We start from the raw sequence: 121,896 nt of genomic DNA, 5'->3' as shown, positions 1-121,896 counted from the left end.
AGAACATGGGAATGTTGCCTTATTTAGAAACCAGTCTTGGGGTGCCTGGATGGCTCAGTGGTTTAAAGCCTCTGCCTTCCACTCAGGTCGTGATCCCAGGGTTCTGGGATCAAGCCCCACATCAGGCTCTCTGTTCAGCAGGGAGCCTGCTTCCCCCTCTCTCTCTGCCTGCCTCTCTGCCTACTTGTAATCTCTGTCTGTCAAATAAAGAAATAAAATCTTTTTTAAAAAAAGAAAGAAAACAGTCTTTGCAGGTGTACTTAAGAACCTTGGGATGAAGAGATCATCTTGGATTACCCAGGTGGACCTTAAGTCCAACGACATGTGTTCTCATAAAAGAAAAGCAAGAGAGATTGGAAACAATGCAGAGAGTGGAAGGCTGGAAGGGAATGATGTGGTCCCAAGTCAAGGAAGTCACCAGCTGGAAGATGCAAGGAATGGAATCTTCCCTAGAGCCTCTGGAGGGAGCCGCTGGGCCAACACCTTGATTTCTGATTCTGGCCTCTAGAATATGAGAATAACTTTTTTTTTTTTTTTTAAACCAAGTTTGTGGTCATTCATTTCTGCAACCGCAAGAAACCAATGTACTGCCTCACAGAGCACAAAAAATGAGAATAATAGTACTACCAACATTGTAGGTTTGCTATAAGGATTAAATGGATTAATATTCGTAAAGCACTTAGAAGAACGCTTGATACCTGGCAGGCACGAGAGAAGGGCTAAGTGAATATTTACAAAAAGGAACTCTGATGTCAGCGCCACTGGTTGTTGATGACATTGCTTTTCTGGTCCATGACCGGTGAACTAGACACCATGATACCGGCGTCTCTTGTTACATTACAACTGAAAAAGGAATTGCGACGGTGAAAAGGACAAGAATAGACTCTGTTGAGGTTCTTTTAAGCCCGAACGCTCCATAAAAAGGAACACCGCTATCCTCAACGCATTTGCATGCTTCTCTATTAGTGGTCTCTACGACCCCTTAATCCCTAAACGCAACGTAGAACGCAGCGACCACAGGAGAAAACCACTTTTATTGGCCTGGGTGGGGAACCTAAAACCCCGCGAGGCCCCAAGAGTGCAGAATTCTCAAGCGGATTGCCCACGACCCGCGCCACCTGCAGAGAACTACCAGTCCCAGAAGGCTTTGGGCCCCGGGCTTGGGGGCGGACCCCTAAAAGGGGCGGAGTCTAAGAGAGGGTCGTTGGCCGGTTCCATTGTCCAGGGTTGCAGGGGTTGCCTGGGCGGAGTTGGGAGGAAAACCGCCTCCCTATTGGCTGTGAATAGAAAGGTCGGCGTCGCGGGGATTCCCGGACGCCGGGGCGGGAGCTCAAATCTCCCGGGTCGGGAGCTTAAATTTCCCGGGCGGGGAGCGCGGGGCCTGCCGGGAAGGCGCCCGGTCGGTTGCGCACCCGGCAGCGGTGGCGGCGGCGGCGGCCGCGGGTGGGCTTCGCCATGCAGAGCACAGACCTGGGCAACAAGGAGAGCGGCAAGCTATGGCACCGCAAGCCCTCCCCGGCCGCTCGCGACGGGTAAAGGCGGCGGGCTGCGGAGGGGCCTGGAGGCCGGCGAGGGGCGGCTCTGCGTTCTTGCAGAGGCGTTGGAGACGCTGTTGGGGAGGATGTCGGGGAGGAGTGCAAGGGGCCGGGGGTGGGGGGAGATTCGGGCTCTGCCTCGGACCCCTGAGCGGGATCCCTGGCTCGGATGACCTCTTGAAAGGCAGGTAGCCTTAGTCCTGCCGTGCTCCGGGCGCCGAGGTCGTCGGGGAACCCTTCCTGGTCATGGGGCAGGGGTCGGCGAGGTGCACGAGAGGATGGGTACCGGGGTTCTGCCTGCCTGAATGATCGGAGCAGTCCCGTAGCATTCCCGGCCCTCAGTAGATGCTCAGTAACTCTTTTTTACGATTGCACCTGGAAAAGAACTCAGGAAGAACGGTGCAGGGAAAGGGGAAAGGTGCACGTCGACCCCTTCCAAATGCGGCAACTTACCCATCTTAAGTCATCGTTTATATTCAGACAAGCATACATCCATCAGCTGTTTGTTGAGCATCTACTCTGTGCCAAGCTTCTAAGGTCTGGGCGACAGCAGTGGAACATATCAAACTTCTGGCTTTGTCGAGTTGACACGTTAGCGTGTATGGCACGTGACCATGGGACTACATTGTACAGTGCAAGGTGGTTAGCGCTGCTGCTGCTGCTGCTGATGGTGTTTTTTTTTTTTTTTTTTAAGTAGACTTCTTTTTTTTTTTTTAAGAACAGTTTTAGGTTCACAGCCAAATTGATAGGGACAGATTTCCTATATACCCCTGCCCTCACATATGCTTAGCCTCCCCATTATCAGTATTACCCATCACAGAGGTGTTTTAATTGCAGCTGATGAGTCTGCATTGGGACAGCATTATCACCCAAAGTCTACAGTCATGCTAGGGTCCACTTTGGGGTTGTATGTTCTATGGATTTGGGCAAATATACAGTGACATGTATACATCACTGTACTATCATACAAAGTATTTTCACTGCCCTAGAAGTTCTCTGTGGTCTGCCTGTTTTTCCCTCCCTCCCCAGCCTCTCCTTTTCATTCTGGTCCCGGATAGCTGATCTGTTTGAGTCTTAGCCACTCAAGACTTTAACGGAAACCTTTGCCCCAAGTGGTGCCATCTTGGTTCCAATTGCTGCACACAGATTGGTGCAATTGCTTTTAATTTCCAAAGATTTCGTGGCCTTTGGAGCATCACTTGAATTCATGTTTTTATTCCTGGTAATTTTTCTGTTGATCCTTTGGTAGCTTCTCAACAAATCAGCAGACTTCACGTGCCAACTTTCCTCGCTCGAACCACCGTGCAGGACGTTGTACTAAGAGCTCCTTTGATTTCTGGTTGCTCTCAGCCCCCTAGCCATGCTGCTGTCCCATCAATTGTATCGAATAAAAATTTTTGGTTAGGGATTCTTCAGTAGGGATTTTCATTTCCAAACTTGAAGTTTATGTAAATACTACCCTAACTTCTGATGCTCTCTAAATGTTTTAAATGTTATTGCCAACCCACAGTAATTCTGTTTTTTGCTGTTATAAAATATCCAGATATACATGCAAGATCGAAGGAAGGAAAGAAACAATTTTATGGAAATGTTATTCGCTTCCACTAAACCACAGCTTTCTTTTTGTTCATCAAAACCCATTGCTATGGTCTCAAGAGAGACAAGGGGCAGAGATTGAGTTGAAGTAAATGTCCAGTTACTAGTTCTGTGACCTTGGGCAAGTTAATCACCAAGACTGCAGGTGAAGATAATCGTTCCTACCAGACAGGGTCATCTTAGGGCATTAAACAGTGTCTCATGCATCTTGGTGTTCGGTAAATATTTGATCTTTTAATTATGTTGAAGGCCTGAGAAACTGTCAGGCAACCTGTGAGCAATTGAAAGGCAGTTCTGAAATAAATGCTGGTAAAGACAGTTCTAAAATAAATGTTGGTATGTGTGCGTTATGTGAAATCAGAGGGGTGGGATGTTGCTATTAATTGTGATTATTATCTAGATGGTAGAGTTATAATCAATTTCATTTATTAGTGTTTTTCTGTTCTTTTCTTATTTTGAACAATGATCAGATAATTTTGTAACTCACACACATAGTAAATGTTATAGAAATAAAACCCAAAGGAAGAGTGGTTCACTCTGTCTGGTTTTAATTGCCTGGGAACATTGATATTATTACTCATTTCACTATATTTATTCTCACCCTCTCCCCTTTGGGGATGTCAGAGGAAAACCAGAGGTTGGCAGTAGTTGAAGTAAAAACAGATTTTATTCCTCTGTTGCAATAGAGGAAAGGAGACTTCAGTATAGAACTGGGCTCAGCTCCGGCTACAGGCTGGGTGAGTGGGGATGTACTGCCAAGGAGCATGGGGAGAGGCAGGAGATGGAAAATCACTAAGAGGAAATATCTAGGTTAAGGGAGTTCTGGGTAAACCAGCCTAAAAGAGATTCTTGAAGAAAAATGACTGGATGTCAGCTGGGAGCCAGTGGAGAATGAGAAACTGATCAGTTACCAAGGATGATCAGGGGTTCTAATTAAACAGACTGAACAGGGTTTGTGCTAAAATTAGATTTTACAAGGAAGCCCATAGATGGAGAAGTGCCCCTGAGAAGGTTCAGGAGCCAAACTAAAGCTTTGGTCAAGCAAAGAATCTTTGTCCAGGACTTGATAAACATGAAGTATCGTAAGAATTTTGCTGTTTCACCCAGTGAAAAGCCTTATGTTTAAACTGAAGAAAATGTTTAATACATTTAATTCAATTTAGTTTTTTTTTAAATAATTTATTTATTTATTTATTTGACAGACAGAAATCACAAGTAGGTGGAGAGGCAGGCAGAGAGAGAGGAGGAAGCAGGCTCCCTGCTGAGCAGAGAGCCTGATGTGGGGCTCCATCCCAGGACCCTGAGATCATGACCTGAGCCAAAGGCAGAGGTTTAACCCACTGAGCCACCCAGGCGCCCCCAATTTAGTTTTTTTTAATGAAAAATAATGAGGAGGATAGACATTTCTAAGATTTGAGTTCAGAAACTCACAAAAGGTCAATTAACATAAAAATGTTCATGATTAGAAAACTATTGTAACAAAGAAGGGGATTATTCTGGTCTTTGTGACCTGAATAGGCACACATAAACTATTTTAAGAAGTTATTCATTCTGTGCTCCAAGTTTTGTAACAGGTTTCTTTTCAACAGATACATGGTACGTGATCTTAAAAAAAAAAACAAAAAAAAACCAGTACCTTTAGACCAATATAGCCAAAAATAAAACTCATGTACACTTAGTTCACTTTGGAACACTTTATATTACAAAATTTCATTAAGGTATTTTAAAATGAAGATATTGAATTGGAATTTTTCTTACATGCCGTGGCTTGTGGTTTATATAAAACTACTTTTCGGGGCACCTGGGTGGCTCAGTGGTTTGGGCTGCTGCCTTCGGCTCGGGTCATGATCTCAGGGTCCTGGGATCGAGCCCCGCATCGGGCTCCCTCCTCTGCGGGAAGCCTGCTTCCCTCTCTCTCTCTCTCTCTGCCTACTTGTGATCTCTGTCAAATAAATAAATCTTTAAAAAAAAAAAAACAACTACTTTTCACTTATTACATCATTGTTTTTAGCATGTGTTTGTTGCTTCATGTAGCGATTTGACTCAATCAAAAATACATTCTCTTATATCTTGTTATTGTCTATCACTTAATCACAGTTTACGAAGCTTTTCATATGTGTGCTTGTGTTTTTCAATATCTGTCTTCACCACGAAACTGAAAGCTCCCTGAGAAGAGGGCTTGTGTCCATCTGTTACTTTCAGGTCGCAGCTTCGGTAGCATCTGACGCATAGTGGGTTTTCAAGTATTTGATGAATCTGTATGCACAGTAGCCACTTGGATAATAACTTTCTCCATGGCTTCCAGAAATCACTAGGATGGCTTCTAGGAGAGTAGCAGGAGAGGGAAGAATGGGCAGGCAGGAAACTTCAAAATTAGTGAAATTACCATAAAAATTACCGTGTTTTTTGTGAGTAATGCTTGACATAGAATTAAGTATGTTGTTTGTTTGCTTCTGACAGGATTATCGTGAACATCATTCACAGCTCTTCTGACTACCTTCCCAAAGTCTTGCGATTTTTGAATGTGGCTTTTGACAGCTCAGGTGATTGCTTAATTGCTGGGGACCATCAAGGAAATATCTATGTTTTTGACTTGTATGGAAACAGGTGAGCAGACACCTTTGATCCAGATCATATTTAACAAGTCATTTACTGCCAATTTTAGTACCTCCTATTAATTATTCATTCAGCAAGATTCATCAAGTTCTTACTATATTTCAGGTACCTTGTAAAATCCTGTCATAAATGCTGACAGAAGAAAGTGGGAAAGCATAGAATATATGGTTAGATTTTTTCTTTCTTTCTTTTTTTTTTAGAGAATTCAAGTTTCCAGTTTGCACAATATCTCTAGTAGCTTGTTATTTAAATTTAAAATTTTACTATTGCTCACTTAGCAACATCTGGTACTTTGTCGGGCCATTTAGAAAGAGCACCATTTCCTTTGGACGTTATTGTCGCAGTTTATGCATCTGGCAGCTTTAAAGAATTGATCCGCACTCGTCTGCCACCTCTCCCTTTGCTCAGCAGTTTGGTACAGAAGCAGTGAGATGGGATTGATGGAGGGAGTCATGCCTGCGGTGGGGGTGGGGGGTGCGTGGGAGAACCAGGTCCGCCTGCCGGAGTCAGAAGGCGTCTGTGTGGGGGATGGGGCAATCATGGGAAAGACCGGAGGCTCCGATCAAGTGAGTAAATATGTTGAGGATGATGGAGGCCAGGTATCTAACAACGGGAAAGGGGATTTGCTGATACAGAAAGGCAGAGAACAAGAACAAACCCTGGGGTACTGGATTGGAATGGGATATATCTGTGCGCACAGCTTGTTTTGAATATATTGACATAGAGGTAAATAGAAGCGTGTGAGTGAGTGAATGCATTATAGGTACATGTGTTTCTTAGCTTTGTCCGTTTACAGGACCTGGGAACAACAACCCCCCAGTAGCAATGAATACATTCATTGCCTGGTTCTGTTCTAAATACCACGCTCTGCTAAAAGCAATCAGGGATCCTTGCAGAAACGGCCAGTTTCAGGATGGAGGCAGGTGAGCCTGGAACATTTTGTAGCCAGAAAGGAGGAATTCTTTTAAAAAAGAGTGTCCAAAGGACATTAAGGTCAGCTTTAAAGCTCTCCTTGCCATATTGGAGACGATTTGAGTATCAAAATAAATGATAGTAAGGGGTCATAACCCATTGAGTAAAATAGAAATCTAGAACTTCATTCGGTCATCGAACAACGGTTCAATGAGAAGGGATACTCGCACAGTCACAAAGCAGCTCCCCCCAAAATATTGATTAATTATAGAGGGGAAAAGATGAATTTTGCAGTGAAGAAGTCGAGCAAACACTACCTTATCAAATGATGACACGAGTAGTGGGACAGATCAAAATTCGTGTGCCCCCTGACAGCAGCGGAAAGAGCAGACTGTCCCTTCTGTGGTATTCCAGCCAGGGACAGGGCACCTGGAATCATCAGACGGACAGAGCTAAATTAAGGGATTGTGTAACAAGATGGCTCGTCATCTTCCCAAGGGTCAAGGTCATGAACATTGTAGAAAAACCAGAACTATTCCAATCTGAGGAAGACCAGAGCCATGACAAGTAAAGGCATGCATCTGGGCTGATCCCCAAAGGACATTCTTGGGGACCAGTGGCACAACTGAATGGGGGTCTGAGGATTAGGTGGTGGTAACAGATCAGTGGGATTTCCTGATTTGGATAGTTGTATTGTAATTTTATGGGAGAATTTTCTTGTTTATGGGAATCCTGATCTCACTAACTTATCCTCAAATAGTTCAGGGAAAGAAGGGGTCGTATGTAATTAATTTCTCTATGATTTATTAGGTATGTTAATCATTGTTTCCACTCCTTACCAAAAAAATAACCATCACAATTCTCCCACTTTTTATTCTTGCCTAACACACCCTGCCCGTTCTCAATCTTAAATTCATAGAACTGTCGGTTCTCTGTTCCCACTGCTAAAGAGAACACAAATTGGTGTTGAGGGACTCCATTACTGAATAAGGGACGTCCGCATCAATGATGCTTCCTCTTCATTTGCTCATCAGCACTTACTACTTCTCCCACTGTCCTCCAGTTTCCTTGTCTTTGCCTGCTTCCTTGTCTCCTTGGGTACGACCCCACTCTTGCTCGACTCCCTGGCCTCCCAACCCATGAGGAACAGACACTTTCCAGCTTCCCTTCCCCTTCCCAAGCGCAGCCTCAGATATTTGGCCGTCCCAGTGGTCAGTTTATTCATAAAATAAGGGACCCTAATTTCTTCCCATGCTAATCTCGATCGGTAGCTACCCCTGGGACGTGGCTCGATGAGTGTTCCTCCCTTATTTTGTCCACTGTCCCTTTTCTCTCTGTCTATGCATAATCACAGCTGAGCGGAGGAGTAAGTGTCAGAGCTGAGACTTGAAATCAAGCCCATCTGATTCTAACGCCCACCATGCTGGGGTCCCTTGGAAATCTTACTTGCCTGATTCACTCGTCTCTCTTCAATTCTCATCTTACTAATACTCATCTCTACTTCCTCCCTGGAATGTTTTTCTTTTGCTTCAAGGGTCAGCTCTTTCCTGAATTTTCTACTTCTCTGATCATTTCCTGCCCCCCCTCGTTTTGCTGACTCTTCTGCCAGTGCCTACCCCTTTACTGTGCTGCTCAGGCATCTGTCCTTGGCCTGCTCCCTTCCATGTCCTCATTCATAATCTCAGCAGCACCAAGCCCAAGGCTTCAGCTGCAGTGCAAAGACTGTTAACCCAAATCTACCTCTACTACGTACGGGATATCTTCTACGTTAAGCTGTCTGGTGCGGTAGCCACTAGCCACTAGCTGTGTCAAGCTCCGGAGCCCGTGAAAGCTGGCCAGTCCAAATTGAGATGTGCTGTTAGTGTAAAATACACACTGGGTTGGGAAGATTTAATATGAAAAAAAGAATGTAAAATATCTCATTTGTAATTTTTTATTGATTCAATGTGGAAATGATAATAAGTACATATTAAGTAAAATGTGCTATTAAGATTAATTTTGCCTTTTTTCTTTTTACTTTTTCAAGATGGCTCCTAGGAGGTTTTAAATCACAGCTCTGGCCCGCACTCTGTTTCTAGGATAGCACAATTTTTAAAGGCCTTGAACTCATGTATTTAAAACCAGACTTATTTCCTACCTCCCAGACTTGTCCCTCTTTTGCCCAATCTTGAAAACTTTTTTTTTTTTTTATAGTAAATTAAACTCTAGCTGTGTGCCAGGTACTCTGCTAAGCACTTAGCATATGTTATTTCATTCAATCAGCATGTTAGTTCACTTGATCTCTTAATCATGACTCTTTTCTTACCTTCCTTTTGCACGTGAGCAAATTCCAGATTCCTCCCTTTCTACCTCATTTCAGTGTGTCACCAGCCCTTCTCCCGCTTGACTCCTTGTCCTGTTTGTCCTTTCCGCGTCAGCCCCGGAGCACTGGTTGACCTGCTCCGTAGTGGCTTGCTTCATGATCTTTCCATCCATTTGCCATTGCCAACAGAATCCCCTTCCCGGAAGCCCTGGCTGGTCGTAATTCTGCTAAGCTTAAAACCTGTTAAGTAAATTCCAGATTCCTGTACATGCTGGACAGCACTCTCGGTAATCCATTCTTGGCCTCCCAACATGAGGGTTCATTTTTCTGGGTTTCATTTTCTTCCTCTCTAAGGACTCCTCCAATGTAAAATTGATGACTGCTGGAAGACTTTCTGATACTAATGCGGTAATCTCTTAATAGGTTTAATCTTGTTCAGCGAACAGCACAAGCTTGCACGGCTCTGGCCTTTAATCTCCGTAGGAAGTCTGAATTCCTTGTGGCATTAGCTGATTATTCTATTAAATGTTTCGACACAGGTAAGAAGTCCTCCTCTTTATCTTTTGAATAAGAGTCAAATTTAGGCGGAAGTACCGCGAGGAGTTTGCCAGTCTGTACAGTCTGCACTCGCTGCCGACATCAGCTGCAAGTTTGGGGGTCCCGGGACTATCCTCACATCACATGAGCTGTTTACAAACCCAGGGTTTCCCACAACTACCCTCAGGTTTGATAATTCACTGGAATGACTCCCAGAACTCAGGAAAGCACTCTGCTCGCAATAATAGTTTGAATGCGGCGGCTGGCTACAAATTAAAAGCAGCCAGAGGAAGGGTGCGTGGGGCACAACGTGGGTGGCTCCCAGAAGACAAGCTGCCCTTATCCTCAGGGACATGTTCCCTTCCTAGCGTCCGTGAGTGGCTGTCCATGCAGAGTATTGCCAAACCGAAAATTCACCCAAAGCCCTGAGCTCTGCGGCTTTTTATGGAGGCTCCGTGACATGGGTACGGCTGATTGGATTACTGCCCGCTGGTCTGAACTCAAATTTCCAGCCCTCCTCTGGAGGGTAGGCAGATATCACGTGACCCCAAAGCCCAGCCTACCAGTCACTCCCATGGCTGGCCTTTCCCATGCGGCAGCCCCCACTTTGAGGTTCTCTCCATAGATAAGCCAGCGGCTGTTGCCTGAGGGACCTGCCATTAGTAACAGAGACACCCCATCACTGGGGGAATTTTGGGGGTTTAGAGATTGCCTCCCAGGAGCCTGGACAAAAGCCCTACCTTTCTTTGAAGCCCTAGCTCCTTAGTCCTTCGGTACAAGAATAATAACCTTCTTAATATAGCCTATGTATGATACATCACTTCATCTAGTTCTAGAGAACTTAGAGTTCTGTAAACTGAACCTCTTAAGAAAATAGATATCTCAAGTGTATTGTTTTTTCATGTGATTAAAGTGATTGATAGAATATGTAGAGATAATAATAACCACGGCGCCTGGTGGCACAGTTGGTTAAGCGTTCGACTCTTGGTGTCAGCTCAGGTCATGATCTCAGGGTGCTCTCTCTCACTCTCTCTCTAACAAATAATTTATTTTTTAAGATTTTTAAATTTATTTGATAGAGACAGAGCAAGAGAGGGAACACAAGCAGAGGGAGTGGGAGAGGGAGAAGCAGGCTTCCCATCAAGCAGGGAACCTGGTGCGGGGCTCAATCCCAGGACCCTGGGATCACGACCTGAGCCAAAGGCAGACGCCTAATGACTGAGCCACCCAGGCGCTTAAAGTTTTAAAAGTTTAAAAAAAAAAGTTTTAAAAGTTTAAAAAAAACTTTAAGATAATAAGCATAGTAATGTGTTCTAACACTTAGTGTTTACTCTCTGCCAGGTATACTGTTGTGGACTTTATACATATTAATTTTAATTGTCATAAGACCCATGGATGGGGATAGTGTTATGTCCATTTTGCAGATGAGGAGACTGAGGCACAGAACTAACTTGACCAAGGTCCTGCGGCATGTAAGCAGGGGAGCAGGATTCCTAAGCTGGAAGCCTAGCTCCGGGGGCTCTTCTCTTCATCGCTGTTCTGCTCTCACTGTGCGTTAAAGACCCGTGCGTGGACCCATGCACTGGTCCATGTTTTTATGGTCAGGACCTATCTTTCCAGTCTGGTTTTTCTGCATATACCTTTTTTACATTCTTTTTTTTTTTTTTTTTTTTAAGATTTTATTTATTTATTTACTTATTTATTTGAAAGAGAAAGTGCACGGGCACAGACGGGGAGGGGGTGGGACAGAAGGGGAGAGAGGGGATCCTAAGCAGACTCCCTGCTGAGCGGAGAGCCCCGGATGGGGGGCTCCATCTCACAACCCTGAGGTTATGCCCTGACCCCAAACCAAGAGTTGGCGGCTTAACCAACTGAGCCACCCAGGCGCCCACCTCTTTCACATTCCTTTTTTTTTCCCTTTTAAATATTTTATTTATTTATTTGAGAGAGAGAGAGAGAGAGAGAGAGCATGAGAAGGGGGAGGGTCAGAGGAAGAAGCAGACGCCCTGCCGAGCAAGTAGCCTGATGCGGGGATCGATCCTGGGACTCCAAGATCATGACCTGAGCCGAAGGCAGTCGCTTAACCAACTGAGCACCTGAGGCGCCCCCTCTTTTACATTCTAACAAACACGTGACCATCCTTTCTAGATTCTTTGGTGGAATCATCTTCTTAACCTCGTTAAAAATCTGTGCAGCATTTTAAAATCAGCATGTAATATTCCGCTGTGTAGTTGTCGGCAGAACGGTAACCATTAAACCTGTTCTCTCTCAATGGACTTGAAACCGCCGCCTCCAGTTTTCGGTTACAGAAGCTGCTGCCGCAGAAAGTCTAAAACACTGAATGTTGACACTCATCTGTGATTTTCCCTCGGATTCTCTCTTCTCAGGTCCCTCTTCTTTCAGTCTCTTCTGGGTGTTGAGCCCCTTCCCCCACCAGTGATGTTGTCTCCAACTCCATGAGTACCTTCCTCTTCACTGCTAAAGCCCCGGCTTCATAGCCTCCAGCGGCCGATTCCGAGTTAGAATTCTTCCTCCCCGCACTCCCTGCTCCTCTAAGGTCCTTAGCGATCTCTGATTGTTGAAACCCTCTTTGCACTTGCCCTTCTGCCTCTCGGTAGCGCTGAGCACTCTGCTTCAGGGCAGGGCCTCCGTGTCCTGCTCTTCTCTCCACGTTCTCTTCTACTCTCCCGATGGCTTCTTACGAGGCTCCCTCCTGGGTTATTGGAGTGGTCCCTGGACTTTGGGATTTTTCACCCAATGAAAAGGAAAAAGTAGAGGAACAGCTCACACGGGTTGTCAACTTTTAATTTTGCTAAATGACATTGGAAAAAACAATAGAACTGCATTTCCTGAAATGAGATTTTTTTAAACATAAAAGAAGTTAGAAAGATATAATCCTCGATTAAAAAGTAGTACTTTAAATTTAAGCTTCATTTCATTATCCTTATTTTTCTCATTTCACTGAAAACCAATGAAAAATTGATCATTAACTAATGCCAGACTTTAGACCGGTGTTGGGAAACTACTGCTCGCTCCCCAGCGGCTTCTCTCTGTTCCCTCTGTTTTCATTTTTGACCTACTTTGTATCTTAATGTTTCCCAGATTTACATCTTGCTTTCGGACTATTCTCCCCAGTTTCTTCTTTCTGGAGGAAAAACTTCCGATCATGAAAGTAAAACTTGCCTACCACAGCAAATCTGGAAACACAGGAAAATGAAAAGAGAACTTAAAAATCACTTAACATCACTTAAAATTCTATAACCTGAGCGGAAGGCAGAGGCTTAACCCACTGAGCCACCCAGGCGCCCCTCTCGTCTTTTATTTCAACACCTATATTTGATCACAAAGTCCTTTGCATTTCTCCTTCATAGTTCTCAAATTTGTTCCTTTCTCCATTGTCACGTTTTTAGTTCTAGACCTTCCTTGTCTCCTTCCTGGATTATCACAGCAACAAAGAAATCAGTTGTCTCATCTCTGCCTTCTTTCCAGTATATCCACCACCTGTCTTCGAAGTGCTCGGTCTAAAATACACACCAGATATGCTGCTCTTCTACACCAAACTACGCCTCCCAAGGGAAAGTCCAGACTCCGTACTGTCCCACTGAAAGCTGTTCTTTTTTTTTTTTTTTTTTTTAAATAAAGATTTTATTTATTTATTTGACAGAGAGATCACAAGTAGGCAGATAGGTGGAAAGAGGGGGAAAGCAGGCTCCCTGCTGAGCAGAGAGCCTGATGCAGGGTTTGATCCCAGGACCCTGAGACCATGACCTGAGCGGAAGGCAGAGGCTTAACCCACTAAGCCACCCAGGCGCCTCTGAAAGCTGTTCTTAAGCCCTTCCTCATTTGGCCTCGTCACCTCGCATGTTGGTGACGGGCATGTTATATGCTCCGTGGTGCGTTTATTCTACTGGCTTTTTCTTTTGTAGATGTGAGCGCAGGTGTCTCATAAATACCAGCCATCAGTGAATCCGGGCTGGGATGAGCTACAGTATTCTACCTGTGTAACTTCTACTTTCTGCCACAGTTAGCAAGGAGCTGGTTAGCTGGATGAGAGGACATGAGTCGTCCGTGTTCTCGATCTCCGTGCATGCCTCCGGGAGATACGCCATCACCACTTCTTCTGACACGGCCCAGCTGTGGGACTTGGATACCTTTCAGAGGAAAAGAAAGCTGAATATTCGACAGTCTGTGGGTATCCAAAAGGTCAGTGGAGGTGGGGTGCATCTTGGCCTTTTGTGCTTCTCGGACTAGTTTCTTGGTCAGTAGGATTTATAGGTGACATAAGAGTAATGAATGATTCACTTTGTCCCACATAGCTGTGTTCTCGTAACGCAGTAACACGCAAAGTGGAGTGGCCCATCGGAATGAAGATGTTGCCTGTGGCTAAAGTTTATAACCTACTGAGCTTTTTGTCTTAAAAAAATTTCAAACATAGGGGCACCTGGGTTGCTCAGTAGGTTAAGCTTCTGCCTTTGGCTCAGGTCATGATCTCAGGGTCCTGGGATCGAGCCCCGCATCAGACTCTGCTCGGCAGGGAGCCTGCTTCCCTCTGTCTCTCTGCCTGCTGCTCTGCCTACTTGTGATCCTCTCTGTCAAAAAAAAAAAACTCAAACAGAGTAGATTTGTAAGAATTTCACAGTGAACCCATATATTCCGTTAGATTCTGCCCTTAACATGTTCCTTTATTATCTTTTACTGTACTTATGTCCCTAGACTGTATTCTGGGTCTATCCATCTTTCTGTCCCTCCATTTATTCTTTTTTTTATTTTTAAGATTTTATTTATTTATATATATGTCAGAGAGAGAGAGCACAAGCAGGCAGAGTGGCAGGCAAAGGCAGAGAGAGAAGCAGGCTCCCTGCCGAGCAAGGAGCTGGATGTGGAACTTGAACCTAGGACCCCGGGATCACAACCTGAGCCGAAGGCAGCAGCCCAACCGACTGAGCCACCCAGGCGTCCCTTTTTTTTTCATTTTAAAGTGAATTGCAGACGTCAGTATACTTGCCCAAAAATATTTCAGCCTGAATTTAATTGACTAGGTTTCAGTATTTGTTGATGTGGAATTTATATATGATGAAATGCACAAATCTTGAGTATTCATTTGTTAAGTTTTGTCAAATACATACACTTTTGTAACCTGTGCAGACCTATTACTTTCATTATTCGAGAAAGTTCTCTCTTTTCCCTATCCAGGGAAGCACTATCCTGATGTCTTTCCACCGTAGATAAGTTTTGTCCTAAAATTTCAAACAGAGAACTAGTCAGAAATGGTAATTGTAAAGCTTTTCTCCTTCTGCATGATGGTTTTGAGATTCATGCATGGTGTTGGACTTACCCGTAGTTCATTCCTTTTTATTGTTGATCTCTATTCCTTTGTATGCATATATCAGTTTTAAAAAAAATAACGACTTCTTTTGCCTTTAAGGCTTAATTTTGCTTTTTCCATTTGATTAGCCTAATATTGTTTTCAGGATCGTCTGAGTCTCCCGTGTGATTCATTCTGTTGCTTCTGGTTATATTGTCCATGCGGTATTGCTTTTAATTTCTTGGTCGTTAATGTGAACAGCTAACAGTGCATGTCAACCAGAAATGCATTTTGTAGTCTCCATGGAAATCTCAGAGTTCTTTAGATTGCCTTTAATAATTAAAAAGAGATAAAAGTTGTAGCCACCTTATTCTTTAGGGGTTTAGGCCAAATATCTTAGTAGGTCTTTTCTTCTTTAATTGCTTCAGCATTAAATTGAATTCTAAATTCAAAAGAAGAACACATTGGGAATTGAACCCACAATGGAAACAGAGTTATGAAACAGTGACACAAAAACCATCTGTTCTTTTTACCATGAAGTTAAAATTACTAGATGCTGGATCGTTGCCAATTCTAACCTTGCTTGGTCATTTAGACATCTTAGTTTAAAAGATGAGACTCCAAATGTTAGCAATATGAGAATAAAATAAAGAAAACATATGTAGAATATGGAGTATGCATATAGGTATATTGTTCTAGAATAATAGGCTATCTTAGTCTGTACATTACCTGCAAACTTTTTCTCGAAGGACCCACTAATAAATATTCTTGGTTTTACAGACCAAGAGCAAAGTTGAGGATATTATGTATGTACTTATATAACCATCTACAATGAAATAATTTTAAAATGTAAAAACCGTTCTTAGCTTCTGGGCTATACAAGAGCTGAAGGGGCCAGACTGTTGCCACTCCTGGCTTATTCTGTTGAAAATAGAAAGTAATTTTAAACTAATCTTAAAGTAAAACTTTATTCTTACCAAGTTTTTACTAAATCTTTGTTTTTATTCCAGATTCTGATTCTTTATTTTAAACAGAACTTTTGTGACTTTGTGTGTGTGTGTGTGTGTGTGAGAGAGAGAGAGAGAGATACAAGGTGACAAATGATGCTGTGCACAGTCTCCTTTTATCATGGCTCCTTTTAATCTAAAATAGTCTTCTACTGGGGCACCTGGGTGGCTCAGTTGGTTAAGCATCCGACTCCTGATTTTGGCTCAGGTCATGATCTCCAGGTGATGAGATTGAGCCCTGCGTTGGGCTCTACCCTCAGTGGGGAGTCTGCCTAAGATTCTCTTGTCTCCCTGTTCCTCTGCCTTCCCCACACATGCCCCCCACTCAAATAAATCTTTAAAAATAAAATAAAATAGCCTTTTACCATTTATCCCATGACATTTATTCATTTATTTATTTTGAGAGCAACCAGGCTAGTTGTCCTAGAAAATGCCCCAAATTCTGAATAAGTATAACTATTCATTCATCATTATGTCATTTAACTTATTCTTTCATTTGCATTTCTTGTCAGACAGAAGTTACGTCTAAAGTCTTGAGTAGATTCCTGTTCAGCATTTTCGACGAGCTATTTACCTTGTGTGTAGGATGCAGATGGGAGCAGCAGGTACTGTAGGATTGACTCTAGGATGGGATGTGATCGCTTATACAGAGCACTGAACACCTAGCACCTAGCACCTGCTCTGGTATAACAAATGCTTATAACCAAGTCAGCTACAGCTGCTGCGGCTTTTGCTGTTGTCTGTTGTTCTCATCTGTTATCTGGTTCTGCTGCGGGATTATCTCAGTGCAGTTAGTTATCTTCAAAAAGCTGTAAGGGAACTGTTCTGTCTCTTATGAACTACATGAAATAGATAAATAGTGTCTCATTAGCCATACAGAAATCCGGAAGTTTTCAAGTAACTCACTTCATGGCAAAATCCAATCTTGTCTGAACTCATCTGGCCGCAAAACCTGAACTGAACCGCCAGGAGGCTGAAATGTTCATATATTTGAGTAACGGAGAGTTGATCTGGGTTCCCCAGGGGTTCTACATACTGTTCCAGAACATACCTCATATTACCTTTCTCAGATTGGGAATACACATCTAACACCAAGGGTTTCAGAAAAATAACTTTGGACCTTTGATTTCAAAATGTTTTTCTTTTCTTTTTTTTCTTTTATTAAAGATTTTTAAAATTTAATTTAAAAAGGGGGAGCGTGCATGCATGCGCCAGCAGGGGGAGGGGCAGAAGCAGAGGGAGAGAGAGATTTTCAGGAAGACTCTCCACTGAGCACAGAGCCCAGCACGTGGCTCCCTCTACCATCTTGAGATCATGACCTGAGCCAAAATCAAGACTTGGACACTTCCCCGACGGAGCCACCCACGCGCCCCTGATTTCAAAATGTTTTTAAAGAACCTGTCACTCCAACATCATTCCACTGGTTTTTGTCCCCTGTTATGGGAATAATCAATACCAGTAACAATAGGTACCAGTTGTTGAGTTTTACTATATAACTAACAGTGTTTGTTATTTTTAAACTTAAATAATCCTAAAAGTAGATGCTATTCTCATTTTACAAATGGGGAATCTGCAGTTCAGAAGCATTAAGTAATGTGCCCAGTGTCACAGAGCTCACCAAAGACATGTGGTTTGAATCTAAGCCTGTCTTATTCCAGAGTCACTCTATTGTACCGTACTGCCTCTCGGGTAAGCCAATTACACCTCTTCCTATGAGTAAATTTTGATTATTTTGTTGATGTTGGAGGTAGAATATTTAAATTAAATATTTACTTTGGGATTTTTAAAAATAAATCCTAGGGTTTCTGATTACTGTGGTTCAGTATGTATTGGAAAAGGTTGTGATGGATATGAGGAAATGTTTAAGAAAAAACATGTTACTGAATTTAGTCTCTGTATACAGTGGGCGCTCACTAAATTTCCGCTGAATTGTGTATTTGGTTTAGCTTGCTCTTTATTATTGTACTGAACTCTCAACTTTGGAAAGAGTTCACCTAATTCTCACAAGTGAGTTGGAAAGGCTAGGATTTTCATATTTTATGAGGAAAACCTTTTACCCAACCCTCCAAAAAGTGTATTTTGTTAGTGCTTTTCAAGTTTTTTCTAAGCTTTTTATGATTGTCAAGAGATAACACTATCTGAATAATGACATGATTCATTAGGAACAATTTTATAATCATTAAAATCTGGCAATTAAAATCACAAATCTAGTAATGAATAATCATGTAGGCAATAATCTATCACAGCTCTTTCCCTAAAATAGCAGTTGGTGTTCATTAATTTTTAAGCTTTGGCTTCTCCCAGTAGGAATAAACTTTATTACTTTTTTAGAAAAATATTGCTAATTGTAATAAAAATCTTAAGTCACTTTTTTTGACGTCGGCTTTCAAACAGCATTTCCGTGCAATAATTATAGATCACAATGTGTTTATTTCATATTCTTTCAATAAGGGCTGTCATAAATCTTCCTGAACCAGTTGGCAAACCATCTACCAGAGATAGTCTTTGACAAAGTGAGCCAAGGACAAAAGTGGGGGTTGATTCAGGCAAGGACAGCAGTCGAATTAGCATTTTTTATTTTGTCTTATTAGCATTAACACTGAGTAGATTGTTTTAATTAACCGGTAAGTCCCATAGTGCATTATGTGTGTGTGTACGTATGGGTTGTGGTTTTTTTTTTTTTAGCACTATTATTTTAAGAGATACTGTTACATGCATATGAGAAAAATAGTTCATGATAAAACCTTCAACTGTCATTATAAAATTTGTAGGTTTCTTGGGGCACTTGATATATATAATATCAGTCAGTTACTCTCTATTTCCGCTCAGGGTCCTGAGATGGAGTGCTGTGTCAGGCCCGTGCTGGACGTGGAGCCTGCTGAAGATTTTCTGTCTCCCTGCCTCTGCCCCACACTCCACCTCTAAGGGGGAAAAAAACTATTAAAAAAATTACGGGTTTCAATCCTCTGAAATTTTGATAGTAATATAGTAATAACATTAATTATTAGAATCATTTCTTAACTGCATATATATAATAGACTGGGTGACGACACAAATTAGATGCAAGGTTGCAGAAGTATTGCATTTAGGTGCCTTACGGATTCATTATGTTTGCGACGCTGGCGGAAGCCACGGGCGATTTGGTGTTGAGCCTGCTTTCCCCCAGACAGTCGTTTTGGGTCTGCTCCTTGTCATCACTATGACGACGGCCTCCAGACTAAATACTCAGGAGAAATTCCAGTGTTCGAAACGTTGCGCACCTCATTCCCAAAGAATGTAGCATTTCAGAGAAGATGGGCCTCCTTCGGACACTAGAAAATGGTGAAGGTGGGCGACCAGTCAGGGGTCAGAATGCGAGGCTACAGATTGTTCAAGGTGTTCTGCCTCCGGGGTGAGTCCCTGTTCCGCTGTAATACGAATCCAAATCATATATTCTTTTTTTTTTTTTTTTAAGATTTTATTTATTTATTTGACAGACAGAGATCACAAGTAGGCAGAGAGAGAGGGGAGAAAGCAGGCTCCCTGCTGAGCAGAGAGCCCAATGTGGGGCTCGATCCCAGGACCCTGAGATCATGACCTGAGCCGAAGGCAGAGGCTTTAACCCACTGAGCCACCCAGGCGCCCCCAAATCATATATTCTTAAAAGAATAACAAAGCTTATAAAGACAGACCAGCAGAAACAAGGACAAAATAAATTCCAATATAAAATATTATAATAAGCTGTAATGCCAGTAAGAAGGCTATTCCATCTGGGAGTCAAAAAATAAAGAGCTAGAGATGTAACTAAGGATCCACCACGTGAGATGTCCCAGGCTATGTGAGAAGACTATTTTGAGATGATGGGCAGGAGTATGTTCTTCGGGCATAGGTTTCTTCCATTTTCTTTCCTTCTTTTCTTTTCCCTCCCTCCCTTTGTATGCTTTACACAAATGACACACAAAATCATATTAGAGGCCATCAACATTCTCATGAGAAAATGATGAATTTTAACTAAAATTTTGTATGATCAAAAGGCAGCATTATTCAGAGCGTATGTAATAGAAACACAGAAATTAGAGTAAAATAAGTATTTCCAACTTTGCTACAAGCTTAGTTGCAATTGTCCATGAAATAAGTTGAGTCCCTTAACAAAACATCATGGTTTTGTTTTCAACTTTTTACTTTAAAAAAAAAATTTTTTTTTTTTAAGATTTTATTTATTTATTTGACAGAGATCACAAGCAGGCAGAGAAGCAGGCAGAGAGAGTGGGGGAGGGAGGCTCCCCGTTGAGCAGAGAGCCCCATGCGATTTGGGGCTTGATTCCAGGACCCTGGGATCATGATCTGAGCCCAAGGCAGAGGCTTTAACCCACTGAGCCACCCAGGCGCCCCTCAACTTTTTACTTTTATAAATAATGCTCAACAAACATTTGTATACATTTATCTCAAAGCACCTTGTTGATTTTTTTCTTTCAAAGGATTAGCTCTTAGAAACACACTGATTGGTTCAGAAGAGATATGTATTTTCAAGGCTGTTGAGATAGGTCATGTGGTGTCTGTAATCAGTTTTTATTACCAGCATCCTGGTCGGACATTGCCCGTTTCCTCTACTCTCAGCAGCATTTAATATGTAATCTTTATGAGTAGTTCCTGTTTCGTGTCATGTTGATAGTAGTCGTAGTTCATGAACAGAGTTCACATGTTAGTGTATGTCTAGCTTATATATGTGTTTATGTTATTTTTAAAGTCAGTTTGATACACATAGTGTTATTTTCACTTGAAACTTTTATAAGGGTAAATATTTTTAAATTGTTACTTTGTATTTTATGAACTGCCTAGTCAATTTAGTCCCCAATTTTTTTATTTAAAGAGTTTTACCTTTTCTTTTCAGTTTTATAATAGTATACGAGATTTCAGTGTTATCCCATCCTGTGTCATAAATGTATATTTTTTTGAGTTTAAGAAAAAGTAATTTTTCAAACTAAAGATGGACAACTTGTATAATTTTAAATGTAAAGAGAGCTGTGGGCTACACTAACAAGAACTGTTTATCTCTTTCTCTAGGTATTCTTTTTGCCATTAAGTAATACGATCCTCAGCTGTTTCAAGGATAACTCCATCTTCGCCTGGGAATGTGATACTCTTTCTTGCAGATACCAGCTGCCAGCTCCACCTGAAAGCTCTAGTATATTATACAAAGTATTTGCAGTGACCAGGTAAGGTGCATTTCACTTTTTGGTTTGACTTTATTTTTTTTTACGTAATCCCTCTACCCATCCTGGGGTTCAAACTCATGACCCTGAGATCAAGAGTCGTACATCTCTCTGGACTGAGCCAGCCAGGCACCCTAGATGTAAATTTTTTTTAAAATGTTATTTTATTTAAATTCGGTTGATTAACGTGTAGTGCATCCCTAGTTTCAGAGAGAGCTCAGTGATGCATCAGTTGTGTGTGACACCCTGTGCTCATTCTGTCCTGTGTCCTCCTTGAGACCTGTCACCCAGTTACCCCCTCCCTCCCCACCTCCCCTCCAGTAACCCTTACTTTGTTTCCTAGAGTTAAGAGTGTCTTACGGTTTGTATCCCTCTCCGATCCAAATGTACATTTTTAAAACACAGAATTTTTAAGAATTCTAGCTTCCAGGAAAATTTAACGAATTTTCATTCTGTTTTCATTATCTTATCGTCATGTGAGAAAATATTCCTTCGAACTTATATACGTTCTGTAGAACTTTTTCTTTTTAACTTACTGTGGCAAATTTCAAATGTACATAAAAATAGAAGAATACAGGAAACCCTAATTGTAGCATTCTCATTAGCTGTAATAACTTATAGCCATTTTTATTTTATCTATAACTCAACCTGTTACTACCTTCTACTGCCTACTGCATTAATTTAAAGCAAAACCCAAGCAATATCATTTCATCCATAAATATTTCAGTGTGTATCTCTAAAGAAAGGGTCCTTTTTGGAACATAACCATAGTACTATTGTCACTTTTTTCCCCCAAGTTTTTATTTAAACTCCAGTTAGTTAACCCATTTATCACACTTTTTAAAAATGATTAATTTCTTAATATTGTCATATAACAGTCTTTGTTCAAATCAGGAACCAAACAAGTTTCACATAATGTCTTGGATGATATATCCCTTTTCTAAGGTTTTCCTTGCTATTTGCTTGTTAAGGAACTGGTCTTTTGTCCTATAGCACTCTCTATATTTTAGGTTTTGCTTTTTATATCCCTGTGTTAGTGTTTAATATGATCCTGTCTTGTCTGTATTTCCTGTATACTGGTCACACCTAGATTTCCTATAAATTGGAGGCTTGGTCTGATTCAGGCTTGATTTGGGGTCAGGAAGACATGATAATGATAATGGTTTGCATACTTTCATCAGAAGAACACTTCTTTCGTGATTTAGTGGCTAGTGGCCATCGATGATCATGACCTAGAACCAGTATTGCCTTAAAGGTTAGCAAAATGGTGCCAGGCTAATTCTGTCATTCCTTCTTCCCTTATTTACCAGAAACCTTCTGTAGAGAGGAACTTCCTCTCGTCCACTCTTTGGTTATTTTATAGCTGCAAAGGAAAGTCAGGATAAATGCTTGCTTTCCCCGTCTTTAAAAGAAAAAAAAAACAATTTTTTTTTTTAGTGGAGCCCAGTATGGGGCTCAGTCTCATGACTCTGAGATCAAGAGTCAGACTGACTTTGACTGTCTGATTTTTTTTATGAAAAATAATAAATTGGTTTATTGGCATCTTTCAGAGGTCGCCAGTGAGGGCTTTGTCTTTAATCTTTGTGAATGAATGGATTTAATCATAGTCGAAGTGATTGTCTGTTAACATTATCCGTAGTAATGCTCCCATTCTCTTCCCTGTGACCACTGGAATTCTTTCAAGTTGGCTCTGAAAACCCTTTGATACAACCTGAGTTGTCTGTTTTGAAAGCTCTCGTTCTTGCTCATCTGACGAGATGTGTTCCAGGCTTATCTTACACATTTTCTATCCCAAACCTGGAATCGGCCATTTTTCTAAAGCGCCTGGATTTGTTTTAGCGGGTGATGATATTTCAAAACCCAGTCTGGGTACTCCTCGTGTGACTGATCTGGTCACTCTCCTTGGCCTTTTCAGTGGAAAGAGCTAGAAAACACATGTTATTTCCTTATTTTCCTCTCACCATCTTCGAAGTCATGAATAAATTCCATGAGTTCCACCGAGTGATACCGTGACTTGGTCTGACCTGTGCCTTGTCGCAGCTATTACCCTCCTCCCACTCCCCTGGCCTCTTTTGGACTCCTGCAATAGTCGCCTTATTTGGTCTCCTTGTTTTAAATTTCTTTTCCCTTCCTTTTCTTTTCTTTTTTTTTTTTTTTTTTGAGTTTATTTATTTATTTTGAGAGAGAGAGAGAGCACAAGCGGGGAGGAAAGGGGGAACCAGGCTTCCTGCTGAGCCCAGAGCCCAATGCAGGGCTCTATCCCAGGACCCTGGGATCATGACCTCAGCCAAAGGCAGACGCTTAACTGACTGAGCCACCCAGATGCCCTGATAGAGTGGTCTTTTCTTTTTTTTAAAGATTTTATTTATTTATTTGAGAGAGAGACAGTGAGAGAGAACATGAGAGGCGAGACGGTCAGAGGGAGAAGCAGACTCCCCATGGAGCTGGGAGCCCGATGCGCAACTCCATCCCGGGACTCCAGGACCGTGACCTGAGCCGAAGGCAGTTGCTCAACCAACTGAGCCACCCAGGTGCCCTAGAGTGGTCTTTTTTTAAGTCATAAGTCGAATCATGTCACTTCCCTATTGAACTCCCTGAAAAGGCTTTACCTTAAAGTCAGAATAAAATCCAAACTCCCCATAATATCCCTGAGGCCTCTGCCATCTGGCCTCGGTTGTCCTCGGTTTCCTCCTATTTACTTTCCCTTTAACACGATTCTGGCCACGATGGAACGTGACTTCTCTGTCTTCCTGAGGTGGCTAACCTTATTCCTTTCTCAACAGCCACACATCGACCAGTCTGGAATACCGACCAGCATGGGATTCTTCCTCCAGATCATCCCGTAACTGGCTCACTCACATTTTTTAGGGAGTAGACCGTAGACCTTCCTCCTTTCCCAACCCTGTAACTCCCATCTCATGTTATAGATCTTTATAAAACTTACGGCAGCTGAGATCCCGTGCATCTGTTTGCTGCCTTCCCTTCCTCTCGACTGAAAATCCCACAAGAGCCGGGATCCCGCCTGCCTGGTTCCCATTGTGTCCCTGGTGCCTGACAACACCTGGCTTGCAGTAGAGGCCTTGCAAGTCCTTGATGAATAAATGAGCAGCAGTGTCGCGAGCTAGTGCAGCGTATTATTTTTGTGCCTTGAAGAAGCAGCTTGGTTTGCGCAGGAAGAGAAGAAGTTGGGGCTTTTGGGGTTTTCATGTAGCAGTGCGGTACCGACTCAGTTTAGTCCTGTGTGAAGTAGAGGAAGTTGGGGAGTGGTAATGACTTCGAGATTTTGGTGTAAAAGATAAATGTTACCCAGAAATCCTCAGTGAAGTCATCAAACAAGCATTTGTTAAGCTGGTATCTTGGTACAACACGTAAAAAATACACAGGCTGTAAACCTGAGCTTTCCTATATGGTAGCCACTGTTTGCATGGGACTGTTTAGTAAAAAATGAAGTTAATTTATTTCCTCAGAAGCATTAGGCACATTTCAAGTTCTCAGTCACATGTGGCCATAGTGAGCACGTTGGGCAGCGCGGGGAGAGAACATTTCGATCCCGCTGGGTGATGTTGGACCTCGCTGCTGGCAACAGTCCACTTGGTCATACTCCCTCACCTTTTGTTCCACAGAGATGGTCGCATCCTGGCCGCCGGAGGGAAGTCAAATCACCTTCACCTGTGGTGCTTGGACGCTAAACAGCTGTTCAGAATTATTCAGATGCCTACTAAAGTCCGAGCCATCCGCCACCTCGAATTTCTCCCCGATAGTTTTGATGCTGGTTCTAATCAGGTTAGTAAAATAAAGGTAGGACACTACACAATTTCTGAACTGTCTTTGCTTTTGTCCCGTGGTTGTTATAGGGACTTGAAATTGCTAAGATTACATGGAGTCTAAAATTGAAAAAAATTTACAATATTAGCTTCTGTGTATTATTGACAATTTACCCTTTTTCTAAAATCAGTGTGCTCTAACTATGTGTCAGGCTTTATGGTTTACAGGGTGCTTTAGCATGTTGTTTTTTATTTGCACCATTACGTGGACTGACATTAAAACTTAGAAACATGAAGTGATTTGTCAACATTCCTATTAATTGCAAGGATTAAAGGGGGAAGTAGAATTTAAATTTTTCTTTTTGTTGTACTGTTTGATCTACCATAACTGTACCTCAGTTTTGTGAAACATGTTTTCTTTGTAACTTGCCTTAGTTTATAGAGTACCCCCACCACACATAACATTTTGTAAAATTTTCTTTGCTTATGTATTTTATTTCATTTTATTCCTTTTTAAAAGTAGACTCTGCACCCAACATGGGGCTTAAACTCACGACCCTGAGATCAGAGTCACATTCTCTACAGACTGAATCAACCAGGCGCCCTCACACCATTTTTATTTTTCTTTTTCTTTTTAATAGTTGAGTAGTCAGACTTTAGCTTCCTTATCATAATTTGACTGTTTTGAGTCTTGTACTTTAACAAGTTATATATAACTCATGACCCTGACATCAAGAGTCACGTGGTCTGCCAACTAAGCTGGCCAAGTACTCCTAACATAAGGTTTTTGAATAGACAAGCATTCACAACATAAAAACATTAAAAAAAATAAATAAAATAAAAGGAAAGTAAAAACATAAAAGATAAAAAAAATAAAATATAAAAAACATTTAAAAATAAGACAATGATGTGAAATCTCTTATTCTTCTCTCCCTTTTGCCCAGTTACTCACTCTCCATAACCTCTGTTGTTCTAAGTCCAGTCTTTCTCCCACTTTTTTATGCAGCTTTGTGCCTCGCATTTCTTTACTTTTTTTTTTTTTGCTTTTCTTCACTTAATTGACCTTAAAGATTGTTCTGTATCAGTACAGAATTTCTTTTTTTTTTTTTTAACATCTCTATAGTATTTCATAATTTTTTAACCAGTGTTTAGTTATTGGGCACCTAGCCTAATTTTAGTTCTTCTTTACTACAAATAATGGTGCACTGAGGGGTGTCCTGATGGCTCAGTCAGTGAAGTGTCTGCCTTGGGCTCAGATCATGATCTCAGGGTCCTGGGATCGAGCCCCAAATTGAGCCCTGCATTGAGCTCCATACTCACCAGGAAGTCTGCCTCTGCCCCTCCCCGTGCTGTCTTATTCTCTTTCTCTCAAAGAAATAAAATCTTAAAAAACAAACAAACAAATAATGGTGCGCTGGATAACTTTTTGCATGTACCATTTCACACACCCCATTTCACCCAGAGCTGAAACAGTAGGGTCAAGGTGATGTGCGTCTGTCATTTTGAGGATCTTGCCAAATTGCCCTCTAGAAAGGTTGCATCAACTATGAATGGGGGGGTTTCCGCCAGCCTGACCCGACAGAAGAGATTGCCACCTTCAGACTGCTTCCAGCCACTTCCAGACTGTCACCTCTCATGTAGCAGGTGACATCAGCATCTCGGTGCAGCCCGTGGTGGGCGGAGAAGCCGGGTGTGGACAAGCCAGTAGAGGGCTCTACTGTGTATTGACTTACACTTTTTTAGTACTTATTTTTAATTTTTCAAATTACGTGAGTTAAAACTAAGTTTTCCCCCCTTTAAAAACCACTTTCCCGTTCCCCTTCCTTGCAGCCCACAGGCTTGCTTTCTCTATTCCCTCTTACACCTGCCAGAGTCAGGTTTCTGGCGACGCAGCAGGACCTGTGCTCGTTCTGATCAAGCTGTGGGGCTGGTGAAGGAAAACAAAGCCTCCTCCCTCCTTGCCTCTGACAGCCAGAGTGGAGGTCAAAGTGAAGGACTGTCTAATCATCCGTATTCCTCTGAAGGGTCTGGTACGGATGCTTCCTGCCACAGTCCCCTGGGATGGGCACCTTGCTGCTTCTGGTCAGAGCCAGGCTTATCTGGACCTAAAAGGGGCAAATGTACATGAGCCTTAATTAGGAATTTTGAATGTAACAGCTCTTTACCAGTAGAATCTCTGACTCTCCTCCCCTCAAAAAAAGAAAAAAACAAGCCCATATATAACTATATACACATATGTACATGTAAGTATGTGTAGTTTCATGTTAAGGAGTTGACTGTTTTTAATTGTATAATTGACATGAAACATTAGGTTCATAATGATTTGATATTTGTACACATTGTATAATGATCATGTAGTAACTCTAGTTAACTTCTGAGACCTTTGACTTTCTAAATGTGTTTTTGGAACTCATATATTGTTTCTCTTTACCCTTAGGTTCTTGGAGTGCTAAGTCAAGATGGTATAATGAGATTCATCAATACACAGACTTGTAAACTTCTCTTTGAAATTGGGAGTCTTGATGAAGGAATTAGCTCATCAGTAATTAGCCCACATGGACGGTACATTGCATCCATTATGGAAAACGGAAGTCTGAACATATACTCAGTTCAAGCTCTAACTCAGGAAATAAATAAGGTATGTGATCAAGTAAAGAACATCACAATTTTTTTTTTAAGAGTTAAATGCTGTATCATCAAAAATAAAATCTTGGCGCGCCTGGGTGGCTCAGTCGGTTAAGCGTCAGTCTTCGGCTCAGGTCATGATCCTGGGGTCCTGGGATAGAGCCCTGCATCGGGCTCTCTGCTCAGTGGGGAGCCTGCTTCTCCCTCGGTGCTTTCCCTTCCTTTCTTTCTCTCAAATAAATAAAATCTTAAAAACAGACAAATAAAATTTTTATGCCATGATTTTCTAAATTCCTTGGACCTTATCCATACATCTGGTGTTGGTTTTTTTTCCCTCTTCCTCCCAAAGCCGCATGTCCCTTACAACCCCAAGATTTAAGATTCACAGGCTCTACCCACTGAGCCAGCCAGGCCCCTCCACCCTGCGCTCAGCGCTGTGCTCCTTAACTTGCTGCCGTCCGCACAGGCATCTGTGTGGGTCCCTGTCCCGTTCAGCGTGCCTCGTGATCTCCTTCCCAGAAGACATCTTCAATCCCGGCCTCTCCATTTCTGTCCCGCTCTCTCTTCCCATCTTACAGGCTAGAAATCTTGGCGCACGAGGACCGTTTCCATATGTCTTTAGATCTAGCCAATATTAAGTCGTAATTCTTAAATTTGAAATAATACTTATATAAATGCAGCCTGTTGTCCGTCTCCACGTTAACCATCCCTGTATTTATACTGACTAACAACTCTTGCGTTCACAGTAATTTAATCCAAAATACCAAAACTCAAAGCCCTTGGGGCCTGCCTCTGCCCATCAGTCCACATTTTATATAACATGGCTCCAGAAGAACACTGTCGTCATCATTTCTAAGCAGCTTCCTTCCTTTCGCCTGATCCTTGAAATCCACACTCGAAGGCCTGACTGTCAGAGTCTTCTCTGATCTTGCCTACTCTGCTGTCTCACTTACTTCCCCAGACTTGTAGCTTCCCTCATGTCCGCCCATAGAGTCCATTCTCATTTCTGCATCTGCGGCAGTGTTCATTTCACCTCATGTCTACTTCCCACTTCTCCTTTATGGTTATCTAGAATTTCCCCGGCTTGTTGCCTAGTCTCATTGTCTGTGTGCAGCCTTGCGAGGTCCGGAGTCAGGCTGCTGGCCCTGAGAAGAACTTTGCTGAGCACCTGGTCTGACCCATTTCCTTTTTTTTTTTTTAAGATTTTATTTATTTATTTGACAGAGAAGTAGGCAGGCGGCAGAAAGAGAGGAGGAAGCAGGCTCCCTGCTGAGCAGAGAGCCTGATGTGGGGCTCGATCCCAGGACCCTGAAATCATAACCTGAGCCGAAGGCAGAGGCTTTAACCTACTGAGCCACCCAGGTGCCCCGTGACCATTTCCTTTTATGGACGAAGAAGCTCGAGCCTCAGCCTCATCACACAGCTAGTCATCAGCTGGGCCCCGTGTTCGGTTCTTCAAATGACATAGTCTTTGTGCTATGTGTGTGCTCCTTCTCGTGCTCTTTATCTTCTTCTTTTTTTTTTTTTAATTAGACAAGTAATAATGTCGAGGCAGAAAAAAATCAAAAGATAACAGATAAGCGAAGAGATGAGACTCACTCAGTCCCTCCTTTCTCAGATGATGTTGGGGGGATATTTTCCCAGGCTTTTTTTTCCCTCTGTTTGTAAACGTGGAGAGTCCATGCTCAATCTTTGTGGATTCTGTAACTGTGAATTCGCCTCCTGGTAAAAACACACTTGTGACCCGGGGCAGTACTCAGCACACACTGACAGGCGTTCACACCAGCCGAGCCCCGGAGCCCGGAGGGTCTGAGCTCCTCTGCACCGGTCACGCCTGGCTGCGCTTGGCCTTATTTCCACTCTCATTCTGCAAATGAGTGTCCTTTCCCCGGTCTGTTTACTGTCACATTTTTCCCATGTCTGTGCTTTTTGTTGTTGGTTTTGCTCTTTAAATGCTCCCCCACCGCCCCCCCCCCCCCCCACATCACTGACATGCTAAGCGCAGGAAGGTTGCGGTGCGGAAGCTCAGTCTGCGCACACTAATAGTGCTGTGGGCCTGAGTTCGGTGCTCACGAGTCAACCATGTGTGTGCAGCAACGGTCTTCGAACACAGACAGATGCTGGACAAAGTTCTATGTTGATCGGTTGACAGAAATGCTGTGATCACTGGCTCCCAGGGCCGAGCGGTATTTCCCCCAGGAGCAGTGATTCAGTATCACGAACTCGGTACTTGCAGCTTCTTTACAGGACAGGACTGCGGCAAATGCGAAGCATCTGCAATGTGTGTGCGCGTGCGCATTGCTACGTTTTCTTTAACCATATGGAATCAGCCTCTACTGTTCGCGTAAACATTGACAATTGTAATGACATATTGTTTGCTCTTAAGGAGGGTTTTCAGCTTAGCTGAATTTTGCAGGAGCTAGGTACAGGGTTTTAATAGATGTGGGCAGAGAGACCTGGGAAAAACCGGAGAGTAGGTCAGTGACTTCCTCTCTGCCGTTTGTTAAGCAAATTAACATCATACTGACTAGAAAAGCGAGCATATAACGGAAGTAGGATAATCCTTTTTTCTTTTGCCTTTGTACACATTCCCAGCACTATCAGTGTTTTTCTGACTTTTGCAGGCTTACAAGGAGGCTTAGGTCTGTAGTTTCTACAAAACTGACCCATGTCCCATTCCTTCAAGGTCTGTTTTTTGGCCATTGGAGAATTACTGGTCTTGTGCTAATAAGGAAGCTAATTCCTACTTATGTATTGAAGCTTTAACACTACTAAGGTATGGCTATGCAGGCGATATCTTAGGCCCTAACTTTTTGGGAGATTGTATTTCATGGAAGCACGTGGAAGTCAAGAAGAAAAGATGTGGCACTAGAATAGAAAAGAAATTTTCTTTTTATTTACTTGACAGAGCACAAATAAGCAGAGGGAGAGGGAGAAGCAGGCTCTCCGCCAAGCAGGGCTCGATCCCAGGACTCCGGGATCATGACCTGAGCTGAAGGCAGATGCTCAACCAAGGGAGTCACGCAGACCCCCCTAGAATAAAAATTTTAGTAAAGATTTGGAAGAATGGGTTGAGTTTAGAAGATAATTCAAGGATATTAAAAGTGGGCAATATTCAGAAGTCAGACCAGTTTTAATTGCATTTCATAGGTGAAATTAAAGAATTGAAAAATTAATCATAGACTAGGTGGCAATCATACTTTTTTTGGGGGGGGGGACCAGAGCTATTGTTTTATTGTCCATTATCCTTGAGTTCTTTCTTGATGTGAATAAAGGACAATGTCTCTGAGAAAAACACTATTTTAAAAACCTTATTGAGGGGCATCTGAGTGGCTCAGTGGGTTAAGCCTCTAAGGTTAAGCCTCTGCCTTCTGCTCAGGTCATTATCTCAGGGTCCTGGGATTGAGCCCTGCATCAGGCTCCCTGTTCGACGGGGAACCTGCTTCCTCCTCTCTCTCTGCCTGCCTCTCTGCCTACTTGTGATTCCTCTCTCTGTCAAATAAATAAATAAAACCTTAAAAAAAATTCCTTATAGAAACAGTTACAACTGTGGGCACTTGGGTGGCTCAGTTGGTTAAGCGTCTGTCTTCACCTCAGGTATGGTGATCCCGGGGTCCTGAGATTGAGTCCCACATTGGGCTCTCTGCTCAGCAGGGAGTCTGCTTCTCCCTCTCTGCCTTCTGCTCTGCCTACCTGTTCTTGTTCACATTGTCTCTCTCTGTCAAATAAACTTTAAAAAGAATAAAAAACAGTTGCAACTTTAAATGCTTTTTATAGTAATTTCAAAGCAAAAATTTAGTATCTATGCCATGTATATTATCACATTACCTACTGTTTACATTTTACAGTGTTATGTATTCATCATGGCAATAAGGGAAGACTTTTTTTTAAGATTTTATTTATCTGAGGGGCACCTGGGTGGCTCAGTGGGTTGAGCCTCTGCCTTCAGCTCAGGTCATGATCTCAGGGTCCTGGGATTGAGCCCCGCATTGGGCTCTCTGCTCAGCGGGGAGCCAGCTTCCCACCCCCCCTCTGCCTGCCTCTCTGCCTACTTGTGATCTCTGTCAAATAAATAAATAAAATCTTTTAAAAAAAGATTTTATTTATTTGAGAGAAAGCACGAGAGAGCTAGTGAGCATGAGCGACAGGGGGCAGGCATTGCGGGGGGCAGAGCGAGAGGGAGACTCCCCACCGAGCATGGAACCTGACACAGAGCTCGATCCCAGGACCCTGAGATCATGACCTGAGCTGAAGTCAGCTGCGTAACCCGACTGAGCCACCCAGGCGCCCCAGGGAAGACTTTTTTGGACTCAGACAGTAGGCTGCACGTTTCAAAAGCAGAAGTCCTAAACCCCTGAAGATAACATGAGAAAAGTCTTTGAAACCTCAAAGTAGTCTTTTAGTCATCTATGTTATAAAAAAGGGTCAAGATGTTTGCTTTGTTCTACTTTTTTCTTCTGGGAGTATGAGGGGAGGAGGTCAGAAAGTTTGGTGTCTTTTCAAAGAGCTTTCCCGAGGAGTGGTTATTCATTTTCATTAGACATTATCTTGGAAGATCACTGTCTGGCTTTCATGACAATGTGAATGCAAGGTACTGTGAAATCTAATGTGTCCACTTGGACATACGGTGTCTTCCCTGGGTGGTTCTTCTCTGTTTTCATATGAAAGGAATAGGCACTTTGGCTTCCAGAAAAATCTTTTAAAAATCACACATCCACCTTGTCTTTGATTTGGGTCTGGGCTAATTACTAAGAAAACTTTTAGAATAATGGCCTCAAACATTTAAATGGTCTGTGAAAGTCATTGTACTTTCATAATATTTAGAACTCAGGAAGCCTGGGTTGCCTTATCTGCTCATTTCCTTTGAACACAGATCTTTTGGTTTCAAAGTGGTATTATTCATAGAGAAAATGTGCTAGTGAATCATTTTCCCTTAAGTAAATTGTTGGGGTTAATTTTCTTGTTATTTTCCCATAAAAATGAGAGGTGCTGTCCAAATTTCTCGTTAAGCTGTTGATGCCGTAGGGGACTAACAGCCTTCTTCGTGGAGTCAGGGACAGAGAGGCAGGCATCCCACGCCTCTAGAGGAATGTCGTCTGACTACTCCCTCAAAGAAGTTTACTTGAGCCCGAAGAATACTAGGGCGCTTCTCTCCCTGTTCTAGGAGGGCCCTATGTCCAACTGTGCCTTCTCTGCCGATTACCACAACTAACTTTATCACGCAAATGTAAAAAAAAAAAATGGATTAGGGGTGCTTGGGTGGCATCTGCCTTTGGCTCAGGTCGTGAAGGTCGTGAAGCCCTGGGGTCCTGGGATCGAGTCCCACATCGGGCTCTCCGCTCACTGGGGAGTCTGCTTCTTCCTCTGCCTCTGCCTCCTCCCCGCCCCGCCCCGCACACGCTCACTTGCTCTTTCTTATGCTTGCTCTCTCAAATAAAACATCTTTTAAAAAAAAAATAGATTGATATACTATGATTTAAGGCCAGCTTTCAAGGGATAAATTTTGTGTTGTTGTTAATCATGTATCTTAATTGTGTTCTTCAAAGGAATTTGGCAGAAATTTGTTTTGATTTAACGACAAGGGAACATTCTTGGATATTTTATGGACACTTTTTGTTTGAAGAATAATGATGCATGTTAAGGCACATGATGAAACTGGTCACAACAACTTTTGCAAATCCTGCGTGGACAGGTCTGTTTTCCAAGGATAACCACTAGATTTTATTTTTTCCCCCTTTTTAGCCACCTCCTCCCTTAGTGAAAGTGATTGAAGATGTGCCCAAGCGGAAACTGAATTCCGGGGACCTTAAGATGAAAGTAACAACAGGAAGGGTCCAGCGGCCGGCAAAATCAAGGGAAAACAGAATGCAAACCAGAATCCTGAAGCAAGACCTGGCTGGTAGTTTTGAAAATAAAGAGGTAAGAATATAGTATAATTACACTTCTGCTTGTCATAGACTCTGCTGTGGACAAGATACCTTAGGCCATCATCACTTGTCCCTCTCTTAGAAGTTAAAGGAAAGATACGAAGAGAAGAAAGTTGTAACTGAAATGACAACTTCTAAATTTCTAAGTTCTAAATGTATAATTAGTACATGTTTATGGTTTTTAAAGAAGTCAGACAGTACAGAAGTGCACTGGCCAGTACTAGCCGCTAGCCTTGTGTGGCTAATGAGAACCTGAGATGTGCTTAGTCTGCGCTGAGATGTGCTGTGCAGGGGAAATGCTCATCTGATATTGAAAACTTCGTAGAAGCAGAGGAATATAAAATATCTTGGGGCGCCTGGCTAGTTCAGTCAGAAAAGCATGCAATGGTTGACGGGGGGCCATGATTTCACGCTCCACCTTGGCTATAGAGATGACTCAAATAAGTAAATACATTTTTAAAAAAAGGAATATGAAATATATCTTATTAGTAATTTTATGTTGATTATAGGTTGAAATGATAATATTTTGGTTACCTTGGGTTCAGTGAAACATTATGAAACTTAATTTTACTTTCTTAATGTAGTTCTAGAAAACTTAAAATTACATTCATGGCTGGCATTATCTGTTAGTGCTAGTATAGAAGGTTATGAAGGGAAAAATAAAAATACGCCTTTCTCCCTCCTGTCCTGCCCGCTCTTCTCCACACGTCCCTGAGTTAACCACCACTGGTCGTTGTTGCTTCCTTCAGAAGTCTTCCCTGCGTGTGTAGACATACACCCGTCTGCGTGTCTTAACCTTCCTATTTCTTCTTTTTTACATGAATGGAATCATACTATAGCACTGTTCTGTGACTTTGATCCCTTAATGTGTTGACTCTCTGTTCACATTTATGCCTGAGGTCCTACAACATTTAAAAAATACTTGCATTGTATTGCCCTTGTGGCTCTACCTTGGCCTTAATTTACTCTGCTTAGCTGGCATTTGGATGGTGTCGTGAGTCTCCTGTTAATACGGTCTGTGATGCGGTGTGTCGTCTTACACAGTGATCTTCAAACATTTGGACAAGTGTATCTGGAGAAGGAGAATTTTTAAGTCACAGTATGGACAAAAATTTTGATGGTAGAAGCCAAATGGTTCTAAGAAAGAATGTACCACTTTGCCTTTTTGCCTTAGGATGATCTGGTACTGTGTGTGTGTGTGTGTGTGTGTGTGTATGAGATTTATTCAAGACAAACTTAGAAACAACCAAAATGTCCAACGGCATGTAAATTATGATAGAGCTAGACACTAGAAGTCTAAGAATATGTAAGAGGAAAGGGAAATAATTACAGTATGTTAAATATAAAAAGCAAGTTACAAGAACTATGTGCTTGGATATCAGTTTGATTTAAAAGGAACAGGAGTACCTGTGTATTATTTTCGAAGAAAAACCAAGATGCTAATGGAATTACCTTTAAGGGAAGGGCTTTCAGTCAGTTTTATTTTCTTCTTTCATATATATATTTTTTATTAATTTTCTGCAAAAAGCATATTTTACTTTGGAGTTGAAAGTAAATATAAGTATCAGTAAAGAAGTTGCTAACATTTTCAAGGTCTTTTAAAACTTTTTATTGACATTAAATCAGTTACACACAGAAAAGTACACTTAAACATACAGCTCAGTGAATTTTTACAGACTGGACACACCTGTATGATTGGCAGCAGACCAAAAATTGGTCATTACCAGCGCCCCAGAAGGGCCTCTCCTGGTCCCTTCCAGACACTTTCCCCCTCTCCCCCAAGGATGACTACTCTCCTGACTTACGATATATACCTTAGGTTCTGCCTTTTTTTTTCCTTATATAATATAATTGGATCCTTCAGTTTGTACTCCTTTGCATGTGGCTTCTTTCTTGCAACATTATGTTTGATTTATGTTTGAGAAATCCATGTAGTTGTAAATCATTCACTCGTAGCTGTGTAAAATTCCATCATGTGAATAAACCAGATGTTATCCATTTTGCAGTCAGTAGGCATCTGGGTGGCTTCCTTTTTTTTTTCTGCTGTTAGAAGTAGAGCTGCTGTGCACATTGTGGCTTCTCTGTTGGTGAACATAGGACACGTTTATGCTGAATATAAACCTAGGAATGGAATTACCGGCTTGCTGGCAATGCTTCTCTTCTGCTGTAGTAAGCTGTCAGTTTCCCCAAGAAGGTGATTGAAACAATTTATATTCCCACCAAGAGGTATTAGAGAGCTCTAGTTGCTCCAAATTCTCACCAACACTTAACATTTGCCACATTAATTTTAATGACCTCTTTTTCCCTCGGAGCATTTTAAAACTGTGAAAACCACATAAAGAGAAAGAGAAAAAAGTGTTATCTACAGGGAAATTGATTAGAAACCCAGGGGCCAGAGTTTTCAGTGGAGGCTGGTTATGTAGGCATCCTCTGTTCAGTCCTCTGTTCAGTACATCGCAAAATCCCAGACTCTGCAAGGAAAACAGGTGTTCAGCCTAAATCACAGTATACGAACAATTTACACACAGTGAGCCACTCTTAGAGGTTCTGCGGATAGTGGGAACTTTCCCAAAACCCAGGTTTCTAGACCCCAGACAACCTTGCAAGTATGCCTTTCTAAGGCATAGCATTCTCAGACTTGCCATGTTAACACCTTTCTGGACATACCTGTATCCACATTAAGAAACAGAGTATTACCAGTAGCCTTGTAGCTCCTGTGCTTATCCCTAGCCACATTTCTTTCCCTATCCCATAGATGTAACTATCGTCCTCATTTTTGTGTAAATTTTGTCCTCGATTTTCTTTATAGTTTTATTCCCTCTATAATCCTTAGCTTAATATTGGTTAGCTTTTTTAAAAATTCAATTTAATATATAGTGTATTATTAGGGATAGAATTTAGTGTTTCATCGGTTGCATATAACATCCAGTGCTCATTATAACAGGTGCCCTCCTTAGTGTCCATCACCCAGTTAGCCCATCCCCCCACCAAGCTCCCCTCCAAAAATATTGGTTACTTTTAGAAAGCTAAGTAGCAGGCACAAATCTTGCTGTGTAAAGATGGGACAATATTGTTCCTGTTCATTGAATGTTCTAATGAGAAAGTAAGCTGAATGATAGCTCTGGGACATGGTCTGACCTCAACTTTGCTGAGAATTTACAGGAGCCTTTTCTGGGAAAACTGGGGGATGATCACAGTTGACTTCTGGGAAATAAAAGAGGCACCACCGTGGGGGTAGCCGGCCGTGCTCTGGAATGAGTCAAATTTGGAGATTCTGCAGAAATGGGTCAGGGAGCGGGCTGTTCCTACGCGGTCCTCGGCCGGCTGTGAGGAGGAGGTCTAAGTAGAATCCTTGTACAGGCTGATCTGCATCTCTTCCCCCAATCTTGGCATCGGGATGTGGAAGGGGAAGTGGAACTCTATCCTTACCTGGTCAAGATAAGAACAGATAAAACTCAAGCCAGACTCACCTGGGTGTTTTCTCTCCATTTACAAAGCGGTCGGGTGGCGGTAGGTGTCTTGCGGATGACAAGAGTGAATGTGTCTCCTTCCTTGATTCTTTTGCTCGAGCCCGGTCCTCCGGCTCTGGTGCAAGGCTGGGGAATCTTCCTTCACCATCATTTGATTGTCCCTTCGCTCCCTCTTACATTGGATTGCCTTTTTTTTTTTTTTTTTAATGGTATAAAGGGCATTGCGCTAAGTCAGAAAAATCTGGCTTTGAGTCCTAGCCAAGACATACTGAGTAGGTTGGTGTCACTGAGCTCTGACCCACCCATTTTCCCCGAAATAAAAACAACATCCCTTCTGTTTCATTGAGTTGTTAGCATCAGATGAGGTCATCTCCAAGATCGGCTTTATCGTCCCCAAATCTTTAAAGTGATTTTTCCATTAAAATTGGAATTGACTTGGGGCACCTGGGTGGGTCACTTGGTTCAGCAACTGCCTTCCACACCGGTCATGATCCCAGGGTCCCGGGATCGAGCCCCACATCGGGCTCCTTGCTCAGTGGGGAGCGTGCTCTCCCCTCTCTGCCTGCGGCTCTGCCTACTTGTGATCTATCTCTATCAAATAAATAAAATTTTAAAAATAAATAAATGAAACTTAAAAAAAGATTGGAATTGACTTAAAATTGACTTAGAAGTAAGAAGTGGGGGAAAAGAGAAAGGGCGGGGAGAGAGAGAAGGAAGAAAGTACTGGGATGCATTGCCCTTGCTGCAGGGTTAGCAGCTGACAGCCCGGGGGCCACATCTGGCTTCTCGGCAGATGTTTACATTTTAAACATCTACATAACATCCCTGATTTTGCCTCTTGGCCCAGAAAGCCTAAAACATTCACTCTCTGATGCTTTACAGGAAAAGTCAGACGCAGATCTACAGTAATGTGTCATGAACTTTATCTGCTATGTATATGCACACTGGAGAGAGAGAGAGAGAGAGAGAATGGAGAGTCCTATAATGTAAAAATATTTTTTAAAGATTTTATTTATTTTATTTGACAGAGATCACAAGCAGGCAGAGAGAAAGGAAGGGAAGCAGGCTTCCTGCTAAGCAGAGAGCCCGATGCGGGGCTCGATCCCCAAATGCTGGGATCATGACCTGAGCCGAAGGCAGAGGCTTTAATCCACTGAGCCACCCAGGCGTCCCTAAAAATATTTTTTTAACTGTGTGTTGTGTTATAAAGTTGGAAAGCCAACGAGGTGCCTGGGTGGCTCAGTTAGTTGAGTGTCTAACTCTTTGTTTCAGCTCAGTTCATGATGTCAGGGTCGTGAGATCGAGCCCAGGGTCAGGCTCCTTGCTTGGCATGGCGCCTCCTTGAGATTGTTTTCCCCTCTGTCTCTGCTCCTCCCCCTGCTTGCTCTCTCTCTCTCTCTCTCAAATAAATAAATAACGAGTAAAATCTTTAAATAAATAAATAAATAAGGAAAACTAGAAAGCCACTGTGGGCTAGATTTCACCTTTTCAGGTTTGCAATTATATCACTTACTGACTTTTTTTTTTTTTTTTTTTAAAGAATGAGTTGTCAGAAGGATTAAACAAAAAGCGTTTACAGATCTTATTAAAAGGCTATGGTGAATATCCCACGAAATACAGGTACCATTTACTTTCTTTTATGTTAAATCAGTGTTACCCCCAGATTGTTCTTGGTTAAAATGATGTTTTTATTTCAGAATGTTCATTTGGCGTTCTCTGCTCCAGCTGCCTGAAAACCACACTGCGTTCAGCAGCCTGGAAGACAAGGGCGTGCACGTGGCGTTTCTCAACCTTCACAAGAAGTACCCCATCAGAAGCAGGAAACTGCTCAGAGTGTTACAGAGGTGTGTTCGGTATAGTGCAGCAACGTGTGTACCTTCCTCTAGATGTTTATTAGTTATAAATGGGCAGAGAGTCATTTTATAGCAGAGAAACTTGGCCAGTGCCACCATAACCAAGTCAAATTTGAAATCCCCAGTAATGATGTACATCAGTATGTTGTGCAGCACTTCCCTGGTGTTCTTGCCAGAAATTTAGAACCTCCCTCTAAATCGTGAGAAAACATTGAGGGACAGTCTATAAAATAACTGTGTAGCATTCCTCAAAAATGTCAGTGTCAGAAAGACTGGGAGCTTCCACACGGGAAGAACCTATGGGGACGTAGCAAAGAAATGCAGTGTGGCACCCTCGGTTGGCAGAACGAAAAAATAACACCTAACAAAATGGGGAAAATGATAAAATCTGAATAAAGTCTGATACAGTTAATAGCACAGAACCAGTTAATTTCTTAGTGTTGATAACTGTACTGTATTTATTATGCAAGATGTTAACATTAGAGTAATTTGACTGATGGGTATACAGGAACTCTACTGCTTTTGCAACTTCTTGTATGCCTAAAACTCTCTCAAAACAAAAGGTTTAAAAAAAGCAAACCTTGAAAGTATCAGAAGTAAATATGGAATTATAGCCCTAGAGTAAGGCAGCTCTTTTTAAGCTTGACATATCTAGAAGAGATTGATAGGAACACAAATCTCTACATGTAAGAACATTCCCCAAAGATATATGTAAAACCGAGAAAGTATATACAAAAAGTAGGACAAATAAAAGACTGGTTTCTATATGAACTATTCATGTAAATGAGTGTGGAATGGGCCAACCAATAAAAAATGGAAAAGGATTGAATGTGTAGTTCATAGCTGGGGATCTGGTTCTTAAGCATGAAAAGATGCTGTACCTCCCTTATAATAAATGCCAATTAAAATTACAGTGAAAAAATATGAATATAGATATATACATATACATATAAAACCACATTGAAATGCCATTTCTCACGTAGACCAAAGATTTAAAAAGAAGGGTAATAAAGCACCTTGGCCAGAGTGAGAGAATGGGCATCCCGTTACTCTGCTACTGAGAATGTGAATAGACACTTTTTTTGCAGAGAATAATTTGGCACTGACTATTGAAATTAATGCATATGTTTTTTGACTTAGCAATTTCACGTCTAGGAATTTATCCAAATCTATATTCCTGCATGAAGAATGATGTAAATAAAACATTAAGCGTGGCATTGTTTATAAAGGGTTAGAAACTACTTAAATGCCCGTTAAGGCCAAGTTAAAGAAATTAAGGTGTCTCTGTACAAAACTGTCTTGTGTATCAGAGCTCTGCGTCTACTGATAATGAATTTTTTCCAAGATGCTATTAAGTGAAGAACACAAGGTGCAACACAATGTTTATACCCACCTTTGTCATTTTTTAAAAAAGGATCTATACTTTTAACAGTAGTTCTAGAGAAGTAAGCTAGATAATAAAGGTAGGAGGGAGAATTTTTCATCAAATATACCTTCTGTAGCAAGTTTCTTATCAGTTGAATGTATTGTTTAGTCAAATTTTCATAATAAACTATTCTCTGGTCTTTATTTCCTTACCTGATTCACAGAACCCTGTCTGCATTAGCTCACTGGTCTGCCATCTTCAGCGACACGCCGTATCTTCCACTCTTGGCATTTCCGTTTGTAAAATTATTCCAGAACAACCAGCTCATTTGTTTTGAAGTTGTTGCTACTCTCATAAGTAAGTAAATAAGTATTAATAATGAAACCGAGAGTGGATTTCCGGTATCATTTTCTGATGTCTTTGCAGCTTTGCAACATTTAACAATTCTGGTGTTAAATAATTTTTCAGCAGGAAATGGACAGTTCAGACATTTATACATAAACCTTTTCATTTACAAGAAAATTTGGATAGTTGCATTTTAGAAGATAATGTTACAGCTTAGATTTTGTTAGCAGAAAGGAAGCAGGGGCACCTGAGTGGCTCAGACGGTTTAGAGTCTTGCTCAGATCATGATCTCAAGGTCCTGGGATCCTGCCTTGGTCCGGCTCCCATCTCCCTGTGTGCGTGCACATATGCTCTTTCTCGCGAATAAATAAAATCTTTAGGGGGAAAAAAGTAAGGAAGCAGATGCTTTTTTACTTACTGAAAATCAGTTTATTGTTAATAGGAAATCAGTTTATTATTAATAGGATTGTTGTCATAAGTACGGCAGGATTTAGCACACGGGGCCTGTTGTAGCGGGTGCTAACTGCCGTCCTCATTCTCAGCAACCAGAGCGAACATTGCTTGAGAACTTCCTGTGTACCGGTACCATTCTCCATGTTTGCCTTTATTAATTTATCTAAATCTTAACAGTCCTTTGAGGTAGGCATTGTTACTTCGTATTTTATAACTGAGGAAACTGAGGCACACAGAGCTTAAGTTCCCAAGGGTAGGTTGGTGGCAGAACAAGGAGTTGAAGCCAGACAGACTCTAGCCTGTGCTCCAAACCATTGTGTTTACTGCTCGCCTTCTACCCTGAAAAGTGGGTCCTTTTTTCATATTGGTATCATCGGGCCAGTTAAACAGTCAATAAACTGAATCCAGTTATAGATTTATTTAACAAAAATAACCAATTTTATATGTCTTTTAAATTGCTTTAAAAGGTTTTCTTGTACAAAGGAGATAAGCACTTAACTGTAATTACAGTAAAATTTTGAGTAGAAATAAAAAGATTCAAGCGTACATACTGTGAATACTATATTTCTCCCTTTTATTGGTTTATTTAATTGCATTGCATTTGCTTTGATAAATTTTTACTGATTGGAGAAAATATAGGAGAACATACAAAACAAAAGAAAATTCACCCATGTTCCTCCTCCTCCTTGATAATCTTTGAGAATGTATTGATGAATTTCTTATAAAAGCATTTCCCCAAATCATTAAATATTCTTGAAAAACATGATTTATTCCCCACGTAATATAATATTTCATCATTTAGGTGTATCATCATTTAGTCCCCTAACTGCTAGACCATTAGTTTTTTAAATAATTTTTCTGTAGTTTTTAAGCAGTTTTTAAATTTTTGTGATTATACTACTTTTACTTAATATGTTAGATACATTTCTCTTTTTATAAACTTTATAAATATCTTATTGACTATAATCTTTTCCCCCCTCATGACTCTAACATTCTATAATGTAGAGTCCTAGTTTAATTGGTTGTTGGACATTTAGGTTATTTCTAACTTTTACCTAAAGAAACAGTGTTATAACTGTCTTCACATACAAATATGTATAATATTGTCTCTTGGTCAGTTCTTAGAATTGGTATTATTAGGTCATAAAATATAAATATTCTAATTGATTCCTCAAAAAGGTTTTCCAAGTTTACTCTGGCAACAATACTTGGAGTTTTAAAAGGAAAAGAAGCAACTCAACAACAAAAGGACAAATAATCTCATTTTTATACGGGCAAAGGCTTTGATTAAACTTTTCTCCATAGACAATACACAAATGGCTAATGGTACATGAAAAGATGCTCCGGATCATTAGTCATCAGGGAAACGCAAATCAAAACCACACTGAGATACCACTTTATACCTTCTGGGATGGCTGTAATTTAAAAACAGGTTAAAAAACAAGTGTTGATAAGAATGTGGAAAAATTCTAACCTTCATGTATTGCTGGAAACATAAAATGGTGGTCACTGTGGAAAATTGGCAATTTCTCAAAAAGTTAAACATAAAATTACCATATAATCCAGCAGTTGCATTCTTAGGGATACATCGGAAAGAACTGAAAACAGAGACTCAAACAGATACTTGTATGTGAATGTCGGTGGCGGCGTGATCCCCAACAGCCAGAAGGGGGAAACAGCCCAAGTATCATTGCTGTTAACAGATGGACGGATAAACTGTGTATATGGTGTGTATAGTATACAGTGGAACATTCAAATGTATAAGGGAACGGACCCTGAAATCTAGGCGCAAAAGAACAAATTTATGTGAAATATCTCAAATAGGCAAATTTACGGACACAGAAAATAGAGTAGAGGTCACCAGGGCTTAGAGGAGGTAGGAATGGGATGTTAGTACTAAATGGGTACAGGGTTTCTGTTTGTGAAAAGATTTTGCACATAGTGATGGCTGCACAACATTGTGCATTCAGTTACGGCACTGATTTGCAGCTCAAAAATGGTTAAAATGCCAAATGATGTCTTATCATAAGAAAAGCTGTTCATAAGTAGGTAAGTGTGCAAAACTATATTTTATTTCCAGTAAAATCTTATTATATCGCTGGCATATGGTTCTGTGCCAAGGAATTGATTTTCTCTTCTAGGCCCGATTTAAATCTAGGAGATCCGTCAGGGCCAGCATGAGTAGCTGGGAATTTTCATCGAGGGTCTTAAACCAGTTTTATTCAAGGAGCACTTACTGGGCTCCGACTGAATGTTAGCACTGCTCGCAATAAACCACTGTTCAGCTTTTTGGGTTCACGGTCTAGTTGGGACCTGGGAGAAAGTCTGAAGGAATATAGTCCGTTTGATGTATAATTTGGAATATGTTTATAAAAGTCATCTTGAGGGGCCCCTGGGTGGCTCAGTGGGTTAAAGCCTCTGCCTTCAGCTCAGGTCATGATCCCAGGGTCCTGGGATCAAGCCCCGCATCAGGCTCTCTGATCAGCAGGGAGCCTGCTTCCTCCTCTCTCTCTCTGCCTGCTTCTCTGCCTACTTGTGATCTCTATCTGTCAAATAAATAAATAAAATCTTTAAAAAAAAAAAAAAAAGTCATCTTGAAGCGCTCTTTACAGTCTCTTGTATGACCAAGAGGGGGTTCTTCCGGTTAAATCAAGGAACCACCCCTCCCCCTGCCCCGGTTACTTGTCTTTATCCTGTTCTCCTTCAGTCCTGTGTCTGGGTCTTCTACACACACTCCTGCGGTGACACCACGCAGAATAGAAGAGAAGGCAATTGCTTATGTATAAAGCGGGGTTTCCCTCATGCCTAATTGAGAACAGTGTTCTCTTAATGAAGATTAGTTGTAAAAATCTGGGCTTCGTGTGTGTGTGTGTGTGTGTGTGTGTGTGTGTGTGTGTGTGTGTGTGTGTGTGGTGTTTTAAAATTCCTAGGGCTAGCAGTATCTGAGACACAGTTAGACCCATAGCAGGTGTTGCTGAACTGGAATTTTCTTTTAAAGTTAAGAGCAGCAGTTAAAGAAGCTGAAATAATTTCTTTTAAAACTTAGTTTTTGTAAGAGTTTACTTATGCCTTAATTATTAACTCACATTTACTTACTAATAAAGAATTGACTTCTAGAACTTGTAGGCCCTTTAATAACCAGATGTAATCCAAAATTCTGCCCATCTAAGTCTTTTGCTAATATGAGAAAGGAGATCGTATTGTCAAAGGACAGAACCATAATTCAGTGTTTAGAATAAAAATCCGGGGGTGCCTGGGTGGCTCAGTGGGTTAAGCCTCTGCCTTCAGCTCAGGTCGTGATCTCAGGGTCCTGGGATGGAGTCCCGCATCGGACTCTGCCCAGCAGGGAGCCTGCTTCCTCCTCTCTCTCTGCCTGCCTCTCTGCCTACTTGTGATCTCTGTCTGTCAAATAAAATCTTTTAAAGAAACAAAATAAAAATCCGAATTGAATTATTACGGACAGCTATGGTGATTAGGCATAGTTCATTGAATGAAACTAACTGATCTCACCAGGGTTTTTGAGGAATGTTTTGAGGGTGGTTACTCAGTGAGTTAATGCGAGCTTTAGAAACATCATGAGCAGAAGGGATTCCGCTTTCCACTGGCTGACTTGCAGAGAATCCCTCAGTCACTGGTTGGGTTTTCAAAGTTAGGTTTACTGAATAAGTTGTTCATCGATGGCTTAGATTTAAAACCAATTCTGGTGGTTACTTGTTATGGCCGTAGAGCAGTCACTCTTGTCCTAGTAATAGGAACGTGTTTATTTTAACATTTAATGGATGGGGAATATGATACATGCCTGTTTGTTTTTATGTGTTTGTGTTGATGTGTAAGATATAATTTTGGGGGTGTCTGGGTAGCTCAGTGGGTTAAGCATCCCCCTCTTGGTTTCAGCCCAGGTCATGATCTCAGGGTCATGATATAGAGCCCTACATCAGGCTCCACATTGGGCATGGAGTCTGCTTAAGATTCTCTCTCTCCCTCTCCCAACCCCCACACCCCTTTCTGTCTCAAAAAAAAAGTAATTTTGAACATTTCTTATAAACTTTTCTAGTTTTGATTAAGTATGAATTTGAGTAGATTTCAGGAGGTTGTCACTTAACATTCATCACAATTAATGATTTAAGAAGGAAATTTTTGTAGGAGGGTCATTTTGTTAACCAGGAGAAGACGGAAGCAGAGTGCCCTGTGGGGAAGATCAGGAAAACTCTGGAAAGTTCTGTTTGTTTTAATGGACACTCTCATTGATTGCGCTCAGTTGAAGAAATTGGCCAATTTTATGAGCCTGAAATATGACGTTAACGGGATGGAAGTGTAAAATCAAAAGTTCTAGAACTTAAAGAGTTGTTATGTTTTCTTTATTAATGGACATATTGAGGACCTAGAGTGCATATATGTAAGAACTGCTGAGTCCTTTGATAATAGAGATGGTAAAGATAAATTTCCATTTTTTTCTTCATAGTCAATTGGTGCCAACACTGGTTTGAATATTTCCCGAATCCTCCCATCAACATTCTCAGTATGATAGAGAATGTTCTGGCATTCCACGACAGAGAACTGCTTCAGCACTACATAGCTCATGACATAACTTCCCAGGTAAGAAGTATGTGGTTTTAGGATAACATGACTTATTTTGGAAACTAACATTGGCTCAGGTATAAAAAATACAAATTTCTTGAAAGAATATAATAAAAGAACATACTACCTGCTGTATTTTTAATAGCATTCCATTTTCTTCTTCATTAAACTGCTTTCCCAAAAGTCTATAAAGAAGCATCCATATTAAGGTAGTTCTTTTCATAATCGTTTTGAATATAATGATTTTAACAGCTACATCAAATGTAAGAGAGTATTAGCAAGGACTCATGACTTTTCCATAGAAAACTAATAAGTTTTCCTTATTTATTTTAGCTGTATGCATGGCCTCTTCTTGAAACCATCTTTTCGGAAGTACTAACCAGAGAAGAGTGGCTAAAATTGTTTGATAATGTCTTTTCCAACCATCCTTCGTTCCTCCTGATGACTGTCGTGGCCTACAACATATGTTCTAGAGCGCCTTTGCTCAACTGCAGTCTTAAAGATGATTTTGAGGTAAATATCCTTGTTCTTAAGTAGCAGGTCTCGAGTTTTCATTTATTTCCACTGAAGAATCAGTGCATTAATTGAGTACCTGTTGCATGCCCGGTACTGGTGCCAGGTGGGAGAAACGCCGTGGAGAGCAAGGTGTACCACATGCCCCCTCTGACCTCATCGGTCAGTAACCCAGCGGGCTATCCCACACACCATTTATCTTAAAAGTTGAAGCTTCAGGAGAGAAACGCGGTAATACTGTAGTTCAGTGCTTGTTGCCTGTTTTAGGATGTTTACCTGCTGAGTCATCGTTAATTCTGCGTGTGGTTTTATCAGTGACCCATCCAGTCTGTGACAGTCTGGCTGCCTGTTACCCACAAGAAATGGTTACTCTGAGAATTCTGAGATGTGGCAGGAAGGTTACTTGAAAGAAAGTGCTAAAGGAGGTTTTTGAAAGGACAGGGTCAGTTGGTTAAGTGTCTGACTCAGTTGGTTTAGGTTATGATCTCAGGGTCCTGGGATGGAGCCCCACTCAAGTCGGGCTCTGCACTCAGTTGGGGGGGGGGTCTTGCTTGTCACTCGCCACTCACCCCACTCGCGCATGTTCCATCTCTGTCTCTCAAATAAATAAATACAGTCTTCAAAAAAAAAAATAAGAAGAGATGTTCTTTTCGTGGATAGGATGAATTGGGTTTGTTACTTCTTTTGTGGTTCCTGTCAAACTTTGTGGTTTTTTTTCAAGGTTTTTAGTTTTTCTTTTTTTGCAAACTTTTTAAGATTTTATTTTTTTGAGAGAGATTGAGAGATCACAAGTAGGCAGAGAGGCAGGCAGACAGAGAGAGAGGAGGAAGCAGGCTCCCTGCTGAGCAGAGAGCCCGATGATGGGCTCTATCCCAGGACCCTGAGATCATGACCTGAGCCAAAGGCTTAACCCACTGAGCCACCCAGGTGCTTCTAGTCTTTCTTTTTTTAAAGATTTATTTGTTTGAGAGAGAGAGTGGGTGGGGAGGGGCGGAGAGAGAGGGACAGAAGGAATCTCAAGCAGACTCCCCACTGAGCATGGAGCACATCGAGGGGCTCAGTCTCACCACCCCGAGATCATGACCTGAGCCAAAATCAAGAGTCGGATACTTAGACTGAGCCACCCAGGCGCCCCTTTCAAACTTCATTTATCCTTAATATTCTCAAGATGCTCACTCATATATATTTTAGAATTTGGACCTTCCAGCAGAACAAGGTAATGTGGAAACATTTCAGATATTTTTAACGAATCAAGCTAATTTATTTTCAAATTTATTTATTTGGGATTTTGCAAGGAAAAAATCTGAGCAGAAGAGTGTGCTCCGGGGTGCCTGTGTGGCTCAGTGGGTTAAAGCCCCTGCTTTCAGCTCGGTTCATGATCCCAGAGTCCTGGGATCATAGCCCCACATCAGGCTCTCTGCTTGGCGGGGAGCCTGCTTCCCCCCTCTGTCCCTGGCTGCCTCTCTGCCTACTTGTGATCTCTGTCTGTCAAATAAATGGATAAAATCCTAAAAAAAAAAAAAAGAGAGAGAGAGAGTGCGCCATTGTTGGTTGCAGTGTTCTTCTGATACAAAGGAGGCCTTTGGTTTGAGTTAAAGTTTAAAAAGTATTATTTCAGAAGTTTGGTTTTGAAATTCTTTAGACTTTGAAAACATGAAATTGTCTCTTCATCTTAAAACTTGGCTTAAGAAAAACTCCAGTGCGTTTGCCAAGAAACAAGAGAGAGAAAGAAAGACAAGATTTTTAAGCTACCTTGTTTTAATTCTACCTTGTAATTGCTTTGTTAGCTAACTCACAATTTGAACACAGCGTTTTCTTACAGTATTTTTTTCATCATCGGAATAACCTGGATATAAGTGTTGTCATTAGAGAAGTCTACCGTCTCATGGATACCACTCCTACCGAGGTTCATCCCAACAGCATGCTTCACGTCTTTGCGGCATTGACGAAAGGGCAGTATCCAGTTTTTAACCAATATCCCAAGTTTATCGTGGACTATCAGACACAGGAGCGAGAAAGAATACGGAACGATGAGTTAGACTACCTGAGGGAGAGGTAATCATGGATAGTTGCTCTGTGTGTGCTAGGAACAAAATCTGCTAGAAACATAGACAGGGGGCGCCTGGGTGGCTCAGTGGGTTAAAGCCTCTGCCTTCGGCTCAGGTCATGATCTCAGGGTCCTGGGATCGAGGCCCGCATCTGGCTCTCTGCTCCACGGGGAGCCTGCTTCCTCCTCTCTCTCTCTCTCTCTCTCTCTCTCTGCCCACCTCTCTGCCTACTTATGCTCTTTGTCTGTCACATAAATAAATAAAATCTTAGAAAAAGAAATACAGAATTTTTTTATGAAAAGCACACGTAAATCACTAAGTATTTGTGTAAAATCAGAGTTTGAAGGCTGGGAATATCTTTAAGGATGTGTAATTCCTGCTTGTAGAAGTAAAACAATGACATTAATCAGGTGTACATTTTGTGTTTTGGTTGTTCTTGGACTTAAATTACTCACTTTTCTTTGCTTGAATTTCTTTGCTTTGCACTTTTTGGGACTTATATAGGACATCCTTTTCAGTGCTTTCTACAACTTTTATGAGATGAATATGAAAGCGAAAGGCAAATAGCAACTTACCTGTTCACAATCACGTACGCATACTGGGGCCCTGTCTGTGTCCGGATAGAATAGTAAGTTTTCCCTGCTGCAGGCAGATGGTTGAAGATATGCAAGCTGAGGTAGACCAGCAGAGAGCTGAAGACGAAGCTTGGTACCAAAAACAAGAACTGCTTCGTAAAGCTGAAGAAACGAGGAGAGAACTGCTCTTACAGGAGGAGGAGAAGATGATACAGCAAAGACAGAGGTGTGTGTGATCACTTTGAGAAAATCTGGACATGTGCGTTAGTTGAATAATTTTTACCTTCTTTCTTTTCTATATACATAGCATCACCCAGCTGTGGCATTTCCATTAAACAAAATTTAAGCTAGTAAAAAATCTGCATCTACCACACTTCAAAGAATTGGCTTATGGTGCAAGGTAATTCTGAAACTATGCTGAATATTCCTTTGCACTGATTATTTGGAAGTGAGACAAGTCTCATGTACCTTGGAGGATGTTATTGGAAACATTATTTTACAGTAGGCAGAAATGCTTTGTAATACAGTGCTGGATAAATCCCCTTTAGGGGAGCAGAATTTTTAGAATTGTGTTGTAAACTTACCTGTATGACTTGAAAATTGAAGCATAAAATGATTATCTCGTTTTGGATTTCACAATTTGGAGGACAGTATTTGGTGCTTATGTTAATAAGCAATTATTGCAATTAAAGCAATAAAATATGTTAATATAGCAAAATATAGCAAAAATATAGCAAAATATTTAAATTAAGATTATGGGATGAGCATGGAGACGAAGCCTAATTGTCAGGAAGCTCACTTCTGTGAGTGTTTACTGAGTTTTACTCTTGTTTGGATTTTTATGAAACTGATTTCTGTTGAGGGTAAAACACAACTACTGAACGGAGCATTAATTAGCCTTGTACTAAATAAAGATACAGGGTATTGATTGTACTGAAATGATCTGAGTAGACCTGTTAGAACTTTTAAATACGAAAAGAAGAGCCAGTTGGTGTGGACCCTTGTCCTTTCCACAAGGGCAGCCATAGGTACTTTCGCCCTGCATGTGTGATGCCATAGTCTCACCGGGGGGGCGGGGTTCGGGGAGGTGTGCCCTCGTCAGTGGTAGGTCCTTCACTGTTGTGAAACGTGTGACTTTTCCACTTACATCTCTATGGGGCAATGTGTCTATGTGTTCCTCTTGATGTATTTTGTATTTTAGACTTGCTTCTGTGAAAAGAGAGCTGAAAGTCAAGGAAATGCACTTACAAGATGCTACAAGAAGGCGCTTTCTCAAGATGCAGCAAGATCAGCGTGAAATGGAACTAAGACGACTGGACGACGAAATCGAGAGAAAGGTTTACAGTCCATGTCTTACCGCTCACACATTCGCTCCATTTACTCTCCTACCTGCAACTTCAGTGTCCTCGCTGGAATTCGCAGGGAACACCGGCTAGCCTCAGCCTTTCCTCTTCCCTTTCAAATTTCATTGATAGCTAGCCATTTTAGAAATGCCAAGAAAATGAGTCAGTTTGGCCGGTGTCCTTGGTGACTGTTTCTCTAAAAATAGAAGTATGAGTGAACCATTAACTGTGAAGTAGGGGAAATGCTCTTTTCTTATAAAAATTTGCACCTGGCCAGGATCAGAAAATTTCCATTATAAAATACATGGAGTCAAAAATGGACCTTCCTTACTTTTCTCTCATTTCATCCCCAAAATAAACTGAAAAAAATGATGATAACTTTTTTCTTTTTACGGCTGCATAGTATTCCATCGTGTAACTGTGTTATGGTTTATTTAGTGACTCTTTGCTGTGGGACATCAAGGTTGTCGGCAGTACTTTGCTATATGAGATGGTGCCAGGTTATACAGTCTGAGCGCAGATCTTTGAGGACCTGCACATGTCATTTTGTTGAGTACACTCCAAGATCTGCCAAATTGCTCTCCAAAAGTGAACCCACCAAAGTCATTATTTTAAGTGTATGTAGAAGGTTGCTTATACCCTAGTCAGTTCGGGAGTACATCAGTCTTAATATTTGCCAGTCTCATAGGTGGAAGTTGTGTATTTTAATTTGTCTTTTTTTTTCTTGCTGGTGAGGTTAAGTATCTCTCCGGTTACTTACCTTCCGTTTGTACAAGAACTGTAAATTGTATATCCATATCATTCGTCAGTTTTCTGTCACATTTTTTCTTACCAACTTACGTGGGCTGTTTGTGCCATTTGGGGCAGCAATATCCGTGGAAATATGATGTGAGCCACGTAGGCAGTTTTGTTTTCTCACAGCCATGTGTTAAAAATAAGGATACTAATTTTAATAGCATTTTGTTTAACTCAATGTATTTCCCAATTTTTTAAATACGTAATCAGTATAAAGACATCATGAGTGAGATGTTTTACGCTTTGCTTATACTAAATCTTGGAAATCTAGAGGTCAGTTTATACTTATAGTACACCTCAACTTTTACTCATCACTTTTTTTTACGGTTTATTTATTTTATAGAGGGAGTGTCAGTGGAGGTAGGGGCAGAGGGAGAGAATCACAAACGGAACCGCTGCTGAGCTCAGAGTCCCACACGGGGCTTAATCCCATGACCCTTGAGATCATGACCTGAGCCAAAAATCACGAGTCAGCCACCTAACCAACTGAGCCACCCAGGGTCCCCTGGTTTTTTGACTCTTTAAATGGTTGAAAGAACTCCAACAATAATAACTTCATGACATGAATATTACGTGGCATTTTTAAAAACATGAAATTCATATTTCAGTATCCATAAATACAGCTTTATTGGAACGGTCACACCCATTTGTTGATTAACAGAGTCATTTGCCAACTGATTTTTTATTCAGTGTTAAATTCCCGTGTATGTCTTATCTCCTCCTTAGCGCTGTCTGCTCCTAAGCCAGCAGCCCCCTGAGCGACAGCTTCGTCATCTCACTGCTGGGCCTCGTCCCCACTGTTAATCTGCCTCTTCTGCATTCTTTGCTCAGATGTGTCTCATCTCAAATAGACTTGGAGAATCGTATATTTCTTTCTGAACCCCTGCCACACCCCATCTTAACAGCGTATTTATTAGAATTGCATGGAATTTATAGACTAATTTAGGGAGTTTAAAACCTAGTTTTGGTAAAACACTGAGTATTTTTTCAGTCTTTGAAAGTATTTTGAATTCATTTGTATTAGAAATCTGTCATCTCTGCTACAGCACGAGATAATACTTTTTGTCTTGTTGAAAGCTGGTCAATTTTAAATCGGCTTTTGAAAGCTGTGATTCCTTTTCACAATCTCACTGAGTAAATGAGGCTGATAATTCATTATTCTAGAAAAGCATATGTTCTTCTCCCAGAGTAATACAGGCTTAGAACTCTGACCTCTTGATTCCGAACTCTTTGAGATAGAAGCATTTTTTTTTTTTTTTGGTCAAAGAATCCTGTAAAGTCCTTTCAGTTCGCGTGACCTGGCCTCTGCTTACCCTTCCAGCCTCCTGTCCTTCATCTCCCTATTCTGATAGTCAGCTCGGACCTGCTCCACTGCCAGAGCTTTTCTCCTCGCAGCGCAGGCACCAGCAGGAAGGCTGACACGCACGAGTCAGCGCACGCCCATTAGCGGTCAGCGGAGCTGAGCTGGGTTTGCCCTGGCGCTAAGCTGTGTGCGTGTCTAAAAATCCATAAGCAGAAGAGCTTCTCTCATTGAAAGTCCCGAACAGCATGATGAACGGTGCCAAACCTCTCCTCTGCCCACTGGCATTTTTATTATTCTCGTTTGGTGGACTTGAGCATCCTCACTTGGAGCTAGCCCGCTCTCCCAGTAACCTCCTTAAGTTGTACTGGTTGCCAGTCAGTGGTTTCTTTACTTCTCAGGTGTTTGTCCTTCTTGTGCATCCACTGTCTTTTCATCTTTACTTGTTGTTTCTCCAGAGATAGGTATTCAATCCTGTGATCTTTGATCTTTACAATGTCTGATACGTAACGGATGAAATAGTGCGCAGTCGTTATATGTGTGCTGAATAAATGAATGGCGTAAGATGGGGTTATAGTTTGTTTTGTTCTGTTCCTGAAACACGTGTCACTCCTACAAAATGGGGACTCTAGGCAGCCAAGTATTTAAGACCACTCCTAGGATTCTCTTGTCTACTTAAAGAGGGCCTTAGTTGAACCCTCTAGTGGAGAAGAGTGAGAAGCTTCCAAGTAATCAAAATTTGGAGAGTGGTGAACTTTAAATTAGCTGAGTCCAAGCAGAGCACCTTGAACTTGGAGTTACTAGTTGCCATACTGAAATTATTGAAGTATAGTCATTTAGGGGTGTCTAGGTGACTCGATTGACTGGGCAACATATTCTTGATTTCGGCTGGGTCATGATCTCGGGATCCTGAGACCGAGCCCCATGTCAGGCTCTGTGCTCAGTGGGGAGTCTGCTTGAGATTCTCTCTCTCCCTCTGCCCTTCCCCCTCACTCGCTCGCTTGCTCTCCAAGAAAATAAATAAATCTTTAAAAAGAATTTTCTTTAAGTAGAGTCATTTAATCGAAAAGAACATTAAATAATATCATATTTAATAAGAAACATTCTATATTTTTAACCACCACAAATTTAAATTGCTCAAGTTTTTCTAACTCATAATATTGGCTGAAACAGTGTGGTGAGAACTGCCATCTGTTCTCGCAGCCTGGGTAGATGAGCGTATGGTAATTGTACTTTCCTTTTTAGAAAATTAAGCTTTAACTTTAACTCAGTCTTTATTCCCAGATTCTACAGTGAATGTTAATAAGCCATCAATTACTCTGGTATCAAAAACCCAATACTTTTTATTTTAAATACTCCGAGTGGGTTGTTTAGATTACAAGATTACTAAATCTGTTGAAGAGATGTTATCTTGTATATTGTTTCTGGTGTTCACACTTTGTTGTTTGGCCGTAGGTACACATGAGAGATCAAGAAATTGCTACTACAGCGAAAGACCTGGAAATGAGACATCTGGAACTCGAATCACAAAAAAGACTTTATGAAAAGGTATAAATCACCTATTTGCAGCATGAGATAAGCAGGGCTTATACAAACTCTTTTTAGATTGTATTTATTCGTGACTTAATGTTCATCTCTTTTGGTTTTTGTGGGGTTTTTTTAAAGATTTTATTTATTTGACAGAGAGATCGCGAGTAGGCAGAGAAGCAGGCAGAGAAAGAGGGGAAGCATATTCCCTGCTGAGCGGAAAGCCTGATGCAGGGCTCGATCCCAGGACCAAAGCTTAACCCGCTGAGCCACCCCGGCTCCCCTGGTTTTTTTTTTTTTTTTTTTTTTTTTTTTTTTTTAAAGCAGAATATAGTGTCATCCAGGATTGTAAGGTAGCCAAAATGTCTGAACGTACAGTTTGTTGTAATTCTTTAATTCATGCTTCTCTTAGCGACTTAGTCTAGTGTCTGAGGTACCAGATGTAAGCCCCAGATTTTGCTTCATGATTTTCTACCAAGTTACTAAGTTTTCCTATATCCGTGTGATAGTGAGTACAAAATTAGCCCAGTACTTGATAAGGATCTTCGTAAGTAAGGTAAATCAGATAAGAGCTGTAAAGGACTTTAAATTTGAATCTGCTGCAAATAGATTATCAAGGACCTACATAGAATATATAATTTAGCTTCCACGATGCTGGAGAAAGGAATTTTGTTAATATAAATATTTATTATTTGGAAAAAGCATTTTGTTCTTCATTCATTTAACATGGAAACCATAAGTTTTCACTTCCTTCAGCCCTCTTTTAAAGTGAGACTTCGAAATTGGTGAGAACTGCAAATATGTAACAGGTAACAGATGATTGTTACTTACATTCAAAAAGATTTAAAACCTATGGCATCCTTTCATATCTGTAACACTTTTTAAGTTCCATACTGAAGGACTTCTAGAACTGAGCCAGCAATTTACACCGCAGCTCAGTCTCCTGTGATTTTGAATTAGATTCAATTCATTTGGACCAAACCTAAGATTACTTTTTACTGTCTTTTCTTTGGCAGAGGTAGGTGGTAGCCCCAATGGGGCATGGTGTCAGAATCAACAGAAAATTTGCAAGAAAAATACTAAGAATTTTCAAATAGGTTTCTCTCAGATTCTCAGGTATTAGCATGTTGGTAAATTGGCATTAACCTTCTCTGTCTCTGTATGTACCTGGACACATGTAGATACATTTTTTTTTCTGAACTTTTTAAGAGAAAGTTGCAAACCTGATGCCCCTTTCCCCCTAAATGCTTCAGCATATATTTCCTAAAACCAAGGCATCCTAATCACATGACCACAGAACAATGATCAAAATCATGAAATGAGCACATTATTGTTATCCAATGTATAAGCCTTATTCAGATATTATCAGTTGTGGTAAAACTGTCCTTTAGAGCAAAAGAAAATCTCAGATAATCTGTTTTCTCAGTTGTCATGTCTCTTTAGTCTCCTTTATGTTGGCCCCACTCCTGAGTCTGTCTTTGTATTTTATAACATTGATTTTTGAAGAATCCGGCCAGGTATTTTGTAGTGTTCCTCAGCATTTGTCTGTTGTTTCCTCACGGTAAGGTTCACCTTATGTGCTTTGGGCAGGAATGCCCCAGAAGCAATGCCGAGTTTCTTCCTGTGGATCATTATCATTTTTGCCCTCTTCTGAGGAAAGTATTTATTAAGCAAACAGGTTAGAGAAGACCAAGCCTGCTTAACAAAACTAACTTATAAATTCCTGAACATTATCAGGTTCGTTAGATTCAGATGTGCAACTCCTGGCTTTTTCATCAGTTTTAGTAATTAATACTTTATCTGCCAAACTTAGCTCTCAACATCAGTTTGATTAACTGCATCTATTTGTAAACAAATTATATCCCAGAAAACAGACAATATTGTGGTGACCTCTATCGAAAATATATGCCCAATATTCCATATATATCTAATTTGAATAAAAATTTTTTGAACAAAAGAAAAAAATGAAGCACAAACAAATAAGCACATACTGACCTCTGATCCAGATTCCATCCCCTTCCTCTCCTAGAACCCTGGTTTCAGCCTCTGTCTCCATCTCTCTTTCAGGCACATGTACCTTCTCCTTGGCCTAGGACCATCCTTGCCAAGACTGTGATGATTAAATGAGTTAATGTCTATATGTCAGTGACAGGAGACCCCAAGACTACCCTCTGGTTCAGTGATTTGCTAGAAGGACTCACAGATCTCAGGAAAAGCTGTTACACTCATGGTTATGGTTTATTACATCAAAGGGATACAGTATAAACTCAGGGAAGGTAGGGGGCGCCCGGCTGGCTCAGTCAGTGGAGCCCGTAACTCTTGATCTCGGGGTCATGAGTTTGAGCCCCGTGAGGGGTGTAGAGATTACTTAAACAGCAACAACGGAACGCCTCGGCAAAGGTAAAAGGCACATAGGGCAGAGCCCAGGAGAGACCAGCACAAGCTTCCCCTTGTCCTCTCCCAGTGGAGTCAAACGGCGCCTGATTTTGCCAGGAGAGACGCACGACAGCGCATGGCGAGTTTTGCCAACAGGCAGGCTCACTCGAGTCTCAACATCCGGGGTTTTATCAGGCGTCAGTCCCGCAGGCATGCAGGACGCACAATACTTACTTGCTCTGAGAGGTCAGGCTGATACGGTGCGTCCTGTGGCTCCTACCAGAAGTCTCGTGATTAGCACGAACTACCTGGCAGAGCCCAAGGGCCCAGGCCTACAAAGACACTCTTATCAGGCAGGGGAGTCAAGGGCTAATCTTTTCATTGGAATGTGCACCTCTTTATGGAGTAGCTAAAATTCTATATTCTGCGTTTCTTTTTTACTTAAATCCTTTTTGCAAATGACTACATATCTTGGTAGTTGTCATTCGTAATAGATATTAACGAACCGTAACTTATTTAAATGTTTTTTCTATTGTTGGATGTTTAAGTGGTTTACAGTTTGTGGCTATAAGCTTCTTCATACATATATCTTCTCTGCATATAATTGGAAAACATTTTTATTTTCCATTATGAAGGTAATTATGTTACCAGTAGATAATGAGAAAAGTGGAAATAAATCCCTAAATTGAGAAGTAACTACTGATATCATTAATAAGGATAAGTGAGATTATTTAGTACACACAATTGATATTTTGCTTTTTTAACTTAAATTTTCATGAATACTGTTTGCTCTCCTTCTCTTCAACCACGGTACTCATTAGCACTTCCATCCCCAGTCCCCTGACCCTGGCAACCACATATATACTGTCTTGATGGATTTGCCTATTCTGACATTTTGTTTAAATGAAATCATACAATGTATAGTCTTTTGTGCCTGGCGTCTTTCACATAGCATTTTGTGTTCAAGTTTTGTCCCTGTAGCGGTATGAGCGAGTACTTCCTTCCTTTTTGTGGCTGAATAATGTTCCATTGTAAGGATAAGACCACATTTTGTTTATCCAAATATCAATTGGTAGATATTTGGGGTGTTTCCACCTTTCGGCTCTGATGAGTTGTCCTGGTGGGAACATTCATGTACAACTTTTTGTTTGAACATGTATTTTCAGTTTTCTTATATTTGTACCTAGGAGCGTAGAATTCTAATTTCTCCACATCCTTGTGAACAATCGTTATAATCTGTCCTTTTGATTATCGCCGTTATGACTGAGCGTGAAGTGGTATCCTGTGGTTTTGATTTGCTTTTTTTCTAATGGTTAATGGTGCTAGTCCACGTGGTGATGCTTTCCTATGTTTATTGGAGTGCTATTTATTTATTTATTTATTTATTTATTGGCCATTCTTGTATCTTCTTTGGAGAACATGTGGTTAATGTCTACTCAGAGTACGTAGAGCCATACTTTGGGTTTTTAATATCTTGTGTAATTTTTTGTTGAAAACGGGATATTTAAATAGTGAAGTGTGGCAGTTCTGAAAATCAGATTCTCCCCCTTCCTCAGGGTTTTCTTGTCTCTTTACTTAGTGGCTTGTCTGAATTAATTCTGTAAAGATTAATTTAGGGAATGAAATTAAAGTCGTAACCAGACAGAGACTTCCATACTTGCCTTGAACCAGTAAGCTTCTAGTCTTGGCCGGTGGGCTCTGTGTGCATTACGTTGGGGCATGCCTTCAGTACTTAGCTCCGTAATTTACAGCTCTGTCTTACACTTTGCCTCCTGACCGTGCAGTACCTCAGTACACCAGACTGGACAGCTCAGGACCTTCTCGGATCTGAGCATTCACATAACCCTTGCTAAGTGCACAGCCTTACACATGCATATAGACTTTTAGGGTTCCAGGAATCTATCAGAGCTTTTCAAAGTCCCCTGCAGACATCTAATTCTCCAATTTTTCCTATAAAGCCTTTTGATTAACTTGTGGTTTGTATTGTGGTCCCCTACCTCAGGCAGCCAAGATACTCAGCAGTTTGCTCTGACGTTTTTTCAGCAAATGCCCCCAGGGAAAAGGCTGTTCAAAGGAGTGAGTTCTGAGGATAAATAAGGACAACCTTGGGAATGGGTTCTTCCAGAGCTACCGCATAGGTCAAATGGTGACAGTCATCTGGGAATGGGAGTTTTCTACTTTTCCAACTCCATTTTTCCCCCCTCCCATTGGCTGTCAGGCTACTGGTTTTCAAGCCTAATGAAGAGTTTAGGGGTGGGGTGAAACTTGGGATAGTGCTAGTTAAAAATGCCCTAAGGGTTACTCTTCTTACCAAGATTCAGCCATTTTTATGAGTAAATGCGCCCCAAATTGCTACAAGCCTTTAGTGAATTTCCGGAGTTCTGAAAAAGTTGGTCATTCCATGTTCTCAATACTTTTTAGGATGAGAGAATTTTCAGGGGTCCTTTCTTGTGTTTTCAGTGACGTCACTGCTGTTTACTTTTTACTTTGAAAATCAGGTAACAGTTTTTTATTTGTGTGTTAGTATTCTAGGGGAAAAAAGTGCCATTTTGTGTTCTAGCATTATTATATAGATTTGTGATTTTTTTTTTACAATTGATTTTTTTTTTTAACAGAATCTTACTAGAAATCAGGAAGCTGTTGCAAAAGAAATGAGAGAAGATGCAGATGCCTTTAGACGAAAAGTGGATCTTGAAGAACACATGTTTCATAAACTGATAGAAACAGATCAGACTCAAAACCAAAAAACTCAGAAGGTAAAAATATGGGAAATTTAGTATATATAGAGAGGGGGACATTTCCATCTGTCATCCTGTTATGAAGCATTTCTTTTCCCCTGCCCTGCCCCTCTGCTTCTGTCATCCTTTTAAAAGAAGAAATTCAAGATTAAACTTAAAACCTGCATTAATTGATTTCTTTGCTTCAGTGATCACAGTTCCTAGAATCTCACATTAGTTTTAGAGGTTACTCACACCACATGTGTCTTTTATACTCTCTGAGAATTTAAAGACTTAGGAGAAAATACAAGGGAAATGGTAACTTTAGAGGTACTGACCTACTATGTTACGTCTCAGAAATTGTCCCTGAGCAGATTAGTTGCAAAACATCAGGTCTTCGCTGGGTATATAAGCCAGCATTTCCAAAGTATATTCTGTAGAATATTAATAACTATTACTCAGTAAAATGGGGATGGCAAGTAAGTGTTGGAAGTGCTATTTATTTATTTATTTATTTATTATTTTTTATTTTTTTAAAAGATTTTATTTATTTATTTGACAGAGAGAAATTACAAGTACACTGAGAGGCAGGCAGAGAGAGAGAGAGAAGGAAGCAGGCTCCCTGTCGAGCAGAGAGCCCGATGTGGGACTCGATCCCAGGACCCTGAGATCATGACCTGAGCTGAAGGCAGCGGCTTAACCCACTGAGCCACCCAGGCGCCCTGGAAGTGCTATTTAAAGTTGAGTTTTTTCCCTGCCACATTTGAGGATATGGTACATTGTGACTCTTTAAGAAAATTTCCCAAACTTCCTTTCTAGAGTATCTGCGGAGCTCCCTTTCAGAAACGCTGGCTTAAGTGAATTGAAACAGAATGTGGGAACTTCAGGAAAGAACTTGCTCTGTTACCCAGTTAGCAAAATGCTAAATGGGTCTGCGGCCAGGCCTGGCCCTGGTCCAAAAGCCAGGAATAGTGTAAGATCTCCCTCCCTTCTGTTCAACCACAGTCCCTTAAGGGTTCCCCCCAGAATAGCCCACCATTTATTTTTCTTTGAAGGCTTTTGTCCAGTCTGTAAGAATGAGCTCTTCTGACTCCTTTTCAAAAGGTTGAAAGGGGGAGATTGTTCAATCTCACTCATTGCTTAGCCTCGAAATTCTCAACCTTGACTATGTATGCCTTAGAACCACCTTTGTGAAAGTTCCAGTATCCTTGGGGCGCCTGGGTGGTTCAGTGGGTTAAGCGTCCGCCTTGCACATAGACTTTTAGGGTTCCAGGAATCTATCAGAGTTTTTCAAAGTCCCCTGCAGACATCCAATTCTCCAACTTTTTCTATAAAGCCCTTTGATTAACTTGTGGTTTGCACTGTGGTTACGAGGTTATGATTCCAGGGTTCTGGGATCGAGCCCCGCATCGGGCTCCCTGCTCAGTGGGGAGCCTGCTTCTCCCTCTCCCTCTGCCTACTTCTCCCCCTGCTTGTTCTCCCTCTCTCTGTGTCAAATAAATAAATCTTCAAAAAAAAAAAGTTCCAATATCCTGCCACCCCAGGGATTGATATATTCGTTTGTGTTGGGTCCTGGACACCACAGTTTGCTTTAAACACTGTGAGGTGATTCTAATGTGCAACCAAGGTTACAAACCTTGGGGTGCTTGGGTGGCTCAGTCAGTTAAAGGTTGACTCTTGGTTTCAGCTCAGGTCCTGATCTCTTGGTCATGAGATCAAGCCCTGGCCTAGGCTCCGTACCGAGTCTGCTTAAGATTCTCCCCCTCTGCCCCTCCTGCTGCGACCTCTTTCTTTCTCTCTCTCTCCAATAAATAAATAAATCTTAAAGAAAAACAAAAAACAAAAAACCACCCTAGACACGTGGATGCATTGAACAGATATACTGTATTTTCTATATAGTCTGACCTTGTTTCTGAAATTTGCAAATATTTCTTAGTTAATTGAAGAAAATTTGGCAGAAGCTGAACAAGCGTGTCTGAATGCCGACTGGCGAATTGAGGCTCTACGTAAACAAAGATGTGATGATCTGCAGCGCCACGAGTGTTACCGGGAAGTGGCCAGACTCCTTCGGGAAAACAGAAGGACCGAAACAGAAGTAGTAGACGCGATGATGGGGGAGGAAGCTAGAAAGGTCAGAATCGTGTCACACATTTTTTTGTTACTCCTCATTTAAATTTTGAAAGTTTAGGGGCCCCTGGGTACTGGTTAAGCCTCTGCCTTCGGCTCAGGTCATGATCCCAGGGTCCTGGGATCGAGTCCCGCGTCTGGCTCTCTGCTCAGCAGGGAGCCTGCTTCCCCCTCTCTCTCTGCCTGCCTCTCTGCCTACTTGTGATCTCTCTCCATCAAATAAATAAATAAAATCTTAAAAAAAATTTTTTTTTGAAAGTTTACATAATCAAATGACAAAAATTAGAATTCTTTTCCTAAAGAAGAATGAAAGGATTTGAGGAGCCAACTAGGAGTTTATGTCCCGTCACACAGATGTCCCCTCCGGTTGATCCCATGAGCGTCTCTGGTGCCCACACGCTGCAGATCTTATCACGGACACGCAGACTTCCCTGAGGACACGGAAGAACTAGGGAGAGATCAGGAACCAGAGAACTGGGCCTAGTTCCTTCCTCTTCACGCTGCTCTGTTGTGTTGTCTCTCCCAAAAGCTTTTTTTTTTTTTTAAAGATTTTATTTATTTGACAGAGAGAAATCACAAGTAGATGGAGAGGCAGGCAGAGAGAGAGAGAGGAGGAAGCAGGCTCCCCGCTGAGCAGAGAGCCCGATGCGGGACTCGATCCCAGGACCCTGAGATCATGACCCAAGCCGAAGGCAGCGGCTTTACCCACTGAGCCACCCAGGTGCCCCTCTCCCAAAAGCTTTTTATAATGTATTTCCTTCAGGTCACTCTTCTTTTCATTTCCATGCTATCCCAGCTGAAGGACACGTGGCCCTGTCTGATCACACTTTGGGTCAAGGACAGGGAGCAGTGGGGGCGATGCCCACTGAGGCTCCCCAGGAAAGTCATGGTGGAGGCCCACGTCTTCGAGGATTCCTGACGTTGGCCCCCGACTGTGCCATGTCAGGTGTTGCTGGACGAGGGGGAGATGGTGTATTTGCGGGAGGGCTCAGAATCACTGTGAGGGCTTTTCCTGGTACACAGAGGTGCATCTTTGTATCTGCTGTCCCGGGTTCTAAAGCTTGACTACTGTGTGGCCTTGAAATCACTCAGACTCTCTCTCCTCCTCAGTAACAGGAAAGGACTGGATTTCTGTGGTCCTTCCTGGCCCTAACGATTCTTTAAGTTTTGTTATTTCATGCATTAGCATTTTTATAACATAAAAATTACATGTGTGTTTGGATGCAAGAGTTGTAGCATAGAACACCGACGAACTTAAGGAGCTGTAGGATATCTTAACTGCATTATTTGTGTTACCCTTGGGCTAATTTCAAGATAATCACTTTCTCACTTTAGGGAAAAGAAAGTCGGGGTTCATAGAAATTCCTCGATGTCCCTGTAGTCAGCACGTGTACTGGAGCTGGGCAGATTTTATTAAGGGATAGGTTCAAATTAAATAAGACAGTTGTCATGTATTTTAAAAACGAGCTTAATCCCACAAGATCTGACATGTATTCAAAGGACTTGTTATTTCAAAGACAGTGGGCTCCTGTCTGTGTGCCGTGTGGTCCGCTGACGTCCTCATGGGTGGCACGTGAGAAGTGCCTCTACCCTCGAGGTCCAAGGCAGGCACTCAGTTTACCCTAAAACCAAACAGATCCTGCGTGCCATGGCAATCCCAAAGGAAGTGGGGTAGAGAAGACAGATGGGGCTTATTCCACTGTCGAAACCGCCATGACCCCAACTTTTAGGTGATTTTTCTTTTCTTTCGTTTATTGTATTTAGTGGGAGGAAGCTAAAGAAAAAGACTTTCATTTGAAATCAGAAAAGAAAGCTTCGGCTCTCGCAGATGCATCCAGAAAGTGCTTTCTACAGAAAGAGACAAATGATGCTTTAGAACATGCCGGACATGCGTACAGGAAAGGTGAGTGTCCGTGAGTGCCTTTCTCTCCGTGCTGTCACAGACCCGTCACTGAGTGTGCTCTGCTGTTACAAGTCCCCAAGGTGTACGTCATTCACGTCAATGCTCAGCTAAAAGGTGACCACTAGTCGCCTTTTCATTGGTTGCTAGGACTTGTTTTTTGTTTGTTTGTTTGTTTGTATGTTTGTTTTTAAAAACTCCGATCAAGAAAACTCTCACCCACGCTGTGTAGTTCTGTTTTATTCCCTGGTTAACCTCCTTAATCTATGAGAATATGATTTGCTCCCAAAGCGCTTCTAGTTTCTTTTGGCAAAAATGTGTGCTTCGCTAACAGCTGGTCCTCAAAACAACAGCATAGCAAAGTAGCGCAAGCAGAGTCACTATAACTGTCAGGTTTTGGTGCCGGACTTGCAGTGGCATCAACTGTGAAAACCTAAATTACTTAGAATTCTTTAATCAAATGCAGTTACAATGAATTTTTATTTTACTACATTTTGCATCATTCCAGTCTTTTTTTTTTTTTTTTTTTTTACTGTATATGGATTAACCTTTTTTAGTAACAGTCTTACTGATAAATAATTCACATGCCATACGATTTTATGGTATTAAGTTGCCATATGTAAAAATACATATATATTCACGGAGTTGTGCAACCGTCACTGTAATCAATTCTAGAACGGTTTTAGTGCCCAGAAGGAACCCTCTATGCATTTGCGGTCACTCCCCATTTCCCCTCCCCTCTCTCCCAGCCCCTGGCCACCTCGGATCAACGTCCTGTCACTATAGATTTGAATGTTCAGGAAACATCGTATAAATGGAATCACATCCTCTGGTCTTTTGTGTCTGACTTCTTTCACGTGGCGCGACGTTCTGAGGCTCGTCCGGGCATCAGCGTGTCACCCATCTGATGGCCAGTGGTCCACTGCAGACACCTTCCACTCTGAAATTTATCCATTTGTCATCAGCTGATGAGCCCTGAGGCTGTGTCCACTTCTGGGCGTCTGTGAATAATGTCGCTGTGTGCCTGGCTTCTGTAATTCACACATTCAAAAAGTAGAAACGTAGGTTAGACGCCTTGGCATTGAATTACGCGTACTTCTGAAACTCGTCATTAGCTCTCAGGCTCTAGATTCGGGTCCCGCAGACCACCCCCAGGGAGGGAGGGAGGCGAAGTCACTCTGCACAAAGCAGGTATTTCCCAGTGGCTCCCAAGAGGCAGTAAGCAGGGGAGCTGCTGCCTGCGGGGGACCCTCTCACACTCCCCCCTCCTCTAGACAGAAACGATGCTTGAGGCTGTTAGAGAAGCTGTGGCTTTAGAAACAGGAAAAAGGAGGAAACTGCAGCAGAAGTTTCCCCTTCTGTCTTCAGTCACCTTCCCGCTGGGTCTTCCCACCGTGCAGCCTGTTTTTATAACTTTACTAAATTTCACCAATGAGAGATAATTTGGCTAATAATCATCCATTTTTCAAAAGGCAAAGGGCTACGGATTTGTCACTTTCTTAATCAGGGTGTATAAGTGAAATCAGTCATTTGCTCTTAACACTGGGAGATAATCAGCTGTAATTAGGAAAACGGCATTTTGATTTTTGATTGGCGGCGAGCGCCATTTGTTTGTGCCTCAGGGCCTAGAATGGAGGCACCAGGAAGTAGGAAACTGGTAAGAATCTGCCAGGGGCAGGTCATTTATTTAAAATTTTTAAAATGTCAGGGGGGCACCTGGGTGGCTCAGTCGGCTAAGTGTCTGACTGTTGATTTTGGCCCAGGTCATGATCTGGGGGTGCTGGGATCCAGCCCCGCAGTGGGCTCTGTGCTCAGTGGGGAGTCTGCCTGAGATTCTCCATCTCCCTCTGCCCTCCCCACACTCATGCTCTCCCCCAAATAAATCTTTTTAAAAAATAAATAAAAATTTTGCTTAGTGTCAAATTTTTATTACCAGTGAGGAAGAAATTCTTACTATTTTCTAGAAAACAGGATCTTCTGGACAATGTGAATGGCCCTTGCTACCCCTAAAATCCATGGTCCCTAAACTTAAATTGTAACTGAAAAGTCATGTCCTATAAAATGATATTAGCGCAGTTTTAAATGGACGAAGGATTTGAATATACCGTTCTCCAACGAAGGTACAAATGGCACAGTACACACATAAAAAGACGCTTAACCTCATCAGTCACTAGAGCCATACAAACCAAAAGCCACATGAGGGAAAAAAAATGTAAAAATACAAAAACAGAATGAGATACTAGCGTGACTGTAATCCAACACAGCGAGTGTTGACAAGGGTCCTAGAGAAAAGGGGATGGTGCTGCAGGTTGTGTGAAGTGGCAGCCACTTTGGGAAATAGTCCGGCAGGTTCTCAGAAGGTCAAACACGAAGTGGTCATGTGACCCGGCAGTTGTGTACCTGGGAGATGGGAAACATGTCCATATAAAAACCCATTCAGGAAAGTCGCAGCGTTGCTACCATAATAGCCGGGAAGTGTAAACAGCCTGGAGAGCCATCAGGCAAGGAATGGATCAACACGGAGCCACATGGTGAAAACTTAGTTGGTAATAAGAAGGAACTAAGTACTTATTTATGCTGGAAATTGGAGGAACTTTGAAATCTCTGTACTAAGTCAAAGGAACTAGACATCAAAGGACACATATCCTGTGATTTTATTCGTATGGAATGTGTAGAACAGGCAAATCCATAGACACAAAAAGTAGGTTAGCAGTCTCACAGGGTTGGGAGGGTGACTACTGATGGGGAGCTTGGGGTGACGGAAATGTTCTAGATTTAGTGGTGATGGTCGTGCAACTCTGAACACACTAAGAACACTGAACTGTACACTTTTAAGAGTGAATTTTATGGCATGTGGGTTCTATCTCAATGAAACTGTTACTTTAAAAGAAGACATGAGTACATGGCTGTTACCAGGTGGGGACCAGGTTTCTAATTACTGGGTCTTTTAAAAAAAAAAAAAAAAGGACAGGCCTGGAGCATCGGGGAGCACACTTCAGAGGGAGGATTTCACGGTGTGGTGTGGGATCCCAGACTAGGTGGCAGGAACTCTGAGTCCTAGTCCCAGCCTATGGTAAATGAACACAGGCGTTTAAGTAAAGTTGGCCAGAGTCATGGATTTATTCAGAATTGGTGACTGGTCTTCAGTTTCCTCATTTGTGAAATGACAACATTATAGACCAGGTAGTCTTTAATTTTGTTCCAGTGCACCATTTTCTAGCCTTTGATGGTTTGTGGGCCTCTCTGAGACTCTTCCCAGAAATATGCACATGCACATGCACATAGACACACAGAATTTTCCTTTATGATTCTTGTGGGTTCCCCAACCACAGCCTCCATGAACCCTGCTCATATAGGACAGAACTTGCTAGATGTAATTAATCAATGGAAGAAAGTTGCCTGCCATGGGGATTGTTAGACCAGCTGGAGAGAGCTCATGTACAGGATACTTAGAGATGTCACTGGAGAAGACAGAGGATAGGGACCTTCAGTGCCAGGCTCAGGAAGTGGGCCACGTCCTGTCTGCCACGCTGGCTATCCAGCAGAATGACCTGGAAACTCTACTGTTGGGCTCACCTCCTGGGTAAAGAACTTGGTGCCTGGGGTTAGAACGGAAGAATTTTAGTTTGTACCTTTTTAAAATTGTACTCTTAATACAAATTCAGCAAATAAATACTGATTTAAACTAATAAGAATCACCTTTGGGGCTTTAAAATACATTACATTAATAAGAATAAGTTGCAGTACAATAAGTACAGGAAAGAAACTTCTAATTTTTGCTTTATTCTTAATGTGTTCAAATGTGTTACTATTAGCATTTATTATTTTTTTGTAAATTGCAGATTTTTTAAAAAAACCCTTTTAAGGACCTCACCAACAGTGGATTACTTTGGCAGATCTAGGATAGGAACTAGGAAGCTGGATTTTTGTTTTAAAATTTTTCTGCTCAGCCAGTATTTGAAACACAGCTGTTGGCAGAGGGAACCATTCGGTGCTAGAAGAGAAGTGATGTTCACACCATGGCCCTTCCGGAAGAGGAAGTAAACAGCCAGGGGCAGGACGGCTTTTGGGGGACAGATGATAGACAAGGGACAGTGAGATCTCAAATGTGGAAAGATCTGGAGAACCAGTATCAGATCAGCTGTGTTTGTAGTGAATGCCGGTTATCCCGCCTCTGCCGGAATGTTCGGGGCTGGCGAGCTCCCTACCTGATTCCACTTCTGCCAGTATTTTATTTACAAGCTCTGCCTCGTAACGTAAAATTGAATATGCCTTTTTTTTTTTTTTTAAACTCCCTCATTAGAAACAGTTCTTTGGAGCAAACGCAGATTACTTGTACTACCTCTGCCACAGGACAGCCCTTCAGATGTTTGATGATGACTCTCACATCCCATGTCCTCACACCCGTTCAAATTAGTCATTTGGTAATCAGCCCCAAACAGTCTTAATGACTCATTGAGCTAAAACTGTGAGTTAAAACCATTAGCTGCAGCCCTAAGACCAGGGAAAAGGCATCTTAATAAGTCCCTGTAACTCAGTTTGGGCCTGACTCCTGGAAGCTCGGACCCTGTGATGGGAGTAGAAAGGAACAGTCAGGACTCTAGCTGGGCTGAAAAATAGAAAAAAGGACCTGGGTGTCTTCACTGAAAAGCCATAGGAGTTGGGGGAATGGTGAAAACATAGCCGAGGGACCAGTAAAACTTCTGAGATGAGAGTGATCAAGGAACAGGGGGAGGCACCCTGCTCCACTCGCGGTTCTGGAAGTTTGCAGGGGCAGCCTGCCTCTCGCTGGTTCTCCCGTGCTCTCTGTTGGCGCCATGAGGCCCTGCCCCCGCTGGTAGCTGCCAGGGGTGGGCCCTGGGGAGTTCTCATAATCTTGTCCAAGAAACATTTGGGATCTCTATCCCAAATAGTGGTTTGTTTGTTTGTTGGCTCTTTGTTTTAGCTAAAGGTGTTTTTAAAATATGTCACCGAAACTTCAGCTCATAACTGCCCTTGCCCTGCCCTTAGAATGGGGACAGTGCTCTTCCCAGAATAGAAATTGGGGACTTTTCATCTTTGGCAGATGTCATTTCCTGGGGACCATTTAGAATTCAGAAAGGCGCTCCACTCACTCCCAAACCTCTACTGCATCTCCTCCCTGTTACAACAGCAGCGTCCAGGGACCAAAACGGACAGGTCGCCTCCAGCTGTCTGCCTCGAACCTCACAGCTAAATGACATTTTGGAAATGGATTCTTCAACATGCAGTGAGTTGATAAGCAAGCACTGTTTCTTCTCTCATTTACCATTTCACCTTCATCTAAGCAAGACTGTGGCTTGAATCGTGTTTGCGCCATTCTGATGCCGTTTCCGCAGGGCGTGGGGATAATGGAAATCCTGAATTGGAGACAGGAGGGTTCTCCGCTCTTCCAGCTGGGGAAAAAAAACCTGGATCAGACCGAAACCAAGTAGAGAAAATTTGCCGGATGGATGGCACTGAAGCGATTTCCTTTCTCTGATACTAGTTGTAGGTGCCTGCACAAGTCTCACTAGCTAAAGTAATGATATTCACAACTAGGTTTTACACCCTCGGGGAAAGAAAATCTGAGCATTAGTTTTCAAAGCTATTGTGTATTTGAATTTTCTGAATGTTCTTCTGGACTGGGCTCTTTCCAGGAGCCACTGAAGACAGGGGTTTGCTGGGGGGGTGGGGGGCGCTGTGATCCACAGCTGGGGCCACTCCCCGGGGACCCGCCCAAGACAAACAGCTTCATGCTGATTGGCCAACATTTGCTTCCCTGCAAGTTTTTATGTTTGCATAAAAAATTTTATGTTTGGAAACCTGATACAGAAATACAGTCACAGCTTTAGCCCATAAAGGAGCTGAAGGTTTTCCCAATAAACTATTTGATTTCTTTTTAAAATGGGGGAGGGAACAAGGAACATTTTCAACAAAACTATCATATAGAAGAAACAGAATTTAACGAGATCTTTTGAGTTCCTTTAGAAGAACAGAGTCTTAAACAGTGTCCTCTGAAGACAGGCTTTATAAGAAATATATCTAGTAACGAGTCGTGAGATTGCAGTGTTATAAATTTTTGCTGACTCATGCTCTATATGCATCTATAGATTCTGTGTCAGAATAGGAATTAAACCAAAAGTCATGCATAAGTTGAATGAAAGTACACGGAACTTTCAGCTGTTCTTTATTCTGACATGTCAGAACTTAAATTTTTAGTTAGATAATTCTAAATTAGAAAATCAAGTCAAGACATTTGGTAAGCTTAGGTATTTAGCAGCAAAACAAAACACAAAAGTAGGATTCCTGTGGAGGAAAATACAGTTTTCAGAAATTGGAGCTGTTTGAATATGTAACTAAGTTTGAAAGAATTGTATTTTTAAGGTCCTTTTTTTTTTTCCAGATTCCAGTGTTTACTAGCCCCTCAAACTCAGTATGAAATGTCTGTTGCACTTGGACACATTGTAATATTTTAATTGGACTCTCCCTCTGTTGGCCACTATGAAACCATTTGATTTATTTATTTTTATTTAGTCATTGGGAAAATAGTCTTGGTGTACTTTTCTAAATATTAATTTTGGCAACTTGGAGTGCTTTTTCTCACGATCTTTATTCTAGTGAGGGAACTGAGTGTTGCAAAGAACTCTCTCATCCTCTCTTGGACATGATTTGTTCCTGATTCAAACAATTATCTATATCCCCCAAAATTAAAAACAAGTGCTACATAACCAAAAGCAAGTAAGTTCTCTGATAGCCTTCATTCAATTTTACCAGTAAGTATTTGGCTTTGTAACTGGAACAGTGTAGGAAACAAGATGTTAGGCTTTTTCGTTCAAGATGTTTGACTTTTCAAATATTCATTTCATTATTGGGTTTTGGCAACATATTTACCTTCAAAATAAATGCTGTATCTAACATCGGAAAATTAAACTATTAATTTTACTCTTTTTTTGAAGTTTCTTTAAATCAAAGAAGAATGCAGTGGGACACCACGGAGCGGGATCTTATGGACAGAGTAAGAACTCTTCGCCAGAGACTCACCGCCCAGGCCCGCAACAGATGTCAGACACCTCATGTTTTGGCCACGTAGAGGGCTTGAGAGAGTCGGAGAGATACCTATTTTGCAATCAGTGACACTGATTTTTAGATTATTTATTTTATATCCCTACAGAGGGCAACTTTTTGTATAGGAAAAAAATGTGTGTATAAAAATTATGTGTACTATTTCATTCTGATGCTTTTGGCTTGTAAATGGCTTCTTGCACTTTTCATAATAAAAGGTTTTAAGCTCTTAGGGGCGCCTGGGTGGCTCAGTTGGTTAAGCGTCTGCCTTCGGCTCAGGTTGTGATCCTGGAGTTCCGAGATCGAGTCCCTTATATGGGCTCCCTGCTAAGTGGGGACTCTGCTTCTCCCTCTGACTGTCCCCCTTCTCATACTCTCTCTCTCTCTCAAATAAATAAATAAAATATTTAAGAAAATTTTGTTTGAAGCTATTAAAGCTTGTTAGACTCTTTCAGTTTGCAAGGACCCGCATAAACTTCTGACTTGAGTTGACGAGGGTTTATTTTAAAAGTAAATGGAGGGGCACCTGGGTGGCTCAGTGAGATAAGCCTCTGCCTTCGGCTCAGGTCATGATCCCAGGGTCCTGGGATCGAGCCCCGCATCGGGCTCTCTGCTCAGCAGGGAGCCCGCTTCCTCCTCTCTCTGCCTGTCTCTCTGCCTACTTGCGATCTCTGTCTGTCAAATAAATAAAAATCTTAAAAAAAGAAAAAAGGTAAATGGAGAAACAAAGACAGGAAATCATCTCAACAACTGTGCAGCCAAAAGTGAGAGAAGTCAGCAGGACATCTAGAGCCCCACTGTGTGTCCACAGCCCCTTGTCACTCAGCAGCTGGGTCTCCTCTTCCCCAGTGAGCCCACCCTGCTCAGAACATTGCCGTCTCTGTCTCTGCTCCCCCACACAGCCCTGGCTCCACAGCAGGGCTACTCACAACTTCATCATCTTGGATAATTATTTCCAGAACCTTCCTTGATCCCATTTCTAAAAGGAGAGTAGAAATAGCTCAGGGACCTGATGTGGGGATTAAAATGTAAAATTCTACTACTTTACTTGACGTAGAGCATGCAATAATATATAGAAGTAATTCTTATGTCTGCGGTCATAAAGCATAAACTCTTTTTTAAAAGCATAATCCTAGAATAAACCAAATACTCGCAGTAAGCAAAATGCTCTCTTGTCCAGCAGGCAAAGTGCTAATGCAAGGCACTGGTTTCCCAAGAGCACTTTCCTCAGCCTACTTTCCTGTCCATTTTCAGGCAGCTGCAAACAGGCCTTCATGGGCCACGCTGGTGCGTGTTTGGCAACAGCAAGTCACAGGATATAAAATGTACAGGGTAGAATGGAAAGCGGAGTGAACTCGAAATTGGTGAACTCAAAATTGCTTGCTCACCTGAAAGGATTGGAATTCTAAAATATCCTGATCCTGCCAGCCAGAATCAGCTACATAAAGTCAGATTTGCACCTCTACCTCAGGTCCCCTTTTTACCAGGATGCACACCTACTCAGCCTGGTTTTGCAAATACACACACCTCTTTCATGGTGTTGCAGTATTTTTTTTTTAAGATTTTTTTATTTATTTGACAGAGAGAGATCACAAGTAAGCAGACAGGCAGGCAGAGAGAGAGGAGGAAGCAGACTCCCTGCTGATCTGAGAGCCAGATGCAGGGCTCGATTCCAGGACCCTGAGATGGTGACCTGAGCCAAGCAGAGGCTTTAACCTACTGACCCACCCAGGTGCCCCGCAGTATTTCATTTTTTAAGCGCCTGGGTGGCTCAGTGGGTTAAAGCCTCTGCCTTTGGCTCAGGTCACGATCTCAGGGTCATGGGATCGAGCCCTGCATGGGACTCTCAGCTCATCAGGGAGCCTGCTTCCCAGCCTCCACCCCACCCCACCCCCACCCCCCTGCCTGCCTCTCTGCCTACTTGTTATCTCTGTCAAATAAATAAATAAAATCTTTTAAAAAAATAAATAAGTTTCCATTTACCCAGTGACAGTTACACATACTCTCAACCAGATGAAGCTCTTCCTGTGAATTCCTCAGTCTTCTCTGACTAGTTCTCCCAGGAACAATGTTGATCATGTCACTGCCGTCACGGATTTCAGACACTGGGCATTTTCAGATGCTGTCACACGTAATACCTGAACTACATTTCTGATGCTCTCTGTCTGCTTCTCGACTATCTTCAACTTAACCCCAATGTCTTTATAATCTAAATTCTCTGGGACTTGAAGAAAGCTTGAGCTTAGCTAAAATTTCTTCCCGCTCCAGATATCTTCTTGAAGTTTCTCTCAAGAACTTCCTTGAGCTTGTTAAAGCAGAGAGGTTCCTAAAGGCCTTTTCATATTTATTACATCCATAAGGTTTCTCTCTTGTATGAAGTGATCCATGTTGGATAAATTTGGGGCTTCAGCTGGATTCTCCACATTGGCTACACTTCAGAGTTTCTGTCCAGTATGAATTCAGTGGTGTTGAATAAATTATTAACTTGGTTTAAGGCCTTTTCAGATTTATTACATTCATATGGTTTTTCTCCAGTATGAATTCTCTGATTTTGAGGAAGAGTGGAGCATTTGCTAAAGGCCTTTCCACAGTGATTCCGTATTGACCAGTACGGCAGCAGTGGTGACAACAAGCGCCACCAATGGCTTCGTATGCCAGTAGGGGTGCACTCCGCACAGCTGCTGGGGTTCAGGTCTAGACCCAGCCAGGAGACAAACCATTGGGCAGTTTGAACAGGAAAAGCTTCAGGTCCTAGGTGAGTTACTCAACAGTGATAGGAGAGGAAGTTAAAGATGTCCAGAGTGTTCTACAGGGTCCCTGGGACGGAAGGAGAGGAAAGGACTCCGCAAGGCTCTGGTTTAGCCCTGGTGGGAGAAGTTCTATGGATTGCCAAGACCACAGAGTTAGTCAGTCCGTGTCAGGGGCACAGACAATCCAAGGCTGCGGGGTGGGAGGGCATGGGGAGGCAGCGCAGCCAGCCGCCCCTGAGTGGGGTCAGGGTGACTCTGCACTGTCCCGGTCACAGGGCCATGGGAAACTGCCCTGTGGGCCCCATGGGGGCAAAACAAGGCTGGAAGGCAGATGCCCAGAGTGGGTGGGGTGTTGCCGCTGGCATCTGACCTGGAACGTTCCCTGTGATGGGAGGATTGTGACAACGCGGCCATCGGCAGAGGCCGTGAAGTCACTACGAGACTGTGCACTCTGGGCACACAGCCGGGGCAGTAGCACTGGCTGTCCCCACACACTCCCGCTGACCACAGGGAAGCAGGAGCCAGGGGAGCAAAACAGCACCTTGGGAAGGAGAGGAGAAGGCCCATTCCTCCTTTGGCCGTCCTCCGGCGCCCCCTACTGCCACTTTGGCATCCTGCGCCCTGGGGAAGGGCTCCAGGAGCCCCGTGGGTCACCGCTGCTCTCAGTTTACCCTGCTGACACAGAAATGTGGACGCAGTGTGGGTGTCTTTATAATCGCGTTCAGACGCCAAAGGTTGCCTGGCATGATGTAGATGAAGGTATCCAGACGCCTAGGAGGGTAGGAACGCAGGCGTGGGTGGATCACGTAGGAACTTGTCGCTCATGGGCTCTGGAAGATGCTCCCCTCCAGAAGGACCGAGTGCAGAAAGGATCTGCCAACTTGAAAAGCTCGGTGGTGGTTCTGTGGGTGAGACAGTGCCAGATGCCTCTGCTGACAGGCCCCCTGATTTCAGGGGAGTTGAGGGGGTTCCGTAGCGATCTGCTACCAAGGACAAACCATTCGGAGTCGTGGGCAGAGGAGAAGCAGTAGTAGTGGGGGCCGGGGGCTGTTGGTCATGGATTATGTGGTCCCTAAGAACGAAGCAGTTGGCCTCTCCTAAAATGTGGCTCGATGCAGGTAACAGGAAAGCGTCCGGATCTGGGGCTGAAAACCTGTCTTGAGTCACCGCAGTGGAGAGCCACGCCTGCCGCCCTTTGCAGACCTAAACTTATTTCCAGATCCAAAGCCTCCTGACCCAAGGCAAGGCCAGGTCCCCCTGCTCCCCCACACCCCCGCCCCAGGAAGGATCCTGAAACAGCGAGTGCCACGTATTATGCTATAAGTAACCCCCAAGTCTTCCCAAAGGGACCTGTTGCCGTTCACCTGAGGGACTGGACCCAGCCCTTCCAGGGGCTCCGAGACACTGGCCGTGTCCCCCGAAGTCAAGGCTCACGGCGGCAGGTGGTGGGTTTGGGGCCGAGCTGGAGTCCCAGCGGAGGCAGGGCCGTGAAGCCGGCTGTGGTTGGTTTCCGAGTACCTGAACCATCACCGGGCCCAGCCTGGCTGGCAGACGGCAGGGTCTCCGCGCTGGCACCACGACGCGTTGAGTAAGGGGCCTTATGGCAGAAAGAGGGCCGGGAGAGCCTCGGGAAGGTGCTCCCTGTCAGGTCAGTGGAAGTACCCTCGCACCGTCGGGGAGCTGCAGAGATTCGTGCCGCATCAGACGGCTGCAGGATGGAGGCGATCACAGCCAGCGCAGCGCCATCGGTTGGCCGCGCAGGAACCGTCGGGGACCACCGCGGTGGCCGGTGCACCTGCTTCGGCCGCAGTGGCAGCAGGGCCCCCGGGCCCGCCCCGCCGGCGGCCGTCGGCACCCCTGCTAGGAGCGCTCCCGACCCCCCTCCCCTGCCCCCTCGGGTCCCGCCGCCTCCCAGCGCCGCAGGCCCACGCTGCCCCGTGGTGCTCAGGGGCCTCCGCCGCCTGGCCGCGCGCGACGGCCCTGCCTCCGGGGCCAGGGCGGAGCGACCCGGGAGGGCGGGGTGGCAGGGGTACTGCGCCGTGGGGAAGCTGCGGTTCTTTGTCAGCGGCCTACGGGGTCGCGGCCAGTGTGCCGCGTGTGTCCCCTTGTCGTCGCGCCTCGGCCTTCCTTCCAGTCCTCAGTCCAGGGCCCGGAACACAGAAGGGAGACTTGACAGCGTGCGAGGACCGGTTTTTCCCGCAGGCGAGGCGAGCCCACCGTCGCCCCGGAGACCCCTTTGCGGAAAAGCGCGGATTCTGGGGTCTCCCTGTGCACCCGGGGGCAAATAAAATCCGTCGTTCTGGCTGGAGTGGAGATGTAGAGCCAACAAAAGTATTGTGCCCCGTGTGAGGATCGAACTCACGACCTTCAGATTATGAGACTGACGCGCTACCTACTGCGCTAACGAGGCACCTACTCTCGTCTTTCCGCCAGAGGATAATGAAGCTAGTGCTGGGGCCCGGTGCGCATGCTCAGACGAGAAACGGCGGCTTCATTTCTGTCTGCTCTGAGTTCCCGGACGCGAGCGCCAAAGCGAACGCAGATCACCTCCCGCCGGCTCTCGAGTCTTCCTCTGCTTGCTGGACGGTCAGCAAACACTGGGGTTTGCTTGACCCCACTGGGCTGAGTAGAGAGGACACGGAGAAGTGGGATTCTTCCTGCTTCTGTACTGTCTTGTTTTTTAAATAGTGCGTCAAAGCGTTTGCATACTCGGGATCTCGAGAAACACTCACTGGCACCTGCTGTATTCCCGGCCCTGTGCTGGGTGTTCACCGGGACATCCCCAGCCCCCGAGGGTTGGAGCGGAGGCGCAGGTGCATAATGATTTGAAAACACACACATTAAAAAAAAAAAGGGGGGGGGGAAGAGAAAAGAAAAAGAAAGAAAGGAAGAGAAAAGAAAGAAAGAAAGAAAGAAAGAAAGAAAGAAAGAAAGAAAGAAAGAAAGAAAGAAAGAAAGAAAGACAGACACATCCAGGCAAGCACACACGCCCGCCTTTCCGGCCCCCACCGCGGACCCGGGATCCAGCCGGGGCCCCGCCCCTCCCGGCGCCCCAAGTTTGCCCGCGGCCGGGAGCTCCGCAGGCCGAGGCCACTCTCCGAAGCGAGAGCAGCTCGAGAAACAGCCTCGGCACCTTGGAAGCCCCCCACCCCATCCTTCCCCCAACCCCCACTCCTTTACAGCAGCTCATTAACTACCTTCCTTGTTAAGGGAAACTATGTCACTACCATGCACGGAAAATGGTAGTGGGTGGGTTGGTTGGTTTTCAACACAGGTTAAAATAAACACATTACTATTAAACTAGTAAACACCTCTCCTACGGACCATCTAAAATCAGCCACATCACGGCTCACTTAACATCTGTGTATTTCTCTGGATGTCAATTTTACCTTCAAAAACGTAAATGAAGAGTGAACTCCAGCCAGCGACAGGCTTGCAGAAGGGCTTTGGAGGAGTGTCCCGACGGTTGCCAAGCTTTTGAGAAGCCAGGAATTTGCTGGCCCGCGGGCCTCGAGGCCCTGAGATGCTCAGGTCGATCCAGGCGCGGGGCACACTGACGCGCACTGCACAAGTCTTTCAACGTTTTCTATTTTCTGAAATTCGTCGGTTATAAAATGTTGCGGGAGGAGTTGTTTAAATCACCCAGAACTGGGCAGCTACGGTGGGATGTGGAAGGGAACGAATGGCCATGAGTGTAAGGAGGTGGGAAAATGCCATTATCATCTCCAGAGCGGGCACCAGGACTCCGGGGAGTTGGGGGGGAGAAAGTCAGAGGTGGGGTGGGTGAAAGATCTCTATATTGGAGAAAGACCCCTGGAGTGGGAGGTCAGCGCGACCCACAGGGGGAAAGACAGGACGAGCTCCTGGGCAGGGGAGGCTGGGGTGGTGGCACGGGGGAGGGGGTGGGGGAAGACTCCTAAGGGCACCTTCAAGTCTCCTTAGGAGGAGTCGCGGGGTGGAGCAGACGATCCTGGGGGAGTTTCCCCCACCCTCACCCTCCTCAGTGGAAGCCCCACGATCACGCAGTCCTCCCACCCATGGTCCCGGGGAGGTGGGGGGGGGGGTACCTCACAGGGGCTATGCTCCAGGTGCGGTCACCGGGGACCCCAGGACAGCCGGCGGGTGCAGGATGGCGAAGAATGGGGCAGAGGGGACAGAGAGGGAAGCCCCCAACACACACACAACTCAGAGGAACTTTTATGGGGTCCCTGTCGACTACGGTTACAAACGACTCTCTCCTGGGTCCCTGCAGGCCAACGGACAAACTCTCCCCCCTCCAGGGTTATGCCCTCAAGTCATGTTAGAACTGCAAAAATCTTGGAAAGCTCCCAAGTCCATGAACAGGGAAGTGGCCAGAGGAATGAGGGTCCCTCCAGAAGGAAAACAAGAACAGGGCAGACTCCATGCCTGATATGAAACGACTGAAGAAAGCAAGGGCAGAACCGGGTGTGGGGTGCGCTGCCATTACTGTATGAAGGGGGGCAAGAGTGTTCATAGTTGCTCGTGTTTGCACGTTAAATCTCTGAAAGGACACACAGACGACCAAGATCAATGATTAATACGTGCCGGGAGAGGTGGAAACTGCATGGTTGAAGGCAAGGATGGGATGAAGAGTTTCAAAAAAGTGAACTATTACGTTAGCAGTTTTAGATTTACAGAGAAATCGTAGACAGTAGAATTCCCATAAAGACCACCCCCAGTTTCCCTGATTACTAACACCGGCATTAGTGGGGTATGTTGGCTACAATTAATGAACCAGTGCTGATCTAGTATTGCCTGGAGTCCCTCCTGATTCAGATTTCCCTAATTTTCCCCAAAGGTCCTTTTTCTGTTCCAGGATCCCTTGCAGGATCCCACGTTTATAATGGGATCCTCCCGTGCCTCCTCCTTAGGCTGCTTCTGTCTGGGTTAGTTTCTCAGACTTGCCTTGTTTTCGATGACCTTGACAGCTTGGAGGAGGACGGTCAGATATTTTATAGACTGACCCTCAGTTTGGGGATTTGTCGGAAGTTCTTCCGGGATGAAGACTTTTCACAGTATACCTTTGAGTAGTTGAAAATAAGATATTTGAACAATGTTCATGTATTCCCTATTTAAAATTATGAATCAATTAACCTAAAAGACCCAAAACTGCAGGAACAAGGAAGGGGGGAGAAGGAAGGAAGCAGAGGGGAGGAAGGCGGAGGAGAGTGAGGAGGGGAGGGTGAAGATGAAGGAGAGGGTGAAGGAACGGTGGAGAGAAGGGGAAGGCAGGAGAAGAGAGAGCGAGGGGCCGCCCTGCGCTGGGCTCCCGCGCGGTGCACCCGGACGGCCGCCAGGGGGCGCTTGGCCCAGCGGTCCCCGCCGTCACCCAGGCTGGTGCGTTTGTCCTGACGCTGGAAAGCGGGCCGGTCCGTTTGGCTCTCGAGTTTCCCTGGGCCCGCAGCCCGGGAACTAGGGCGGGGGGACGGGGAGCGGACGCGGGGAGGGAGGGGCGCGGCCATCTGGTGGGGCTCGGGACGCCGCGCCACGACCGCGCGCTGGGCCCCCACGCGGGGGACCGCATCGTCCGCATCCAAACCTACTTATGGGAGCGGAGCACAGGGGCGGGGGTCCGGGGTCGGAGGGAGGAGCGGGCCCGGGTTCCACTCAATAAAATATCTTCATGTTTTAAACACGTGTGCCACAAGTTTTCAAAGACTTTTCTGAGCGAGTCCGAGCTGGGAGGCCCAACCTGCTTCCTCCCTGCCTCCATGAGGCCCAGGGCCAGCAGAACCCGGGCGGGTGCCGAACCCCCCACCCCGCCGCTCTCGGATGCTGCACGGGGACACCTTGACTGCCTGAGTCCGAACTGCGTCTGGAGTAAGGGGTGGTCAGTGTCACCTGCCCACCAGGGTCGCAGACGCAGTGATGATGGCCGAGGACCCACAGGGCCTCAAGTGGTGCCCGCGGAGGGGATCCCCAGACAAGCCCTTTCCACCTCTCGGCCCTTTGGACCGGCTGTTCTCCAGGCGGGGCCGGCCTTTTCCACCCCCAAGCACCTTGTCAGGGACCGGGATCTCTTCCTTGCCTTTCTTCAGCCAGCTAAACCGTCACCCCTGTAAGGGCGTATTTAGCCAGAGCAGCTCCATCAGTCAAACAGTGATTTTGTTGTTTATGCAGGAAAACTTAAACTGACCCTGCCCCCCCACCCCAAGGAGCTTAAAAACAAGTCTGGGAAACCAGTCCCAGGTAACAAAGCCCAAATACAAGGGTGGGTCAGGCCACGTGGAGGTATCCAATCTGGGGGGGGGGGGGGCATACTGTCTCCCTAGCTACCAAGGAGTATGGACCCTGCCCTTTGGGGGCCCTTTTGGGCACCAATTCTGACCAAGGTGATAGGCTCGTTCAAATATCTACTATAGGGTAAATTGCAATTCAATTGGTCACTTATGTGTGACCTAGCATGACTCTGCAGCTTTCTCTGTGTGTTACAATCTCGGCCACCTGTGCATGGCCAGGCCCAACCACATGGCCTTTGGCCTTAAAAGCTAGTCTGTAAGGCAGGGAGAGGGCGCCTCTTTGCAAGAGACAGCCCCAGCCGCTAGGTTTGATTCTTGATTCTTGGCGCGAAATAAAGATTTGCTTGACCTTCGCTTTGTATCAGTCTCGCTCCTTTGATTACGGACCCAACAACCCCCTCTTCAAGAATCGGATCCCCAGTTCCTTCCTCATCCGCTTCCTTCCCTACGATGCCAGCCTTGGGTGGATAGTGGGTGCTGTTCCTTCCCGGCTGAACACTTCCTCTGCAGCCGCTCACTTACTCCTGGAGCAACCAGGAGGGCTCGGTACCGCCCAGTCCTTCACTCACAGGTGGGCAAACTCAAACTGAGATGGAGGAGGGGACCTGCTCAAGTTGGAACCGCTGGTTGCAGGGGAGGCAGGACCCCACGCGAGTGAAACAACGCTGGCCTCTCTCCAGCCTCCCCTCACCCCCAGCAACAACCAGCCAACATGTTTCTCACGTGCACCCCCTAAAATAATTCTGAAACATCTACGCACGTCCTTGAATAACGTTGATTCCTAAAATTTCTCATTGTAAGTTCAGTTACAAAAGATGCAATTTCCAGGAAATGCAGATTTTCTAAAAATAAAACTATGATTTTTTTAAACATGCGTCCAATGAAATAAAAACATCCTATGGATTCCATACAAACCACTCTATTTTTTTTTTAAGATTTTTTTTAAAACTTATTTGGGAAAGACCGTGTTGGGGGGCGGGGAACAGGGAGAAGGGTAAAAGCAGACTTTGCTGAGCTTAGAGCCCCGGGAGGTTCTCGATCCCAAGGCCCCGAGATCGTGACCCTAGCTGAAATCAAGAGTCAGATGCTCATTCCAATAAACCACCCTATCCTACCCCCACCCCCCCCCGAAACCCATCATCTATTTAAAAAATTTTTTTAAGAATTTATTTATTTACTTGACAGACAGAGATCATAAACAGGCAGAGAGGCAGGCAGAGAGGAAGGGAAGCAGTTCCCCTGCCTAGCAGAGAGGCCAATGGGGGGTTCGATCCTAGGACCCTGGGACCATGACCCAAGCCAAAGGCAGAGGTCTCAACCCACTGAGCCACGCAGCACCCCCCCCCCGCCCCCATCACCTATTTTAAATACGTCTGAACAAGCTCCCTTTTGACGCTTGGTAAGTTAACATTTGTTTCCCCTTCTGAACTCCTATTTCCATTCTACTGCCTCCTTGGCAGAGTTTTGTCCTTGTAGAATACATGTTCCATGTTTGAGTGGTTATTGATCACCCTAACATGACTCTCAGCGACAAAAATAGGTACATACATGGGAATCTTCTTGTTTCCCATGACCGTAAGACTCCAAGGGCCAAACTTTCCTTCTAAAACTGACATGTTGTTATTTTTATTAGTACTCAATGAATCAAAACTCATAAATACATAGCTGTGAAGCCTAATTTTTATTTTTTAATTTTTAAATTATTTTTATTTTTTTATAAACATATAATGTATGTGAAGCCTAATTTTTAAATTAAAAAAATATATAATTTTATCCAAAACAAATATCCAAGACATGAATGCAATGTTCTTTTTTTTTTTTTTCTTCAGAGAGAGGGGGCATCCACGTTCAAGGGAGGGGCAGGGGGAGAAATAAATTTATTTATTTATTTATTCATTTATTTATTTAAATTTTCGAGAGAAAGCTGGAGCAAGCACAAGTTGGGGGAGGGGCAGAGGGAGAAGCCGACTCAAGGCTGAGAAGGGAGCCCATAGGGACTCAATCCCAAGACCATGGGATCATGATCTCAGCCAAAGGCGGACGCTTAACCAACTGAACCCCACAGGGGCCCCGGATGCAATGTTCTAATCCTATGTTGTTCATATAGAGCATAGGACTATTACTTTTTCCTGGAATAAGATGGGATTCAACATTAGTTTTATTCCTATTTTTCGTATTTACAGACATGAAAGTTGAGAAACTGTTCACATAAAGAAGAAAAAAGGGCAGAGATCGTTTTGCTTCAGCACCAGAACTCAATTCCTTCAGCATGTTTCAAGTTCTAGCCTAAAAAGCACTTCAAAATTAATTTTCATCCATCTAGCAGTGTTTTGAATTGGAAGCCCCATTAATTAGTCATTAGAATCTTCAGCTTTCTCAGCTTCTAAGTGATGTTGAATGGAACATTCCCCTTGCTGGTGGTTCTAGAGGTTTCCATACCCGCCTAGTAGTAGGATCCTAAAAGTGGAGGAAGAAGAGATGGGAGAGGGCAGATGGGGAAGGAACAGTGGCCTGCCCCTCTTCCAGCTGGTCAGCTTTAGGACCTCTTCACACACCCCTGGGGGTACTGACAGGAGGTAGAGGCTGTCGTAAGTCGTAAACCCATTTCACAGGATGGAACATTTGTGTGCTTAAGTGTGTTGCGAATTACTGCTCTCCCACAGCCTGGATGGAACCAGGCAGGGAGGCCACCCAGGGAAGCAGACAGGCGATCCAGACCCAGGAGATGGCTCTGGAGACCGAGATTAAGGAGCCAATAGAGACAAGTTCTCCAGGAACAGCCAGGACTTGGATCTGGTTAACAGCCAAGGACAAAGAGAGAAACCAAGAGTCACTCCAAATCAGGATGAATAATGTCCAGAAACATTCTGGTGCTACCACCAGGCAGGAAAACAAGAAAGAGGGGCCTGTTTAGGGGGAACCCAATACATGCTGATTTTGCATCCTTTGTATTATGAAAATAATACGTGCTCAGTATAGAAAACATATGCCCATACATACCCTCTCCGTCAAAAATTGCCAGACTCCTGCTGCTGTCACAAATCATTTAACACCAAACGGCTTAAACAAGTATGTTTCTTTCTTCCTTTCTTTCTTTCTCTCTTTCTTTGTTTCTTTCTTTCTTTTTTTAAGATTTTATTTATTTATTCACAGATTGAGAGAGAGATCACAAGTAGGCAAAGAGGCAGGCAGAGAGAGGAGAAGGGAAGCAGGCTCCCTGTCGAGCAGAGAGCCCGATGCGGGGCTCGATCTCAGAACCCTGAGATCATGGCCTGAGCCAAAGGCAGAGGCCTTAACTCACTGAGCCACCCAGGCGCCCCTGAGTATGTATTTATCATGTTTAAAAAATAATTGTACTGAAATGCCATTCACACACGATACCAATTCATGACCCGGTGTGTTAAATCCAATGGTTTTGCTCTTTTACATTATTTTTTAAATTGTGGTGACAGATACTACACAAAATACACCATATCAACCATTCGCAGTATGTAATTCAGGGGCACTATTTACGATGTCAGGCAATCATCTTAACTATCAGTTTCCAGAACCTTTGCTTCACACCAAGCAGAAACTGTACCCATTAAGCAATAGCTCCTTATCCCCGTCCCCCTCCCCATAGCCTCTAATCTACAATCTATGGATTTGCCTATTCCAGACGTTCACATACATGGAATCGTACATTTGTCCCTTTGGACAAAGGTTGTCTCCACGTTCTCCTGGGACCAGCCATTTCTGGCCTATATGCTTCTCACTGAGGGTCATGGCAGCTCGGGAGGTGAAGCTATGCTAAACAAGCACATTTAAAGCCTCTGCTCTGGGTACCTCCATCAGAATTCCACTGAGCCAACCAAGGCCCCTGGCCAAGTTCAACGTCCATGGGGTAGGGAAAGAGACTTGGCCCGCAGTGGGAGAGTTCAAAGCCAGGGCAAGGGACGGGGTGAACCAGTCTGCAAACAAGTAAAGAAAATCCCCCTCGTCCCACTCTGGGGCCCAATCTGTTCCCTCTCCGGAGGGCGACCACCCATATCAGTGTCCTATTGTCCTGTGACTAAGAGCAAGCCTGGAACTATTTTTCCTGCCAACACAGATAGATCTTCCTGTTCTTTGTAACCATAGCGGAGTGTCCCTGAGAAGGGGAGATCAGGCTGGACACACGCAAGGGAGAGACCATGTGAGGGCACAGGGAGAAGATGGCCATGGACAAGCCAGGGAGAGAGGCCTCCGAGAAACGCCCTGCCCACACCTTGGCCTCAGACTTCCGGCCTCCAGAACTGTGACAGATGCAGTGTCTGTTGTCCCAGCCACTCCGTTTGTGGTACTTTGTGGCGGCAGCCCCAGCTGCTCTAGTCTTCTGATTCTGGAACATCTCATCCTCGCCCGTCAGTAACAACTGCTGTAGTGAACATTCTCGTGCGTGTGTTTGACAGGCGACGTCTGAGGAGCTTGTGGACAGCCACTTCGTTCCGTCTTGGGTTCTGGTGGATTTGCTGTGTCTCTCCCAAGGGAGCACATCTAGAATTTTCCGGAATTTTCCATTTACCTGAGGATGAAGACCAGAAGCTCCAGGATCGGTCTGCAGCAGGGCGCTCCCGGCTGTTAGGAGCTGGGGCTTCTCTTCTCACGCTGACCTCTCCCTGCACTTCCATGCCACCCACGGGCCGCTGACTCCATCTGTTTGGCAGGGTCACAAGCACATGGTGAGCCGCCTCTGACCTGACCACAGCCCGCAGCCCGCAGCCTCTCTTTCCTCAAACAGCTCTCCGGTCACTGCTCCAGCCAGAGGGAGGTCAGGGTGAGCGGCTTCCAGGGCCCATGTTCATTGTGAGTCTCATCTCCTTTCCAGCTCTCTCTGCTTTGAAAATAAAACAGGGGTGGCTCAGTCGTTCAGCGACTATTTTCCGCTCAGGTCATGATCCAGGGTCCTGGGATCGAATTCCCGCATCAGGCTCCCGGCTCAGCGGGAGGCCTGCTTCTCCCTCTCCCACTCCCCCTGCTTGTGCCCTCTCACTATGTCTCTCTCTGTCAAATAAATAAATAAAAATATTTTAAGAAATAAAATTAAAAATTTCATCTATATGTATATATATACATATATATAGAGCGCCTTATAGAAGGCTGAGTGAGAGGAAAGGCCATCAGGGAAGGAAGGACGCTGGGGAGAAGGCCGCCATTTCTGGTAAGTTCGCCTGTGGCACTCTGGGGAAGCAGCAGGCCTGGTCCCTTCCCAGCCAAAACTCAGTAGCTGGCTGCAGGCCCTCGTGTCTCATTTCATTATTCTACTGTGACAAGCCAGGAGCGAGGGCACAGCCAGCTGGGCAGCTGGAGGGGAGGCGGAAAGAGGCCGGAATGTGGGGCCGGAGGAGGGTTTTCCTCAGACTTTACCCTGTGGAAGTCCTCCTGTGCCCCCAGAGGCCTGAGCTTTGGAGTTCCTCTGTCCCCTCCCCTCACCACCCTCCACACAACCCCTGTGGGACCTGGGTGCCCATTCCCTCTCCCCTCCCCCAGCTGGTTCCTACCCGTCCTGCTGGTGGCCACCTGCACTTGGCTGTGACCCGAGAGAGGCCTCCTGAGCCCTGGGCTAGGTCAGGCCTCTCTGATCTGCCTCCTCTTGGCTCCCTTGACCTTAATGCTCATCCTAATTTGACGTCGTGACTTCTCCTTTGCTGTCTTTCTGGTGGACTGTCAGCACCTCCGTGACAGGGTCTGCCGTAGGCCGAGCAGAGCGCGGGGTGGGTCCTCCAGGGTTTGCTGAGGGGGGGACGCGTCTCACATCCTGCAGTAATTACTTGTCTTTCCTGGAGGGCAGGGACTCCGGCTGGATCATTTCTACATCCCCACCTTTTAGTCTCATGAGAGACCTGTTTATTAGTTCCAAATGGGGGCAGGATCAGATTTAATAACCAAGTGGCCTTTCCGTGGCCTGGCCAGGAGTGGACTCCAAGATCCACTGGCCTCTCCTCACATACGAGGTGAGGTGGGTGGCGCGGTCCCCTAGCCGGAGGACAGGAAAGGGTGACAGCGCTCACTTCTCAGGGCCCTCCTGTTCCACCCGCCCCCGCCCTCCGTGAGACAGGTGGGGAAGGGTGTGGTCCCAGCGGCCATGGGGCTCCCAGCAGGTGGGTCACACCTAGATCAAGACAGTGGTTTTGCGTACAGATCCAACAGATACAATGGCAGGGACAGGGGTCCCAGGGTGCTTCCCGGCACCCCAACTGGTGTTAAGACACAGAGGCATGAGACCCCCTTGGTCACAGGGCTAATGGGCGTCACGGTTCCTACCTGCAGCGGCCAGGCATCCAGGCAGGGCCTGGGCTCCTTAAATACTAATGTTTTCAAATCGTATCACTAAAATCTACTCCTGCACCTCGATTTCAAACATAGCTTTTGAGCCTGAAGTTGCACAACTACCTTGTTGTGCCATCTGGCTCCTACTTTAAGGCTTAGAGGCTCCAACTACTTTAGGTGACAGTCTGATAGCCAAAGGGAGAAAGTCTGATTACAAAGCAGACTTGGAGGCCCAGGCCTCTTCCTGCTCTTCATACAGACAGACAGAAGGACACGGTAGGGTGCCTGGGTGGTTCAGTGGGTTAAAGCCTCTGCCGTCGGCTCAGGTCATGATCTTGGGGTCCTGAGATCAAGTCCTGCATCAGGCTCTTGGCTCAGTGGGGAGCCTGCTTCCCTCTCTCTCTCTCTCTGCCTGCCTCTCTGCCTACTTGTGATCTCTCTCTGTCAAATAAATAAAATATTTTTTTTTTAAAAGAAAAAAACATGGTAGACACGTGGTCAGTGTTTGAGGAATCAATGATCTACCTCTGAGTCTGTGGTTCCTTCTATTCAGAGAAACGGTCCCCACTTAACACACAGACATGCACACACTCATCGCAGAGCAGGTCTTTGCTTCATTGAAGGGAAGCAGGGAACTGGCCATGGTGAGCTCATTCATCCGTACAACCTTAAGTCACAAGAGGCGGGGGTGGGGGGCAGGGAATGGTTCAAGCCGGAATCTTCTAGAACACTGCTTTTCTCCGTGAAAGAGGCAGCAAGTGTTGGCAGGGAGGGCATACATGCAGGAAGAATACCCCCAACTTGAGCCACAGAAGTGGCTGGTGCTAGTACGTTCACTCTGGGGCAAGCTAAGGGCTGCTGGATAGGACCAAATATTTCACTCGGCAAATACTTACCAACGGCTGGTAAGAGGCCCTGGGATCAAAGTGGTCCATGAGCTTCCTCCCTCATTAAACGGTATGAAGTAGGGGCTCCTGGGCGGCTCAGTCGGTTAAGCATCCAACTCTTGATTTCAGCTCAGGATCATGATCTCAGAGCCCGGAACTGAGCCGACATCCCGCCCCGGGTCCTCGGGCTCCACGTTCAGCGGGGAGTCTGCGGGTCCCTCCTCTGCTCCTCCCCCGCCAAATGAATCAATAAATACATAAAATAAAATAAAATAAATAAATAATAAAATAAAATCTTAAAAAAAAAAAAAAGACAGCGAGAGAGAGAGCTATTAAGTAGGAAAACGAATACACAAATAAGGCGATTGCATTTTCCCGTGAGGGCTGTGAAGGAGTGTGGGAGAGAAGCTGAGGCCCCGGCAGGGAGGTCTTCATTGCAGACAACAGGACCCACTCTAGCTGGCCGAGCAGAAGGGGATTTGTTGCAGAGGATCAGTTCATGGGTGAGTTTCCAGGAGGGCTAGAGAACCATGCTCGGGTGCCAGAGAGGTGAGGACAAGCCCAGGATGAGGCCCTGCCCCACCAGGGATGGTTCCAGTGGAAACCCTGCTCCCAACTGCTCTCCACCCCGGACACCTGGAACCTCACTCCGTGCTGTGCCGCAGGGTGTGGGTGGGGGGGGTGGCATGCTCTAGAGGGAAGTTGCTGTGGGTCCCGAGAGATGCCATCAACACTGTTGCCCCAACGCACAACAAATGTCAAAAATTATGATTCCACGGGTGTGGCTGTGGAAGATAGGGTGTAGGTTTGTTTTCCTGTTTTTTTCATTTTAATGCATTTTATTTATTTTTGCCTATCTGTGTTTTCACAAATGTTTAAAGGAACATGTAATATTCATGAAACAAAAGGCAGAGCCAATGGAATTATTTTCCAAAGCAAAGAGACAGGGTGGGGTCCTGCAGAGGAAGAGTTTCCCTGTGGGGCTTGGAGGGAGGGTCCCTCTGACGACCCACACCTGCCCCATGGTACCTTGGGCAGGTTCTGACCACTTGCTGACCTGTACCAGGAGCTCTGTGAAATTCCTGAGAATCATTTCTAAGTTGTTGCGACGCTACTGGGTTGACCTACTTACACATTCCTTCCTTTAACAGCCGATAGCTTCAACCTTCCTACCCCAGCCACTCCTGCTGTGTGTGGTGGGGGTCGTGGAGGGGGAAACCTCAGTGCTCTGGCCCCATCCTGCCTCCACACGGGGGTGGAGGGAGCTTATTCCAGCGCAGCGGGTTTCTCTGAAAACCGACTAGAATTTCCTCAGCACCCGTGGGTGCCCTGGCCAGGCCAGGAGCTGTGCTGTAATGTAAGAACAGAAGCTGTGTTCTGCATTCTAGAAAAAGGAACAATGCTGGCAGAGAGACAAAGCTTGAGTGAATTACCTAAGGAACAACACCCTAAACAATGTCATGAGCTTGGATCTCTGGGATGAAATTTTTTTTAATATTATAAAAGTATTTTAATTTTAGGAGCACCTGGGTGGCTCAGTGGATTAAAGCTCCTGCCTTCGGCTCAGGTCATGATCCCAGGGTCCTGGGATGGAGCCCCCGCATTGGGTTCTCTGCACAGCAGGGAGCCTGTTTCCCCCTCTCTTCCTCTGCCTGCCTCTCTGCCTACTTGTGATCTCTGTCAAATAAATAAGTAAAATCTTAAAAAAGTAAATAAATAAAAATATTTTAATTTGTTATCACAAATGACAAGCACAGGAAAGAACTCCTTTCTCCAGGCAGCCTGTGTAGTTGGTCACAGAGGCCCGGGGCTCACAAGGGCCCTTTATGCTCCGTTGAAGGCTCTGCTTTCACCGTCTTGAAATTGGAAATGATTTTGATCATTGAACTTGGGGTTTGTAAGTGAGGTCCAATGGCAGTGTGAGCACATGAGACACAGGCACGGAGCCCCTCTGCAGCTCCCAGGTGACCTTCCAGCACAGACATTCACAGTGTCCGTGACCTCAGAGCTCCGGTGTGCCCATGGTGTGTGGGGAGTCGGTGACACGCCCCAGAAAGACGAGGTCAGTCCCTCACCTCTGGGACCCAGGGTGGGTGAGGGCAGACCCAAGAGGCCACACTTTCTGTTGGAACCGAAATTTGCTTCAAATGCAGGAAAGGGCAACTGTGTTCTAAGAAACAACCAAGGAATTCTGCCAGTGCTCACTGAAGGGGAAAGAGAGAAGATACTTCCTTTGTCACCAGTGGGCCAGAGGTAGAGAGTGTTGGTAGAACACGTATGTAGTAAAAAGTGAAATAAAAACAGGTGAGCTCGTTTTGTGCAGTGTTTCTACTTTCTGGGAAAAACAAAGTACATACCCACGTACGAACGAAATAGGAATTGTGTAATTTCAGGGATCCTACAGACAGGTTCAATGCGCTCCCGTTTGCATTTGAAATAGCATTGCACAATCTGAAGATGAATGGTAAGATTCGTGCTAATAATTTTGAATTTTAATGTTTCTTTTTCAAAACATGGAATAGCAAATGGGGAAAAAAAAAAAACAACTAGCATGGGAACCTGAGAGAAAGACTACAGTAGAAAGGAAAAAGCTTTCTATTTTAATACCATTAATGGCAATTTTTTCCTTTTGTTTTGATCATGGGGCCCATGTTTTCATTTTGCATAGGGCCCTGAAAATTTTCCAGCCGAACCTGCTGTCCACAGCAATGGGCATCACTGTTTTTTGCCATGTATGCCCTAGCAAAGATGCGAAGCTCCTGGAAGTCTCATGCGTTGCTGGTGGGATGAAAAATGGTACAGGATTTTAGGAGACAGTTGGCAGTTTCTTATGAAGTTATCAACACACCTGCCTTAAGACCCAGCAGACGGCCCCCCTAGGAATTTATTCAAGTGAAGTGAAAACTTGTGTTTGTACAAAAGCTACATATATGTGAATATATGTGTACATATATGTGAATATTTATAGTGGCTTTGTTCATAAACACTCAAAACTGGAAACAACCCTGTGTCCTTCAACTGGGAAACAGATAAACTGATACATTTGTGTTATTATAAGACACTACTCAGCCGTGAAAAGTAGCTAACCACTGACACACATCACAATATGGATCAATCCCAAGTGCATTCTGCTAAGCAAAAGGAAGCCAGACTCAAAAGGTTCACGCTGTAGGATTCCATTTATAGAACATTCTGGAATAGGTGACACTTTGGGGAGAGATCATGCATTCATGGTTGCCAGGCGATGGGAGTGGGGAGCAGGGGAGTGTAGGGGATAGAAATGTTCTAGATCTTAGCTGTGGTGTGGTTACATGCCTGTATGCATTTCTCCAAACTCAGAGAGCTGAACTCTAACAAGGGTAAATGTTACTCACTTAGCTCTACCTTAACTTGAAAAAAGCATCTGCAAATTTACTAGCCCAACACTGGGAGCTCCCACAGTTTTTAGGCGTGTTTATGGTTTTTTAGGCACACCAGAAATCCTGAGCTGGGAACTTGAAAGGAGGAAGCTGGAGAAGGCGGAGGGACGAAGCAGCTGAGGGCCCCTGGGAGGGAAACTGGGGTTTTGCTGGGTGCCCAGGATGGAATCGCTGAGCCCAGCCCGGGAGAGGCCGCTCCGGTGAAAAGCCACTGTAGAAGGCCCTGTGGGTGGGCTTTAGCGTGCCGGCGGGACATCCTGTCCCATTTTCACTCCCACCCCTGCCCCCGCCCGCCAACAGAAGGAGCAGCTGCCTCGGTGCCTCGCCTGCCTTGGCTGAGCTGATTACATGCAGAATGGATTGATTGGTGTTGACAGGGAGCTATTTACCCGTCTAATTAATTATGCCAACTAATTTCAACTTAATTGCACTTCTTGGGTCACTGGGTATTGAGACTCTACAGTTCTCATGCTGCTGCAGGCCCGGATGGAGAGGTGGTAGGGAGAGGTGGCAGCTGCTCCCTAAGGTCAAACAGGCACCCTGTTCCTCCAGGCTCCTGGACCCCAAGGCCAGGCTCTCAGTCCCCGGCTGCTCCACAGGCAAGCTCGGGAATCCTATTCGGGTACATTCTGTGTGAGCGGGCCTCTGCCCCAGGAGCACATTGCCATCCATTCGCCCAACATACATTTATTAAATGCCTGCTGTGTGCCAGCTCCAAGTGGCATAGACACTGAGGGTGTCAAGAAGCTAAGTCAGGGCTTGCTCGTTCCCCGTGTCCCCGGCCCTGAATTGCTCACAGCCAGAAGGAGGAGAATCTCACCTAAACCGGCAATTACGGAATCCGGAATCCGGGTAGTCCTGAGTATAGACTCAGGGTTTCCTATTTTATTTTGGGTCTTATAATCCTTTTTTTTTTTTTTTTAATCATTATTCTGGTTCTCCAGTTGTGCATGTTTTCCAGTGGGAGCTGGCTTCTGTGTCTTTTTGACATGTCTGTGTTATCTTTTCGGCACTTTCTGTCACGAGATGTGTCAGGATCATTTTTGTGTTTTCCCTGCCTCAGACATGAAGGCAGCCATTTCTCCAAGAGCCCTGGGCCCTCCGTGTAGACATCATTATAGGAGTGTCGCTGTCAGTGGGCAAACCAGGGACCCAGGGAATACTCGCATATATTTATATGTTCTGTTTACATTTTATATCATTCATTTTCTATGAGTATACATGTATCACTTATATATTATATATTAGAGTCCATATAACTTAACACCTCTAAATTATCAGTATTTGAAACTGTGAGTTCAAACCACCATCTCCAGTTTATATACAACCTTCAAGATTTCTTTCTGGTCTCCCTGTTTTCTGTATTTTAACTCCCTGTTCTAATGGCTAGAGACTTGGTTTCCATCACCCTTAAAATATTTCTTTCTTTTTTTCCTTTTTTTAAAAAAAAGATTTTATTTATTTGACACAGAGAGAGAGCAAGAGATCACAAGTAAGCAGAGCAGCAGGCAGAGAGAAGAGGGGGGGGGAGTAGGCTCCCTGCTGAGCAAAGAGCCCCATATTGGGGCTCGATCCCAGGACCCTGAGATCATGACCCGAGATGAAGGCAGAGGCTTAACTCACTGAGCCACCCAGGCGCCCCAAAATATTTATTTCTTCGATCAGTGTCCCTATACATAACCATTTTAGTATTTCCCTGGCGACCTCTTCCGGCTCAGGTGCTGACACCCCATTCCAGTCCACCCCCTCCCCATGTGGACCCTCCTCGCTCTGCACTTCCTCACGCAGCTCGGGCTCTGACACCTGCTCCAGGCCACCGTGCCCTCCTCGTCACCGTCACCCTCCTGGCTCTAGCCCACCCAAGTGGCTTTAGGACTAAACTGTTCAGTCAAGGGGGTGCCTGGGTGGCTCAGTCGCTTAAGCATTCAACTCTTGATTTTTGGCTCAGATCATGATCTCATCAGGGTCATGGGTTCAAGCCCCATGCATGTCAGGCGCCACACTTAGCTTGGAGTTTGCTTAAGATTCTTTCTCTCCTTCTGCCCCTCCCCCTGCTCTCAGTCTCTTTCAGATAAATAAATAAATCTTTAATTAGTAAATAAATAAGCTGTTCATCGAGAAACAGTGTGGAGTAGAAGAAAGAGGGAAACATGGACATTTTTGAGTGACATGAGAAACAGACGTCTGAGTAATGTTATGTTCCTAAAGAAAGTAAGATAGAAAATTGCATGTAGAATACTATATCAGCTATGTAAAAAGCTCAGAAAAAAATATTGGAGCTGTGTCAGGCTGTGAAGGGGAGCAAAAATGGAACAAGGTTTGAGCACCTATGACACAGGGCTTCCCCGTTAAATCTCATGCACTCTGAGGTTCACCCCATGAGGGAGGCAGAAGGTTCTAGTGGATACCGGGTGGGACCCTGGGACCAGACCACCTATGTGTAGCTCCTGGCTCGGCCACTTCCCAGCCGGGTGACCTCAGGCAAGTTAGTTCCGTAACCTCTGAGCTTCGGGTTCCCTTACCCATGAAACAGGAATGGTAAGAGCACCTACTCTTGCTGTGAGGACTGAGTGAGTTCAAACACGTGAAGCACTTAGAATGGTGCACGGGACATGTTCGCGGAATGTGAGCTGTTAGTATATGGACAGAACAGAGAAGTTCAGTGACAACGTCCGAGTTACCGACCCAAGGTCACAGAGTGTCACTGGAACCCAGTTGTGCCTGTTCCAAAGGCATGATGCTTTCTCCCTTGCAGTGGAAAGACAAGGCGCACGTCCGGTACAAGACTGACTGAGGCCGGTTCCGTGAGCACCTGGTGGGTTCAGAGGAGGAAGGAAGTCAGCAGCTTGGGAATTAGCAGGGAAGAATCCAGAAAGATCCCAGGCGCTGAGAAAGCTTGGACCAAGTTGTGATGGTGGAGGCAAGGACTTCCAGCAGAGGGGACACGCTGAATACGGGCAGGACGCCAGACCTCCCAGACGAGCAAGGGTCTGTCATCCACTCCGAGGTGTCCAGGCCGTACCTGCCCAGGCTCTCGCACTACCGGCATTTGGGGCCAGTTAACTCTTTGTCATGGAGGCCATCCAGTGCATTGTAGGACACAGCAGGATTCCTGGGCTACACACCCCTGTTGTCAGCAGCCTCACCCCCATAGCTGTGACAGCCGAAAGGCCTTTCATTGCCAAATGCCCCCAGGGTGAAGAACCCAAACTGCCAAGCCCCACCACCGTTCATTTCATTCATTGGCTAATATTCTTCCTCTCCTTGTGGGTGTCATCAGTTGCCGGGGAGACTACGCTTCAGGCAGAAGGCAGGAAGGAGGTAAGTCCTCTGCAACCCACCATGCCTGCAACTCAGGGGTCTTCGGTAAGAATTTCTCATCATATGAAGGTGTGGCTCAACAGCTGGCCAGACTTCCCAGTCCAGGTGCACAATCCCAGGCAGGGGAACGGTGATGGTCCACAGGAGCGGGGCTGTGAAGGAGAGGAGGGAAGGACAACCCCGATGACTTGCACAGACGACCAGATGCGTGATGTCCCCTCTCTGTGCTTCTGTTCTCTCATCAGCAAATGGAGTGCGTGTGGTACATCCAAGATTCCTCCAGGGGAGGGCTTCTCTCTCAGCCCCATGAAGGGCAGGGAGGGTTGGTTCCCAGTTCCTGGGGAAAGAGTTCTGGGATCCACTAGTCATGTCTGCCAGGCGTGCAGGGATGGTTCCCAGTTCCTGGGGAAAGAGTTCTATGATCCACTAGTCATGTCTGCCAGGGACACAGAAACAAGGGAATAAGGTGTGCCAACATACATAGACTGTATCTCTGTCTATTCTGAAGGGTTTAAGTAGAATCTCTGGGTCTTGTGAGGGCACGGAGATAAGGAAGGCAGAAACAGGATCTTCTTCCAGCAGCTCTACAGGTGAAAGTTCAATTTAGATTTTTTTTTTCTGCAATTAGAACTACTCTGCAAGTACACAGGTAAAAATAGTCCCCACAGGCATGGGAGACCGGCCACCATTTCAGGGGTCCCTCAATCATTTATTCATCGGACAGAGAGAATTGGGCCTGGGTGAGAGGAGAACCCCATCCCACCCCCCCCCTTCTTTCATTCTCCCCTGCATACATTCTGGAACTGGTAAGAGGATGTGGATTATTCTAAGGGTAGAAGGAGAAAGGGGAGGAGAAGGGAAAGGGCGAAATTTGGCACAGTGGAAAACACATGGGCTTTGGGGTGACAGTGCCCAGGCTATGCCACTCAGCAGCTGTGTGATCTTGGACAAGTTACTCAACCTCTCTGAGCCTTGGTTTCCTCATCTGTGAAATGAGGCCCACTAATCAGTGTCTCCCTCAGCACAGATGGCCAGCCTGCAGAGAGCCCTCAAGCATAGCCAAGTGTAGGAGAGGTCAGGAGGGCCTGTCCACACAGGTCTCAAGCACACAATGTCTCCAACGCAGTACTTAACAAGGCAGGCCATGGAGAGCCGTGGTCAGATTTCCAGCCGGGGTGTGACCCAGAACAAACCCCAGGCATCATTACTCCCCTCCGCAGGTTGGTTTCATCAGACTGGGCACTGGAGAGAGGTGACACAGAACGGGAGAAGGGACTGAGGAGGGCCAGACAGGAGGCAGGCTCAGAGGAGAAAGTGGGCAAGAGGTTAAGCCTATCTGCATCAGCGAGAGTTGGCAGAAGGGACAGGTGGACGGGCGCGGAGCCAGCGAGCACTGGGCAGAGAGTTTGTGAGCCTGTCCTCGGGAGGGGTCCAGGGATTAGATAACATCTGATGAAGGGAGGGTCGCTGAGGGTGTGAACTGGATTTCTTCAATGACCTTCAAAAGAAGAGAAGAACGCTCTTTTTCTCTTCTTTGGACTGTACCTTTCCAAATACTGCCTCTTACTGGACGGAGCTGCTGGGACCACTGCTTAAAAAGATGCTGACAGCCATTTTCTTCCAAAGAACAGATGAGCCCCAGACAGACTTCTGGCTCCTCCTCTATGCCAGCCGTGCCAGGACCCCATAGTCCTGGTGTTCTGGCAGAGTTCTCTCAGCAGACATTCCCGGGGCCCTACTTCCATCCCCTGAGCCCTTCCCTCTCTCTGGTGAGTCTCTGGCCGTGGCCCTGAGAGCCAGACCACATGCTTCCTCTGGCTTCAGGGTCGTGCCTGGTGAGCACAGGGCAGGCCCCCTCCTGAGGGTCGGTGTGGGCCCAGGAGCAGCCCTCTGCCGATGACAGATGGAGGCTGGCAGATAAATTCTCACCCTTTGGGTCGCAAAATTCTAAGAGGTACTCTATACCGTCTCCCAGGGGGCCCTGCGGGAATGACCCCACATGGTCCCTCGTTGTTCATAAATCTCAGATGTGCACCACCGTGGCCTGCTGGGGGCTCCCCACCCGTCCTGTCTCACTCCTCCCTTCCCCATTGGCCCTTCTTGGAATCACCTTCCAGCGAGCTACTTATTATACTCAAATCCTGTCTCAGTCTGTTTCTGGCTGAACCCAAAGACAGACATGGCATTCCGCCGACATGGACGTGACCATGACCTGACCTGGAAAGAAATGTGCCTTCGCCCTTAGTGTTCCTATACTTCAAACACACCTGCTGTCACCTGCTGCCTCTAGCTGGGAGACGACGGGTCCCAATGCCCCGGTGCCCAGACACCGTGACAGGGTCCTCTCCAGGCCGTACTCCAAGCAGGTCATGCAGTCCCCAGACCAGAGCTTCTCTGGCAAACACAGTAGGGGAGAGAGGGAGCAGAGCAAAGCTTTTTCAGAGGACCAGAGGCTGGGACCTCATTGTCACTGGAAGAAAAGAGTGTGCCTGGTGGACAGCTCTGCCTGGCCTGTGTTCAACTTCCCTCCCCATGCTGGTGCAGTCTCAGGGAAACCTCTGTCCCCCTAAGGGGAGTTCTTGTCTCCAACCAATGGTGTTGGAACAGAAGCACAGGAGGGGCCGAGGCCCGAGGGTGCTGGGAGAGCCTCCCCGCTCTGACGGCAGGCCGGGGCTCTGGAGAGTTGTGCAATGAGTGCAGAGGACGGCTCCCAGGGCTGAGTGTGCCCGGGCGTGACAGAGCCGGCCCTTGGCCGGCGGGCAGGGCGGTGGCGCTGAGATAAGCCAGGGCCTGGCTGTGAGGGTGAGCCTGATCCCGGGAAGTGTTGCTCGCCCTGCGGTAAATCACTTCCTCCAGCGGGCGTGACAGGTGGCAGGTGGATGCCGGTGCTTCCCACGAGCACTAAAGGCTCTTCTCCGCCGTGGCATGGCCCGCTTGCCCTGATATCAGGAGGAGCTCAAGCCACAGCCTCCTGTCCACCACGACCGGGGTACGGGGCAACATGAGCTGGTCGAGGCATGTGGGCAAGATCCGAAAACGCCTGGAAGAGGTCAAGAGCCAGTGGGTCCGGCCGACCAGGGCCGATTTCAGCGACAATGAGAGTGCCCGGCTGGCCACAGACGCCCTCTTGGATGGGGGGCCCGAGGCCTACTGGCAGGCACTCGGCCAGGAAGGTGAGGTCGACTTCTTGTCCTCGGTGGAGGCCCAGTACATCCAGGCCCAGGCCAAGGAGCCCTCTTGTGGCCCGGAGCCCCCAGGAGGGGCAGAGGCCAGCCCCCGGGGACTGGACTCCTGCTCCCTGCCATCAGGAACCTATTTCCCCGTGGCCTCGGAGGGCAGCGAGCCGACCCTGTTGCACACCTGGGCCTCAGCCCAGAAGCCCTACCTGAAGGAAAAGTCCAGCGCCACCGTGTACTTCCAGGCGGACAAGCACAACAACATCAGAGACCTCATTCGCCGCTGCATCACCCGGACCAGCCAGGTATGGGGGGCGGGGGCCTGTGTCTCCTTGGCCTTGGGGTAGGGGGAGGAAGGGTGCTGGTGGAGGAGATGGGGGTAGGTCCTGCCCAAGGCATGGAGTTCAGAAGACTAGGGCTGAGGAAGGGGTCACAGATGTTATTGTCTGTCTTCCCTGGATCACTGACTTTCTGATCCCACCTGTCATGGTCTGGGGCTAGGCCACCACCACCCCTCCCTGGCACTCCTGCCATCGCTTCCTGCCTGCCCCTCCTCTTCCATCTTCCAGTCTCCGTGTGGCTGTGGAGCACTTCTTCTATACTTCAAGTCTAAGTGGGTCCCTTCTCTGCTTAGAGCCCTCCATGGCTCCTAGTTGCCCACAGTGGGAAGAGCAAAGTCCTTATGGCTCACCACCTCTCCATCTCCTCTCTCGGCTCCGGCCGCTCCGTCCCCAGGGACCTGCAGAGCCTCCAGCCCTCCTTGCCCAGGCTTCAGAGCTTTGCATGTGCCATTCCCGCTGCCTGGGACCCCTTCACCTTCCCTGTTTTTCTCCTGACGAAGGCCGACTCCTTCCACAGGACGCAGCACCCAAGTCCCTTTCTTGTCCACCGCCCCCCACCCACCCCAGCCAGGGCCAGGCCCCTCACCTCTGTGCTTCCAAATGAAGGGGCCACCAAGGGGCCACCACTGAGACACACGCATGTCCTTTGTCCTCTCAGACTCAGGTTAGACCTGTCTGTCCACAAATGACCCAGCAGCCCCTCAATCCAGCTGATGGTCAGACAGAAGACAGACTAGGCACAGAGAAGGTTTCTCCCCAGAATATTTACATTTTAATACTTGACTTTAGAAGAAGAAAATGGGGCCACCTGGGTGGCTCAGTGGGTTAAGGGTCTGCCTTCGGATCAGGTCATGATCCCAGAGTCCTAGGGTTGAGTCCCAGGTGGGGCTCCTTGCTCGGCAGGGAGACTGCTTCTCCCTTTCCTGCTGCCATTCCACACTGTTCATGCAGGCTCTCTCTCAAATGAATAAAATCCTTAAAAAAAAAAAAAAGGGGAAGAAGAAAGAAGAAATCTATTTCATGACCAGAGCTTGGCCGGTAGAATTTCAGGCACGGTGAGGGGCATTTGGTCATTAGTTCTCCCGCTGCCCCGGATCGTTTGGGATCAGTGGCTTCTTGCAGCAGCTGGGGTAGGGCTCCCCCAGCCGCACGAATGACGAGTCCCAACGGGGCATCGGCCGCCCACTCCTCCCTCCTGAAGCTGCAGAGGGACAAGAGTAGACTCAGCAAAGGACCAGCTGGTATTTAAGCTCATTTTCTTTCTTTTTTTTTTTTTAAAGATTTTATTTATTTATTTATTTGACAGAGAGAAAGATCACAAGTAGGCAGAGAGGCAGGCAGAGAGAGGGGGAAGCAGGCTCCCCGCTAAGCAGAGAGCTGGATGTGGAACTCGATCCCAGGACCCTATGATCATGACCTGAGCCGAAGGCAGCGGCTTAACCCACTGAGCCACCCAGGCGCCCTTAAGCTCATTTTCTGTTAGGCTCCCTGTCCTGCCCCAGAAAGCCAAAGGCTCCAGGAAAAGCCCGGCTTCAGGTGGCGGGGCTGTGTGTGGAAGAGGGGGAAGGAGTGCAGTTCTGGAAAGTTAGTTAAAGTGACAGTGGGTGGAGCGCTGGCTTTTCAGGTCTCAGGGATTTCTAGTTTCCATGACGGGTCCCGGGTCCCGAATCGGCCTCCGAGCCTGCTTCCCTTTCTCACTCTGCCTACTTGTGATCCGGAGTAGGGCTGGCTCCGGTCTGTCTGAGGGAAGGTCAGTGCCCCCCCCCAGGGGTAGGGACTAGTGGTGTCGGGGAAGTTCTCAACCACAGCTGCAGTTCTGGGGGTGAGTGAGGCTCCCTGGAAGGAAGCCAGTCAGGGTGGGTGAAGCAGTCCCCACCCCCCACCCTGCAGCTGAGTCCCTCCCCTGCCCCCTCTTCCCCACCCAGCGAGGCTTCTGTCTTTCCCTGGGCCCAAGCCCCGCCCTCCGGCCTGTATCCTTTGTTTCACAGGTACAGCACTTTCTGAATTTAAGATGACACTTCAAGGGGCACCTGGGTAGCTCAGTGGTTAATAAATCCTCTGCCTTCGGCTCAGGTCATGCTCTCAGGGTCCTGGGATCGAGTCCCAAATCGGGCTCCGAGCCTGCTTCTCTCTCTGCCTACTTGTGATCCTTGTCCTTCAAATAAATAAATAAAATCTTAAAAAAAAAAAAAAAAAGATGACACTTCAAAACCCGAGGATTTCACCTAAAAGTAAGCATTTCCAGTTCCTCTCAGCAGGTGGCAAGAGCTGGCTCTGCTGTCGCTGAGTGGTGACCCCCCAACACCTGCTTTTGGTGGGTAAGTCCCCTTTGCCGCAGTCCCCACCATGCCCTCTTGTCCCAGGCCCTGATGCCAGGGAGGTGGGAACCTAGTCACAGGCTGTCCTGTCCACTCAGAGCTGGAGAGTCGATAGGTTTGCATGTTCCCCCTGTGGCTTCAGCCTCCAGAGAGGAAAACACACAGAGCCAGCCCAAGCTCGGTGGTTTTTAGACCAGTTTCCACTTCTAAACTAGCAGGGATTCCTTTCCCTCCATGCTCGCATTCCTTTATGCCACAAAACCTAATTCATAGCCAGGACCTGCACCCAGGGTGGGGGAACGGATCCAGAGGCCGACCTCCCTCGGGAGAGCTCCCTGCCTCAGCCTGCCCCAGTAGGGAAGGAGAAGACAACAGGGACTGGGAGGCAGCCCTGGGTGTGAGCAAGCCTCTGTGCCTGGGAGGGGAGGACAGGGTGACTAAGGCAGGCTTCCTGGAAGAGGGGGCCTCCGAGCTGAGTCTCACAGGCTGAGTAAGAGGCGGTCAGGCAGAGAGGAAGGGAAAGGGATTCCAGGCAAAGGTCAGGAGGTGTCAGAGGGATGAGTGGGACATACAGGCATGGAAATAACCGGCATGAAGCAAGAAGGTCTTGCTCACAGCTCCCTAGAAGCAGGGGGCAGAGCAGGCCATGCGGGACCACACAGGAAGCACAGGGGGCCGGGTAGGGGGGGAATGCAGGCGCACAGGCCCCCATTGTTCTTGTTCAGGCAAGGGAGGGCAGGCAGGGCGAGCAGCTTAGGAGTGGCTGGTTGGAACCGTGTCAGCAGGCTCTGGGCTCATGGTCTGGAACATGGCCCTAGGGTCATTTAGAGCAGGGGGACCGTTGGCTTGGTGCGCGTCTCGTGCTTCTAGCAAGGTGTCAGCTGGCCTTGGATGGCAGACATCCTAAAAGATGGAAACAGCACGATGAATGCATCCTCTGAGTGTGGTCAGGATCCCTGAGGGTTCCCAGATGGGTGCAGCGAGCCTGGAAGGTCATGCCCTCTCTAACCGGTCCTCTGTGAGAGGCCCGCCGGCCTTCCCACGCCGCCACCCACGCAGCCCAGCGCAGCGGCAGCGGATCGCTGCAAAAGCAGATCCCAAAAGCCAGCTGGCTCCTGGCAGGCCAGATAGCGGGGAGATTTGCAAAACCATAAAAGGCTGCTCCTGCTGACTCCACGGTGCCATTGCTGTTGTTTGGGGAAAACAAAGGAGCCTCAGCACAGACAAGAGAAAGAGGCAAGAAGAGAAGTAGAGGCAGAGAGTGGGGGATGGGGTGAGATTGTCCCCAACAGGCTGGGCCCCAGTAAGACCCAAACCCCCTCTCCCCTCCTCCACCCTGGTATTCCCAAAGCAGCAGGATTTCCGGCCTAGGGGAGCTCACATCTGTCCGACAGGGGGTGAGGGACTCTCAGCCAGGATTTGAGGTCCCCATAGGATGACTCTTGCTTCTGGGGATTGCCCTAGGGGACCAGCATCTCCCCTAGTGAGGCTCCTGGGTCTCTGTGCTGCTCAAATTGCCAAGCCTGCCTGCCAGGCTGGGCTTCCTTCTTCAAGGGGTGGCGGAACTACTTCCTTCTTCCCGGCCAACCCTACCCCAGCGCGCTGGTCCAGCGGACGGGCCTACTTTAGTTCTTTTTTATGCCCCTAGAGGTGTCGCACTACTTTTAATCCTCTTCTACAACCTGGACTAAAACATGTTTGCATGGCGTTATTCTAACATGATTCATACTTGCTCACAAGGCCCATAAAAATCAAAGTCAAACGAGAATAAAAACCTTTACTTTTTGCACCTGGATTCATTTATATTATCTGGGCTCAGGGTTAGATGCAGCTTGAATGATAGCTAATGCTCTATTTTTGAACAGTGTTTTGTTGTTTTTTAATATTATTTATTTATTTATTTGATAGAGAGAGAGAGATCACAAGGAGGCAGAGAGGCAGGCAGAAAGAGAGGGGGAAGCAGGCGCCCCACTGAGCAGAGAGCCCGATGCGATGCGGGGCTTGATGCCAGGACACTGAGATCATGACATGAGCCGAAGGCAGAGGCTTTAACCCACTGAGCCACCCAGGCGCCCTGAGCAGTGTTTTATCGGTAAAGAAACTGAACCCCAGAGAGGGTAAATGAGTTGTCCGAAGGCACTCAGCTCATTTCCAGTAGCATGGGGTCTGGAGCCACAGCTCCCTAACACCCTGGGAGAGCACTGTCGTCTGAACAGTGTGTAACCCCTTCGTCTCAGTGTTCCAGAGCTGCTGAGACAAGTTACCAGCCTGCTGGTGGTTTAAAACAAGAGATATTTATTCTCTCCTTGCTCTGAAAGGCAGACCTAACATGGATATGTCAGCTGGGCCCTCCTTGCTCTGAAGTCTCTCCGGGAGGGTCCTGTCTTCTGCTCCCAGCGTCTGGTGGCTGCGGGCATTCCTTGGCTTGTGGCCACCTCACTCCAGCCTCTGCCTCTGACTTCATGTGCCCCCCCCCACACCCCTTCCTCCCTGTGTCTCCTCAGAGTATCTTTTACAAGGACACTTGCCATTGGATTTAGGGCCCACTGGATAATCCAGGATGGTCTCATTTTGAGAGTGTCTCTCTCTCTTTCTCTCTTTTTTATTTTATTGATTCAATTGAGAGAGAGCACGCACAAGAAGGGGGAGAGGCAGAGGGAGAGGGAAAAACAGACTCCTCACTGACCAGGGAGCCCTAGGTGGGGCTCGATCCCGGGGCAACAGATACTTAACCATTTGAGCCACCCAGGTGCCCCTCATCTTGAAAGTCTTAACTGCACCTGCAGAGACTTTTTCCAAGGGAGATCATGTCCACAGATTTTGGTGGTCAGGATGTGGGCATATCATTAGAGAGGTCATCATTCATTCCATGACACCCTGTAAGGGACTGAAGAGATTATGGGTCTTGAGTCAATCCGTTGGGAGCCAGTAGGAGGCCAACAGGATAAACCTAGACATCATGAGCCTGTTTTTCCAAGCATCCCTCCAATCATGATGTGGGGTTATTGGTAAACATGGCCGCTTCTCTGTTCAGTCTGTCACCAGCCCTGTCTCTGGGAACCGAGGACTTACTGGAACACAACCAGGAAGGATTTACTGACCTCCTGGGGAGAGAGAGGCATCCTTCTCACCTATACTGCCCTCAAGGAGGAACCACTTCTCTTCCAGCAGCGAGGGCCTAGGTTGCTGCTGGCACTGTAAGTTTAAATGTGTAGAGACAATCGTGTGCTAACAGGACCATGGTTCTAAAGGAGCATGGCCTCCCTTTTAGAACATCTTTTCTGCCTTCCTACCCCTGTCCAGACAGTCACATCATCTGGGCAGGAAGTCAGCTCCATGTGGGTACCAGACACTCCTTTGTCTGTTTCCATGACCCTCTTCTCGTCCTGGCTACTTCCCAGGTGTTGATGGTCGATATATCTATATATCTGTATATACATATATATATCTCTATAGAATACATATATCTCTCCATATATAATACATACATACACACACACAGCAATTATTAGAAAAAATGGAACGTTATTACAGGTAATGTTGAAAACTGCCATAGTGCCCATTCCAAACCTGTCCACCAGGTTGGGCCTTGTGCTTGCTAATGTGTCTACACACCGCTTTCCCTCACTCGCAGTCATACTGGACAGACTATCATCTTGTGCTCTGTTATCCTTTTTCACTGAATTCATTCATTGCTAATATACCTATGTCGAGCCTGGATCATACAACAGTTTTGCTTCAACATTTCACCGTGTCTCACAGTTTCCATGTGACCATTATAATTATCATTGCTAATGGCTGCCGTATCCACTTGTCAATATGCCGTGATTTGGGTATTAGGACAGACTTTTGATTGGGTGACACTGGTCTAATTCTGCTCTAGTCACACGATGCGGGGGTCGCCCACCACCGAGCAATTCTCGGACAGCTGGATGTCCCATCCCATGCCAGTCCGGAGCTCAGACTGGAGACTCCAACGACCCCCTTCTTGCGTTTGGTCAGTCTGCTACAGTGGTTCGCGACACTTTCTAGATTACCAGTTTATTACAAGGGGTAGAACTCAGGCACAGCCAGATGGAAGAGATTCACACAGCGAGGTATGGGGGCATAGAACTTCTATGCCTTTTCTGACCACTCTCCTCTCCCCAAATCACCAACCCAGAAGCTCTCTGAACCCGTCGTCTTGGGTTTTTAGTCTTGGGTTTTTAGGCGGGCTTCATTACACAGGCATGACTGATTACATCACTGGCATTTGCAGTGGATTCAACCTCCAGCCCCCCTAGTCTTTCCTTGGAGTAAGGAGGTGGGAAGGACGGAAAATTCCAACCCTCTAATCACTTAGTAGGTTCCCCTGGCAACCAGCCCCCGCTGGAGAGTCACCTCATTAACATAACAAAGACCTTCCTCCGGTCCCGCTCATCACTTAGGAAATTCCAAAGGCTTTAGAGCTTGGTGCGGAAACAGGGACAAAGATCAAACACATGTTTCTTTTTATAAATCAGAATATGGTGGAAAACAACCCCAAACACAGGAGGAGCATGCATGGATGTCTACAGTGGGAAAGTCGAGGGTAGGACTGGCTTCAAAACATGACTGAAACCAGATATTCGAAAGAACGACGCTCGAGCGAGGCTGGCCGTGTGCTTGGTGCTGGGGCAGCGGCCACGTGGCGGCAAGACTGGCAGCCGTAGCTCACACTCCACTCCCGGAGCGACCCTTGCAGCAGGAACGCCTCCTTTCCCGGAGCCCCGCGCGAGCCCTGGGCCCGCTGTCAGTAGAGTAACTTAGGTCCTGTGAGCGGCCCTGGGCCAATCTCTGGGGCCAGCAGGGAATGCCATGCTCTCATTGGTCTGACCTTGGTGATGTGCCCGCCTCACACCCAATCAGGCGCCTGGCAGTGGCCCCGCCCAAACACCTTGCTTGTGCAGCAGAGGTGACTGCTTGCGGCGAGTTGGGGTGCTGCTGGCAGGCGGAGGTTTGGGTCCTTGGAGGCGGGGCTGCACACGTCTCCCCTCGGTTGTTGGATTTCTGGGGCTCTCTCCTCCCCATGGTTCTGTTAGGCTACAGGAGGACTCCGTTGTCCAGCCCGCTGGGGCAGCTCTGCCTTGTGTAGTCTCTCTCTAGGGTCTCCCCAGGGATTTTGCTCGAGGCAGTATGCTGTGGCTTAACAACACTGGAAAACCAGTGGCCATGGAGTGCCTTCGAGCACCACGTGGCTGAGCAGCCGGGCCTTGACATCCAGGCCTCAGCTCCGAACCTGCCAGACCGCGTGCGTCCCCTTGCCCTTCTCCTCCCCTCCTGTGCCTTTGCGTCTCTGCCTTTGCCTCCTTCCCCCCGTGCATGCTGCGCTCCGGCCGTGGGCGCCGAGGCTGGCGGGCCTGTGGTTGGGTTGGACAGATGGAGTCAGCGCCGAGGGCTCCGCTCCAGCTCTTTTCCCTGCAGTGCTGCCCTGGCGGAGCCCCCCTCCTCGTGCCGTCTCCTCCACAGCAGCAGCAAGCGCAGCTGCTGTCTCCGGCCCACCGGGACCTGGGAAGCTCGGCGGAAACCAGTTAGCTCCCGACCCCTGACTCTTTTTGTTTCCACCCCTCTGCCCTGGCCCAGGTCCTGGCCATCCTGATGGATGTGTTCACGGATGTGGAGATCTTCTGTGACATTCTAGAGGCGGCCAACAAGCGTGGGGTGTTCGTCTGTGTGCTCCTGGACCAGGGAGGGGTGACGCTCTTCCAAGAGATGTGTGACAAAGTCCAGATCTCGGACAGCCACCTCAAGGTAGGGCCCCCGGCGAGCATCCGGAAGGTATTTTGTATTAGGACGGGATAGCTTAGGCTGTGCTTACCCCCCACCAACCCCATCTCAATGGCTCAGCGTAGTAAAGGTTTATTTCTTGATCAAAGGCCCGCGTAGGACAGACAGCCCTCCCTCCTCCTATAGCTACACCATAAGGAAAATGTGGCCTCCAAGATGGCAGGGGCAGGGAGCCAGAGAGCTGGGGGAGGCCGCGGGACCGGACCCCGAAGAGATCGCCATCACCCCTGCCTGCCGCTCTTTGGCCTCACGAAGGTCCACGGGGGCAGGGAACTGAAAGGGGCCCATGGGTGTCTCGTGAGCCGCAGTCGGTGCCGCATGTGCCTTGATCTCTCGGCTGAAGAAGCCCCGCGGCCGGGCTTCCCAGGCCCGCGCAGCATCGGCGCGGAGGACTTCACAGCCCCGACAGGGAGCCGAGCCTCTTGGACTGAACCCAACTCCCCACCCACTTCCCTCTTCTGGCAAGGAGAAAAGAAGCCCAGAGATGGGTTTTCGTCGTGTCAGATTTAGGGCAGCTGACTCGAGGCCCAGCGTCGGACCGCCCAGTGCTTACCAGCACGCGGGTGGGTGGGGCCCTTGGTGACTGGTTCTGGCTCAGCCTCGCCAGCCTCCGGGAGACCCCGCCATCCGCCCTTTCTCCCGCCCTTGCCCTCCTCACTGCCTGGGAGGAAGCTGAGTTTAGGCGCCTCCCCGAGCCGCAGGCCTCCGGGCTTGCTTGACCTGGATCGCACGTCCTCAACAGGAGGCCATCGGCACAGGCCTTGGCCATGACCCGCTCCAGCCACGCCTGCCAGTCCTCTGCCCACCAAGGGACGGCGGCATGTGGCCCTCCTCTCAGCGTGTCACAGAGCTTATGGAGACGCTGGAAGCATTGGGCATCCCCTTCCCAGAGCCTGCCCAGAGACCAGGGACATTCACGGGATCACAGCAGGATCCCACCTGTCTCAGAGCTTGAGACATCCCCAAGCTTGACCCGCCGGTTCATTTTTCCAGCATCACAAGGTTCTGGCTGAGGCCTGGGGCAGCAGGTGTTCCTGGGGCGGGGGGAGGGACGAATCGGGCTGTGATTTGGGCTGTGGACACAGCTTTCCTTAGGAGGATCGAGGGCCCACTGAGGTCTCCACAAAGGTACCCCTTCTGACTGCATTTCCTTCTGACCAGCTTGGGGTCAGGGTCTCATGTCACTAAAGCCACTAACAAGGCAAGGCTGGGCTTGCCAGGCCTCTGTGGTCCCTGGGAGCCTAGACGGAGGGCTCCTGGGCATTAGGCCCTCCTCGTTCTTCAGTTTGCCACTTTGTTTAAATTCTACCATCTCCCTTTTCCTCCCTTCCTCCACCCCCCGTGACTCAGATAATGTCAGGACAATGAAAAGAATTTAGAAAATTCAGCCAAGAGAAAAATAAAAATAGCCGATAAGCCTTTGAATTAGGGATTATCCCTGCCTGTGTCTTGCTGCACGTCCTTCCAGATGTTTTCCTAGGCAAACCTGTATCTATATATATGGAAATAGCGGGTGACACCCCGACTCCCCTTCCAACAGAACATCTCCATCCGGAGTGTGGAAGGAGAGGTGTACTGTGCCAAATCAGGCCGGAAGTTCGCCGGCCAAATCCAGGAGAAGTTCATCATCTCGGACTGGAGATACGTCCTGTCGGGGTCGTACAGGTGAGCACTGGGCTTCCCCTGCCGAAGGCTTTGAGGAGGCCAAGGCTGAGGCTGGCGCAGAGCAGCCCCAGCTGCTCCCGCACTTATCCCTGCCCGGCGGCTCCCAGGGTGCGGCTCGGGCCAAGCTGGGACTTCATCACATGCATGAGGCCGGAGGCAAGACCAGCCTGGGCAGAAGGCGGACATCTGGACCTTTCACGGCAGGTGGGGGGTGGGAGGGGGCCTTCGGGGTAGAGAGGTCCTTTCCCGTTTCCCTGTAGATTGCAATAGGACACGGAATCTTCTTCCCTCCTCAGCTGACTCAGGCGTGCTGGTAAAGCTGTGCAGTTCGTTTTGGGCTGTGTGTGTATGTGTGCCTGTGTCCTGTTTTATTTTCAGAAGTGTGTCCAAACTCTTTAGGACCTAAGGCCGGTGCTAGGGACTGGCCGTGGTGGCAGCCTCAACTAGAAGTCAGACAGCAGAGGTTCAATTCCCAGCTCTGTAGCTTCCTGGCTGGGTGATCTTGGGCAGGTCACTGCACCTCTCTGTTCCTTCCTTCATTCAACATTCTGTAGAGACCTACTGGGTACATACCAGGCATGCTTCAAGGCTGGGGTGCCCCTCTGGAGCTCCCATTCAAACTAAGGAGATAAACAGCAGCCAGCTGTGACCCGCTTGGTTGGTAGAGCACGTGACTCTTGATCTTGGGGTTGTGAGTTCAAGCCTCCTGTTGGGTTTAGAGATTGCCTTAAAAAAAAAAAAAAAAAAAAGAACCAGTACAGAGAAGAGACAGAGAGCGCGCTGGGGGGGGGGGGGGGGAAGCGAGCCTGGGAAGGGGTGGCCGAGCTGGGTAAAGCTCCCCTTGGCTCCCCACTGGCTCTCTCTCCACCTTTCCCTGCGCAGCCATTTGCCTGGCTGCGCAGTGGCCTGTGCGGAGCTGAGTGAGGTGTCGTCCGGCTGCACGGGGAGAAGGCGAGTTCGTAACTCTGTCAGGAGGGCCTCTGAGACGGGCAGCCCTGCGGGGACGCCTCCGGCATCCAGGGCTCACCGAGCCTCCCGTGTATTTCCACCCACAGCTTCTCTCCTTGCTTTGCTTCACTGGGCACCTGTGCCAAAAGGCACCCACAGGCTTCCGATCCTTGGGCCTGGCACCCAGCGCGCACTTGCCCTGTAAGAGGTTGCGGTGGGGCTGAGCGTCTCTCCCCAAGTGGCCAGAGCCACCTTCTCGGCTTTGGTTCTTTCCTTGGAGAGTGACAAAGGCCCTCTGGGCATCAAGCCGTGAGGTTCTGGGTGGGGGCTCAGCTTCAAACCACACATCAGGACTTTGAGGCCTCTGACCTTGACCTCTGACCTTAACTAAGCTGCCACTAGACTTCGCTCACCACCACGATGGGAAGGGTCAGATCTCTGTCGGGGCAGCTGCCCCAGATCCAAGGCCCAAGCCTGGAGTCAGGGCCCACCTGATGAGGAATTCTCTCTCATTCTTTCTTCGATTTTTACTGGGAAATTCACAGAATCTTAAATGTGTAATTAAATGACATTTAGTACATTCGCTTGTGTGCAACCGTGATCACTGTCTAGTTCCAAAATACTTTTCTCATGGGTAAAGAGCTACAGAGTGGCGTGGTGTGTGCTCTGAGATCAGCATGAGCTAAGAAGTTTCCCCAGCATCAACCGAGCTCCCACGTCTGCTGGCAGGTCCAGGATGTTGGTGCCTTTGAGGTTGGGCCTTGGACGGCACAGCATGAGAACCTAACTGGCCCTGATTCCAGTCCTGCCCTGACCCACACTTCTACCTCTGAGCTTTCTCTACTAGGAAGAGAAAGATTTTTAAACATAAACCAAATCAAATTACTTGCATCCTTAAAATCCTCCCAGGTTTGTCACTGCGACTAGGGGGAAAAAAAATTCATGCTTACCATGGCCTCTGTCTGAGCTGGATTTTCCTTTCTCTCCACTGTGCTGTAGGCACACTGTGTTCCTCCAGTCTTTCATGCTCTTTAAGGCCTCAGGGCCTTTGCACTTACTGTGTATTCCCTCTTTTGGAGAGCTCATTCTTGCTATCTTAATCTGCTAACTCCTTACCTTCTAGTTTCCAGGTCATCTCCTAGAGAGCCTCTCCATGGATTTGTTCAGCCAAGATTGTAAACATGGTGTCAGAACCTGGACTGCATCTGTTTTCTTCTCTGTTGCATTCCTGGCATGAAGTACAGTTCATCCAGTGCCTGAATATTTTATAAGACCATAATATTTGCTGAACGAATGAATGAACAAATTAATGAAAGTCCATGTAAGGTCCTGGCCATCCAGGGCCAGGGGAACAGCTCGGGGAACATAGCATTTCAAATCCTGTGCCTCATTACACAATAGCAGGACATGAAATCGATTTGGTGGATGATGCCTGGAAATTTTTTTTTTTTCTTTTTGGTAATGAAATAGGATAGAATAAATATACTGAGGGCACACTGAGGTAAGGAATGTTCTGGAAACTGTTGTGTGGTGATGTTTATGTTTGTACATGTGAGTAGGTGATGATGTAAAATGTATTTCTCCAAGATTAGCCACTGTAAGTCTGAAGAAGAACAGGCAGGGAGGACTGGCTCTGCCAGAGCTCAGGTTGTTGTGGAGCTGGAGTCATCCTGACAAGGTGGCGTTGGAGGAGGGGCAGACAGACTGACAGATGGAACAGAGCAGAAAACCCAGATGTCTCTGGGGCGTGTTAGAGTGGTGGGGAAAGGGGGAACTGGAAAAAAATAAATTCCCCACACAAAAAATTTGATTCCACTTCACACATACACCAAAAAAAAAAAAAAAAAAAAAAAGAGAGAGAAAGAAAAAAAGAAAAAGAAAAGAAAGAAAAAATTTAAAAAGCCACTTTCCAATAGATTAAAAGGCCTGAAATGTCAAAAACAAACTTTAAAACTCTTAGTAGAAAAGAATAGATGAATATCTTTTAGACCTTAGGATAAGAACTGGGTGTCTTATCACAGACACCCGTCTTTTTTTTTTTTTTTTAAGATTTTATTTATTTGAGTGAGAGGGCATAAGTGGGTGAGGGGCAGTGGGAGAAGCAGGCTCCCCGCTGAGCAAGGAGCCCGATGCAGGACTCGATCTCAGGATGCTGAGATCATGACCTGAGCTGAAGGCAGTTGCTTCACCGACTGAGCCACCCAAGTGCCCCCACACGCCCCTCTCTTGTGTTAAACAGAACACAAAAAAGCCTTGACTATAACGGATTGCGAAATCCAATGATATTACGATGAAGAACTTTGGTTCTTGAGAGAACCCTGAGAGAAAGTGAAAGTTGGGTTACAGAGTGGGAGCAGGTTTTCATGATGCCCTTGCAAGGTTAGTGTCCAGGACCACAGAGAACTCCCGTGAATCATAAGAGAAAGAAGCATGAGGCAGAGCAGGCGGGAGGCGGGAGCAGGCATCTCAGCCGGGAGCCAACACGCGGGAAGACACGAAGAGGGCTTCTGCACCATCCGTGACCAGAAGAATACAAATGAAGGCTAGAATGAGTTGCCATTTTATACCTTTTCGAGTAGCAAAAAAAATAATACTGACAATACCAAATGCTGGATGTACACGATCTTTTTACGTTGCTGGTGGGATTGCAAGTCGATATAATGACTTTCTAAAGAGTTTGGAATTTCCCGCTAAAGCTCTATTCACCTGGTCTATAATCCAGCAATTCCCCTCCTAGAGGTACTTCTAAGAGACTGAGTCCACGGGACAGTAAAAGACATGTGGAAGGACGCTCCTTACAGCACTGGTCGCAACGGAAATACTGTGGAAGCAACACGAATGGTTGTCCGTGGGAGACGGGAGGAGTAAATCATGATCTAGCTACCCGTGAACTATTATACAGCAGGAAAAATTGAATGAGGTACAGCAACCAGAGACAACTTGGGTAAATCTTAGTAATATAATATTAAGTGAGGAAAAAAAACCCCAAATATTACATACATGTTAAAAACAACTAAAATATTTTCTTTCCAGAATACATAAAACTTTTTTTTTTAGATTTTTTTTTTTTTTTTAAGATTTTGTTTCTTTGTCAGAGAGCGAGCGAGAGAGAGAAATCGCAAGCAGGGGGAGTGGCAGGCAGAGAGAGAAGCAGGGTCCCGGCTGAGCAGGGAGCCCGATGTGGGACTCCATCCCAGACCCTGGGATCATGACCTGAGCTAAAGGCAGCCACCCAACCAGCTGAGCCACCCAGGCGCCCCCCAATTTTTTTTTAACAGAGAAAGGAAAGTATGGGAACTGGAATACAGGATTCAGGGTGATGATTCTCTCTTTCATGGGGGGCAGACCTGGAAAATACGTTGCTGGAAGAGACCATATGGCTAGATGGTAACTTTTTATTTTAGGTGGTAGGTTTGTTGGTACTTATTACATTATTTAAAATAACTAACAAATAGCTACACAAATTAAAACAGGCAAGGAATAGACCAGTCATGAGGGCGGTCCTTGAACCAAAGATTGTGACAAAGTCAGTTCCAGGTACGAAGGACCAAACAGCCGTAGAAAGGACGTGTATTTCCTACCACGGGTGGTGATGAAGTGTCGGAGCTCCGGCATGGGATGACGGCCACACAGGGTATGGAGGAGAAGCCCAGCGTGGTGCACGGTTGGGCAGGGGTCTACAGGGACACCAAGGGACTTGAGGGGGTCCCCTGCTGAGGTGTAGGCACAGGGGGGCGTGGGAGCCGGAAAAGTTGCCAGGGCACCCTTGCACCTGTTTTGTTTTGCAAAGCACGCAGTTGCTTGGCCTAATCTAGTCTGATTCCAAACAACACAAGCCAGGAGTCCCCCCGCTGTCCCCGCTGTCCCCGTGTTGGCCGCCTTCCCTGTGCCCTTGCTGGCCCGCACCCCGCATCAGCTGCTCACCTCTCTGGGGTGTGTGGGTGGCTCCAGGATGGTGGTGAGGCATAAACAAAGCCTCATTGTTCTTCCCAGGATTGGCCTCACCTTGCGTGGGCCCCGCCCCACCCTCTGGCTGGGCTGATGGATGAGGTGGGGGTGGGGGCTGAGACCATTGGTTGGGGGTCATTCCTATCCCCCCACTTCCGAGTGACCATGTCTCCCTCTGACCATCCTGCCATGGTTGCTCTCCAGGTGCCATTTTTAGCCTCTGCGCTCTCACCAGGCCTTTTCAAGGGTTTGGGGGGGAGTGGGGGTGTGTGGGGCTGCTCATGAAGAGACTTGTCCATCAGAGAGAAAAAGGAATTTGGTTAAATCAAGGAATCATAAGAAGTAATCCATAAATGCCTTTGTTTTCATTTAAAACCAGTAAATGGAGGGAGGGCCGAGGCCTCTGCCCAGTATCCGGGCTAAGTGCACACGGGCTGTGTCATTCCCACGCCCGCGTGCCCACCCTGTGTTCCCTCTTCCAAGCCACTCCCACGGAGGAGCGGCCCGTGTTTCGCAGCTGCCTTGCCCAGACCCCTCTTTGGTTAGAAGGGGCAGGGGTTCCCACATTTCACAGGGGGCTTCAGCAGCTAGGGGACTCGTGAGCACACAGCTGGGGACACTGGGACTCAGCTCTCACTTAGCCCTTTTGGGCTTCAGCAGGAGAGCCAGGATCTGAGCACCCAGAGGGGACCCTGAGGCCAGAGATCCAGTCTGGTGCCTTTACTGTTCCCCTGCAAACATTTGCTGAGTTCTGCACCGTGGGTCTTGCCATCCGTGAAGCGGGTACCAAGGTCATCCTGCAGGGGCTGTGCGGGATGAAATGAGCAGGCCAGAGGCGGGAGAGCTAATGTTAAGTCCTTCCCCCCCAGCCAGGCATGAGCCCACTTCCCCCAGAGGAGCCTGGGGGCGGTGGGGGAGGGGCTGTGGGGGAGGGGACTCTCGAGGCCTCCCCGACCCACCTTCACTCTCCTCCTCCCCGGCAGCTTCACCTGGCTCTGCGGACACGTCCACCGGAACATCCTCTCCAAGTTTACGGGCCCGGCGGTGGAGCTGTTCGACGAGGAGTTTCGCCACCTCTATGCCTCCTCCAAGCCTGTGATGGGCCCAAAGTCCCCCAGGCTGGTGGCACCCCTGCAGCCCCGAGCAGGCCGCAGCCCCCCACCCGGCCGCCTCAGTGGCAGTAGCCGCTCCGCCAGCGACCACACGTCCTCCAACCCCTTCAGCAGCCACTCGACAGGCAGCAATCCCCAGAACCAGAGTCTGTCGGCGTCCTCGGGGCCCAGCAGTCCCCTGGCCCCCAACCCCGCTCTGCCCCTCAGGCTTCAGCCCCACCCTGGCCCGTGGGGGGCCCTGAGCCCACAGGCCCCCTTCTCCCTGAGGCCCCACGACAGCTCGCCAGCTCCCTACAGCAACCTCAACGCCTACAGGCCCACGCGGCTGCAGCTGGAGCAGCTGGGCTTGGTGCCCAGGACGGCCCACATCTGGAGGCCATTTCTACAAGCCTCCCCTCATTTCTGATGGGTCGCTTCCCCCAGCAGCCCTCCCAGGAGGGGTGCTGGACATGCCGGGACTGTCTGGCCCAAGGACCTCCACCTCAATGACTAGCAGCTTTGAACTTGCTTCTCTTTGAACTAAAAGTGCTTGGACAACATCGTTGGCTGTGTTTGTTCCCAAGCCTGCGACCATTCACTTGCCAACACCCACCAGTCCTGGGGGTTTCCGCTCTAGTTTGGCCTATGGAGCACATCTGAGAAAGTTCCAGGGAAGTGGGGAGTGGGGAGCTAGAGGACAAAAGCATGAAAATAGAGTCCTTTTCTTCCAAAGAGCAGCCAGCGCTTTAATAATCATGTTTCCTGAATCTGTGTAATGTAAGAAGAGGCAGATGCAGGCCAAGGTTACATATGGGTAAACTGAGGCACTAAGAGGTAGATTGTGTGACCAGGGTACTCCTTTTTCCCAGTGCCCAGGAATGGCCTACTGTACAAAAGGTATGGGAACATTCAGGATGTTTCTGGTAAAGGTGGTAAAGGTAATACTCAGGTAATACTCAGGTATCCCTGGGCCTGATGAATTAGGGTAAAAAACCCTAGTGTGCCACTCTAAGTACTGTGGGGTTGGTTGAAACTGTAGCCCCCAAGGGTGGGGCAAGCCGAAGTGTCTAGGGGATGGAGTTGGGCAAAGCAGTTCATCAGCTCAGGTCCTGGCTTCGGGGAGACTTGGGCTGGTCTCGAGGTCCTTGAGTCTGGGCCAGTCCCAGCGGCTTGCAGGGTCAGGATCTGGGAATGGCCCCGCAGCAATTGCCCAGGGCAGCCCAAGGCTACCAGGAAAGGTTCAGCGTTGACCTTGCAGCTCCCTTGTAGTCAGAGCCAGGGGCCTCCATTTGGCTTATTGACGCCTGAAGCAAGGCTGCCGCCCCCCCACCAAGCCCCATCATTCATTCACGGTCAGATTCACAGCACACCCTCTATTCCGGAGGTGACCCCAGATCTGAGGGGCACAGCCTAGCTGGGATACAAGGAATACAGCAAGCACAGGGAGGATTAGGCAGCCGTTTGGAGAGGTCAGGGGACCCTTACCAGAGAAGTGACAGTTAGCAAGACCTAAGGAACAAGGGCCTTACAAGTGCAGGAAGGGCTGGGACCCAGGCTGCTCCAGCCTGATGAAGCTGGCACAGGAGCCCGGCAAGCATCTTCCTGTTTCTTTTTAAAGATTTTGAGAGAGAGAGAGAGAGAGAGAGAGAGAGAGAGAGAGACGGCATGAGCCGGGAGGAGAGGGAGCCCAGACACAGGACTCGATCCCAGGACCCCAGGATCATGACCTGAGCTAAAGGCAGACGCTTAACCAACTGAGCCACCCAGGCGCCCTACATCTTCCTATTTCTATAACCTCCCCTTGCCACCAACCTCAGCAAATGTCTTCCTGTTGCCCATCTCTGGCTCAGCAGCTTTGCCTTTGCCACAGAGAGCTGGCGGGACAGAGCCCTTCCTCCTGCTGGCTTCGGAACCCAGAAGCTTGTGGCATCCCAAGTGATGCTCTCCAGAGGGTACCTCCCTTCAGCCCATCCTTGTGTTTGCCCAGTGTTTGGCAAAGGCAAAGGTGTCTTTGCTTCTGTTTTCTTTTAAAACAGTATTCCTGTCCTCATTTCGTTTTTTTTTTTCCCTCCTCCTTGGTTTCCAAAATTCCAACAAGAGCAAAAACAAACAAACAAACAAACAAAAACCCTTTGGTTCCTGAAGGTTCTTTAAAACCCTGGCCCTGATGTGCTGATTTCCTGCTGACCGCCGTGACAAGGTTAGAAGAGTCGGGTGCAGCCGAAGGTTCTAACCTGGATTCCACAGTCTGCTGAGAAAGCTTCAGGAAGGTGACGCTTGGGAGGGACCACGAGCCCCCGAGGCCGTTCTGCCTCTGAGGGCTGATTTTGTGTCAGCTTGACTGGTCTAAGGCATGCCTAGCTAGCTGGTGGAACGTTATTTGGGGCGTGTCTTGAGAGTTTCCGGTAGAGATTAGCACTTTGGCGAACTGAGTAACTCCGATCACCCTCCCCAGTGCGGGTGGTCGTCAGTCATCCCGCCGGAAGCAAAAAGTGGAACAAAAAGGCAGATGAAGGGCAGATTTGCTCTCTGCTTGCGCTGGGGCATCTTTCTCCTGCCCTTTGATGTTGGCGCTCCTGGTTCTCTGGCTTTGGGACTCAGTTCAACACATACACCATTAGCCTCCTTTCAGGCCATTAGATTTCTCAGCCTCGAGAAGTGGTGGAGCTATGACCAGGTAAACCTTCCGCCCGCTCTCCAATCAGCTGGCGTCATTGAGCACAAGCATGGTGACCAGGCAGCTGCGTGTGTGGGTGAGAGGGTAGTTCGCAGAGATAGAGGGTAGGGCGGTTGTTAGCTCAAGGGCTAAGCAGACACAACGCTGAAGCTTTAGGTGATGCTGCCAAGCTTTAGGTTTCTCCTGCCAAGGCGGGAGAAAAGGACAATGACCAGTCCCAAATAGATGCTAATCCTCTATTTTTTCAATTATAATTCCATTATATCTATATATCTTTATCTATATAAATATAAATACAGATAAAGATGTATGTATATATATCTCCTATACCAAAAGCACCCCAAAAAGGCCAAAAAAAAAAAAAAAAAAGCATGGGCACTGTGAAATTTAAAGGGGGACCTGAGCAAGTCTGGGATGAGGAGCATCTTGAGAATGATTCCTGAGCTGAGATCTGTAGGAAGGAGACGCTTATGGTGGGGTTGGGAGATTGCAGGGCAGAATGTTCCAAGCAGAGGTAACGGGATGGGCAAAGGGCTTGGGTGGGAAGATGCTTGGAGTCCAAGGGCATGAGAAAAGCGAGTGAGCTGGGGGCACATGGGCCAGAGCGGGACCACGCAGGCCCTCACCCACAGGCTTCATGAATGAGTTGGGAAATCACTGCTGGACTGAAAACAATCTTTGTTAAGATCCTTTGGCCACAGTATGAAGACCGCAGGGGTCTCAAAGAGTAAAGGACAAAGGACTCTCACCAGTTCAAGTACTGGGTACAAACTCTTCCTTAGGAGAGAATGTTGAAGACCGGCCTTTTGGGAGTCACAAGAGGCAAGAACCACCCTCGGGTTCCACCCCACCCACCTGGAGTGGAGTCACCGGTGCGGTTCACATCTGCTCGCCTTCCCGGTGATTCACTCCTTGACAAGGGGGCAGAGTGTCTACGGAGGCAGGCCTGAGATTTTTCTTTAGCATAATCATTGCTCAGTTAACCCTACCCGTCCTCTGTGCTGGAAATGATCAAGATGACGTGTGTGAGGACAGCCTGAGGCGCCCGGCATTCCCGAGTGCCCTTCCCTGGCTTCTCCCATATGTCACCATGTGGCTGCCTGGAAAGTGAGGTGTGGTAGGTGTGTGGGAAGATTCGCGAAGGCCATGCGGGCAGTTCTGGACAGCACAGACAACGGAGCCGGGACGACAGGCAGAGGGCTGGAAGCTGAAAAGCACGGACAAGGTTAGAAGGGCACTAGGACCGGGACGGGAAGCCAAGCCAGCCTAGAGGGGAAAGGGCATCTCTGGGAAGTCTAGACCAACAGGAGAAAGGGGGTTAGCTCCAGAAAGAGAACCAGGCAGGGTGTTTCGACGGCCTCAGCACTGTGCTGGATTTTCGGGGGGTTAAACTTTTGTGCAAACAAAACGAGATGCTGGCCAGGTAATTCAGAAATTCAACAAATCTTTCAGGAAATGCCAGGTAATCTGCCCCGAAGATACCGATATGAAAAAGACAGTCCTAGTCCCTGATTTTAGACTTTCTGAAGTCTCTCGTGAAAAGACAAGCTGCCGATCACAACAGAGTCAAGAACCCCTCCGGGAGCGAAATCGTGCAGGAGCGTGAGAGAGGGAGACCTACCGCCACCTGGAGGCCAAGACTTCGGGAAGCTGTAAGGAAGTGGAGACCTGGAAGGTGAGCAGAATCGGCCCACCACGCGGAGCCGGGAGAGGGCCCAGACCGAACTGCCAGGGCGAAGGCCCAAACGCAGAAGCCAGGGTGCATTTAAAGCCGGGGAGCCGGGAAGGAGGGCGCCTGGGAGCCAAGGCTTTACTGCGAAGGGATTGGCAGTCTGGGCACTACCCCGAGGGGTCATTCGCAAGGAGACCATGAACTCCGAGACAGCAAGTGTCTCCGTGGCAACCGCACAATGCTTGTCACATCTCGGGGGCTCCGCAGTGATTGTTCATGACTCCGTGAGTGGATGGAGGGCACGGGGGAGCTGCGGAGAGGTTTCCATACTTGTCAGTGGTTCCTAAAATTCACAGCATCTATTAACCATACCTAGCTTTCGTTTCACATTAGAGATATTAAGTGACAACCTGCCATTGCTAGTCGGGCTATCACTCGTACTAGAAGAGCAGTCAGACAGAAACAGAACCAGACATTTGTCTGTTTTGGGAAGGGGCCTGGCAAGGGGTGAAGCAGCAGGTGCAGCAGAAGGAAATCCTGAGGACTCCAACCCAGGGCTGGAATTCTTTTCCCTCTGCTGCGAATAAAATGTTGTGTGGGACATCACGTGATGAAGTTTTTGGTTGACTATTAAATTCCACTCTTCGTAAGGGAGCTCTTCCGTCCCAGATGACGTGAGTACGGTAATGGCCCTTTGTACTGAAGTGCTAGAGACTGTGACTATAATCCGTGCATGGACATGACCATCACCCTGCACGACAGTGGCCCATGGGCCTCGTGTTTCTGTGCATCTGGTGAGCAAGGCTGCACTAACCGCCCTTCGTTCCAGACTACCTTTGCATCATGTCACGAAAGAGATGGTGTCCTCCTCTGCAGCACAAGGCAAGTGTGCTGACTACTGCCCATTAGAGAAGACCTGAGTTTCTAGAATGCAGCCCACTCCACGTGCACTCTTCTGTTTGGGCCCATATACAGAATCTCAGAGCCGTGGCACTTTGACACACCGCTCTTAGAAATGGTTTACTTTTACATTTCAACATTCTTGTTCTTTCTTGATGAATTTACCTGAACAATGGATAGTTTTACTGCTGATAATAATATAATAGGGTGGGGTCTTGGGTGGCTCAGTAGGCTAAAGCTGCTGCCTTTGGCTCAGGTCATGATCTCAGGGTCCTGGGATCGAGCCCCACATCGGGCTCTTTGCTCAGCAGGGAGCCTGTTTCCTCCTCTCTCTCTCTCTCTCTGCCTGCCTCTCTGCCTATTTGTGATCTGTCAAATGAATAAATCTTTTAAAAAATATAGTAGTGTTTTCCAAAAAAATATAATATCTAAGAACCTCTTTTATACACTTTCCCAAAAGATATCCTCTAAAGGGATAGTAGGTCTGAGATAAGTGAATGGCAAAAATCCATGAACAAAACAAGTCAAGAAACTGAACACAGTAGAAATAAGAAAAGCTGTTTTTATAATACATAAATAATCATTTTAAATTCACTATATTCCATGATTAGCAGTGGATTCTTTCTGAAATAAACAAGGACAATTAAAACAGTACAGGATGTTTTCTATTGTTTTTTAAAGGGCCACTAAGCCAAGATTTGTATCTCTGTATGGAACTGATTTTCAAAGGGACAGAAGTGGTCTTTGATCTTTCTGAACCACTTGTCTTCAAATTCTTTCGAAGATGCAATCACCAGGGCAGTCAGAGCTGTCGGGCCAACACACTTCACCTCTGTGTGAACCTCATCTTTTATTTTTTCTGGGACGATATCTTCTCCCATAACCTGCAGCAGGAGGGGGGGGAAAAAAAAACAATCCTGTCCCAATAAAAGGGGCGGAAGACTATGCTATTCATCGAGTGTAAAGGATTTCACACCAAACCAAACCAAACCAAACCACAGAAACAGTTTAGCAGCTGGCAGCGGGGGGTTGTGGGGGGTGGATTCCAACATACCAAAAAGATGTTTCGATCCAAGGACCACAGAAATAAAATACCCTGTATTTCTCCTCTTATCCTCCCTAGTGAAAACATCACTGAAACACTAATGTGGCGGCTGTTCGGCCTATAGAGAGTGGGCCGCCAACATTCTTAAATCAAAGATCACCTTCCGCTGGCCAGAACGCATCTGCGAGTGCTTCTCCCCCCTCATAAAACCACCAGAAAGCAGAGCCTGGGCCCTGTGGGGGCAGGGGCACAGCTGCTTCTTCTTAGAAGTTCCCCACGGAAGTCAAAGGCAGCAAACAGCCCAGCAGCAAGTAGCTGGGCCTGCGCTTTCCTGACCCAGAGAGCCTCTGTCCCTCTGGAGATGTCACCACAACCTCCAGGCCCTGAGGCACCTGCCTGCCCTCTGCAGGCAAAACACTGCTCCCTACTGGTCAGAATCAGGCTCAGATCTTCAGTTAATTTCTCTCACAAGCAAAAGTTAAGTTGTAGAAAGGTTGCCCCTGAACCCACTAAGTGATCAGCCCATCTTTGGTAAGGACAGTGAACTGAAAGTAAGTCCTAACACATTTCCTGTTGCTGGCACGAAAGGTTCAGGAGCCATCCGGCATGGATGCTGTAAAGGGAATTTAAGTCACTTGGATTTGGACTTGATGACGTCGAAGGTTCCTGAAAACCCCGAGATCCAATGTGTTCATGAATACTCCAATTATAATGCATTAGAAGCCCATTCAAAGAACGGCTTCCACTGACTTTACACCTTCAAAGACTACTTATTATTTGAGGCAAGAGCTAATGGTATGAATAGCTTAACCAGGCAATTGTCAGCACTTATTAAAGCCTGGAATTTTCATTCATTCTAAGCCAGTGTTTATCCTGTATTTTAACATTTCTGACCTCAAGAGGTACCTTACAACACAGGCATGTCACAGCATAAATGGCATCTTACTTTTCTTTTATTGGCCCATCAAATACTGATGTGTCTTACAACTGATGATTTCTTGGACTCAACGAAATGTAGTATTTTAAAATCTGGGATATAACACCAGAAGTGTTTTTTTTTTTTTTAATAAAAAAGAGAACTGAATAATAGTAATATCCAAATAATGCAATATTCCAAAAAGAGGGATTCGCAGGAACATCATTCACAGCTGTCAATATAGCTACAAAAATATTTGACCATATAAAAAAATTTAAACTTCTATATACTAAAAAAAATCATAAACTTCAGAAAATACTCCAACATACAAAAGGTGAGTAAGCCCAACAGAGAGAGAGCTCTAACAAATTAGTAAGAAAAACAAAAAATTACAAATAGAATAAGGAAGAAAAAGCATGACTAGGTATTTCACTAAATATAAATGGCCAATAAACATGTGAAAAAACTGTTCATCTTAAGAATAATCAAACCAGTAAATGGACACTGAAAAGTGCTGCTTTTATCGCTCAAATCGCAGATTTTGAAAAATAAGTTAATACATATAAAATTATTTTTATAAGTGATCAACTATTGACAATTTCACATGGTTCAACCTAGTATCCAGGCGTGAAGAAGGAAAATCAGTGTTCTCATACAGGATATGTAAACTGAACCAGCTTTTCTGAATCACATTTAGAAATGGGCTTCAAGTCTTTAAAATGTCTGTATACTTTAACCTAGTGATTCTACTCCTAATAATATATTCTAAAAGGACCAAATACATACACTGATTTTTTTGCAAAGACTTATTAAAATAGGTACTTTATATCTGTTAAATGTTCAATATAGAGGACTTAAGTAAATAAATGACAAAAGCTAAAACTGGGGGGACCTGAGTGGCTCAGCGGGTTAAGCTGCTGCCTTCGGCTCAGATCATGATCTCAGAGTCCTGGGATCGAGTCCCGCATTGGGCTCTCTGCTCGGCAGGGAGCCTGCTTCCCCTCTCTCTCTGCCTGCCTCTCCGTCTACTTGTGATCTCTCTCTGTCAAATAAATAAATAAAATCTTTAAAAAAAAAAAAAAAAAGCTGGGACGCCTGGGTGGCTCAGTGGGTTAGGCCGCTGCTTTCGGCTCAGGTCATGATCTCAGGGTCCTTGGATCAAGTCCCGCATCGGGCTCTCTGCTTCCTCCTCTCTCTCTGCCTGCCTCTCTGCCTACTTGTAATCTCTCTCTGTCAAATAAATAAATAAAATCTTTAAAAAAAAAAAAAAAGCCAAAACTGGACTACTATCTGTCCATGAAAAAGCACATACTCAAACAGTATTTAAAGATACAGGGCCAGGGCGCCTGGGTGGCACAGTCAGTTGAACATCCGGTTCTTGGTTTCGATGCAGGTTGTGCTCTCAGAGTTATGGGATTGAGCCCCACACTGGGCTCTGCGCCCTGTGCTCAGTGCAGGGTCTGCTTGAGTTTCTCTCTCCCTGTTCCTCTGCCCCTTCCCACCATGTGCATTCTCTCTCATTCTCTCCCTCTAAAATAAATAAATAAATCTTTTTAAAAAATAAAGATACAGGGTCATGATCATATCACAGTGTTAGGTAAAAATAACAAGAGTATAAAGTGAAATGTACAGTTTGGCAATTCCTCACAAAGTTAAACAGAATCACCAAAGGACCCAGCAAATTCCACTCTCAGGGACACATCCAGGAGAATTTAAATCAGGAACTCAAACAGATACTTGTATGCCAGAGTTCACAGCAGCATTCTTCACAATAGCCAAAAGGTGGAAACGATCCAAGTGCCAATCAACAGATGGATGGATAAAATGCACTGTGTATGTATGGACAGTGGAATATTATTCAGCCACAAAAAGGAACGAAGTTTGGACACATGCTACAATATGGATGAACCTCAAAAACATTAGGTTAAGTGAAAGAAGCCAGACATAAAAGGGCATATATTATAGAATTCTACCATTTGAAGTCCTAGTATAGGTAAATTCATAGCCACAGAAGGTAGATTAGAGGTTACTAGCGGTTGGGAGGGAGGACAGAATGGGAATTATTGCGTAATGGTTACAGAGTTGGTTTGGGATGATGAAAAATTTTGGAAATAGTGCTGATGGTTGCACAAGACTGTGCATGTAATTAATGTACTGTACACTAAACCATGATTAAGATGGCCAATTTTATGTTACACGTATTTTTTTATCTTAAGAAAAGCAGAAAAGGGGAACTATTATAGAATAAAAGAGATATAAGAGACAGAAGAACCAAATAGTCTGTGGATCTTATATGGATCCTTTAATTTTTTTTTTTAACTTAAATAGGCTCTACATCCTACATGGGTCTTGAACTCACAACCCGGAAATCAAGAGTTGGATGCTCTACCAGGTGCCCCTGGGTCCTAATTCCAATAAAACAATGATAAAAAAAAAAAAAAAAAAGAAAGTACGCAAGCAAAGGAAATTTAAGGACACAGAGTCATCCTCGTGTCACAAAGTAAGGTTAACAGAGCACAAAATGAAAATGTACACTGTAACCCCAATGAGGGCCCAGACATCTTTTTTAAAAAGCTCCACAGGTACTTCATGTGCATCATCCAGGTGGAGAGCTACTATTCCACACAGTCCACAGATCTGCTACACATGGGAAGGAGTATGAAGATGTTCGAGACATCTTGTAAGGATGTCTTCTTTGTAAAGCTAAACTTTGCTTATAAAGAAACCTAAAATCTAGTTGAAAAGATAAGACATACTCTTGTATTTTGGGGCACAGTTGGGGGGGGCAAAGTGCTATCTATTC

General features: G+C 45.9%; 4 protein-coding genes across 12 annotated transcripts in view; 2 read left to right on the top strand and 2 right to left on the bottom strand.

The window, feature by feature from the left end:
• The first annotated feature begins 1,190 nt into the window (after positions 1-1,190).
• On the top strand, positions 1,191-69,898 carry TBC1D31 (TBC1 domain family member 31). 9 transcript variants are annotated; one of them, XM_082721755.1, is made up of 23 exons: positions 1,281-1,532; positions 5,334-5,484; positions 5,592-5,738; positions 9,385-9,500; positions 13,523-13,701; positions 20,854-21,005; positions 24,626-24,785; positions 27,204-27,404; positions 33,134-33,310; positions 38,329-38,408; positions 38,486-38,632; positions 40,231-40,364; positions 45,268-45,401; positions 45,717-45,896; positions 47,719-47,951; positions 48,593-48,745; positions 49,721-49,856; positions 53,413-53,505; positions 58,476-58,616; positions 60,514-60,708; positions 62,469-62,607; positions 67,757-67,852; positions 69,561-69,898. In XM_082721755.1, exons 5-23 carry the CDS (start codon positions 13,546-13,548, stop codon positions 69,692-69,694), a joined length of 2,841 nt encoding a protein of 946 aa, XP_082577881.1. In that variant the 5' UTR covers positions 1,281-1,532; positions 5,334-5,484; positions 5,592-5,738; positions 9,385-9,500; positions 13,523-13,545; the 3' UTR covers positions 69,695-69,898. The 9 variants fall into 9 exon arrangements, with proteins under 9 accessions (XP_082577874.1, XP_082577881.1, XP_082577875.1 ...); XM_082721754.1 differs by having other exon boundaries at positions 1,283-1,532; positions 13,527-13,701; XM_082721756.1 differs by having other exon boundaries at positions 1,284-1,532; positions 5,294-5,484.
• Positions 67,859-89,942, bottom strand: LOC309858783 (uncharacterized protein; the record flags this gene model as incomplete). The annotated part of the gene is made up of 5 exons (XM_082719076.1): positions 67,859-68,018; positions 73,781-74,552; positions 75,806-75,979; positions 77,698-77,976; positions 89,732-89,942. 4 exons carry the CDS (start codon positions 89,940-89,942, stop codon positions 73,840-73,842), a joined length of 1,377 nt encoding a protein of 458 aa, XP_082575202.1. The 3' UTR covers positions 67,859-68,018; positions 73,781-73,839.
• A 5,309-nt stretch (positions 89,943-95,251) lies between these two features.
• FAM83A (family with sequence similarity 83 member A) lies at positions 95,252-113,994 on the top strand. The gene is made up of 4 exons (XM_082721764.1): positions 95,252-96,072; positions 104,028-104,195; positions 105,772-105,896; positions 111,776-113,994. Exons 1-4 carry the CDS (start codon positions 95,593-95,595, stop codon positions 112,308-112,310), a joined length of 1,308 nt encoding a protein of 435 aa, XP_082577890.1. The 5' UTR covers positions 95,252-95,592; the 3' UTR covers positions 112,311-113,994.
• A 3,686-nt stretch (positions 113,995-117,680) lies between these two features.
• Positions 117,681-121,896, bottom strand: part of LOC309860152 (uncharacterized protein C8orf76) — a 20,640-nt gene continuing 16,424 nt past the window's right edge. The window contains exon 6 of the mRNA XM_082721765.1: positions 117,681-118,016. Within this exon, the coding sequence (XP_082577891.1) occupies positions 117,819-118,016 (198 nt within the window). The 3' untranslated portion in view covers positions 117,681-117,818. The remainder of the gene's footprint in view (positions 118,017-121,896) is intronic.

Source organism: Mustela nivalis (genome assembly GCF_964662115.1).
Source record: "Mustela nivalis genome assembly, chromosome: 2".
Lineage (NCBI taxonomy): Eukaryota > Metazoa > Chordata > Mammalia > Carnivora > Mustelidae > Mustela > Mustela nivalis.
This window is presented reverse-complemented; position numbering and strand designations above follow the sequence as displayed.

What these genes read in the sequence shown, in the direction of transcription:
- TBC1D31 (XM_082721748.1), top strand. Translation starts at nt 1,456, where the DNA reads ATGCAGAGCACAGACCTGGGCAACAAGGAGAGCGGCAAGCTATGGCAC. An exon ending in AGTCTGTGGGTATCCAAAAG is followed by an intron (nt 13,702 to 20,853) that starts GTCAGTGGAGGT and finishes CTCTTTCTCTAG; the next exon opens with GTATTCTTTTTGCCATTAAG. An exon ending in TTAGACTACCTGAGGGAGAG is followed by an intron (nt 47,952 to 48,592) that starts GTAATCATGGAT and finishes TCCCTGCTGCAG; the next exon opens with GCAGATGGTTGAAGATATGC.
- FAM83A (XM_082721764.1), top strand. Translation starts at nt 95,593, where the DNA reads ATGAGCTGGTCGAGGCATGTGGGCAAGATCCGAAAACGCCTGGAAGAG. An exon ending in GCATCACCCGGACCAGCCAG is followed by an intron (nt 96,073 to 104,027) that starts GTATGGGGGGCG and finishes GCCCTGGCCCAG; the next exon opens with GTCCTGGCCATCCTGATGGA. An exon ending in TCTCGGACAGCCACCTCAAG is followed by an intron (nt 104,196 to 105,771) that starts GTAGGGCCCCCG and finishes CCCTTCCAACAG; the next exon opens with AACATCTCCATCCGGAGTGT.